The sequence below is a fragment of the Giraffa tippelskirchi genome, chromosome X (assembly GCF_054371585.1).
Source record: "Giraffa tippelskirchi isolate mGirTip1 chromosome X, T2T-mGirTip1v1.2.pri, whole genome shotgun sequence".
Taxonomy (NCBI): Eukaryota; Metazoa; Chordata; class Mammalia; order Artiodactyla; family Giraffidae; genus Giraffa; species Giraffa tippelskirchi.
In genome coordinates this window covers 16709529-16853707 of record NC_137289.1, presented here as the reverse complement: position 1 = coordinate 16853707, position 144179 = coordinate 16709529, and the positions used below count along the sequence as shown (strand labels likewise).

The 144179-nt window shown below is 40.0% G+C and overlaps 2 protein-coding genes and 1 long non-coding RNA gene across 5 annotated transcripts; 2 read left to right on the top strand and 1 right to left on the bottom strand.

Annotated features, from left to right (window-relative positions):
- Positions 1–25344: 25344 nt before the first annotated feature.
- Positions 25345–112040, top strand: LOC145536168 (transmembrane 9 superfamily member 2-like). 3 transcript variants are annotated; one of them, XM_081564911.1, is made up of 17 exons: positions 25345–25708; positions 29256–29323; positions 30399–30492; positions 34417–34544; positions 35567–35696; positions 45184–45311; positions 49741–49852; positions 63796–63875; positions 66737–66833; positions 67535–67667; positions 68636–68755; positions 68949–69006; positions 84271–84430; positions 85703–85854; positions 88281–88392; positions 92863–93034; positions 111843–112040. In XM_081564911.1, exons 1-17 carry the CDS (start codon positions 25520–25522, stop codon positions 111908–111910), a joined length of 2001 nt encoding a protein of 666 aa, XP_081421037.1. In that variant the 5' UTR covers positions 25345–25519; the 3' UTR covers positions 111911–112040. The 3 variants fall into 3 exon arrangements, with proteins under 3 accessions (XP_081421037.1, XP_081421035.1, XP_081421036.1); XM_081564909.1 differs by having other exon boundaries at positions 92863–93057; positions 111822–112040; XM_081564910.1 differs by having other exon boundaries at positions 66737–66845.
- Positions 112041–116630: 4590 nt separating this feature from the next.
- Positions 116631–130857, top strand: LOC145536167 (uncharacterized). The gene is made up of 3 exons (XR_014075679.1): positions 116631–116676; positions 126185–126378; positions 127893–130857. It is a non-coding gene; the product is annotated as an uncharacterized LOC145536167 (long non-coding RNA).
- GPR101 (G protein-coupled receptor 101) lies at positions 121256–122767 on the bottom strand. Its single transcript, XM_081564256.1, has one exon. The coding sequence runs from the start codon at positions 122765–122767 to the stop codon at positions 121256–121258; it is 1512 nt and encodes a 503-aa protein (XP_081420382.1).
- Positions 130858–144179: the final 13322 nt, after the last annotated feature.

Sequence of the window (144179 nt, the reverse complement as noted above, 5' to 3'; positions counted from 1 at the left end):
TCTTAAGAGATCACCACGGCTGTGCTGGGGAAGGGAGGGGCAGGAAGCAGGGTGTTGCTGATGTAGTTCCAAGAGAGAAGGGATGTGGGCAGGCTGAGGGTTAGCAACTCTGGTCCACAGGCAGTCCGGTAATCAAGTCTCACACTGCCCCAAATGAATCTCTGAATCCCATCCTTCCCTCTCCTGGATCTTCTGGATTTTTCTCTTTACTTCTTTCTTCCTATTTACTCTTTTGGATTATCATTAAATGTAGTTATAGTTTTTTTAACTCTGATTTTTCCTTTGCCCCATTTGTTTCTCTCCAGATACCATCTCAATGATTGATGGTCTGAGTCAAGTGATTTTAAATTTGCCCCTATGTATCCCTGGAATATAATCAGTGCTAAATAAATATTGACTGAATGAATTACAGGGCTTCCCAGGTGGTACTAGTGGTAAAGAACCCACCTGCCAATGCAGAAGATGTAAAAGACACGGGTTTGATCCCTGGGTAGGGAAGATCCTTTGGAGGAGGGCATGGCAACCCACTTCAGTATTCTTGCCTGGAGAATCCATGGTCAGAAGAGCCTGGCAGGCTACAGTCCATAGGGTCACAAAAAGTCATACACGACTGAAGCGACTTAGCATGCACACATGAATGAATTACAAGCTGTTTTTATCCTCCATGGTACTTAGTATGAGATGGCTGTAGAGTAAGTATTTAATGAAGACTTATGGCCTAGTCTCAAATCCCAATTCACCTGAAAAGGGCTCACTTTTTTTTCACTGAACAAACAAAAATAAAACAAAAACACTCCATAGTTTTAAAACCTTCAAACCATTAAATGGTTAAGAAATAACCTTCAGTCATCAAGCTAAAGGTCACTTTGTGATGAGTTAGTTAAAGGAAAGCTCTCCTGTCAGCCTTGCAGCCTTTTTACAGAAAGGGCAAATGTGAGGTCACTCTGCAGCCAGTATGCCTGTTTTCCCAATTACAGAAAGATATCTTGCCATTTGTTCTAAAAATGTCTGTTATCTGGCATGAAACAAGGAGGAAGGGAGGGAAGAATTGTATGTGATTAAAGATTGGGAGGCTTTCCAAGCCACTTTCCAGAAGATAGCCTACTTTGCTACAACAAGCAAGGAAAAAAACTTTGTAACCAGTGTACAGCTCTGATACATAGTAACTGGAAGAATGAGTGAAGATAAAATTCTACTGTATCTTTCTCTACAGTGAAGGAGATGATGACTTTTAACCAGGCTTCATACTTTAGCTTCCCTGGTGGCTCAAACAGTAAAGAATCTGCCTGCAATACAGGAGACCCTGGTTTGACCCCTGGGTCGGGAAGATCCCCTGGAGAAAGAAAAGGCAACCCACTCCAGTATTCTTGCCTAGAAAATTCCATGGTCAGAGGAGCCTGGTGGGCTACTGCCAAGAGTCAGACACAACTGAGCAACTAACGCTTTCACCTTTCGTACCCCCTTAAAAAGGAACTGAAGTAAACCATAAGAAACATCTCAAAATGGTGGGGGCCGGGAAGATGATTGCATTTTCAATAACTTGTGTCAAGGCAATTAGAGAGCCTTTGGAAGGGGGAAAGAAATCTGGATTTGTTAGGAGAACCACTGACCTAAATCCCCCACCCTGGCCAGACACCACAGTAACCATTTGTATGAGTTGTTTTACTACAGGAGGTCCTGGTAGGGAACATGGAACTGACAAGCCACCAGCAACCACAAGAATTCAGGAAAGGTCAAAAGGAGACGCCAGTCTATAAGTCCTACCAACCTTCCAGGATCCTTCTTGCTGAAATTCATCTTAGTTAAGGGATGCATTCACCACTAGGAAGGAGAATGATTGGCCAGAGACAACCCAGAAACGAATCCCATCACCATAAAACCCAAGACTGCGAGCCATGTGGCAGAGCAGTTCTCCTGGGCTCCCTTAACCTCCTGCTCTCCTCCCAGGCACCCCTTCCCAAGAAAATTTCTTGTTTTGTTAGCATCTGTGTCTCCTCAGACAATTCCTGAGGGATAGACAACAGACCCTGCTTGGGGCCTTGAAGGGGCCCCCCTTCCTGCAATTGATTCATACCACACTTTTTTTTAATTAGTTTATTTTCTATTTTTTAACTTTACAATACTGTATTTGTTTTGCCATACATTGCATACCACACTTTTTGAAAGAAAGTATTAGTCACTCAGTCGTGTCCAACTCTTTTGTGACCCCATGGACTGTAGCCTGCCAGGCTCCTCTGTCCATGGATTTCTTCAAGCAAGAATCCCACTGGAGTGGGTAGCCTTTCCCTTCTCCAGGGGATCTTCCCAACCCAAAGATCGAACCCGAGTCTCCTGCATTACAGGTGGATTCTTTACCATCTGAGCCACCAGGGAAGACCACATTTTTTACTCCAAAATAAATTTCAGCTCCAAGGCTTCAATGTAAAATGTAGAACCACTGAAGTACTAGAGGAAAAATGGGTAGATACTTTTATAATCTTGACATGAGGAACATCCATCTGCTCATTCATTTAGCAAATATTTATTCAGTGCTTATTGTGTGTCACCACTGCTTTGAGTGTTGAAAATATATCAGTGAACAAAAAGACAATAGTCCCTGCCCACCTGAAGCTAAAATTTTAGTGAGGAGGGCTAGAAAATAAACAATAAATCAAATAAATAATGTGTGTTTGAAAATGAAAGATGCTATGAAAAAAATTCTTTGACCTTGCCTTTCTTTGGGATTGGAATGAAAACTGACCTTTTCCAGTCCTGTGGCCACTGCTGAGTTTTCCAAATTTTCTGGCATATTGAGTGCAGCACTTTCACAGCATCATCTTTTAGGATTTGAAATAGCTCAGCTGGAATCCCATCACCTCCACTAGCTTTGTTCATAGTGATGCTTCCTAAGGCCCACTTGACTTCACACTCCAGGATATCTGGCTCTAGGTGAGTGATCACACCATCATGATTATCTGGGTCATGAAGATCTTTTTTGTACAGTTCTTCTGTGTTCTTGCCACCTCTTCTTAATATCTTCTGCTTCTGTTAGGTCCATACTGTTTCTGTCCTATATTTTGCCCATCTTTGCATGAAATATTCCTGAACAGAGAGACTGTAAAAATATGATAAATATTATATATATATATATATATATATATATACACACACACACACACACACACACACATATATAGTTGATTTTCAACAAAGGTGGAAAGACAATTATACAGGGAAAGGATAGTCTTTTCACAAATGGTACTGGGAACACCCATATGCTCTTTTTTTTTTTTTGGCTTCACTGGGTCTTAGTTGCAGCACCTAGGATCTTTAGTTGCAGCATGTGGGATCTAGTTCATTGTGGTTATTCAGGTCATTAAGATCTTTTTTGTATAGTTCTGTGTATTCTTGCCACCTCTTCTAAACTAATAGAACAGAGTAAGCAGGGGAAGGGCGTCAGGAATACAGGAATGAAAGGGTACAAAATTAAAATGGTGGATCTGAGTTGGCTTCAACCAAGAATGTGCCATTGAAGTAAAGATAAAGGAGGGAATAAGCCATCTGAGGGAAGAGCGTGCCAGAAAGACTGAAGCATACCTGCCTCCTTCTAAGGAGAGCAAAGGGACCAGTATGGATGAAACTGAGTGAACGAACACAAAAATAGCAGAGCACAAGGCTAAGGCCAGATCATGGAGGGTTTTGCAGGCTATTCGTAGGGACTTTGCCTTTGCTGGGGAGGAAAAATCATTTTCCCTCTTCTCTTCAAGGTTCTTGGCTGAGATGTTCCCACCTCCCACTGTAATAAGAGACATTAATAGCAGAACAAGAAACAGAAGTTTAATAACATGCATACCTCCCCTATATATGGGTGATAACCAGGAAAACTGAGTAATTCAGGAAATGACTTAAGCCATCATTTTATTTTTTAATTGAAGTATAGTTGATGTAAAATATTATATGTTACAGATGTACAATATAGTGATTCACAAGTTTTAAAGGTTATACTCCATTAAAATATTGGCTATATTTTTGTGTTGCACAGTATATCTTTGTAGTGTTGTGGAATCCAGAGTCGCAAAACACACCCCGGAGGACATTCAATACAGTGGAGTATAGTTTATTATGCCAGCTGGTCCAAGGGGAATCAGTTCCCAACAAGGACCCTGATGTTTCTGAAAGGCCCAGTTTTATAACCCCCCACCCCCCTCTACGTGACTGGTTACATGTTAGCAACTTCTTTGTTGTAAAACTCAATCATATACAACAATGATTATACATCAAGAGGGGATGTCTCCATGGTTAATCTAACAGGGGCAGCCTGACCTCAACTACAGTCTCCGTTTGCCATCTGTAGGGAAGGATAGCTCCAGGAGACCTGGTTTTCGTTAGCAACAGTTTCCTGGTTTCCTCACTTTTGGGGAACTCTGGGGTTCAGGCCCCATTTATATCCTGTCTTTAAGATTGATGACAGGCTTCAAGATGGAGTCTCTCCTGCTTTCCTCACACTGGCCCCAATAGTAGTATATTTTTCAAAAGTTTGTATTTGAGTGTAGTTGCTTTACAATGTTGTGTGTAGCTTAGTTTGTGCACAATATTGGGTTGGCCCAAAAGTTCGTTGGAGTTTTTAAACTGAAAAACGGGTTCGTTCGGGTTTTTAAAGGAATTTTTTGGCTAACCCAATGGTTTGTCCCTTTTATCCTCTACCCCAATCTCGGCCCTCCCCCTTCCACTCAAGCCACCATTTTAAATACCTCATCAGCTAAAACAGATGTTGTAGGAGCCAATTACCTAAGACTATCAAGCCAAGCATGGTGAACAGGAATATGATTGTGATGCAAATGGCAAGTATTCCACTCTCCATTGATAAGAGTTTCGAAAGATAAGATCATCCTTCTGTTTCTTCTGCATAGGGAGAAAGACACTTACAAACGGAGATTTCCCTTGTAAATGTAAATGTCTCTTACAAAAGGGTAACTTCTCCATGGTTTTCAAAACTTTCTGTGTCTGCTGTTTCTTCAAATTTATTTATTTTTGGCTGTGCTGTGTCTTTGTTGCTTGGGCTTAGTCTTTAGTTGTGGGAGCAGGGGCTACTCCCTAGTTGCAGCGTGCAGACTTCTCACTGCTTCCCTCATTGGGGAGCACAGGCTTTAAGGCTCCCAGGCTTCAGTAGTTGCGCCACGTGGGCTCAGTAGTTGCAGCTCCTGGGCTCTCGAACACAGTCTCAAAAGTTGAGGCACAGGAGCTCAGCCGCTCCTAGGCAAGTAGGATCTTTCCGGCCTAGGGATTGAACCCATGTCTCCTGCATTGGCAAGCAGATTCTTTACCACTGAGCCACTTGGGAAGCCCTCTGCTGTTTCTTAATAATCATCTCAAAATAATCCTCATGTCAAAGAGGCATGTTTTGACATGGATGTGCTCATTTCTGCTCCCCTTCACCTTTTTGTTTAGTCGCTCAGTCGTGCCTGACTCTTGCAACCCCATGGACTGTAGCCCGCCAGGCTCCTCTGTCCATGGGATTCTCCAGGCAAGAATACTGGAGTGGGTTGCCATTGTCTTCTCCAGGGATCTTCCTGACCCAGGGATTGAACCCAAGTCTCCTGTGTCACCTGCATTAGCAAGCGGAAGTTTTACAACTGAGCCACCAGGGATTAAAATCAAAAGCCACTGGAGGGCTTTGACCAGAGGAAGGACGCCTTTGTCTTACCCCAGAACAGGATTACATTGCTGCTGTATGCAGCAGTGTAGGGAGTGTCAACTGGAAAAAATGAACAACCTAAAAGTTGAGAATTTTGTTTTACTTGGTGGAGTTTTTGAGGATTTAAGCCTCTCAGATCGCTCTGGGGAACTGCTCCAAAGAGGTAAGGGAGGAGCCAGGATATACAGTAGTTTTTGCAACAAAAACCCACATAGTTGGAACATCACAAGATTTTTGTTGTTGTTGTTCAGTCCCTAAGTCGTTTCTCTCCAACTCTTTGCAACCCCATGGACTGCAGCACACCAGTCTTGCCTGTCCTTCACTACCTCCTGGAACTTGCTCAAACCCATGTCCATTGAGTTGGTGATGCCGTCCAACCATCCCATCTCCTGTCACCCCCTTCTCCTCTTGCCCTCAACCTTCCCAGCCTCAGGGTCTTTTTCCAATGAGTCAGCTCTTTGCATCAGGTGGCCAAAGTATTGGAGCTTCAGCTTCAGTAATCACAAGATTACTGTTAATTAAAAGAAAACCAGAGATCTCAAGTTAATGAATCTAGTGCTTTTTCTTTGTATGGGAAGATACAAGAGTCTGGACTCATTGAAATCATTCTTTTACTATGCACTTTAACTATCTAGGGCCGGTACCCCATTCTTTGCCATCCTGAGTCCCCCAGGGTGCACATTTGGGGGCTTCCTCCAGGCTCACCCTTGCACGGTGGCAGTGGCTGATGCCTTGATGATCATAGCATCTTTTGTTTGATAATAAGGCAGGCAATATTTTTCTTTCATGGGAGCAAGGCTGAGAGCAGGGAGACCTATCGAAAGCTACTGTAATAAGGCCTGGGTGGTGGGGACAGCACTGCTGGTGGTGGTGGTGGTGAGAAGCTGTCTGATTCTGGATATATTTTGAAGGTAGAATCAAAAGGACTGCCTGACATGAAACCCAGAAGGCATGAATGAAAACACTGATTCACTTAACTATAAAAGCATTCGTTCATTCTCAAATTGCTTGGATGGTTCACTCATTCTATTTTTTCAAACTGCAAACTAACTTTGTTCAACCATGATTCTCAAAAGCCTTTGATATTTTCATAACTTTATTAAAATTAAAAAACTTTAAGGGGGCTTCCCTGGTGGTCCAGTGGTTAAGACTCTGGGCTTCCACTTTAGGGGGCGTAAGTTAAATCCCTGGTCAGGAGAACTAAGATCCCACTAGCCAAGTGGTTTAAAAAAAACAAAAACTAAATGTATACATGAAAAAATAACAGAGAATAAGGAACTCTATCAGCTTTATTAGCTGCAGTAAATCAATATTTGTAATTATATATTATAAATTAGAAATCGGGCATCCTTGGTGGCTCAGTGGTCAAGAATCCATGTGCCAATGCAGGAGATACAGGAGACACGGGTTCGATCCCTGGGTCAGGAAGATCCCCTGGAAGAGGGAATGGCAACCCACTCTAGTATCCTTGCCTAGGAAATGCCATGGACAGAGGAGCCTGGCAGGCTACAGTCCATGAGGTCACAAAAAAGTCAGACACAACTTAGCAACTAAATAACAACAAATTAGAAATTGCATGTAACATAGTTACAGCAAAAACTTTCATTTTGAAACATATTTTTTTCAAGAATTTTCCAGTCCATCTTTAAATATTACAGTTTCTTCAGTCTCACTGCTAGATGCTCTTGCTTTTTCATTCTCTCCTCACCCCTTAAGTAATCTCATCCATTCCCAGGAAGCCCACTACAGTAATATCTCTGTGGTCTCAAGGGTTTTTTGTTTGTTTGTTCTTTAGGGGGCACCAGGAGGCTTTCAGGGATCTTAGTTCCCTGACTAGGGATCCAAGCTGAGTCCCTGGCAGTGGAGTGCAGAGTCCTAACCACTGAGCCACCAAGAAATTCTCTGCCTCATCATTTATATTTCTGTGGCAAATCTCTCTGTTTGGCTCCTCAACCTGAATGTTCAGCTTCCTGTCTGACATTTACTACTCAGATACCTCCAATTAATTAACTCATTCTCTTGCCAAATATTCACGGGGTACATACTCTGTGTTGATCACTATGTTAGGAAACTGGTACACAATGGAGACTAAAATGTACTTGGTCCCCGCCCTCATGAAGTTTACATTCTATTACATTCTAGTTGGGGAGGAGGTTGTGAGGAAAACAAGAAAACAAACAATAAGTAGTGGAAACCTCTGTGAATAAAGTAAGCTGCAGCAATAGAGATCTTTTTTTTTCTTTTTTAATGTGTGTGCCATGGGAGGAGACTTGCAATAGCCAGGGGACATCTCTCTGGGGGTAGTGTCATGTAGGCTGAGAGTTCAAGGATGAGAAGCAACCACCCATGGGAAGAACATTCTAGATTGTTGTAGCAGCATGTGCAAAGGTCCTGCTGAGGAAAAGAATGAGATGTATATGAAGGACTTAAAGGAAGTCTCTATGGTGATTTAGGACAAACAATGACAGTTAACCCAGTTGGAACATTAGGACAGCATCAGATTACCCAGGATCCTGTAAGTCATAGTGAGTATTTGTGGAGTGTATGCTAAGAATAATGGGAGTCACTGGAGAGCTTCAATTTGGGAGAAGAACTGGAGCTGACTGCTAGTTTGAAAGATAACTCTGGCAGCTCCATGGAGAATGAGCCTCAATGGCAAGCATGGAAGCTGAAAAAGGAGTTTAAGGCTGCATGAGCTCTAATGTGGCATGGACTAGGGGTTGTGGACAGAATGAAAGTGGAGAGATCAGAGAGATAGTTGGAGCAATTTGCTGGTGGTCCAGTGGTTAGTGCTTCCCTGGTCAGAGAACTTAGATTCCCCCATGCCCTGTGATGTGGCCAAAAAATATATATATATATATATATATATATATATGTATGTATGAAGGCAATGGCAACCCACTCCAGTACTCTTGCCTGGAAAATCCCATGGATGGAGGAGCCTGGTAGGCTGCAGTCCACGGGATCGCGAAGAGTCGGACAGGACTGAGTGACTTCACTTTCACTTTTCACTTTCCTGCATTGGAGAAGGAAATGGCAACCCACTCCAGTGTTCTTGCCTGGAGAATCTCAGGGATGGGAGAGCCTGGTGGGCTGCCATCTATGGGGTTGCACAGAGTCAGACATGACTGAAGCGACTTAGCAGCAGCATATATATATATATATATATATATATATATATATATATATATATATATGATAGCTGGGAAGTTGAAACAGTGCAGAATGGTCTACATAAGAACTAACCATTGGTGCTAGGATGCCTGGTTCTAAGCCTGGCTCTGCCACTTTTGAGTTGTATGTGTGTATGCTAAGTTGTTTCAGTTGTGTCAGACTCTTTGCGATCCTATGGACTTTAGAAGCCCACCAGGCTTCTGTCCATGGAATTCTCCAGGCAAGAATACTGCAGTGGGTTGCCATTTCTTTCTCCAGAGGATCTTCCTAACCCAGGGATCAAACCTGCAGGATGAATTCGGGCAAATCCATAATTTCTCTGCGTCTCAGTGTATGCATCTACAAAATGATGATTAATAATGGTACTTACATGAAGTGTCAGGATGATATGAGTTAATATACACAGCATGTTTACCACGTTTTCTAAAGTACAGTAAGCACAGTTGATATTGTGTGTTAACTATTAATTTTGATGATGCACTGGGACTGAGGGAGAGATCAATGGTGGTGTCAGGTTTCTAGCCTGAGCTACTGTATGTCTCCTTGAGTTATTAGAGTGGCAAAACCTTGGTCTTGAGTAAAACTGATAATTTATGTTTTCCATCGCTACTGGAAAAAGTCACATAATTGGGCAGGTTAGGCCTATTGTAAAATTCATGATCACAGACCCCAAATGAGTCTTCAGTATTGCCTAGTAATTTTATTACATATTTTTGGTCAATCCACTCACCTGCCTTCTGCAACCATTTTTTACAACCTTCGCCACTCTTCTCTAACCTACCCCAGCACCACCTCCTACTTACCCTCATACATTCAATACTTGACCACAACTCTCATTTCACAGAGAAAATAGAAGCCATTAGATAGGAACTCCCTCATCTTCTGCTGACCAAGTATACATATCTACCCATCTCCTCCCCCACCCTGTCTTCCTTGCCTCCTGCTACACAGGATAGTGGTTCCCAAAGTGTAGTTAATCCCCCAGAACAGATCAACACCACGTGGGAACTTGTTAGAAATGCAGATCTCACCTCCAAACCTACAGAATCACAAACTCTGGTGGAGGAGGGGGCAGTGATCAGGTTTAAGAAGCTCTCCAGGGAATTCTGTTTTATTTATTTACCTTTGTTTTGTTTCTCTTTTGCTCTTGTTGTCACCAGGGAATTCTGATGCACAATCCAGTTAGAGAACCAATGCAATAGAAGAATGATGCCTCTTCTCATGTAAGGCCATTCCTTCTATTTCTTCTTGGGATAATGTCCTCCTATGCTTTCCTGGGAATTTTATGTCATTAATTATCTCTTTTTTGTCATGTATGTGCAACCTCTCCTCGACTGGAACTTTCTCATGCACATGAAGCATTCTCTGGGACTTCGCTGGCAGTCCAGCGGTTAGGACTCAGTGGTTCTACTGCAGGGGGCAGGGGTTTGATCCCTGGTTGAGGAAATAAGATCACACATGCCTCACAGTAGGGCCCCACAAAATGCTCTAACACAACATTGTAAATCAACGATGCTCCAATAAAAATGAATTAAAAACAAAACAGACAAAAAATCAAAAAACTTCAGTTCAGTTCAGTTCAGTCACTCAGTCGTGTCCGACTCTGCGACCCCATGAATTGCAGCACGCCAGGCCTCCCTGTCCATCACCAACTCCCGGAGTCTACCCAAACCCATGTTCATCGAGTCAGTGATGCCATCCAACCATCTCATCCTCTGTCGTCCCCTTCTCCTCCTGCCCCCAATCCGACCCAGCATTAGGTCTTTTCCAATGAGTCAACCCTTCGCATGAGGTGGCAAAGTATTGGAGTTTCAGCTTCAACATCAGACCTTCCAATGAACACCCAGGATTGATCTCTTTTAGGATGGATTGATTGGATCTCCTTGCAGTCCAAGGGACTCTCAAGAGTCTTCTCCAACACCACAGTGCAAAAGCACCAATTCTGCGGCGCTCAGCTTTCTTCACCGTCCAACTCTCACATCCATACATGACAACTGGAAAAACCATAGCCTTGATTAGACGGACTTTTGTTGGCAAAGTAATGTCTCTGCTTTTAAATATGCCATCTAGGTTGGCCATAACCTTCCTTCCAAGGAGTAAGCGTCTCTTAATTTCATGGCTGCAGTCACCATCAGCAGTGATTCTGGAGCCCAAAAAAATAAAGTCTGACACTGTTTCCACTGTTTCCCTATCTATTTCCCATGGAGTGATGGGACCAGATGCCATGATCTTAGTTTTCTGAATGTTGAGCTTTAAGCCAACTTTTTCACTCTCCTCCCTCACCTTCATCAAGAGGCTCTTTAGTTCTTCTTCACTCTCTGCCATAAGGGTGGTGTCATCCGCATATCTGAGGTTATTGATATTTCTCCCGGCAATCTTGATTCCAGCTTGTGTTTCTTCCAGCCCAGCATTTCTCATGATGTACTCTGCATATAAGTTAAATAAGCAGGGTGACAATATACAGCCTTGACGTACTCCTTTTCCTATTTGGAACCAGCCTGTTGTTCCATGTCCAGTTCTAACTGTTGCTTCCTGACCTGCATACAGGTTTCTCAAGAGACAGGTCAGATGGTCTGGTATTCCCATCTCTTTCAGAATTTTCCACAGTTTATTGTGATCCACACAGTCAAAGGCTTTGGCATAGTCAAGAAAGCAGAAATAGATGTTTTTCTGGAACTCTCTTGCTTTTTCGATGATCCAGCGGATAATGGCAATTTGATCTCTGGTTCCTCTGCCTTTTCTAAAACCAGCTTGAACATCTGGAAGTTCACGGTTCACGTATTGCTGAAGCCTGGCTTGGAGAATTTTGAGCATTACTTTACTAGCATGTGAGATGAGTGCAATTGTGCGGTAGTTTGAGCATTCTTTGGCATTGCCTTTCTTTGACATTGGAATGAAAACTGACCTTTTCCAGTCCTGTGGCCACTGCTGAGTTTTCCAAATTTGCTGGCATATCGAGTGCAGCACTTTCACAGCATCACCTTTGAGGATTTGAAATAGCTCAACTGGAATTCCATCACCTCCACTAGCTTTGTTCGTAGTGATGCTTTTCAAGGCCCACTTGACTTCACATTCCAGGATGTCAGGCTCTAGGTGAGTGATCACACCATCATGATTATCTGGGTCGTGAAGATCTTTTTTGTACAGTTCTTCTGTGTATTCTTGCCATCTCTTCTTAATATCTTCTGCTTCTGTTAGGTCCATACCATTTCTGTCCTTTATCGAGCCTATCTTTGCATGAAATGTTCCTTTGGTATCTCTAATTTTCTTGAAGAGATCTTAGTCTTTCCCAATCTGTTGTTTTCCTCTATTTCTTTGCACTGATCGCTGAGGAAGGCTTTCTTATCTCTCCTTGCTATTCTTTGGAACTCTGCATTCAGATGGGAATATCTTTCCTTTTCTGCTTTGCTTTTTGCTTCTCTTCTCTTCCCAGCTATCTGTAAGGCCTCCTCAGACAGCCATTTTGCTTTCTTGCATTTCTTTTCCATGGGGATTGTCCTGATCCCTGTCTCCTGTACAATGTCAGGAACCTCTGTCCATAGTTCGTCAGGCACTCTGTCTATCAGGTCTAGTCCCTTAAATCTATTTGTCACTTCCACTGTATACTCATAAGGGATTTGATCTAGGTCATACCTGAATGGTCTAGTGGTTTTCCCTACTTTCTTCAATTTAAGTCTGAATTTGGCAATAAGCAGTTCATGATCTGAGCCACAGTTTGCTCCTGGTCTTGTTTTTGCTGACTGTATAGAGCTTCTCCATCTTTGGCTGCAAATAATATAATCAATCTGATTTCGGTGTTGACCATCTGGTGATGTCCACGTGTAGAGTCTTCTCTTGTGTTGTTGGAAGAGGGTGTTTGCTATTACCAGTGTGTTCTCGTGGCAAAACTCTATTAGCCTTTGCCCTGCTTCATTCTGTACTCCAAGGCCAAACTTGCCTGTTACGCCAGGTGTTTCTTGACTTCCTACTTTTGCATTCCAGTCCCCTATAATGAAAAGGACATCTTTTTTGGGTGTTAGTTCTAGGAGGTCTTGTAGGTCTTCATAGAACCGTTCAACTTCAGCTTCTTCAGTGTTACTGGTCGGGGCATAGACTTGGATTACCTGGACATAGGACATAGGACATAGACATAGGACATCGGACATAGGACATAGTCATAGGAACCTGGAATGTTAGGTCCATGAATCAAGGCAAACTGGAAGTGGTCAAACAGGAGATGGCAAGAGTGAACGTCGACATTCTAGGAGTCAGCGAACTAAGATGGACTGGAATGGGTGAATTTAACTCAGATGACCATTATATCTACTACTGTGGGCAAGAATCCCTTAGAAGAAATGGAGTAGCCATCATGGTCAACAAAAGAGTCCGAAATGCAGTACTTGGATGCAATCTCAAAAACGACATAATGATCTCTGTTCGTTTCCAAGGCAAACCATTCAATATCAAAAAACTTACTCTCGGCTTTCTCATATACAAAACTCTGTCTTTCAATCTTTCACCCTCTTCTAGCTACCAGGGGATAGTTTTCTCCCTCCCCAGCCAAACATCTTGAAAGAGTTGCTGCACGTGTGGGATAAGGGGTAGTCAGTAGTCTTATGAGACTCCCACTGCTGATGGGAGGAAAAATTGGTACAGTCATTTGGGAGGGCAGTTTGGTAATACATTTTCTATTAAAATATGAAAAGTACAAGTCGTGTCTATTGAAATTCAAATGAGCATACCCTTCTTTTTGCCATCTTTGACAAAGTAAGTGTATATAAGGCAGTGTTTTGCAGAATTGTGAGTGACTTGGGGGAAAAAATAAGAAGCACTTAAAAGACTATCAGTAGAAGAATGTCAAATAAATTATGATATAGTATGTGATATCTGTGGTGCATTTATTTAAAAAATGAAGTAGTTCATTCTATATATCATATTATACTACATAATATATGTATTGATATAAATGGGCTTCCCAGGTGTCTCAGTGGTAAAGAATCCACTTGCCAATGCAGAAGATGCAAGTTCAATCCCTGGGTCAGGAAGATCCCCTGGAGGAGGAAATGGCAACTCCTTCCAGTATTCTTGCCTGGGACATCCCATGGACAGAGGAGCCTGGTAGGCTACAGTCCATAGGGTCACAAACTTAGACACGACTGAGCAATTGAACATTGATACATGTAAAAAATATGCATATGTATATATATATATGTTATTATTATTATTTTTTGCCTTTTTATACAGTTCATGGGGTTCTCACAACAAGAATATTGGAGTGGTTTGCCATTCCCTCCTCCAGTGGGCCATGTTTTGTCAGACCTCTTCACTATGACCTGTCCATCTTCAGTGGCTCATAGCTTCATTGAATTACACAAGCCCCTTCACCACGAGGCAGTGATCCATGAAGGGGGATGCAAACAGCCGACTCATTGGAAAAGACCTGATGCTGGGAAAGATTGAAGGCAGAAGGAAAAGAGGGCAACAGAGAATGAGATGGTTGGATGGCATCACCAGTTCAATAGACATGAACTTAGGCAAACTCTGAGAGATGGTGAGGGACAGGGATGCCTGGTGTGCTGCAGTCCATGGGGTCACAAAGAGTCAGACACGACTTGGCAACTGAACAACTATGTTAAATTATGCTGTTACCTATAACAGTAATATATTAATATATAGAAAAAGACCAGGAAGGACATACCAAACAAACAGCTATGGTTACCTCTGAAAGATGGAGAAGAAAACCAGGATTGGTGGCAGTGATCAAAGAGGATTTTAGTCTTGTTTGTAATGTTTTAATTTTTTTAAAGGAAAAGATATTTATATATTATTTATTTAATTAAAAATCAAATAAAAGAAAGAGTTGTCAAAAAAGAGTTATCTATACCAACTACTCCATTTTATCACCTCTCCCTCAATTCTCAACCCACTCCAATCTGGCTTTTATCCAGATCATTTCCCTGAAATAGCTCTTTTTCATGTTGCCAATGACATCTGTGTCACCATATCAAAAAGATAAGATGTTTTCTGCTCTTTTACTTGGCCTTTTTTTCCTTCTTGGCCACTTTCTCCTTGAAGCACTCTCTTCCTTTGGCTTCCAAGCTCTTTTATATTTAACATTCTGGTTTTCCACCTACCTCTCTGCCTGCTCTTTTTCTAACAACCCTGCACCTTATCCTTCTCTACTAGACCACAAATTTGTTGAATTTTTTTAAAGACTTGCCCTAGATCCTCTTCTTTTCTCATTCAGTACTCTCCCAAATGTGTGCCTGTGCTCCGCAACAAGAGAACCCAACACAGTGAGAAGCCCATGCACCGTAAATAGAGAGTAGCCCACTCTCGCCACAACTGGAGAAAGCCCATTTGCAGCAATGAAGACCCAGTGCAGTCAAAAATAAAGAAGTAAATAAACCACAAAGAGATATCATCTCACACCCGTTGCAATGGTTATTATCAAAAAGAATAGAAATAACAAATGTTAGCAAGGATGTAGAAAGAAGCGTGCAGTGTTGGTGGGAATGTAAATTGGTACAAAGGAAAAGGAAAGTGAAGTCACTTAGTCGTGTCTGACTCTTTGCGACCCCATGGGCTGTAGACTACCAGGCTCCTCTGTCCATGGGATTTTCCAAGCAAGGGTACTGGAGTAGGTAGCCTTTCCCTTCTCCAGGGGATCTTCCCAAACCAGGGATCAAACCCAGGTCTCCCACATTGATTGCGGATTCTTTACCAGCTGATCCAACAGGGAAGCACAAGAATGCTGGAGTGGGTAGCCTATCCCTTCTCCAGCAGATATTCCTGACCCAGGAATCGAACCAGGGTCTCCTGCATTGAAGGCAGATGCTTTACCAACTCAGCTATCAGGGAAGGAAAGAAACTGGTACAGCCAGTATGGAAAACAGGCTTTGCAGGTGGCTCAGCAGTAAAGAATCCACCTGCAATGTAAGAGATGCAGGTTCAATCCCTGGGTCAGGAAGATCCCTTGGAGAAGGAAATGGCTACCCACTCCAGTATTCTTGCCTGGAGAATCCCCATGGACAGAGGAGCCTGGCAGGCTACAGCCCATAGGGTTGCAAAGAGTTAGACATGACTGAAAAACTAAACAACAACTATGTAAAAAAAATATGGAGCATCCTCAAAAAATTAAAAATAAAAATATCATATGATTCAGTCATTGTACTTCTAGGTATTTATCTAAAGAAAATGAAAACAGTAACTGGAAAAGATACATTGCCCCTTCCCCCACATCCTTTGCAACATTATTTACAATGGCCAAGATACAGGAAAGCAACTTAAATGTCCATCATTGATGGATGAATGGATAAAGAAAATGTGATAGACAGATAGATAGATACACAGTCACACATGCAACACACAAATAGAGTATTATTCAGCCACAAAAAGAAGGAAATCTTGCAGTTTGTGACAATATGGATAGGCCTGAGGGCAATATGCTAAGTGAGGTAAGTGAGACAAAGAAAGACAAATACCATATACTATCATCTATAGGTGGAATCTAAACAAAACAAAAGAACAAAAACTGAGCTCATGGGTATAGAGAAGAGATTGGTGGATGCCAGAGGTGGAGGATTGGGGGGTGGGTAAAATAGGTGAAAGGAGCAAAAAGGTACAAACGTCCAGCTATAAAATAAGTCCCATGGGGTGTAGTGTATAACACAGTGGCTATCTGAAACTTGCTAAGAGAGTAAATCCTAAAAGTTTCATCACAAAGATGAAGTATGTATAGTGATAGAAGCTAAATAGACTTATTGCGCTGATCATTTCTCAGTGATCCCCATAATAAAGGGATATAGTATACCCTTTGGATAATTAGTTAGTATTGGTATTGCAGAAATATGAGTCACAGAAACTCAACAGTATCAAGGAAAAAAACAAAAACTCTTCATTCTCACCATATCACAGAATATATAAACTATATGAATAATTACTTGAATGGAAAACTCAATCCTCAAAGTTTTAAACCTGTGAAATCAAGCTATTTTAATGGCTGCCTTGCTGTATGAAAGTCGTAGGTGTGGCTAGAAGGAGAAGACCCAGAGTCAACAACTAATGGGGGACACAGAAGTATAATACAGTGTGAAAGTGACAAATCACAAAAACGCCTAGGGTGTAGTGGGAGCACATATAAAGGACACTTAATCCAACTCTGTGGTGTATCCGTGGGGAGGGAGTGGTATATATGTGGAGTAGGGGAGCGGGTTGTCAGAGATTTGCTAGGAAAGGTAACTTTCCAAGAAATATACAAGCAAGATTTCAGCCAAGCAAAAGCTAGAAGAGGGGGTGGCAGGATCAGCAGAGCCTACTAGATGAAGAAACAGCAAGGATTAATTTGTTCAGAGGCTAGAGAGAATGGCCTTTTCATGTAGCTGAAAGTAGTTTTTTGGAGCAGAAACAGAGAGTGGCCTGACTGTGGGAGTGGAATTCCCATCCTTCCCCCCCACCCCACCCCTTGCTCTCCGCCCTCCTTCCCTGCACTAAATTTTGATGCTGGGGCATGTATGTATGTGGGGGTGAAGGTTCGGTCATGCAGGTCTTCCTGAGCAAAGGCAAAGAATTTGTACTTAATCCTTAGGGTAATGAAGAGCTAGGAGAAGATTTTTTTCCCCACTTTTTATTCTGAAATAATTTTAGATTTACTAAAGTGTTGCAAAAATAGTACAGAAAGGTGGCATATACTTATTCACTGAGCTTTCTTTAACATGAACCTCTTACATAACCAAGGTAGAATGATCAAACTAAGAAATCAAGATTGGTACAACACTATTAATATTAACTACACTACAGACTTTATTTGGATTTTACCAGTTTTCCCACTAATGCCCTTCTGTGTGTGTGTGTGTGTGTGTGTGTGTGTGTGTGTGGGCAGCAGGATCCAGTCTGGGACCCCATATTGCATCAATTTGCTCAGTAAAGGATTTTAATTCTATTTATTTTATTTTTTTTAACTGTGCTGGGTCTTTGCTGTGCTGGGTCTTTGTTGCTGTGCGGGCTTTTCTCTAGTTGTGGTGAGTGGGGGTTACTCTGTAGCTGTGGTGTGCAGGCTTCTCGTCGCGGTGGCTTCTCTCTAGGGCGCACAGGCTTCAGTAGCTGCGGCACGTGGGCTCAGCTGCTGTGGTTCCCAGGCTCTAGTGCACAGACTCCGCCATAGTTGTGACGCACGGGCTTAGTCGCTGCACGGTATGTGGGATCTTCCCAGATCCAGGATTGAACCTGTGTCTCCTGCATTGGCAGGCAGTTTACCACCGAGCCACCAGGGAAGCCCCGGTAAATGATTTTAAAGAGGAGTGTGACGTGATCACAGTTGCACAATCAGTTTGAGAGAAACATATTTAGACTGTGGGCAATGGGGAAGGAAAAAGTGAGCCAAGGCAGGAAGCCCAAGGAATAAGCTAATCTGGCCCTATCTATGAAATATGTGATGTAGTTTCTGGAGCTGACACACTGACCTACCAGGGCAGGTTAGTTCTCTTTTTGATGTTCCAATATGATGATTTAGAAACATGGCTTAAATAGAGTATGATTCTGCTGGATCCCAGTATTCCTTTGTTCTACTCAATTTTGGTATGGGCACGTTGAAGTGAACTGGAGAGAGGATGGGAATTGTAGCTTGGATACCTTTAACTCCACATGGTTAGTAACATGGAGGAAAATAACTATTAAAACCTAGTAGTTGCATTGATCTGTTTTATACACTTCCACTAATGTGTCCTGAAGCATCTGCTTTTGTGAAGTGCCATTCCTTGTGTTTCTCTTCCTTTACGATGTTGTCTGAGTGACACTGCATTTCACAAATCTCATGGTTAAATCTATGTGCCTCTGTCAAAGATCGCTCCTAACCTGATATTTATATGCTTTGCTTCATCCTTCACCTGCTTGTTTCCAGAACATTCTTAGTTAATGTAGCTGGAAATGTAACAGCTACATTATAAAATGAGTTTATTTCTTTTTTTATTACCAAACATTTTTCACCTCCTTTTAAAACATGTCTTTATTTTTGGCAATGCCACAAGGCTTGCAGCATGTTAGTTCTCCAACCAAGGATTGAATTTAGGGACCCTGCAGTGAAAGCACGGAGTTCTAATTACTGGACCATCAGAGAATTCCTTCACTTTCTTTTAATTCCATTAATTTAAGAACTATATTAGATATCAGGAGACCTGTTTTCCAGCCTTGACTTGGTCATCTATTATCTGTGTGACCTACAACGAGCAAATTAACTTCTCTTTGTCTCAGTTACTTCACATTAAATAAATACCCTGTCTACCTCTTAATCACTTGAAGTAATGGATGGGCACAAACTTTGCAAGCTCTACTGCTACATAAATAAAGGGTGTGTTATCCTTCTTATCTATACTTACTCTTGTCCGTCCTTTGATTGCATCCTCTTTTGATTTCCAAATGAGGTAAAACACAAAATGTCTGTGACAGTGTAAGTCAGTTCATTCACGAATTTAGTTTTTCATTTATTCTGAAGTACAAAGGGCCCAGACGTGTGCTATGGATTTGATGATAAGAAATGGATCCTGTGCTCAAGAAGCTTACTTTCAGTAGAGGGAGAGCGACAAGTAAGCACATAAAATGAGTACAGTACTCATGTTCTACTTTTTCACCAACACTTATCATGGCTCAGGAGAGAGAACCCATGTCTTCCTGGAGTTTGGGGCATAATCTACATTAAGAAACTAATTTCTTTGAAATGGAAAGATACCCCATGCTCTTGGATTAGAAGAATTAATATCCTTAAAATGGCCATACTATCCAGAGCAATCTAGAGATTTAATGTAACTCCTATCAAATTATCCATGGCATTTTCCCACAGAACAAATAATCCTAAAATCACTGTGGAACCATAAAAGACCCAGAACTGTCAAAGCAATACTGAGGAAAAAGAATAAAGCAAGAGTCATAACCCTTCCAGACTTCAGATAAATCTACAGTAATCAAAACAGTGTGGTGTTAGCACAAAAAACATACAGATGGCTCAAGGGAACAGAATAGAGAGCCCAGAAATAAACTCACACACCTATGTTCAATTAATCTTTGGCAAAGGAAGCAAGAATATACAAAGGAGAGAAGACAGTCTCTCCAATAAGTGGTGCTGTGAAAACTGCACAGCTAAAAGAATGAAATAATTGTAGAACATTGCCTAACACCATATACAAAAATAAACTCAACATGGATCAGAGACTTAAATATAAGACATGACACCATAAAACACCTAGAAGAGAATACAAGCAAAATATCCTCTGGCATAAGTTGTACCAACGTTTTCTTAGGTCAGTCTCCCAAGGCAATCTAGTGAAGAGGCACAATACAAATTCCTAGAGCCTCTATAGCAGAGAATATGCTGTATCTCCTGGGCCCAGCAGAAGGCTGGAGCTGGTGATGATCACACACTGATAACACCAGGAGGGCTGTGTCTTGTTGCAGAGAATGGGGACATAGCTTTCTGTGATGCTTCACTTCTTGAGGTTAAGAGACACAACGTGGCAGGGAGCTTTAATGGAAAAACTCGATGGCACTATTGGAGTTGTAGAGGGTGGGGATGGTAATCTGCTGACCACTGCTATTCCCTGCTTCTCAGAATCTCTCTGGAGAGTGCACAAAGGGGCGGGGGCAGGCATCCTGTAGAGGACCTGGGGGCACCCCTCCTCCAGGCAGTGCCCAGAACCCCACCCCCTTGGGTTAGCAGAATCCGCAGGCACTTGGCAGGCTGCCCAGTCCTGCAAAAGTTCCGGCCTGCTGGGTTATCCTGTTTTCCAAATCTTTACAGGGGCTTCTCCAGTTTTCTTGGTCAAGTTCAATCCTTTTACTAGTAACATGACTAATTCTGATCATTAGTACATTTTCTCCATTCATTTCCCCAACAACTTTTCCTACCTCTTTGGTCCAGGAGTTAACTCGCTAAAATTTTTACTGGCTTCTGCTATTGGCCAGTTAGCTGCCTTTGTTCTGTCTTCAATCGCCCCTGCCAATCTGCAGAAGATGCAGACCTCTTGGAGCGAGGGAACTTGCACAGAAATGCCCTTGGCCAGGCACATACATCTCAACATAAACAAGTGACCTCTGTTCTCCAAAACTCTTGAGACACAAGGAGGAAAAATAATAAGCTCTTCTATTTTTGTCCTATGATGCCTACAGTACTTCCTCCGGTGGCTCAGCAGTAGAGTCCACTTGCAATCCAGGAGACTTGCAGGAGATGCAGGTTCAATCCCTGGGTTGGGAAGATCCACTGGAATGGGAAATGGCAACCCACTCCAATATTCTTGCCTGAAAAATCCCATGAACAGAGGAGCTTGGCGGGCTCCAGTCCATGGAGTCACAAAGAGTCAGACAAGATTGAGCATGCACCTACAATACTCTCTAGGTGCAAATCCAGACAATTTGCATTAAAAGACAGAACAAGGAGCAGAAGGTAAGGATTCTGACAGAGGTTGCAAAATAAGATCCCTGCCCTAAGAGAAAGAAAACTTTCTTTCAGAATTTAAGGGCAACCCCCTTCCTTCTACTCTCTCTTCTTCAGTCCCCCACCTTTTTTCTCTTTCCCCAGACTTGTGATGCCCAACAGCAATATAATTAGAGCCCCATATGTAATTTTAAATGTTCTAGTTGCTGCTGCTAAGTCGCTTCAGTCATGTCTGACTCTGTGCAACCCCATAGACGGTAGCCCACCAGGCTCCCCTGTGCCTGGGATTCTCCAGGCAAGAACACTGGAGTGGGTTGCCATTTCCTTCTCTGTGAATAGAGGCTACAGAATGAATTACCACTAAGTGTCTGCAAAGAAGGAATAGAGTCTAGATGCCAACACTCTTCTCAATCGTAACAGAAACAAAACGTCTCTAAAAGAATGCACAGGCAGGAAAGGTGACCCAAAAATGAGACTCGTAGCCACGCTTAAAAAAATGAAGAAAGGGATAAATTCAGAGTCTGAGATTAACAGATGCATATTATTATTATAAAGTAAACACAAGGACATACTGTATAGCACAGGGAACTATATTCAATATCTTGTAATAACCTATAATGGAAACAACTCTGAAAAGAATAGATATATACACATATATAACTGAATCCCTGTGCTGTACACCTGAAACTAATACAACGCTGTCAATCAACTATAGTTCAATAAAAAATTAAGTCACAAAAAAGAAACAGATGGAGTTAATTTTAATGTTTTATTTAATGCAGTAGTTCCCTGGTGGCTCAGACAGTAAAGAATCCACCTGCAATGCAGGAGACCTAGGTTCGATCCCTGGGTTGGGAAGACCCCCCTGGCAAAGAGAACAGCTATCCACTCCAATATTCTAGCCTGGAGAATTCCACGGACAGAGGAGCCTGGTAGGCTACAGTCCATGGGGTTGCAGAGTCGGACATGACTGAGTGACTTTCACTTTCACCCTAAATATTATCATTTCAACATGTAATCAATATGAAGTTGGAGAGGTTTTGCATTCTTTTTATTACGCAAAGTCTTTGAAGCCTGGTGTGCAATGTACCACTGCAAGGCAAACCATCCAGCATCACCATAATCCAACTCTATGTCCTAACCATTGATGCCAAAGAAGTGTAAGTTGAACAGTTCTGTGAAGACCTACCACATCTTCTAGAGCCAACACCAAAAAAGATTTCCTTTTCATCACAGGGGACTGGAATGCAAAAGTAGAAAGTCAAGAGATACCCAGAATAATAGGCAAGTTTGGTCTTGGAGTACAAAATGAAGCAGAGCAAAGGCTAACAAAGTTTTGTCAAGAGAACACACTGGTCATAGCAAACACCCTTTTCCAACAACCCAAGATCATTACACATGGACATCACCAGGTGGTCAGTAGTGAAATCAGATTATGTTCTTTGCAGCCAAAGATGGAGAAGCTCTACACAGTCAGCAAAAAACAAGACCTGGAGCTGACTGTGGCTCAGATCATCAGCTACTTATTGCAAAATTCAGGCTTAAATGGAAGAAAGTAGGGAAAACCACTAGGCCTTTCAGGTATGACCTAAATCAAATCCCTTATGATTATACTGTGGAGGTGATGAATAGATTCAAGGGATTAGATCTGGTAAATAGAGTGCCTGAAGAACTACGGATGGAGGTTTGTAACACTGTACAGGAAACAGTAACCGGAACTAACCCAAAGAAAAAGAAATGCAAGAAGGCAAACTGATTGTCTGAGGAGGCTTTGCAAATAGCTGAGGAAAGAAGAAAAGGGAAAGGCAAGGGAGAAAAGGAAAGATATACCCAACTGAATGCAGAGTTCCAGAGAATAGCAAGGAGAGATAAGAAGGCCTTCTTAAATGAACAATGCAAAGTAGAGGAAAACAATAGAATGGGAAAGTCTAGAGATCTCTTCAAGAAAACTGGGGATATCAAGAGAACATTTCATGTAAGGATGGGCATGATAAAGGACAGAAATGGTAAGGACCTAATAGAAGCAGAAGAGATGACAAGAATACACAGAAGAACTATACATAAAAGGTCTTAATGACCCGAATAACAATGATGGTGTGGTCACTGACCTAGAGTCAGACATCCTGGAGTATGAAGTCAAGTGGGTTTTAGGAAGCATTATTACGAACGAAGCTAGTGGAGGTGATGGAATTCCAGCTGAGCTATTTCAAATCCTAAAAGACAATGCTGTTAAGGTGCTGCATTCAATACGTCAGCAAATTTGGAAAACTCGGCAGTGACCACAGGATTGGAAAAGTCAGTTTTCAAACCAATCTCAAAGAAGGGTGATGCTAAAGAATGTTCAAACTATCGTACAATTGTGCTCATTTCAAGTTAGGTTTCAGCAGTATGTGAACCAAGAACTTCCAGATGTACAAGCTGGGTTTAGAAAAGGCAGAGGAACCAGAGATCAAATTGCCTACATTTGTTGAACCATGGAGAAAGCAAGTTAATTCCAGAAAAACACATATTTCTGCCTCATTAACTATGATAAAGCCTTTGAATCTGTGGATCACAACAAATTGTGGAAAATTCTTAAAGAGATGGGAGAAGCAGACCACCTTACCTGTCTCCTGAGAAGCCTGTATGAGGGTCAAGAAGCAATAGTTAGACCCAGACATGGACCAATGGATTGGTTGGGAAAGGAGTATCAAGGCTGTATATTATCACCCTGCTTATTTAACTTATATGCAGAGTACATTATGCAAAGTACTGGGTTGGATGAATTACAAGCTGGAATCAAGATTTCCTGGAGAAATATCAATAACTTCAGATATACAGATGACAACACTCTGATGGCAGAAAGTGAAGGGGAACTAAAGAACCTCTTGATGAGGGTGAAAGAGGAAAGGGAAAAAACTGGCTTGAAACTCAATATTAAACAAAACTAAGATCATGGCATCTAGTCCCATCCCTTAATGGCAAATAGAAGGGGAAAAAGTAGAAGCAGTGACAGATTTTATTTTCTTGGACTCTTAAATTACTGCAGACGGTGACTGCAGCCATGAAATTAAAAGACACTTGCTCCTTGGAAGGAAAATGACAAACCCAGACCGCATATTAAAAAGCAGAGACATCACTTTGCTGACAAAGGTCTCTATAGTCAAAGCTATGGCTTTTCCAGTAGTCATGTATGGATGTGAGAGTTGGACTATAAAGAAAGCTGAGTGCAGAAGAATTGGTGCTTTTGAACTGTGGTGCTGAAGACTCTTGCGAGTCCCTTGGACAGCAAGATCAAACCAATCAATCCTAAAGGAAATCAGCCCTGAATATTCAGTGAAAGGACTGATGCTGAAGCTGAAGCTCCAATACTTTGGTCATTTGATGTGAAGAGCTGACTCATTTGAAAAGACCCTGATGCTGGGAAAGATTGAGGGCAGGAGTAGAAGGGGATGACAGAGGATGAGATGGTTGGATGGGATCACGGATTCAATGGACATGAACTTGAGCAAGCTCCGGGAGAGCGGAGGACAGAGAAGCCTGGTGTGCTGCAGTCCCTGGGCTTGCAGACTGACACGACTTAGCGACTGAACAACAGTAACATGCAATATACACTTACAGAACATCAGTTTTGGATTAGCTGCATTTCAAGCCCGTAATAATAATCATAGTGGGCAACAAGGTCCAGGAATTCCGTCTTCTCCCTTCCACCCACCTGCAGCAAGACCTGAAGATGGCCGGGCGGCTTAACGCCCGGTAACCCTGCTACTTTGGTGCTGAGAGGCAAAATCAAGAGGATGCCAGACTCTGGGATGTTGGAAAGTTGAAATCTCTCAGACTGCATCCACACCTCGCAACCATTCCCCCACCCTGCACCCTCCTTCCAGACTCAGCGAGGAACCTCTGAAGGAGGCGCGCAAGAAGCCGCCCAAACCGCGGGAACGTGTTCCGCAGGGGATGCTGGGAGGAGGGGAAGGGGTGGGGAAGGGGGAGCGGGGGGGAGGGGGGAGCAGAGGGGGAGGGCGGGGGAAGACGTAGCAGGGCCATCACGCATGCGTACGGCACGCGCGCGCGTGCGCGCGCGCCCTCATAAAGGCAGCCAGGTCGCCTAGCAACCGAGTTCCAAGCCAGTATCTCGCCTGAACAGGTGGCCTTCCCCAGAGTGCTAAGTCTCACTAGCCGGTCTGGGCTCTCTTCTGTCCGTTTACTGTTCTTATCATTTCCGCTTCTTCTCTCCATTGGGTCCAATCACGCCCTTGGTGTGTGTCCCCAGCGCAGAACCGGCTACTAAAATGAGTACTCGTGGTTTCTGCCTGGGAACCAACCACTGGAGCCTATGGCCCACCCTCCCCGGGCTCAGGGGGTTGCTGGGGCTGGGACTGATCCTGGGGCTTCAGACCGCCAGCTCCACCGCTTTCTATCTTCCTGGGTTGGCGCAAGTCAATTTCTGCGAAGTGAACGGAGAGACCAATTACTGTCAGGTGAGGACTAGAGGGAGGAAGTGAGATGTGAGGGGAAGGCTTCGGGTTGGAGTATCGGGCACACCGGGGCCGACCAGTGCTGAGAGCTCTCTGACTCTACCCAGAATGCCTAAGCCCCCTCTGTGGGTGTGTCTCAGGGTCTCGATTGCAGAGCCTCGCACTTGACGGATCCAGATCTACTCCCCTTGATCCTCTTTCTCTCCCTCTCGGCTCAGCCCCTCCCCTCTCGTCCCCTCCCTCTCAGCTCAGCCCCTCCCTTCCCCTCTTCCCCTAGGTTCCGCCCTCCATTTTGCCCCCGCCCTCCCCTTGGCCCCGCCCCTTCCTTATCTCGGTCCCCCTAGTTCCTGCTCCTGCTTGGTCCCGCCTACTCCCTCAAAGATCCCGCAAGTGGTTCCAACCTCCCCCCCTCCCAATTGGTTGCTCCTCCCCCGTCATAGCTCCTTCTCGTCATAGCCCCTCCCTGCCATAGCTCCTCCCCCGTTATAGCCCCTCCCCTGACATAGCTCCTCCCCGTCATAGCCCCTCCCCGTTGTAGCCCCTCCCCTCTCATAGCTCCTCCCGTAATAGCCCCGCCCCGTCGTAGCCCCTCCCCTCTCATAGCTCCTCCCGTCATAGCCCCTCCCCTTCGTCTCGGTGGTTCCTTCCTCTTCCGGTGGTTCCTTCCTCTTCCGGTGGTTCCTTCCTCTTCCGCTACGTATTGCCTTCTCCCCCACTTCCCCTTCCTGTTGTCCCCCTTATACAATCTGCCTTTCAAGACACACTTCTCACTTGATGTTCCGTATAGTCACACCATATGTGTGTCACTCCTCACTCCTGTGGTCTCAGACTTTTACCTGTTTAATTCTTGTTAATTCATGTTGGTTTCCCTTGGGCCGTTTCTGCAAACAGCAAGAGAATATTTACCTCTCAGACTTGTGAGAATAAAATGAGACAAGGTATGAAAAGCACTGAAAAAAACATCTGGCGCATGGTAAGCTTTCAATAAGTGGTGACCATTATCATTATGAGTTTTCTTTAGCCAGAGATTTCTTGCTCAGTTCCTCTTCCACACGTCCACAAACTCCCTGATAAATTTTTGACTTCCTTCCTTGGCAGCCTTATTTTTTAAAACTAGAAACTCACTGTAAAATTTTTGCAAGCAATCCATTCAAAAAGTATTCATGAATAGTAAGACATTTTCTGATCTCAAGTTGCCTGTCAAGTGTGTGAGCAATGTTTTGGTAGAAGGAACCGCAAAGGCTTTAGAGCTAAAACAGTGCTAGGTGTGGTTTGACTACAGACTTAACAAGTTGAAAGTTGGGGTTTTTAGAGACCAGGTCTAGGTGCAGCAAATTTGCACTTAAAACCTGGAGTTTGCCTTTTCCTGTGAGAAGTATTGATAGTAGTGTTTTGAGCCATCATCTTGCCAAATACAGTAAGTAAGAAATGGCATTAAAAATTATTTTATACCTGCCTTTTCTCTGGTAATGCCTAGTTCTGGCTCTTTATTTCAGCAGACTTCCTAGCAAAAATAATATAATCTTTAACCATATCAAATATCTGGAATTTCTTTTTTGTAAGCTCTTTTTTTTTAGATTTACTTGCTTCCTTGAATGTGTTCTACTTTTGATTCTGAGGTTGTACCTTCTTTCCTTTGGTGAGTCTCTCATTTTATGTTTAGCATGCCAAACTTCCCAAATTCAATAGTGTCCAGCCTCTTGATTTCCGATTAGCTGAAATCAGATAGTGTCTGGCCTCTTGATTTCAGATAGGCAGAAATCGGGTAGTGAGATGAGATGGTTGGATGGCATCACCGACTCAGTGAACATGAATTTGAGTAAACTCTGGGAGACAGTGAAGGACAGGGAAGCCTGGTGTGCTGCAGTCCATGGAGTCACAAAGAGTCGGACACAACTGAGCGATTGAACAACAGTGCACATTTATACTTTCAATAAGCTTTAATTTTTTGAGCAGTTTTAGATTCGCAGCAGAATTGAGCAGAGAGTGTATAGAGTTACCATATGCCTTGGCCCCCACACAGGCATAGCCTCTCCCATTATTAACACCCCACCAGAGGTACATTTCTTATAGTTGGTGAACCTGCACTGAATAACATTATCACCTAAAGTCCATAGTTTATGTTACAGTTTAATCTTAGTAGTGTACATCCTATGAGTTTGAACACATGTATAGTGATGTGTATCCATCATTATAATATCATACAGGGTAATTTCACTACCCTAAAAATCCTCTATGTTCTCTGCTCGCTTATCCTAATGTCCCTTTAACTCATGACAACCAGTGATGTATTTATTGTCTCTACACTTCTGCCTTTTCCAGAATGTCACATAGTTGGAATCATACAGTATGTAGCCTTTTCAGCTTGGCATCTTTCACACAATAATATGATTAAAGTCTCTTTCATGTCTTTTCATAGTGGACTAGTTCATTTCTTTTTAGTGCTGAATAATATTCCATTGTCTAGATGTGCCACAGTACATTTATCTGTTCATTTACTAAAGGACACCTTGGTTGCTTCCAAATTTTGACAATGATGAATAAAGCTTCCATAAACATTGTGTGTAAGTTTTTTGTGTGGACATGTTTTCAATTGTTTTGAGTAAATACCAAGGAGCAAAATTCCTGGATCATGTGGTAAGAGTATATTTAGTTTTGTGAGAAACTGCTAAACTGTCTTCCAAAGTAGCCATACCATTTTACATTCCCAACCAGGAGTGAATGAGAGTTCACGTGTATTTTCTTTTTACCAAAATAAAATCATAGTATACATGTTAATGACAGCAACAGCCATAAGGAAAGAGACATAAAATCTTTACAAACAAGTTTATATTCTTTGGTAGAGTTGAGGGGATGTGGGTAGCGGGGGTGTGAGTAATCATCTCTTGCCATTCAGTTTTTGGCCAAATAACTCTTCTCGTTTCACTTGATCCTGAAGATGTCAGAGAGTCAAAGCAAGTGCAATAGCTGATGCTCAAAATGACCCTGAGTCATCAAGGAAGGTTAAATTGTGATCATAATGTTCTGTTTAAGATAGGAAAGAGTGAAGTGTATTTTAGAATAATATAAAAATAGTTAAAATAATGCAAAAAAACACACTTATGCAGGTAGCTTAATTATTTCAAGTTCTTGAGTTCCATGGATGCTAGGGTCCCTATGAAGCCTCTTAAAGTTGAATAGGGAATTTGGTGAACGTGTGTGCTTTTTTGGGGAGAGGGGCCATAGTTTTCATCGTATTCTCAAAGGGTTCTATGATTAAAAAAGGTTAAGAATGGCTGAGGTATCTGAAAAATTCATATGTTCAGAGACCCTGATGATGCCAGATAAATGAAATGTTATGAATTTATAGCTATACTGTGTTAAAATTTATAACTGTACTGTTTTATAAATGTATAACACTATACTAAGTTATAAATTTATAAATAGACAGTTATAAATTGATGGGAGTAATAAACCCAATTGCCTTTCAGTTACTTCAATATGTATTTTGCAAGTGCTACCTTATTTTACTTTGTATTATTAATTAATGTGTTTTTTTTTCTTCTTGCAGTCATCAATAGAAGTGTATGTAAACAGATTGGACTCAGTGGAGTCTGTGCTGCCTTATGAATATAATACGTAAGTTATAAGCATTATAATTATATCTGATATAGTTGATATAATTGTGATTAATTTATATCACAATTATGATATAATACTGTTAAGATGTGCCATCAGTTTTTAAAGTTAGTGAATGCAAGCCATGGGTATATTAAGAAATGCGGTGGTAATAGTATAATAAAGGTAACAGGAAAAAATGATTAGAATAGGGAACTTTCAATATGAGACAAATGCTTAAAAGATTAGGAAGTTTCCATTCTTGATTTTTTTGTCTAAGAAAGGCAAATTATAAATTTGCTACACTTTTAACTTTGAAAAAACATCTTTGCAGTTGTACCTTATTTCTAAAGCATCAAATAGGTGGGTTTCTACTAAGATTTTAATGGATGAAGGTGCTTAGTTTAGTAGTGAGTAGTAGTTATTACATATTGAAGATTAATTATGATCATTCATTTGACAATAACAACAAATGATGCACTTCTTGGGAAAAAAATGATCATAGTTTCCTTTGGTATTGCTTTACTGCCTCTAATTAAGCAGAAATAAAATCAGGTCTCATTTTCATTAAAATACCAGGTGTAAATGTAGGGTGTTAGTATGAGTATTAAAAATATTACTCAGGCCTACTATTTATTTTATCTTCTACCTAAACCATTTTACATGCAAATTTACTTAAAGGTTAGTTGTGATTCTTTTCAGTTAGTAACCATTTGATTTGTGAATATGTGAGAATGTGTTTGGGGGCTTTTTTTAATTCCCCTTTTGTCAGAACTGATAATTACAGTTTCTAAATGTCTCAGGTTAGAATCAGTACAGACTTTAAGCCATGATTTCCTTATTTGTGCTTACATGTCATTTGAAGTTTAACTCTAAAAATAGTGTTGGTTTCCTTCTGATTGTGATTACCTACATTACAAAAGTCAAGAGCAGTACCATGAGCTTTTTGAATCATGAATTCATAATTATCAGAAGTTAAAACAATTTAAAGAGAAACATAGAATCTTCCGTGAAAGATGGAGCAGCTAGATAAATGATAAGGACTGATTTCTTTGTTGAATTTTTTTTAACCTTACTTAAACTTGTCTTTTTTTAGATTTGATTTCTGTCATGACTTCAAAAAGAAAAGCCCTTCTGAAAATCTCGGACAAGTATTGTTTGGAGAAAGAATAACATCATCTCCTTATGAGGTTATTCAGTTGATCTTATTTTAAATTTTATTTTAAAATGAGTCTTAAGAAAAAAAAAAGAAAAAAAGAAAAAAAAAAAAAAAGAAAATGAGTCTTCTCAGAACTGACTACATACAGAGTTGTCTGTCAGTATCCATGAGAAGTTGGTCCCAGGGCCCACTGTGGATGAAAAAATCCGCATATGCTCAAAGTCCCATAGTCAGCCCTCCATACAGGCAGGTTCTGCATCTGTAGATTGAATGAACCATGGTTCACGTATTAAGTTTTCCATCTGCCATCCACAGTTTGTTGAATACGTGGATGTTGAACCTACAGATACAGAGGGTCTGCTGTATATTTATTGAAAAAAATCCACATATAAGAATGGACCTGGGCAGTTCAAACTTGTAGTTGTTCAAGGGTCAGCAGTCATACCAAAGAGTCTTTGCTTTAAAAGGAAAAGAAAGAGGAAAGGAGGTAGAATCTGGTGTTGCCAAAGAATGCATTAATATAGTCAGCCCTCCAAATCTGAGGGTTCTGCATCTGAAGATTCAACCAACTGAGAATCAAAAATATTCAGGTAAAAAAATTCCAGAGTCCCCAAAAGCAAAACTAGAATTTACACAGTATTTACATTATGCTTAAAACTAGTTACACAGCATTTACATTGTATATTAAGTACTATAGGTAATCTAGAGATGATTTGAAGTACAATTGACCCTTGAACAACACAAGTTTGAACAGTGTGGGGTCTACTTATACCCAGATTTTTTTTTCACTATATGATCTATGGTTGGCTGAATCTGTGGATGTGGAATCTCATTCAGAGGAACCATCTATGTGGAAGGCCAACTATAAGTTGTAGGTAGATTTTCAGCTTCACGGAGAGTTGATCCCCTAACCTCTGCATTGTTCAAGGGTCACCTATATAGGGGAGGATGTGTATAAGTTATATGCGTATGCATGCATGCCAAGTCACCTCAGTCGTGTCAGACTCTTTGTGCCCCTCTGGACTGTAGCCCACCAGGCTCTTCTATCCATGGTATTTTTCAGGCAAGAATACTGAAGTGGGTTGGCATGCCATCCTCCAGGGGATCTTCCTGACCCAGAAATGGAACCAGTGTCTCTTCTGTCTCCTGCATTGGCAGGCGGGTTCTTTACCACTAGCGCCACCTGGGAAACCCCATATGTGTATACTCCACCATTTTATATGAGGGACTTGGGCAATGGTGGATTTTGGCATCTGTGGATCTTGATATCTTCCACTGATACTTTGATATATACTTCACTGGACTTCCCAGGTGGCGCTAGTGGTAAAGAATCAGCATGACAATGCAGGAGAAGCAATAGACACAATTTTGATCCCTGGATTGGGAAGATCCCCCAGTGAAGGAAATGGCAACCCACTCCAGTATTTTTGCCTGGAAAATTCCCTGGACAGAGGAGCCTGGTGGGCTATAGTTCATGGGGTCATAGAGAGTCAGACATGACTCAGAGACTGAGCACAATGACTGATACTGCAGGATGACTCTATGTTCTCTAAGCTTTCTGCAGTAGTTGGTGGTTCCACACAAGGATTTTGCCTTTCACATTTTATTTTTGCTTCATAAAGAGAAAAAGTTTAATTTTTTGTTCTTATATATTTTCGGTAGGGTGATATAAGTAGATATAATTGGACTCTCAGTGTCTATTGATATTGCCCTCAATATCTTAATAGATTTGAGCATAGAATAAAGATGTTTTCATGAGCAGTTATTATTAGGAAGGCACTAATTTTTTTCTTCTTTTTTTCCCAACTTCATGGAAGTATAACTGAAGTACAATAAACTACACCTATTGAAAGTGTATAATTTGATCCATATATGTGAAACCATCAGGCATTAGCCTGTTTTACAACTTTTTATTTTGAAGTAATTACAGATTCACAGGAAATGACAGAAGAATGAACAGGGAGGTCTCATGTACGATTTGCCCAGGTTTGCCCAATGGTAACATCTTGCACGTTAAAAGGAGAAGAGGGTGGCAGAGGTTAGATAGCATCAGTGACTCAATGGACATGAGTTTGAGTAAACTCTGGGAGAGAGTGAAGTACAGGGAAGTCTGGAGTACTGCAGTCCATGGGGTCACAAAGAGTTGGACACGACTGAGTGACTGACAACAACAACATCTTGTATAACTACAGTATGACAGCAAAACCAGGGAATTAACATTGGATAATGCACAGAGCTTATTCAGATTTCACTAGTTTTACATGCACTTATTTGTGTGTGTGTGATGCAGATTTTGGAGTAGGCAGTGTCACCCCACTCCAGTACTCTTGCCTGGAAAATCCCATGGACAGAGGAGCCTGGTAGACTGCAGTCCATAGGGTCGCCAAGAGTCGGACACGACTGAGCGACTTCACTTTCACTTTTCCCTTTCATGCACTGGAGAAGGAAATGGCAACCCACTCCAGTGTTCTTGCCTGGAGAATCCCAGGGATGGCGGAGCCTGGTGGGCTGCTGTCTATGAGGTCGCACAGAGTTGAACACGACTGAAGTGACTTAGTAGCAGCAGCAGCAGATGCAGATTTGTGTACCTACTACCACAGTCAATACATAGCATAGTTCTATCAGCACAAGTCTCCCTAAAGTTCTCCATTTACTGTTCTTTTTCTGTTTAGTTTTCAGAATTCTTTATGTATTCTAGTTATGATTCCTTTGTTGCAACAGTCATTTGCAAATAGTTTCTGCTTGTCTGTGACTTGTTTTTTTGACTTCTTATTAGGGTCTTTCATGAAGCAAATACTTTAAATTTTATGTGGTCCAATAATCAAGTTTTCCTTTTATGAATCATGCTTCTGGTGTCTAGTCTAAGAAGACTTTGTATAGCCTTTGGGCCTAAAAACTTTTTTATATGCTTTCTTCTAAAAGTTTTATAATTTAGCTTTATATCTTTAAGTCTGTGATCCATTTTGAATTATTTTTTGTATAAGGTTGTGAGGTTTGGGTTGAAATTTTTTTTTTTCTTTCTTTTTTGGCCTGCTACTGCTGCTGCCCTGTAGGTGTGCAATTACTTCAGTACCATTTGCGGAAAAGATCTTTTCAACAATTTCAGTTCTTTCTCCACTGACTTGCTTTTGCACCTTTGTAAAAAAAAAATCACTTGGGCCTAGTTGTGTAGGTGTAATTCCTAGGTTCTCTGTTGATCTGTTCCATTGGTCTGTGTGTCAGGCATTTGCTTTTTGATGATTAAAGTTGCACACACTCCCCCTATTGTACCATTGTACTAAAAGAAAAGTGCACCGTTTCAAGAAATGCTATGCTTTGCACTGAAGAAACATGACAGTTCAACTCAGTTTGGGTTTAATATTGTATGATTTCAGGATATCAGGTGTTGGATTTTCATTGTTTATTCTTGCTCATTGTTTTCTGATTAATAACACTAGTATTTCACCTTGGTCATCTCCAGTGGCCAGACTTTGTAAATAAGAGATTTCACATTAAAAGTTTCAAATATTTTCTTATCATTTTTTGGTAACACCTTTATTGAGGGATCATTTGCATGCCAAATAATTCACCCACTCATAAGTGTCCATTTCAGTGCTTTTTAGTATATTCATAGAGTTATATAACCATCACTACAACCAATTTTATTACCAGTTTTAAGTGAAGTGTTCTAGATCAGGGTAATTTATAGAAAGCTGCAGTGGATTTTATACCCCACCTTATATAGTACTGAAGAAGGCAGGTTCTCTTGAAAGCAGTGTGTGTCTATGTGTGTGTGTGTCTACTTTAATTATTTCAGATGTGTACTGAAGTGTAGAGGAAATAGTGTTGAGAATGATGACATACTGAAGTCTCTGAAGAAAAGTTTTATCTGTAAGATAAAGTGCTTACTTTGTGACATTTGGTTTATACAACTTAGTCCAAATCTCTTAATATTTTTAATTTTCTTTCTTAACAGTTTTCCTTTAACAAGACAGAGACATGTGTGAAAGTTTGTATGAAATCTTATGATACAGCAAAGGAAGATCAAAAGAAAAAGCTGGATTTTTTGAAGAAAGGAATGCAACTGAATTATCAACATCACTGGTAGGTTTGGCATCTGACATAGTATGACTTAAATTTTCAATTCCCTTCAGAAGCAGTTTTATGGGTTTTATTTCCCTTTGGAGAAATGTATGTTGTGATAATATAAATTAGTAGTTTTACTGTAAAGTACTTAACCAGTTTGCATTCTTTGAAAATATGCTGGTGTTTGGGAATGGATTGGGGGAAATCTTGATTGGGGATTTAAAAATCATCTTCAAGGAAAGAGAACAGAATGAAAAACAATGTTTGACAGTTGGTAAACTTGTGGGTGACTTCTTTATTTGCTAGATTTTATATAGCATCCTTTTTATTTCTTATCTGAAAACAAATTTATGTATTAGTGCCTGGCATATGGCAGGTGTTCAGTAAATAGTTGTTGAATGGGTAGTGAGTGGAAGAATTTTTAAAAATTTATTTTTTTCATTTTTTTGGCCATGCCACATGGCATGTGGGATCTTAGTTCCCTGACCAGGGGTTGAACCCAGGCCCTTGGCAGTGAAAGAGTGGAGTACTAACCACTGGACTACCAGGGAATTCCTTAAGTTCAGATTCTTAAAAAGATTTTTTAAGTATTGGAGTACAAATAAATTAATAAAAATAAATTAGAATGTAATTTCTTTACAATGTTGTGTTAGTTTCTGCTGTACAATAGCATCAATCTGCTCTATGTATACATATACCTCTTCCTTGTTAAGCCCTCCCTCCCACCTCCTCCCCATAAGTTAAGATTTTTAATCAAAGCCAAGTCACAAAAAATAGTATATAATTTCAGGTAGATATCAAATAGATTTTAAAACTGCTTCTGGGGAATTCCTTGGCAGTCCAGTGGTTAGGACTCAGCACTTTCACTGCCATGAGCCTGGGTTCAATCCCTTGTCGGGGAATTAAGATCTTGCAAGCCATGTGGTGTGGCCAAAACAAAAACAAACAAGAATCTGAACTTAAATATATGTAAGATGATGTTATTATTGCTTGATATGAATTGCTTGTTAAATCTTTTCCTTAAAAATATTTATATTTAGGATTATTGATAATATGCCAGTGGTATGGTGTCGTGATATAAATGGTGGAAATAAGTACTGTACAACAGGATTTCCGATAGGATGCTTTGTTACCCAAAGTGGCGTATCCAGTGATGCTTGCATCATGCACGTAAGTATTGAGAACTTACTATAGAAATATAAGAATGTTGTTTCATTTACAATTTGCTTTCTAATATAGTCACTTAACAAACATGAATGGGACACCTACTATTGTCTCCGTTTTATGCTAAGAGGTTGAGGATACAAAGACAAGTGGTCCCTTGCCCTCTAGAAGTTCATAGTCCTATGTAGGAGATAGACTTGTGAGCAAACTGATGCAATAAAATGTTTTATGTTAGGAGACTAAGGAGCAAGGAGGATATAATGAAGGGGATGAAAAAGTATTTGTTAGATGAATGGGTGGGTGAGCATTTCTAGAAGGGAAATCAGTGTGGTCAAGAGATTGGAAGTCTGAAATAGCATGCTGTGATTGAGGGACTGTGAGTAATTGGGTATGTCTGCAGCATAAGGTTTGGGGTTTGGGGGGTGCATGTAGAGATGAAGCTCAAAATGGGGGTAGGTAGAAGCCAGATCATGGCAGGAGGTCCTGTATACAGTGGTAAGGAAAGTCACATTGAATGCCTGTTTTGAGCCAGAAACAATGTTATATCACTCTATACACAGTGACTAATTTAATCCTTGAAACAGCCCTGTTGCTAGAACCTACTACTGCTGCTTTACATATGATAAAATTCAATCTCAGAGATGGTAAGGGACATGACTAGGGGCAGACAGCTAGTAAGTGGGAGACATAGGACTCCAACTCAGATCTTTTTAGCTTGGAAGTCCTAATCACACGGTTTGAAATTTATCTTGCGATTCTCAAACTGTTTTCTACTGGGTCCTAGGGTAACAGAAGTGTCTTGGGGCTGCCATGGAGGCTGAATGGGCATGGAAGGGCAGCACTACTTAGAATCTTTCTTATATGGAGAGACTCAGTGTGGATCAGCAATGGGCTGAAGGGGAAGGGAGAGAGAGGAGCAGAGGCTGCCTGCCAGGTTTCTGTTTTGGAGTCTAAATGATGGTACCCTTCATTGCTTCTTTCCAGAGAAAAGGGCTGTACTTCTTGCATTTCAGTCATTCAGGGACCACCTTGGTGATTTGTGCCACAACTGAGGCACTTGTAATTATTAAAATTTCTTTAAAGTTTGATTGTTATGAATTTAGGAAGGGAAGTTATATTTGGTACTGCTAGTTATAGTAGCTATAGCAAAAAGTATAGTGACCATGGTATATAAAACAATAGCTATTTAATCTTTAATAAATTTCAGAGGTATTTTTTAATATCAAAGGCTTGACATATCTACCAAGACTCATGGGGCCTGAGGTGTAGTTTGTATACATGTCTCAGGGATTCCAGCATATCAGAGCAGGCCACTAAAAGTCCTAGTTACATGAAAACTCTGTCTCTTCTCCTATCTTCAGTAAAGACATCCTGGGAAAAAGGGGGCTTTTTTTTTTTTACACAAGCATTTGTAACAATTTATGTTAGCCAACATCTGCAAACAACGTAAATGCCCCTCAACAGGTGAGTAAATGAAGAAGATATGGGGTATCCATTCCTTGTACAGCAACTCAGCAATAGAAACGAGCAAACTGTTGACACATGCACAACATGGAGAGATCTCAAACTTGTACTAAGTGAAAGAAGCCAGAAATAAAATTTTACAGGTTGTATGATTTCATTTATGAGATATTACTAGCAAAGGTAAAGCTATAAAGACAAACGGCTTTAGATCTGACAAGCATAAGGATCTGGAATGGAATAAGGAGAAGACCAAGGCCAGAAGCTCCAATTCTTGGAGTGCAGAGAACTCTCTCCGAGGTAACAAAGTTGAGATAAAAGGGATACAGAGTTTAGAAGTAGGTAACAAAATAATTGTTTTGTTTTTCAAAAGTTTTTCTTTCCTCTAAAAAAAAAAAAAACTGGAATATAATTGCTTTACAAAAGCTATTGTTTTGTTAAGGACCTCAAAAGTCATCTGGCTCAGTCTAGGAGACTTGTTAATACAATGCTCTGCAAAAGAGATGGCAAATATGTATTTATCTCTAATTTAACTTAAACTTATTTAAAAGGAAATTATAGAAATTACAGGCTTAGTGTGCTTATATATTTTATTCATCTATTTTCAAGTACATAGAACAGTAGAATACAGATTGTTTTTTCATCTACTACCTAAGATTATCTCATATATCCCCAGTGATATATATTCTTCACAATGGTAAACATTGACATAGGGAATGTGGGAGAAAAAGCAGCAAATAGCAGAAGAGAGAAGTTAATGAACAGGAGAAATTTGGATAAATAAAGCCTGTGTTTGATACTCTAGATGAAATTCTATATGGAATGGTTCTTTTTTTGGCCGGGTCATGTAGCTTACAGGATCTTAGTTCCTTGACCAGGGATTGAACTATGGCCGTGGCAGTGAAAGCACCGAATCCTAACCACTAGACCACCAGGGACCTCTCCAAAGGATATGGACTTAATAAAAACCCTTTTTGTTAAAAAAAATACAGATAACAGAAAACCACACAGAGCAGATATAAAGTTTAATTAACTATTATAAGGGGAACACCTTTGTAAACCTCAGCCAGATCAAGAAATTGAATTTGGCCAGCCTCCTCAGAAGGTATCTATGTATCCTACCCATTGAAACTCTGTTGTGTCCCCTAAAATAACCAGGATCCTAACTTTTACCCTAATCACTTCCTTGAGTTTCTTTTACAGTTTTATTACCCAAGTCTACATCTCTCAACACTATAGTTTAGACTTGAGCATTTTATATATCTTTTATTAATATTTTCTTATGAAAGTGAAAGTGAAGTCACTCAGTCGTGTCCTGACTCTTTGCGACCCCATGGACTGAGCATTCTTTTTTTGGGGGGAGCATTTTCAAACACACAGAAAAGTTGAGTGAATTGTATAGTGGACACTCACCTACCCAGCACTTAGATTCTATAATTAGCATTTTTTGTATTTGATTTATCACAGATTTATACATTTGCCTATTCCTGTATCATTCATCCAAACAATGGTACATTTTCCTCTGTCCCTGATTTCTTTGAAATTGGTAGATGGATCCAGTGGCTTGATTAGATTCAGGTTTGATCCCTTTGGCAAGATAAGGTAGTGATGTGTTCTTTATTCAGGACACACATAATATCTCTTTTTAAAAAATAGGTTTATTATTTAGAGCAGTTTTAGGTCAAAGAAAAATGAAGTGGCAGGTACAGAGACTTCCCAGGTGCCTCCTGCTCTCACACATGCATAGCTTCCCTCATTATCAACATCACTCACCAGAATGTGGTACATTTGTTACAGCTGATGAATCTTCATTGATACACAGTGAAGATACACATTATAGCACTATGTGATACACATTAATTAATGTGATACACATTTCACCCAAAGCCCATAGTTTACATTAGGGTTCACTCTTGTGTGCATTTTATGGGTTTGGACAAATGTATAATGACATGTGTCCACTGTTATAATATCATACAGAGTAGTTTCACTGCCCTAAAAGTCTTCTGTGCTCTGCTTGTTCATCCCCCTCCACCTGGTGTCTTTTGTTTCCCTCTTTTACTGTGATAACTGGATCCACTATTCCTTAGAGGATGCTGAGGCTTCAGAAACTAGAAGGTGAAGAAACGGTAAGCTTCGATCAACCAGGAAACAAAAACCTTTTCTCTTGTAGTGTCTAGCCAGCGCCCTCTACTGACAAAGCTTCATTCAGTGCCAGCTTGCAAAGGAAAACTAGTTAAAATACTGAAAGGGCCCAGATAATTTTCACAGAGGTCAAGGAACTTGAATTTGGCGATGAGACACAATAAATCAATAACTGGCACACCTCACACGCATGCACTGATCAATACTCTGATGAAAGAGAGCCCTCGTTTATCTCTAGAAATCTCTGTGCAGCTCTCCTCTCTCTGGTATTGTGTCCCACAAAATCCAGTCCCCTTGGCCTCTCTGGACTTTGAACTTTGTCTTCCCAACTGGGGAGATTGCAGGGCTCCCTTGGGTACCCCTTCCCTGCACCACAGCCTGGAAATTCTCTCTGGGAAGGAAGCTTGAGGCTTCCCCTTTTCTAGGTGATCACTCTCTTAATGTTTGTTGTCCAAGGTCTGAAAACTGTTTTCAAATACTTTACTCATTTCAAAAAATTGTTTAAGGTGAAAGACTAAATCTAGTCTCATGTTCTACCATCATGTCTGGAGGAGGAGATTCCACTCTCCTGTTTTCTTTTTGCATACATTTACTTGGTGTGACTTTGCCTATCCTTTCAATTTAACTTTCCAAATCTCTTTTAAATGTGTCTCTTTTATACAACATGTTGTTGGGTTTTGCTTCAGGGTATCTTCTGAAAAACCTTTTCCTCTTAATGGCTGAGTTAAGCCCATTTGTATTGCTATGACATTTACTCTCAGTTCTATTATATTACATTTTGTTTACTATTTTGATATTCCACATTTTATTGATTCTAAGACTCATGTTTCCCCATATTTTATCATTTATGAAATCAAGATGTGTCTTCCAGTTGATGGCATGTTAAAGTTTAATTGGCAGTGTATTTTTTTAGCAGCACATAAAATAATGTTTTGCAAGTGGTGGCATTTTCAATTCCATGAAATATAATATTTCTTTGAAAACTCTTTATGTGGTCTACATTTTATTGTTGTAATTCTTGTAATATTTAAGGTTTGAATTTCTGTTATAGTCTTTTCATTTCTACTTACTTCTTAGTCACTTTTTTTTTTTTTTGGCCACACCATATGGTTTTCAGGATCTCAGTTTCCTGACCAGGGATTGAACCAGGGCTGAGGCAGTGAAAGCTCGGAATCTTAGCCACTAGGCTACCAGGGACCTTCCAGTCACCTATTTCTTAGAGGGTGTCATACAGTTTCATGATTATGCATCTGGTTATGGATTTTTGTTTTGCTTTGTTTTTAATCATGTTGTTAATTCCTTGAGTTTCCTGGATTGGTGCCTTTTATCAGTTCTGTAATTCTCAGCCTTAGTCAGATATTTTCTTCTTTCCTTTTTAGACTCCAATTAAAGCTATGTTAAGTGTTTTTTTCCTTCTCCGCATGTCTTAACTTTTTTTCTGTATTTTCTATTTTTTTTCTGTACTGTGTTCTTCTGGTGCATCTTCTAGTCTATAAATTCTCTTGTCACATGTTCCTTCTCTTAAGAAAATTTCAGTAATAATCTTTCTCATTTCTACAAGTTTTGTTGTTTTTCAAATCTGCTAGATCATTATTTTATACTTATCTATTTTATGCACATGCTTTCACACTTGTGTTTGATGTCTTTGAAATATATTAAGTTTGGTTAATTTTAAATCTGCCTCTTATCATTCCTGGATCTGAAATCTTTACAAATTTGTTTCTGCTGATTCCTACTCACGATTCCTTTTTTCCTTGTATGCTTCATTATTTTGACTTCATATTCATTGTTCTCAAGTAGTATTTGTGGAGTTTGAGTCCTAGGATCAAAGTACTTTCCTTCAGAGAGGATTTTCATTTACTTCCACATGGTGTCTTTGGGAAATACCAGTCTGGGAACACCTTAAGGCAAATTCATAACTTAAACTTCCTGAGGCAACTTAGATGATGTGAATCCAGCCTGGAAATCTACGATTTCTGAGGACAGTTTTATTTCTCTCCCCCCACCCCCACCTGGTTTTGTTTATCTTTGAGGCCATCTTCCCAGTAGTCCATTGGGACTATGGTACTAGGCTCACTTCTGGCTTATCTTTATCCTGAGGATGTTGCTTTTGGAAGGGGTAGGTGGTCTCAGCTTAGTGTGCAGAGGTTCTCATATTAGCCTTCTCATCTGAGAGGGCCCTCCCTGAGTGCCCCCCTCTTCATCCTGTGAAGCTACCCAAACTGAAGTTCAAGTTTGCCCAGATTAGCAGGTATCCTCAGGGCAAGAGCAGCATCAGTGCTTCCTTACCCACCTGATCTCTCTGGCTTGCTGCTTCCCCTTAGAATTTGGCATTGGGACCTCCCTGGCAGTCCAGTGGTTAAGACTCTGGGCTTCCAATGCAGGGGGCATGTGTTTGATCCCTGGTTCAGGGAACTAAGATCCTATATGCCACATGGCATGGCCAAAAAATAAAAATAAATAAAAAAACAATAAGAATAATAAATAAAGAATTTGGCATTGGTAGTTCCTTACTTTCTTGTCACCTCATGTTGCTTTTTTAAATTTTAAAGCCTATTTTTTTAGAGCAGGTTTAGGTTCATAGTAAAATTGAGAGGAAGGTACAGAGATTTCCCATGTACCCTCTGTGTCTCACAGACATAACCTCCTCCATTCTCAGCATCCTCCACCAGAGTGGGACGTTCGTTACAACTGATGACCCTGCATTGATGCATCACGTGATGACCACCTAAAGTCCATAATTTACATTAGGGGCCACTCTTAGTGTGGTACATCCTATGCTCATGTTGCTTTTAAGGAGATATTTGTTATATTTATCATTTGTGCTTTACAGCAGGAGATTTGGCCCAAATAAGATGGTAATTGGAAATCTAGTTAAAGTTTTAAAGCATAGTTCGATGCATGATACAGGGTGCTCGGGGCTGGTGCACCGGGATGACCCAGAGGGATGGGATGGGGAGGGAGATGGGAGGGGGGTTCTGGAAGGGGAACACATGTACACCCATGGCAGATTCATGTCAATGTATGGCAAAACTGATACAATATTGTAAAGTAAAAGATAGATAAATAAATTAAAATAAAAAAAGTTTTAAAGCATAATTTTAATATCTAGTAGGAAGGAATCTAACATTTAATGACTTCCTTATTCTGTGCTAGGTACTGTTCTAGCTCTTTCCATATGATTTCTCACTTACTCCTCTTAATAATTTTATGAATTAAGTGATGGTAGCCTCATTTTACTGACTTCCCTGGTGGTTCAGTAGTAAAGAATCTGCCTGCAATGCAGGAGACCTGGCTTCAATCCCTGGGTTGGGTAGATTCCCTGGAGGAGGGCATGGGAACCCACTCTAGTACTCTTGCCTGGAGAATCCCCATGGACAGATGAGCTGGGTGGGCTACAGTCCATAGGGTTGCAGAGAGTCGGACATGACTGAGCAACTAAGCAACAGCAGCAGCAGCAGCCCCATTTTACAGCTAAGAAAACTAAGGCCCAGAAAGATTGACATACAAAAGATTGTATGTGGCAAAATATGAATTCCATCTCAATGTTGTTGCTTTTTGGCCACACCATGTAGCTTGCAGGATCTTAGTTCTCCAACCAGGGACTGACCGCAGGCTTTGGCAGTAAAAGCACTGAGTTTTAACCACTCGACCACAAGGGAATTCCCTCATCCCAATGTTTTTTTGATCCAAATTCTGTTCTCTTTGCACCATACCAAACTGCCTCTTATATTTTTTGAACATCTACAGGATTTTAGCTCTGAGAACATGTTTGAGAAGTGCCTGGCACATAGTAGATGTTCAGAAATATTTGTTGAGTGAATGAATGAGCCAGACAAAATTCCTAGTCTTGTGATCAAATGGGGAACACAATTTACTAGGGGATGTAAACGTGTAAATACACTGACTACAATCTGATATAAATGGCACAGATATGAGCTGAGTGCTGTGAGAGCACAGAATAAAGAATTCTTTTGTAATAATTTATCAGATTTTAAGTAGAGGCTATGGCAGCAGATGAGTCTGGAGAGATAAGCAGGATTCAGATCCTGAAGGACCTTGTTACCATGTTATCTCTCAGATCCAGTACTTTATGCCTTATGGTAGTTGAAATGCTTTCATGGGTTGATTTAATGCTCCCAGCACCCTGTAGCTCAGATGGTAAAGAATCTGCCTGCAATGCAGGAGACCCAGGTTCAGTCCCCGAGTTGGGAAGATCCCCTGGAGAAGGGAATGACAACCCACTCCAGTATTCTTGTGTGGAGAATTCCGTGGACAGACCATGGGGTCACAAAGTGTCGGACACGACTGAGCAAATAACACACACCCTGTTATGATGTCTACAGTAAAGGTGCAGAAATCAAGACACTGATTGGCTAAGCAACGTGGCCAAGATCACACAAGCTGGTACATGCCATACCTGAGCCTTCAACCTTGGCAATTTGACTGTGAAGTCCACTTCTTTAACCCCTATGCTGTGCTGCTTCTGGGGCTTCCCTGGTAGCTTAGCCGGTAAAGAATCTGCCTGCAATGCAGGGGACCCCAGTTCGATTCCTGGGTTGGGAAGTTCCTCTGGAGAAAGGGATAGGCTACCCACTCCAGAATTCTTGGGTTTCCCTGGCAGCTCAGATGGTGAAGAATCCACCTATAATATGGGAGATCTGGGTTCAGCCCCTGGGTGGGGAAGATCTGCTGGAGGAGGGCATGGCAACCCACTCCAGTATTCTTGCCTGGAGAATCCCCATGGACAGAGGAGCCTGGAGGGCTAGAGTCCATGGGGTCACAAAGAGTTGGATGTGACTGAGTAACTAAGCACAGTGTGCTGCTTCTATTAGCATATATCATGCCATACCTCCATACCAGTACGTGCAGATCTACTGTAGCTGCATTGTATTTCTCTGTATGGTTATATTGTCTTTCATTTAACTATACTGGGGGATACAGTCCAACCCATCACAAGTCTTATACAGAAGCTTCTCCCACATCCTTACGGAAAAATAATCATTCACTCTCCCTTAACCACTTTTACCAGAAAAGAGCAGTCAGAAGTTTTCTTTCTTCTGAATTAGAGCAGTGGTTCTCAAAGTGTGTTCCAGGACCAGTAGCACTGGCACCACCTGGGAGCTTGTTAGACATACAGAATCTCAAGTCTCACCCTAGGCCCAGTGAGTCAGAATCTGCATTTTAACAGGATCCCTGAGTGATTTGTATAAACTTTCAAGTTTAAGAAGCATTGATGTAGGATAATTACCTACAGATATAGTTGTGGCTGTTAGGGAACGAACTAATGAGTACTTCACTGATAGAGAGTTTAATTCACTTTTTGATGCCTCTGTTTGATGCTTCTGATTATAAATGTAAACATACCCTCATTATACAAAATTTGGTAAGTACAGAAGAATCTAAAGAACCAGTGGAAAAATGAATGCCTGTAGTCTCACTACTCAGAGACACCACAGTTTACATTCTGCAACACGTCTTCTTTCTATATTTTTTTGTTTTCTTACTTTTACCATAAATAAAGCCCAAACTCTTGATATGCTTAAACTTTAATTACCTAACATTTTATTAGTTTATTTGCATTACTTCATATTTTTGTGTGGTTAAAAACCAGCAATGTGTGCATTTGTGAATTTTACATTTTCAATATTATTCGTTTGTAACAACTGTTTAAAACAATAGATTTAAGTAACATCTTAATTTTAGGCCAGATGTTCAGGCCTGCAGTTTTAATCTTATAAAAACACATTTACACTTCAGTATGCTTAATTTATAGCTCAGTTTTTTAGAACTAATATATCCCATTTTCATTCCATGCTCACAATTTATATTTTTGAGTTTGTAGGAAAAATTCAAACTTCTTTCAAATTTCTTTATATTTTTGCAGCCTGAATTCAACAAAAATAATACTTACTACCTCTTCAACCACGTTGATATTACCATTACATATCACAGTGAAATTGAAATAGATCGGTATGTTTCAAAATTGGTTTCTGCTAGACTTGAACCCAAAAGGTAATTATAGAATATCTTTTAAATTAGTTCCATTAATTTAAAAATTAATTCAAAATGTAGACGATCTCACCAGAATTTTCATTTTTAGTATATATGTGTGATATAACCTTAGACATAAAGTTTAAAAAATCAAATAGACAATTTTATTCCCTTTTACTTATAGTAAGCATCTGAGTAACACGTAATGTGAGAAAGAACTGACAGATCTGGAAGAGAATAGACTTATTGAGGGTATCCTAACTCTCTTCTTTAGTTGCTGCCATATGCCAGAGATTACGTTAAGGTTTGTGTTTGTTCAGAGGAGAATTCTAGTTCCAATGGAGTCTATTAGGGAGGTATCAACTGGGTTTGAGGAAGAATCTGCTAGCAGTTAGAGCTCTCTAACAGTTGAATAAGCACTCTCAAGAATTAGTGAGTAGTTAATCCCTAGATGTTTGTAGGAAGAGCCTAGATGACCCAGCTCTTAGAGATTTCATAATTAGGCACCCAGCATAGTGTCTGGTCCCTAGTAAGTGAATACTTAATGAATTTTAAGGGCAGTTCTGCATTGGGTAAGAGACTGGATAGGTGCAAATAATATTCCAATTTCAAGATTCTTTGAAACTGTAGGATGAGATTGGTACTCTTCAATTAAAAGAGGGGGAATAAATCATACAGTATATCAAATCATGATCAATATGGGTAAAATATTATAAAATCTGATATATTAGGATGAAGGAAGTTATCCTTTGAGGCTAAGGTGAAGTATATTAAAGGAGGTAAGTGTGGTTTAGTTTTCTGAACACAGAACAAAGAATTTGGAAATTTGGATTTTAGTCTCATATCTGCTTTACCATTTTGGAAGTCAACCCTAAGTTCATCAAGATGGATCAGATTTCATTGTTTTTAAGTCTACTACCCTATTTTATTTTAGCCAAGGTTTTTCCATCTGTCACAACTAATGACCAAAGGGAAAGAATAGTTAAAAAATGTATTGTACCAAGCTTTTGGCCCTGGGTACATTAACTTGATATCTACAGGCTCAGTTTCCTAATCTACAAAAGGAGGGGACTGAATTAGGGGTTTTTAATTAGATTCTGATGCATCAAACCCAGTTTTTATTGATGTGTATTCTTCTGGGTAAAATGGTCCATATATTTCATTAGATAAACAGACCCCAAAAGATGAAGAACATTGGTACTTTCCAATTCTGATTTATCTTTGTAAAAAGATATTCTTTTGGCAATTAGTGGCTATGTTAAAATTTTTTGAAGATTTATTTCATAAGGTATAGGAAATAAAAGAAAGATTAAAAGGATCAGGGCGTGTTTATCATTAACAGGATAAACAGAGCTACTCAGAGAGGCCAGAGAATACTAACCATTGTCAAGGACAATCACCCATGCTTCTTTGTGTATGTCACTTCTGATAAGTGGGAATAGAATTTTAGGTTCACGGGCTGTGAGGTCTGACTCAGAATGGCTGCTCCTGTTGAAAGTCATTTGGGTAGAAAGGTAGTAAACATACAAAGTATGATATAGGAAGCTAATCTCATCAGCTATATGAAAATCAAATTTAGTGCTTACAGGCACATTTCATATTCTCAGGCTGAGACAGAGTAAAAAAGCCAAGAAAATCATTTTCTAGAGCTGTATTTATCTATCTTGCCCATAGTAATCACTTATGTATGCATGCAATAAAACTTGTATCTAATCACAGTAAAGCTCATTTATTTGGTCCCCCTGAGAATAAGGACTGTGTTAAAATTCATCTTTTTCAGAATTGGGCAGTCTGCTCAAGGTCATAGATGTGAGTTAGGCCTAATGGTTTTCTAAGTCTAAAGTCTTATGTTTTCTTTCAGGTACTGTACCCTGTTAATTTCCCTGATGGTTGCCATAGCTGATTATCTCTTTTTCCTTAAAATACCTGCTGCGTTGGCTTTTGGGTTACCACTTCCCTGGTTTTCTCTTGTCTCACTGGTTGCTCATCAGTCTTCCAATTTCTCCAACCTCTTTTTTTTTTTTTTTTTGTCATTTTTGGGCTTATCACATGATTTGTGGGATTTTAGTTCTCCAGCCAGGAGTTGAACCTGGGCCCTTGGCAGTGAGAGTATGGAGTCATAACCACTCGACTGCCAGGGAAGTCCCTCATTTCTCCAACCTCTTAATATCAGAGGGCTCCAGGACTCAGTATTTGAGGTCTGCCTCTTTATTTATACTCACCTTGGTGATCTTACCCTGTCTCCTGGCATCAGATACCACAATGACACTTAGGTCTGTATGTGTGTGCTCAGTTGCTTCAGTCATATCCGGCTCTTTGCTACTCTATGGACCATAGCCCACCAGTCTCCTCTGTCCATGGGATTCTCCAGGCATGAATACTGGAGAGGGTTGTCATGCCCTCCTCCAGGGGATCTTCCTGACCCAGGGATCAAACCCATGTCTACTGTGTCTCCTGCATTGGCAGGCAGATTCTTTACCACTACTGCCACCTGGGAAGCCCCTCTTAGGTCTCTAGACCTGTATATTTAGCTGTCTATTTGCCACTTGGATGTCTAATAGGCATTTCCAACTTAACATGTCCCCAAATAAACTAATCTTCCCTCCAAACCCACTTCTCTTGTTGTCTTCTCCATCTCAGTAGATGGCAACTATATCCTTCTAGTTGCTCAGACCCCCTAAACCATGGCATCACCTTTGATTTCTCCTTATTATTCTTCCCTCATACCCTATATCTGGTCCAACCCTTTAGCATATCATGTGGCTCTTTTTTTTTTTTTTTTTGGCAGCACCATATGGCTTGTGGGATCTTAGTTACTAGACCAGACCAGGGATGGAACCCATGCTCCCTGTGATGGAAGCCCAGAGACACCAGGGAATTTCCCATGTGGCTCTATTTTAAAAATATATTTAGAATCTACCACTTCTCATCACCTCCAGCACTATCAGCTGGTCCAGGACATTGTCATACCTTACCTGGATTGTTGCAGAAACCTAGCTGGTCTCCTTGCTGCTACCCTTGTCTTCTCATAACCTTTACTCAATACAGCATTCAGAGCATTCCTTTTTATTTTTTTTTTATTTTAAATTTTTATTTTGTATTGGGGTATAGATGATTAACAATGTTGTGATAGTTTCCAGTGAATAGCAAAGGGACTCAGCCATACATATACATGTCCCTTTTTAAATTTCAGCTCGTGTCAATTTTCCACTTAGAATCTTCCAGTGACTTCCCATCTCAGAGTAAAAGTTGAAGTTGTGAAAGTGGCCTAGAAGGCCTTATACAATCCATATATAAGGCCAGTGGTTTAAAATAGGGCTTCTAACTTGATTAGAGACCTTCATAGAATTTTTGCCACATAATCTCTCATATGAAATGCAGATCTTTCCTATACTGGGTTCAAGACCCATAGTTCAGAAGAGCATACTTGATATACATTATCATGTAGTAATTTAATTTTTCCCTTCAGTGTGAAATGTTGACCTGTAGCCTTAACAACTATGATTTCTCTAGTTCATAGCTATTTTAAAATGTATTTTGGCTTTAAATAGAATACGTTTATCCTACACTTATAAGGGCACATTATGGACCAGACAGTAAGTAGGGTTACAAGAATGAATACAAAAGATGTGCACACCAATAACCTTTGCACTTGTGAGTGAGTGGTTTGATTGTGCATGTATGTGTAGAGATAGTAATCCCATCAGGATTGAATATTTTTCTTTAGACAGAAGCCACGGGGTAAACTGTATGTTGAGTTAACTAATTCAAAAATGAAGCAACATGGTTTCTCCTTTTGATTTTTCTCTCTCCCCTTTATTCTTTTATTTTTCAAGAAATAGAAGAGTCACTTTATTTCTGACCAGGCATTTGCGAGCTTCACCAGTCCTGCCTAGTTTCAACCTTCTCTAGGTTTTGTTTTCCATCTTTGGGTTTTAGTAATCATTCTCTTTTTCAAACACAAAAGGTTCACATAGATATATCCTCAGGCCCTTTTATGGCTAAGCATGGCATTTTGCAAACAGTAGGCCCTCAAATCTCTAGGTGCTTATAAATATGATTTCTGTCTCATCTATTTGATTTTATAACTCTATAGTTGAGATTACAAGATAGATTTTTTTTTTTAGTATATAGAAAAGAGGGATGGGATGAAAGATGAAAAATAAAGCCATTTGCTAATAGAAGGATTTAAAAAAATTTATCCACAGGCAAAGAGAAAGTTCTTAAGTATTATGTTTTGGGCAGTATATTGAGTCTATTTGCATGTTAGGGACACTTAGAAACAAGAATATTTTAAATTGTAAAGAGTTTTAAATGCAGAACATAATGAAAGGCCCATTTTTATCGGCCTGCTGTTATTACATGCCCAAACAGCCATGAATCAGAAATTTACAATTTCAATTTGGTATAAAAATTCCCTTCCCTTCCTTTTCTCCCTCTCTTTTACTAGCTATAAACATGTAGATGAAAACCATCTAACTTGTAATGGAACCCCTATGGAAATTCCTGGAGACTATACAGATAAGTTGAACATCATCTACACTTACTCTGTGCAATTTGAAGTAAGTATTCCATGTCATAATCTTACTTTTTTTTTCCAAATCAAGTATATAAATATCATATACTTCATTAACATTAAAGGCTTAATTTCTATCAATTGAAAGTTGTGTAGCACAGCTTAGTAGTCCAAGAAAGAAGGTAAGTTCTTTATGTTAAAACCATTCAAAGGACAATCATTACAGGAATTGCTGTATTTAATCTACTACATTTCAGGTACCTTGCCAGGTACTTTACTTATTCTTACTTCATATTGAGGTTTGAATGAGGTACATGGGAAACCAGAGAGGTGTCGCCTGGGGTTGGCAGACTGGCTGACTGCTCAAGTGAGACCTTAAAGGAAGAGTATCTTGTAGAAGAGACACAGTCTAGTATAGTGAAAAGACCAGACATATTTGGACATTTGGACTGACCAGCAGTTCAAACTATGGCTTGGCCACTTTCTAGCCACATGTGCGTAGGCAAGTCATGTGATCTCTGAGGCTCAATTTCTTCTCATGTCATTTCATCCTCATTTTCAGAATATATAAAGCCCTTAGCATGATATAGAATAGGTCCCCAACATATAACATTTATTATTATTTGTACATCTGGAATTATCCCTTTTGTGAATAGCTATTTTATAAAGATGGTGTGTATTTTTGGTAAATAGGTAGATAGACTAATAACATTCTGGTGAATAATCTATTAGCTATTTGAAGCCCATGTTTCTCAAAGGGTTTTCTGGAAACAAGTTCCTTCATATTTTATTTATTTAGCTTTTTTTAAATTTTAGCTTTTTATTTTAAAAGGTGTTACATGAAAAAAGGATCTATGATGAGGTTACTTTGGATAATGCTAGGTTAAACAATGTTAAAACAATGGCTTTAAGAGTATTCACTATGATAAACAGCATTGTAAATTTCCAAAAGATGATTATAACCTGCAGCATTTCATAGACCATGGCAGAGCTCATGGGGATATCATTTTCTGTAGGAAAATACTGTGTGTGGTGCTAAAAAGTGCACAACTTTGTACAAATGGGATAATATATATACTATTTTCACTTATTGTGTATGTCATGGACATTTTTCCAGGTCAATAAATACAGAGTCACCACCTTCTTTTTATTGACTGCATAGTATATTTAATGTACAGGCTGTAATCGAGTTATTTAGTGCCCTATTGATAAAAATCCAAATGCCTAATTTTTAATTCTTATAAACAGTGCTTTAATTACTATCCTTTTTTATTTGTCTGATTATCTCTTTGCATTAAATTCCTAGAAGTAGGAATTTAGGTAACAGGGTGTAAACATTAAAAAATATGTATTTATCTATTTGCCTGCACTGGGTTTTAGTTACAGCACACAGGATCTTTGATCTTTGTTGTTGCGTGCAGGATCTTTAGTTGCAGCATGTGGGATCTAGTTCCCTTATTAGGGATCAAACCCAGGACCCTGTATTGGGAGCACAGAGTCTTAGCCACTGGACCACCAGGGAAGTCCCAGGGTGTATACATTTTGATAACACATTACCAAATTCTTTGCAAAAAATGTTGCTAGGCTGTTCCCTAGCATGCTCAGCAATACTAGGTTTATGTAAATTTAAAAAATCTTGCTTCAGAATTTTAATTCTGTGAGTGTAACAAAGTGAGATAGAGTCATACTAGGCAAACTCCTAAGGGTCCAATATATAAACCAGAACACCAATTTCGTAATTTATTTGGAGAAATCTAAATGCCTCGTTGACCACATCATTCATGTTAGCTGGTTAGCGCATCTGCCTATGATAAAGAGATATGAGAAAACAAATATAAATAGAGTAGAATAAATAGAAAGTTTCTTGGTGAACATAGGACCCCAGAGAAAAAGGAAGACAAGTATTAAAAGATGATATTCATATGGCACATGGACCAGATGTTCATATTCATGGGTCAGCTACTCTTAGCCTTGGACAGTATGAGAGGTACTTGTCCAGAAAATGAACACTGGGGCTTTCCTTTCATAGGGAAAACTTTTTATCACTATGTAGGTATATGTATTTCTATTTATAGTTTTTCTTAAAGACTATGTGTCATATTTTTGATTCAACTTTGATTATACTTGATTTTATACAAGGCTTATTTCTTATAGCTTTGGATGTGCTTTCCTGAGACAAAACCCTAATCACCTTATTTGGGATCAGGTCTCAAATCTCTGTGAACACTTACAAATTGTGCTTGGTTTGTGTCATTTCTCTAAATGGCCTGACAGCCATTATAACACAATTCTTCCTAATCTCATTCTCAAAGCAATTCCAGTTTGGGGATGCCTTGCTTTTGTCCCTATGTATCACCTAGAGTGGTTATCTCCATTTTATAAATGAGGATCCTGAAGCCCAGCGAGCTGAAGTAATTTTCTCCAGATCATAGCTAGCAGGAGGTGGAAGTGATATTCAAACTCAGGTCTGTTTGGCCCCAAACTCATAGTTTTTCCACTATTCCATTCTGGCTTTCTATATTAAAGGCCTATTATATTTTCGGCCTACAGAGTTACTGTAAAGAAAATGAGAAGCGTTTATGTTAGAAATGTGTGTGTGTACTTTGAGTCATCCAGCTAGAGGTCAGGATTACTTGATCCTACATCCTGCAGTTTACCCAAAGTACAATTGGTGAAAACAGGCAATTTACCAGTCCAATAAGTATAGTGCAGTCTTCTAATCTCTGGATGAAACAGAGAAGTGTAATCTGGGAAAAGGAATGAAGTACACCCTGAAGAAATTAAAATAACCTTTCCCTAGTGATTGAAAATAGTATTCCACCTCCAAGCTATTATCAGAAGTAGATTGAAGAGTGGAAGCTCTTATACATTTTTATCACTTATCAATTGGCTATTAAAATTAAGTGTAGGATGGTAGCAGACTTATTTGTGGTGATCATTTTGAAATGTATAGAAATATTGAATCACTATGTTGTATAACAAGAACTGACAGAGTTGTAGGTCAATTATACTTCAAAAACAAACTCAGAGAAAGAGATTAGATTTGTGGTTACTGGAAGCAGGGGATGAGGGGAGGGAGGAATTAGATGATGGTGGTCATAACTACAAACTTGGAGTTATAAGATAAATAAGTGCTAGGGATGTAATGGACATCATGATAAATATAATTAATGCTGTATGTTATATATGAAAGTTGGGAGTAAATCCTAGGAGTTCTGATCATAAGGAAAACATATTTTTAAATTTCTTTAATTTTGTATCTATATGAGATGATGGATGCTCACTAAACCTATTCTGGTCATGATTTCATGACATATGTTAAGTCCCATCATTATGCTGTACACCTTAAACGTATACAGTGCTGTATATCAGTTATACTCAGTAAAACTTGAAGAAAAAAATAATAAAATAAAAAAATTTAAGTGTAAGAATGCTTATATTTACAGGAAATGTCAAGGGAAAGCACATCTAAACTGAAGTTTAGACTTAAGCCAGGGGCCTACATGGTATGGCGTTAGTGGTCCGTCTGCCTGTTAGGAAGCAACTGTGGCAGTCAAAAGAGCTAAAGTGCAAGTTTAGATGCAGCTATAGCATATGGGGGTTTGGGGCGAATTGCCTTATTTGGGGTTAGGTCTCAACTCCTTGTTCTTTAACTTTCCTTAATCCTGGGAGCTATTTCAGAAGAGGAATTTTCCTTCCTATTGAAACTCATTTGAGGTGCTTAGAAGGCCTGTGGCTTTCAGATGTGGTACAATGGAAAGAACCAGACACACCCAAGGTCTGAATCCTGGCTTTGACATTTATTAGCTGTGTGAACTTGGGCAGGTTACATTGAGCCTATATTTCCTGATCCGTAAAATGGGGATAAAATAGTCACCTCATGTGATTGCTAGCAGAGATAAGTAAACAAACATATAAAATATTTAGCACAGCTCCTAGCCAATAGTAGACTCACAGTGTTTCCTATTCTTTCTCTCAGATACAGGAGCGCTTGCTTTACAAATGTCTTATACAAAAGTAGCTCATAGGTGCAGAGTGTACTTATACAGTGAGAATGCACTAAGCCGCAATATTCTTTTTTTTGCCTTTACTTAATTGCTTTTAACCACAATATTCTGTATCTGAACACTAGAAAGTTGCTGTTACAGTTGTGGGGAGGGCGCCAGGAAGAGTGGTTATGAATATCTCTGATGGTGCTGTTTCTTTATTTTCTGTCTTGGGTTGAAAATGTTTGTGTTTTTTTTAAATTTTTTACCCAGTGATAATTGTACACATCAACATGTCCCAAAGTGCATTCCCAAGAATGCTAGTCAAGTAAGTTTGGAAAATGCTACTTTCTACTGTCGGCTTTTGTAGCTTCAGAAAGCACATGAGTGTTTGATGTTGTTTTTTAGTTGCTATGTCTGACTCTTTTCGACCCCATGGACTGTAGCCCACTGGGTTCCTCTGTCCATGGGATTTCCCAGGCAAGAATACTGGAGTGGGTTGCCATTTCCTTCTCTAGGAGACCTGCCCGACTCAGGGATCAAATCCACACTCCTGCTTGGTAGGCAGATTCTTTACTGCTGAGTCACCTGGGAAGCCCACATTAGTGTTTAAAGTCTCCTAATAGAGAAACCTTTGACTGAGTCTAACTCAACAGTTTAGAATCGTCTTTGACTGTGGAGTACTATTCTGGAGTAACATTTATATCCCACTTCAGATTCTACTTTGTGTACACTAGGTGTACATGGTTGTTGTGTCTTATAGTAGCTTACAAGATCCTATTGAACTAGAAATTTTTACTTTTTAAATTAAAAAAAAATATTGAACTATAGTTGATATACAATATCATGTAAGTTTCAGGTGTATAGCACAGAGATTCAGTTATACATATATATATATATATATTCTTTTTTTAGATTCTTTCCCATTATAGGTTATTATATAATAGCGAGTATAGTTTCCTGTGCTCTTTAGTAGGTCCTTGTCAGTTGTTTTAAGTAAAAAAAAAAAATTATAGTAGTAATTCATGTTCATTGTAAAAATAGAGAAAGATCACAAAATGTAAATAAAAGTCATTTAGAATACCACCATGTGCTGAGAACCACCATGAAAATTTTGGTGTATGGAATTAAGAGATAATTCTGAAATCAGACAGCTGGGTTTAAATTCCTATTTTCTACCACTACTTACTATATTAGCTCTTGCCTACCATTTACCTCTTCAATCTTCAGTTTCTTTATTTGTGAAACAGGGTCAATAATAGTAATTATATACATCACAGGTGTGAAATTTAAATAAGGAAAGATAACTAAAGCTCATGGTATAGTTTCTGACACAAAGAAGGAGCTCAAACAATGCTTGCTACTAGTAGTATCATTGGGTTGTGAGAATTGGATGAGCTACATTGTTTTGTAACCTGCCCTTTTAACTTAACCATATAATGTAAACACTTGCCATATGATTAATTTTTCTTCTGCATTATTTAAATTTAAACTTGGTGAGATTATATTATTTTAAATTTAATATTATGAAAATTAAAGTTCAATTCTCTATGATAAAAAAATCACATTGAACCTATAACATAGTTTTCAGTGGACAAATGAGAAGCTGTATACTTAATTATTTATTGAATTGCTTCGGTGGGAATGACAGAATTTGAAAGTAAGTCTCTTTTTCTGGATTTCCCTGGTGGTTCAATGGTTAGGACTCCTCACTTCCAATGCAGGGGGCACAGGTTCAGTCCCTGGTTGGGGAATTAAGATCCCACATGCCAGACAGTGCAGTAAAAAGAAAATAAGTCTCTTTTCATCCTCCAACTAAATAATTGATTCAGGTCAATAATTGATTAAAGGATATTAAAACTGTAGATGACTGAGTGCTAGAGAAACTGGGTTATACTCACAGTGACAAAGTAGCACTCCATAGATTATTTTCTAATTGTAAATGGGAAAATATAAAAATAAATGGATAAAATAAATATGATAAATAGGAATTCATACTGAACTCTCTGACTGCAGTGGTCGTGCTAGCCCTCTCCCCTTGCTGATCTGTAACTTCTTTCTCTGATATTGAGAAACCTGGTTCCCATTATCCACAAGATACTGACTTATTTTGTCAACTGTAGCACACATGTAAAGTATGTCTACTGCTAACCCATAGTCCTGTGAGAAACAAATGTATTAAACAGTATGCAGTGTTTGTGTAGCACTTTTTTGATAAAGAAATATCTTACATTCTTCTTTCTTGAACCAAATCTTTAAAATCTGATGTATGTTTTACACTTAGAGCTCATTTCACTTAGGACTGGCCACATTTCAAGTGCTGAATAGCCATGTGTGACTAGCTGCCGCCATCTTAGCTAAGATCTAGACCTCCACATTTTCAGGGACTGTCCTTTTGGGTCTGTGTTTGTACATGTTCTTTGCCTTTTGCTACTTCTCACTCTTAACAGAAAATCCCACCAGATCATTTAATAGACTATAGTATAGTTGCAAAAATTTTGTCTTTTTGCTTTTTAATTGAACATCTGTGCACTTTGTGTTTTCAGAAAATGATACATGTTTCCAAGTGGGTATAAAGTTTGGTGTTTATATAATGATTTTGTTCAGAAGTTACTGAAGGATGGGACCATAATGAAGACCTTTTATTCATCTGTTTATATAACAAATATTTTTGAGGGTCTGTTATGTTCCTGGGCTTCTCTGGTGGCTCAGCAGTAAAGAATCCACCTGCAATGCAGGAGACATAAGAATTACACTTAGTTAGAAGAAAGAGAAGATGTAAATCTAGTGCAGTATTATTAATGTCTCTAGTTGGTGACATGGTGCTTCCCTGGTGGCTCAATGGTAAAGAATCCGCCAGCCAATGCAGGAGATGTGGGTTTTATCCCTGGGTCAGGAAGATTCCCTGGAGGAGGGCATGGCAACCCACTCCAGTATTCTTGCCTGGAGCATCCCATGGACAGAGGAGCCTGGTGGGTTACAGTCCACCGGGTCGCAAAGAGTTGGACACAACTGAGCAACTTGGCATGCATGATTATGTGCCTAGCATGGGAATTTTTATAAAGTACCTAGTTTAACTTTAGAGGCAGGTATTTTAAATCTCCATTTTGTTTGGCCTCTTGGCTTGCAGAATCTTAGTTCCCCAATCACGGATTGAACCCAGGCCACAGCAGTGAAAGTGCTGAGACTTAACCACTGGACCACCAGGAATTCCCTTTAAATCTTCATTTTATAGACTATAAAACTGAGACTCATAAAGTCACTTGCCCAAGGTCACAAATGTAAAGGATTATAAATCTAGATTAAGTTGGTTACAGAATCCAGGCTCCTAAATCAGCCACTTTAATGGTGTGAGTTTATTTTTATTTTTTATCTATTTATTTTTTGGCTATACCACGTGGCATGTGGAATCTTGCTTCCCTGACTGCCAGGGAAGTCCCCATGGTGTGACTTTACAATGGGCAGGAACTATGCCTGGGAAAGAAGGGCGGGAGGGCTTTACAGACAGCCCCCGGGGGAGGGCGGGGCTCTGGCAGGAAGACAGTGTCTAGAGGCCAGCAGGCCCTGGGGTATCCAGAAGGTGAGGCCCTGGGGGGCTGGTGGAGGGGCTGGATCGGTTCCCAGAAGCCGCGGGGTTCAGGTGGGTGGGGGAGGCCAGATCCCACCGTCCAGGCTCAGGCTGGGCAGAACTCCCAGGTGCTAGAAAGGCTTTTTAAGAGAGAGGCCTTGAGCTAGTCCTTGAAGGATGCTGAGGATGGTTTGGATAGCATGGGTAGAATGTGCAAGGCATTCTGGGAAAGTTCATAGACTGAGTTAAAAGACCTGGAATTTAGGAATTTGGAGGGGGGCTAGAGGAAAGGCTTTCCAGGTGAGAATGTACATGGGTATGTGGGGAACAGTGAATAGATTTGTCTGAAAGAAACTTTTTCATTTGTTTATTCATTCAGCAATAGGTAATAAGTGCATTCTAGGTGCCAGGTGTTAAGTCCTGGGTATATAAAGGCCAAAAAGATTCAGTATAACATCCCAGACTTTAATCGTTTATGTGTAAATAGTATTCATAGAAAGGTTAGAAAGATAGATTTGAGACACATTTTGAATGGCCTTGAATGCCGGGCTAAGGTATTTCTACTCATCATATTTTACTTTAGAAAACTTACTATTTTTATACACTATTGGTGGTATACCACCAATTAAAGACTTTTTTTGATTTCACTCTAATCACATTAATTTTAGCTATGTGTCTGTGTATGTGAGTTATATAAGCTTTAGTTGTGGGCTAGCTTGAGACCCTAGCCACATATATAGATTTTTTTTTTTTGCAAGATGCATTCCTGATTTTCGGGCACCATGGACCAATAACTGAATTTGAGAATCAGAGAACTTTGGTACTGGTTTAGTTCAAACTCATACTTGACCTTGAGCAAGTTCATTTTCTTTTCTGGACTTCAGTTTCCCCATAGTAAAGTGAGGGAATGGAGCTGGATCAGTAATTCTCAACCCTATCAGATTAATATCTTCTTTTAATAACAAATGTTTTATCCTTCTCCCTTTGCTGCTGTAAAATAATTTTAATAGATACTAGATAATTACACTTGTCTTACACATAGTTTCAAGAGATATCAGTATAGCACCACAACTATAATATAAAGGAGAAATAAAAAAATCAATTTTTAATAAGATATATTTCTCATTGTTAGATGCTTGCACCTATGTGTATTCGTGTGTGTGTGCATGCTCAGTCATGTCCTACTCTGTGGGACCCTATGGACTATATACAGCCTGCCAGGCTCTTTGGTCCATGGAATTTTCCTGGCATGCATACTGGAGTAGATTGCAATTTTCTCCTCCAGGAACCTATGTATATAATCATTGTAAATATATATATGAATACAGATGAATATGAGAATAGTGTATATTGGTGGCTCAAATATCACATCTTTCTAAAGGATGCCATGATTTTCTGAAATGTTGATCAATTTTAATAAAGTTTCAAGCCAAACAGTACCATTTTCCCTCAATTTACATGGTAGTTGCATTCCTGGGGGAAAGGTAAATGTATATTAACTTGCCTGCCAGTGCAGCAGATGCCAGAGACAAGAGTTCGATCCCTTGGTCAGGAAGAGCCCCTGGAGGAGGGTATGGGAACCAACTCCGGTATTCTTGCCTGGAGAATCACATGGACAGGGAAGCCTGGCGGGTCACGGTCCATAGGGTCGCAAAGAGTTGGACACAACTGAAAAGATTTAGCACACAAAAATACTTTAATTGTAAAATGAAGTTAGAATCTAGCTGCAGATAATCATAAGCAGTTTTTCACTCACATAAATGGTGGATGGGGGCTTTTGGAAGTTGTTCTCAATTCTTTGTGTGGGTCTCCCAGTGCCCTGCAGGATGTCTGGCATTCTACTATGCTTCTAATACCAGTAGTATCCTCGCGTCGTTTCATTATGTCCCCTAGAGGGTGCTGTTCTCCCTGTTGAAAACAATTAGACTAAAAGAAGCTCTAGTTGCCTGCCCCTTGATTCTTTGATTCCCTGCAGGTGTTTTTACTGAGTGAAGCCCATCATATACTGGGTCCTGAATCAAGAACTCTTGTCTATATTTCTGCCTTTGCTTCTTGTGATTTCATTAGAAAGAGCATTAAAGACCTGCCTACCTCATATGCTTTTATGTCTTATAAAAGATTTTGAAACTCTGGGATGTAAAGATGCAGAATAATTAATTTTAAATGGATTTAAAAAATGGGTTGCACCATTTAGTTATTTTTTTACATTTGTCATTTTGTCTCAAACGTGCCTTAGGATTTTAAAATAATTTCTCATTTTCTTATGGAGGAGTAGTGTGTGTTGTGGACTGTTATTTCCAGCAGATGGCAATGTTTGGTGCAAAAACTTCTTGATTTAACAACTGCAGATTTTCTAGGCTCTCTTTGTATTTAAAAGCCAAACTTCATAATGTATATTTGAAAGTATCTCTTTTTTTTAACGTTTTATTTTTTCTTCCAGTTTTATTGAGCTATAATTGATATGCAGCATGGTATGAGTTTAGGGGCTTCCCGGGTGGTGCAGTGGTAAAGAATTCTTCTGCCAGTGCAGGAGATGCAAGAGATGTGGATTCAATCCCTTTGTCCGGAAAATCCCTTGGAGGAGGGCATGGCAACCCACTCGAGTATTCTTGCCTGGGAAATCCCATGGACAGAGAAACCCAGTGGGCTACCGTCCATGGGGTCACAAAGAGTTGGACACAACTGAGCGACTGAGCACTGTATGAGTTTAAGGTGTACAGCATTATGGTTTGACTTATGTCATGAAACGATGACCACAATAAATTTAGTGAACATTCATCATCTCATATAGATACAAAATTAAAGAAATAGCAAAACAATATTTTTTTCCTTGTGATGAGAACTCTTGGGATTTACTCTTTTAACAACTTTCATATGTAACATACAGCAGTGTTAATTATATTTATCATGTTGTACATTACATCCCTAGTACTTGTTTACCTCCTAACTGGAAATTTGTTCCCTCGACCACCTTCATCTAATTCCCCTCCTCCCCATTTCCACCCCTGGTAACTACAAATACGATCCCTTTTTCTATGGATTTGTTTGTTTGTTGTTTTTGAAGTATAATTAACTTACAATACTATGTTAGTTCTTGTTTGTTACAAAACATAGTGATCCGGTATTTCTATCCATTTTAAAATGATCACCATGATAAGTCTAGTTACCATCTGTCACCATACAAAAGTATTACATAATCATCGACTAGATTCCTCACCCTGTACATTTCATACTTGTGACTCATTTATTTTGCAGCTGGAAGTTTGGACCTTTTAATTTCCCTCACTTATTTCATTCCATGTTAAAAGGCTTGATATGAGTTAACTTGCTTAAGGCAATGGACAGTAGTCTGGTGGAGAAATGCATGCGATTCAAATTTTGACAAATTAAGTCACACTTTAGTATAATAACAATATTTTGATAATAAAATGGCTAAGACAAATCCTTTCACACAATGAATGTCTATCCCTGGATTTGTCAGTCTGTAAATTCAGATTTTCTAAAAATAATTTATTTAGAAACAATTTCATACTACAGAAAAATTGCTAAAATAACACAAGGAACTCTTGTAGTCCCTTTAACCAGATACTCCAATGTTTAACATTTTACTTCATTTGCTCCATTGTTCACTCTTCTCTCTGTGTCCATTATCATTAGTCTTTCTGTGAATCTTTTGAGAGCTAGATGTTGTCTCATCACCCCTAAATCTTCCAGAGTATCTTTCCCTAAAACAAACATACAACTGTGCAAACCAGGAATCAATATTGGCATTACAGCATTACATTACCATCTGATTCATATCCATCCATCCAGATTTCGCCAGCTGGCCAACAATGTCACTTTTCTCCTTTCTGGTTCAGTATCCTATCCAGGATTACATGTTATATTTAGTTTTTGATCTCCTCCAATCTGGGCCAGTTCTTCAGTCTTTCCTTATGTTTCATATTCTTGAAAATTTTGAAGAGTACAGACCTTACATTCTGTAGGATGACCATCAACCTGAATCTGTCTGATGGTTCTTCATGACCAGGCTCAGGCCATGGATTCTCAACAGGAAGATCGCAAAATGATACCTCACATCAGTAGATACAAAATGTCAACCTGACCTTTCATAGATAATGTTCACCATGAACACTGGGTCATCAGGTGTTAGCTAAAGTCTACTGTTGAATTAAAAGTCATTTCAATTAAAATCCATCATTTCAGTTTTTTTAAAACCAGTGTACATTGACTTTCTTCATACCCATCCCCCACACTTCACAAAAAACATAGATACCTCATTTTATTAATTTTTTCTGCCCATTTTAAATTTTTTTAAATTATAAAAGTATGATAATACATCTATAGGAGACTTTGGAAATAATAGAACAAAGTTACTTATAGTTCCATCATACATTACAATTATTTTTAAGTAGATAAATTAAGATTTTTAGTTGGAGCTTCAATATCAAACTCTCAAACATTAATAGAATGAATAGACAGAAAAGTAGAAGGATATAGTAGACCTGAAAAGTACTATGAACCAATTTAATGTAATTAAGATTTATACAATTTTCACACAACAGCAGGATACAAATTCTATTCAAGTTCCCATAGACTATAAATCAGGAAACACTAGAACATATCCACGGACATAAAACAAGGTGCAGAAATTTGATGGTCTAAAAGTATTGAAATCATACAGAGTCTGTTTTCTTATCACTGGAATTATTTTAGAAATCATCAAAAGATATTTGAAAATAACCTGCATATTTTCAAGCGCAATGTGACATTTACCAGGAGAGATCTTTGACTTAGCCATTGAAAGCCTCAATGAAGTTAAAAGACTGAAGAAACACAGTGGGTGATTGCAGAGAAGAAAGAATTTAAATGAGAAACTAATATAAAAATGAGAAATTAATATTAAAGATACTTAAAAAACCCCATATTTTTTGAAAGTAAATGTCCACTTTTTAAATGATGGGTGCAGATAACAAATTTTAAACAATAAGTCATTTCAAACATAATTTGGTCAATTTGTTACCTGTGTTTTCCTTTTGCTAAGAGCATGCCATTAATTTAAGGGGTAATGATACCACAGTAATGGTTTAAATGTTTATCAGGGATTATCTTTTAAGATATTCATTTATTGGGGCTATTTTATAAGAAAGCTATTGAAAGGTTCAGTTTGATCATACATCAGCAGAAACAACTGGTGATTGTATTTTCTTAGGTTTTAATAAGTATTGAGAACCACAATATTAAAAAACTTTTCATCAGTTTATTGCTGAAACATTTCAAAATACTTAAAGTACAAAAGTAAAATATTAGAATATTCTGTAAGAAATAATGACAGAAATTGAATACTGTTTTCTAAGTAAACAAAATACTGTAATAATAAACCTATTTCCAGGAGGTGGATTTGGTGTGTTGTAGTGAAGCAAGTTGTCTTATAGTTCAAAATTTTAGTTCAATTTAAATAATAATATTGATAATACTTATATGTGGTGAAGGCTTCAAACCATATAGAAAATGTGTAAGTAAAATTCTGCCTTCCTTTACTACCCTACCCCCAATTTCTAGTCTCTTTCTCTGAAAGTATAACCATTGTTTTTTTCTTCCAGAAAAATGTTTGCATCTACAAAATAAGTGTAGTTTTTTGGAGGGAAAATAGAATCTTGGTGTACATACATGTCTTACTATGTACTTTTCACTTTTATTTTTTCATTTAATGCTATTTCATAGACATGTCAGCACCTAGAGATGCACATCATTCTTTTTAATGGTTACATAGTATTTCTTAGCATGGATTACCATAGTTTGTTTATTCCTATTCTGATGGGAATTTTTGGTTGTTTTTAGGTTATTAAATTTAAAAACAAACCACAGTAACTATCATTATATATGCCTATGAAGTTGCAATTAAGATGAAAATGTGGTCTGGACAAAAGGAAATGAAGTATGGGGTGGATTTATAGTGACAGAAAAATAGCAAAAAGGTGCTATTATTTCTGATGAACAGTAAACTAAATTTTTTTTCCTAGTCCCTTTCTGAAATGAGATATCGAAGTTGCTCAGTCTTGTCCGACTCTTTGCAACCCCATGGACTGTAGCCTACCAGGCTTCTCCGTCCATGGGATTTTCCAGGCAAGAGTGCTGGAGTGGGTTGCCATTTCCTTCTCCAGGGGATCTTCCTAACCCAGGGATCGAACCCAGGTCTCCCACATCACGGGCAGATGCTTTACCGTCTGAGCCACCAGGGAAGCCTGAAATGAGATAAGATATCAGTAAATAAAAGTAAGATGAAAATGTCAGGCTAGATTGCATAATTCCATGAAGTTAGCAGTAAAGAAATGGAGAATGTACAGGCAGAATAACTTTCTGTTTTAGGATTATAACCTTTAATAAAAGGTCAGTTAAAGTTTGGTCATGTGATTTTTGTATTTTTGTTTTTAGGAAAACAAACAGATCAGGTGGGGTTCTAGGTGGGACTATATTTTGAATTCCATGTCTCATACCAGCATTCAGTGGTTTAGGTAAGCACTTTATGAATTAAAGAGTAAGTAGCTTCACGGTGGGAAATGTATATACACACACACACATATATATACATATGTGTATTTTAAAAATTATTTTGTTACCAGAGACGATCTTTTGTTCCTTCCAGTTTTATTGAGATATAATTGACATATAGTAGTAGAAGTTTAAAGTGTGCAGCATAATGATCTGACTTGCATTGATGACCACACTAAGTTTAGTGAACATCAGTGATCTCCTATAGATACAAAATGAAAGAAATGTAAAAAATTTCCCCTCAGTGATGAAAACTCTTAGGATTTACAGTCTTAACAAATTTCAGTATAACGTACATTAGTGTTAATTATATTTATCATATTGTACATTATATCTCTAGTACTTATTTATCTTACAACTGCAAGTTTGTACCTTTTAATTACTTCACCCAATTCCCTTTCCCCCAGTCCCCTATCAGAGATGATCTTGAGTGACAGTTTTTCTTTTCTCTGGCTAATTTCCCCTCTTCTTCTCCTCTCCCACCTCTCTACATACACAAAGAGAAACAAAAAGGAAAATCTGTTTTAAATATACTAATGTTTATGCTCAAGGGAAAGAGAAGGCTGAGATGTCCAAGAGATAGCATGTCTGTGTGTAAAGAGTAATACATGCTGGGAAGTAGGCAGGATAGGACTGTGATAGTGGACCCTGTGCAGAAGATGGAAGGAAAACAAGACAGATGCTTTCATTTGTGGGGTCAGAAAGTCTGAGCAAAGTAGAGTGTAGGAAAAGCAGTAGCCAGCTGGGGTGGACGAAGGTAAAGATGTCATGAAAGACTGGGAAGAGAGCAGAGAAAGATGAAAAGATTACAGATGAGAAACCAAAGCACTGCAAGTGGTCACTTAATCAAGGCAGGTCATTTAGATGAGACAGTTGTGTGGAGATAATGTCTGTGAGTGAATGTCCATTTGTTCTCCAGGTGTTCTTTTTCATCCCTATTAGGATGCCAAGCACTAGGGGAGGTACTCAGACATGGCAGTGACTAAGGCACACAGGCTTCTGCTCGCAGGAAGCTTACATTCTGGTGGATTCACAGTGAATGGACTTGATTCCTCAGGAATCTTCAACAGGATCAAACCACAGAGTTAGAAGTCCTTCATGACTGTGGAAGGAATAGTTTCAACATGAAACTGAAGGATGGACCAACTGAGAATGTGATGATTGAGGCTGTTGTAAAGTGCTAACAGCGAGCATAGGATCTTCAGTTAGTAACTTAGGAGACTGATCAGAGAAGCTGATGAGAAATAGATGAAACTGTACATATAGTACTTTCCCCCCTTCATCTCTTATAATAAAGCAATTTTGGATAGAAGAAGACTATAAAGGTAAAGATGAAAGTAAGGAAGGGTATGATTCTATGAGTATGGTCTTCTGAGGTGATGATTTTCCTTATACTGCCATTGCCTTTGTTTTTTAAAAAATATTTTATTTCGGGATGGAGGACACATGTACACCCATGGCTGATTCATGTCAATGTATGGCAAAAACTATTACAATATTGTAAAGTAATTAGCCTCCAAGGAAAATAAATAAATTTATTAAAAAAAAAAGAAAAAAAAAGGAAAATAGATCAATTAATTAAAAAATATTTTATTGGTGTATAGTTGCTTTACAATATTGAGGTAGTTTCTGCTGTACAGCAGAGTAAATCAGCTATGTGTTTACATATATCCCCTCATTTTTGGATTTCCTTCCCATTTAGGTCACCACTGAGCACTGAGTAGGGTCCCCTGAGCTAACAGTAGGTTCTCATATTAGTTATCACCTTTTTTTTTTTTAAATTTCATTTTATTGAAGTATAGTTGATTTACAATGCTATTGCCTTTAAAGTGAGAATAGCTCCCATTCTCCTCCTCCTCCTATTTCTATCCTCACTCTTCCTTCTCCTCTACCTCCTTCTCCTCCTCATTATAATTATCATATCTTAAATTTTTTTAGAAAATCTTCTGTTGGGGCAATAGTCCACGTCCCATCTTGTCACACCCCCGAAGGAGTCTCTTCAAATAATATTTATTTAAATGGTTTCTTTAAAGGGGTTGTGAAAGGAAAGGGCCTCCAGATCAATGGTGGGGCTAATCTCTAGTATTAATATTTATGATGTAACAATAAATGTACTTTGGTTTCTGTCTCGAGCTAATTTACTTATGACATTTAACAGACATTTTAGACATCTTAGCGGCATTTTTCTACAACAGTGCTGGTCTTTTTAGAGATTCTGGTGAAACTTTTTTAAATGTGTCTGGATTTGGCTGGGTGGTGGGATGGAAGAAGGTCTTGGTTTTCATTTGGACATAGTTTTTAAGATTCAGTTTTGGAACCAGTAAGAGCTGGTAGGTAAGTGGTCCATGGGATCTTTACCCTGAAACTTGATAAAGACTTGATAAAGTTAAAAGCCTTGATCCATCTAAGGATCCACCTAAGGCCTGCCTGACTAAATAGTCAGTCAGTCATCAATTTAACCTTGACTCCTGGACTTCCATTCTCAGTTTCATGTTCTGGAACTAAGTTTGTGTTCCTGATCTTTTTCATTTTCCCTTGTTTATTTTTGGGAATGTACTCTTAAAAAGTTTTAAAATAACCTTAAGAATAGTGTTGCTTCTGTTGCTTAGTTGGTAATGAACTTTTGTGATAGAACTTTAAGTTCATTTAATATATTGATGTATTATCCAAATGTATTAGCCTTTGATCCAAATTTAACTTTAGAAAACTGATTGACATGAAAATTTGAATGTCTTTCTTTTACATGTACACACATTTTCTTTTTTACTGTTCAAATAAGAAACTTGAGATTTAACTTCTATTTTTCCTTCTTTCCATTTTCTAGTATCATTAATTCATTTGTGGTTGTTCTCTTCTTAACTGGAATGGTGGCTATGATCATATTAAGGACTCTCCACAAAGATATTATCAGATATAATCAGGTTTGTTTTCCTGTAAATAAAAATGCACATATTTGATTCAGCCAATATTTGAATGCCTGCTTTGCCCAGTTGTCAAGGTTATGTTTCTACTTAGAGTATAACACCTTGAATGCAACAAATTTTAATGTCTAGTAATTTTGCATATTGTGCTGAATCAAAGTATAGAGTATTGTGTAGATTCTTAAAAAGTATAGGTAAGTTTATTAGAGAGTTATTTGCTATCAACTCTTTGGTTATATACCTTTCCATGTTCTGATCTTTCAAAATATCATTATTTAAGATTTTCATTAATTTGGAACATGAGAATATGTACAAAACATTGCAAAATACTACAATTTAGGTCAAATTTAGTTTTATCTAATTTATACTCTTTTGACTCTTATGACCATTTATGTATTGATGAATTTTTAATTTCTATAGAATTAGTTGAATTTTTTGTGTGTGTGTTAAATCATGTTGCTTTCTCCATGAAAATCAAGCCAGTTGTGTGCTTTACATAATTAACACACTCCCTTCAGTGCAAAACTTAGAGAATGGCTCATTTGTATGGCAGGATCACATACCTGCCAGAGACATACTCTATCCAAAATGAGCCATTAGTCTGTCTTTAGAGGAAAATTAGTGTTCCCCTAACTTTCAGAGCTCTTGTAACTTTCTGTCATAATAACTCCTGTGTTTATTAAAGACTTTCTCTTATGCAGGAAGATATCCAGAAGGATTATGGTTGGAAGCTTGTTCATGGGGATGTATTCAGACCTCCAAGGCATGGAATGTTGCTATCAATTTTACTGGGTCAAGGAACACAAGTTTTGATTATGACATTTATTACTTTATGTGAGTAGGCTCAGATCAATATATGTCATCTTCAGCATTCTGACATAGGTTAAACTTTGATTCATGTGTACAAAAGAACTTTGAAAATTCTACCCTAAAGTTTAAGGAAATGTGTATTTTATAGTATATTTTAATGAGTATTTGTAGTGTATTTAAAATAAAATTTGTATTTTATTTTAAGGATATGAGTCTGAATATGTTCCTATATCAAGGACCTTTCATAGTTTCTTCGGTTCTGAATAATTTATTGTCATGTCCAATATACATGTTCCTTGCTTTGCATGTGGGTAGATCATATTTTAGGTGGGCTCAGGGAATTATAATTCAGAGATTAGAATTTTGCTAAGGCAAGCCTAAGTGCTGGTCTTTAAATGTATAAATGAAGTGGCTTACAATGGCTGATGAACTCTCTCTGCCTTCATTATCAACCAAGAGTAGAGTTTGTCAGTTTTTGATAACCAGAGTGGGGATTTTCACAAACAAAGCTTCTGTAAATAAATGGCTTATTAGGTGTTTCAGATGTCAATGATGATTTCTATATTTAGCTTTTAAGGTTATGTTTTCCTGAGACCAAGTCTCACTGTGATGTTATTCCCCCCTCACCTTGAATAAAAGGAAACAGAAGGAAATTTTTGTGGGGAAAAAATGATTTACTCTTTAGGGAGTGACTACTGGAGTAGGGAAAGGGAAGATCTTCTCTTTGATTTTGATTTAAAAGATCTAATTAATGATTTAAACAAGGAGATTAAAGACTAAATTGAAAACACATAGCTTGCCTTGTATGGGATCAGACTTTTCATTAAGAACAGATTGTCAAAAAATTAGCTAAGTAAGTAACATCAGAGAATTTCCCTGTATGCTGTTTCATAAAAATGTCTTAATAAGGTGTCTTTAATATATTATAAAGCCTTATGTGCTTTTGAGGCTATTATTGTCACTGGTTTGATATTTCTTCTTTGTGCTTTTAGTTCTTGCCTGCGTTGGTTTCCTTTCTCCTGCTAATCGTGGTGCTTTCATGACCTGTTCTCTTGTGTTATGGGTCCTTATGGGAGCATCTGCTGGATACGTGTCTGCTAAGATGTACAAGTGTAAGCATTACTATTATTATTCCAAGTTGATGTGTTAAATATAGAAACTAAAAAGCTTGAAAATTAAAAAAAATTGCGTCAGGAATTTTAGCTGACCTAGCGAAATATAATTGTGTCTTTGTTACTGTAAAATATTTGTGAAGTGGACTAAATCTAGTTGCCCTAGTAATTATTCCGTCCTTTACTTCCTCAGCATTTAAAGGTCTGAAGTGGAAGACAAATTTCTTGCTGACGGCACTGCTCTGTCCTGGGTTAGTATCTCGTGTTCTCTTTTTTCTATACAATTATAATCTTTCTTATACTTTACCTTGGAAAAATCATTGTACACAATAATGAAGAGTAGAATGGAGGTGAGTGACCACTGTTTTTTCTGTGGCTGCAGCATTCTTTTTTTGGTATATCTGCATTCTTTTCATCTTTTTGTACATCTTAACTGTTAGTACAAAGAGATGGTGATGGTGCTGCAGTATTCAATTTTGATCTTTTGTTTTTGAAGCAGGTTTCATAAATGCTCATCTCAGCTATGCATCTTGCCTTATATATCATGTTAGAGTGGCAGCTTTTACACCACACTGTGTTATTCTTCTTGTCTCTGCCTTCTGTGATTATTGCTTCCTATCTCACCTAGTTACTGCAGTGTCATTAGTGACTGCAGACCCCGGGCAGAGTCATGATCAGAGGAGTCAGGGTGGTGCTGCACAGTGGCTCATAGCGAGCTCATCTGGTCCCCTAATTATAAAGATGCAGAATCAATATGTTCAAGTTCATACGTGAAGTCAGTAATGGAGTTCAGGCTATATATTGGCTTGGCCAAAAAGTTAATTTGGGTTTTTTTTTTTTTTAATTTATTTATTTTAGTTTTTTTTTATTTATTTTTTTTTTTATTTTAGTTAATTTGGGTTTTTTTTTGTGGAAAAGCCTGAGTGAACTTTTTGGCCAACCCAATATCCCCGACCAGTGCTCTTTCCATAATGCCTCACCAATAAAGTGCTGACTCGCTTTGAGTTTTATCTCCAAATTCTTTAATATGCTTTATCTTAGTCAGCTCGGGCTACCATAACAGAATACCATAGACTGGGTGGCTTAAACAACAGCCATTTATTTTCTCACAGTTGTGGAGGCTGGGAAGCCCAAGACCAGGGCATCAACAGGATAGGGTCCTGGTGAGTGCTCTCTTCCTGGTCGCTGATGGCTGCCATCTTGATGCATCCTTACATGACAGAAGAAAAAAGAGACACTGTACTCTACAGTATTTCCTCTTGTAAGGGCACTAATGCCATCATGAAGGCTGAACCCTCATGACTTCATCTAAACCTAATCCCTCTCCCAAGGCCCCATTTCCAAACACCACCACATTAGGGATTAGGATTTTTTTTTTTTTTAAACTTTTTATTTTGTTTTTGGGTATATGTGATTAACAATGTTGTGATAGTTTCAGGTGAACAGTGAAAGGACTCAACCATACATATACATGTATCCATTCTCCCCCAAACTCTCCTCCCATTCAGACTGCCACATGACATTGAGCAGAGTAGGGATTAGGATTTTAATATAAGAATTTTGGGGGAAACAATTCAATCTATAGCATGTTTCATTAAAAAAAATTCTTTCTTTGATATGTTCTGAAGGACGATTTTTTTTTTTTAGGAAATGTCATGGATTATATCTTAATTGTTACATGGAACTTAAAAAAATTGTGTTTTTTGGCTGCACTGGGACTTCATTGCTGCATAGCTTTCTCTAATTGTGGTGCACAGACTTCTCATTGTGGTGGCTTCTTCTGTTGTGGAGCATAGACCCTAGGCACGTGGGCTCAGTAGTTGCGCCTCATGGGGTTAGTTGCTCCATGGTATGTGGAATCTTCCCAGATCAGGGATCAAAGCCTTGTCCCCTGCATTGGCAGGCGGATTCCCATTCACTGAACCACCAGGGAAGTCCTGTTTTGCGGTAATTTAATTTCCATTTGTTGTAAAATTCCCATGTCCTTAATGCTAGAAGTGTGTCACAATAACGCATGTATGTGTGCTCAGTCACTCAGTTGTGTCCGACTCTGTGACTCTACGGACTGTAGCCCACCAGACTTCTCTGTCCATAGGATTTCCCAGGCAAGAATACTGGAGTGGGTTGCCATTTCCTCCTCCAGGGGATCTTCCCAACCCCGGGATCAAAACTGTGTCTCCTGCATCACCTGTATTGGCAAGCAGATTCTTTACTACTGAGCCACCTGGGAAGCCCCATCACAATGGTGGAAATTCTATAATGGAAGTTATACATAATAAATTCAGTTACATTGTATACTAATTAGTGACAAAATGAGAGCAAATGCTCTGTGAGTGAGTATAAAGCCATCATCAGTACAATGCAGTGATAGATGATACATTCAGTAGACTCATAATGTTTTATCTACATGTGGCTTTTCCCCTCAACTCCAGGGAAAAAAGTAGTATCATTGAAAGGCTTGAATATTCCAAGTTTGCACATCAAATACATGTACCACAGAGTTTTTGATTTATTTAAAAAAAGTACAATGCACTCCTCTCCCCCTTAGCACCTTGAATAGAGCCATCTGCTTTTTCTGTAACTCTTTTCAAGGGAACTAGAATGGGTGGTCTTTCCTGAGCTTTAATACCTTTATGTAAGAAAGCAATGTCCTTGACAATATTTCAGATATTTGTTGCTTCAAGTTCAAGACTCAGATGAATCTGAAATTGAGTAACTTTGGCAACAAAGTGCCATTGTGCAAAAGTCATTATACTGGATTGTAATGCAAGGGATATTGCAGGCAAGAACTAGTCAATAAACCATCTACTATTCTCTTCATTATTTAGTTACTCATTCAACATATTTATTGTATTTTTGAAAAAAAAATTTTTTTTACTATATTTAATGCATTATGCTAGGCACTGGAGAGGAAATAAACGTAAATCTCTCCTGAAACTGCCTTTGTGGCTTCAGATGAATAATAATGGCCTATTTTTCATCAGACAGATGTTCCATCTCATTGTAAAAAGAAAGTTACGTCATTAGAATAGAAAATTTAAAAGAATTAGAATATGCTGTGTCACTAAGCTTGATTAACTAAATTGAACAATTAATGTCTGGAAAAGCATTAGCATTTTCAGTGCACTATGAGCTGTTTTTATCTTGTTTTCTATGGGATCAATTTTGAAGACTATTTTACACAGAAAAACTTAAAAATTCGAGTGGAAGTCCATAATAACATGGCTCAGGGTTATAGGGACTATGAAATGATTCAGTATCAAACCACAGTTTTTGTGAAAAAAATTTTTTTTTATTTGAAAAGCAGCTGTTAACAGTGGTTGTCCCCTAGGTGGGTTGCTGCATGGCTGGGGGACAGGAGTGTGAAGGAGACTGTTTTGTACTTATTTTCACTGTTTCTCTCTGTTTCTTTTTACTTTTCACGTTGTATACCATGTACATGTATTACCTATTTTTAAATAATCTCATTATAAACAACTCATTACCATATATTAAAGTGGAGAGGTAGCACTAAAGGTTACCAGCACAGGTGTTAGAATCAGACACACACATCCTCTACACTCTGTACACATAGGGGTTCATTTCCCAATTCTTCCTCTTTCTAATTAATGAGGCCTTGAATAGGTTTTGAATAAGGCTGCAATGAACATGGGAGTGCAGCTATCCCTTTGAGATCCTGTTTTCATTTTCTTTTATATACCCAGAAGTAGGATGGATGAATCATGTGTTAATTTTATTTAAAAATTTGGGGGAGAGGACTTCCCTGGTGGTCCAGTGGTTAAGATACCACACTTCCACTGCAAGGGCATGGGTTCAATCCCTAGTTGAGGAAGTAAGATCTCACATGCTGCATGGTGTGGCCAAAAAAAATTTTTTTTGGGGGGGACCTCCATGCTGTTTTCCATAGTGCCTTTACCAATTTAGATTCCCACCAACAGTGCATAAGGGTTCCTTTTTCTCCATGTCCTGCCAACAATTGTCTTTTGTCTTTTTGATGATAGCCATTCTGACAGGTGTGAGGTGATATCTTATTGTAGTTTTAATTTGCATTTCCCTGATGATTAGTGATGTAGAGCACTTTTCCATATATCTGTTGGCAATTTGTGTGTCTTTGGAAAAATGTGTATTCAGGTCCTTTGCCCTTTTATTAATCATTGTTTTTTTGCTATTGAGTTGTTTGAGTTCTTTATATATTTTGGAATTTAACTCCTTATCACATATATGATTGTGATATATGTGATAGCCACACCACACAGTTTTCAGGATTTTAGTCTCTTGACCAGAGATCTAACCCAGCCCTTTGGCAGTGAAAGTGCAGAGTCCTAACCACTGGACCACCAAGGAATTCCCTATCTGTTTTTGAGTATAGCCATCCTGATTATTATGAAATGATATTTTATTGTAGTTTTAACTTATATTTTTTGGTGACTAATGATATGGAGCCTCTTTTCATTACTCATTGGTAAATTGTATATATTCTCTAGCAATATGTCTATTCAAATCCTTTGCCCACTTTAATTTTTAAAATGAATTAATTTACTTTGGCTGCATTGGCATGTGGGGTCTTAATTCCCCAACCAGGGATCAAACCTGCACCCCCTGCATTGTAAGCATAGAGTCTTAACCATTGGACTGCCAGGGAAGTCCCTGCCCATTTTAAAATTGGATTTTTTTATTATTATTGAACTGTAAGGGTTCTTTATATATTCTGGTTACTAGATACTTATCAGATATATGATTTGTAAATATTTTCATGTCTTCTATGTGTTGTCATCTCAGTTTCTCGATAGTGTTCTTTGAAGTACAAAACTCGAAAATTTTGAAGACATTTATTTACTTTTTCTTTGGTTGCTTGTGCTTTAGATGTCATATTTAAGAAGGCTAATCCAAGGCCACTAAAATTTATGCTTATGTTTTCTTATAAAAGTTTTCTAGTTTTACATATTAAATATTGGTCTTTGGTCCATTTTGAGTTAATTTTTTCTGTATATATGAGAGGTAGGGATCTAACTTCATTCTCTTGTACATGGATATCCAGTTGTCCTGACATTATTTGTTGAAAAGACTCTTCTGCCCCAGTTGAATTGTCTTGAGTCCCTTACTGGAATTCAAATGTCCACAAATACGTGAGCTTATTTCTGAACTCTTAATCCTATTCCATTAGTCTATGTCTATCCTTAGGCCAGTACTCATCATCTTGGTTATTGTAGCTTTTTATAAATTTTGAAATTATAAAGTGAGAGTTCTCCAGCTTTTTTTCTTTTTCAAGAATATTTTGGCTATTCTGAAACTTTGCATTTCCATATGAATTTTAGAAAAAGTGAAAGTGTTAGTCTCTCAGTTGTATCTGACTCTTTGCGATCCCATGGACGGTAGCTTGCCAGGCTCCTCTGTCCATGGAATTCTCCAGACAAGAATATTGGAGTGGGTTGCCATGCCCTTCTCCAGGGGATCTTCTGGAACCAGGGATTGAACCCAGATCTCCCACATTGCAGGCAGATTCTTTACTGCTGTGCTACCAGGGAAGACCCTATGAATTTTAGAAAAAGCTTTTCAATTTTTTCAAATAGCTGACTGGAATTTTGATAAGGTTACATGAATCTGCACATCAGTTTGGGGAATATTGCCATCTTAATATTAAATCTTCAATTCATGAACACAGGAAGTCTTTTCATTTATTTGGTCTTCTTTAATTCCTTTCAATTATATTATACTTTGTGTGATTTCAGGTCTGTTAAATTTACTGAGACTTGTGTTATGGTCTAACAATGGTCTATCCTCGAGAATGTTCCATATACACTTAGAAGAATGTGTATTCTGCTGACAATGAGTGGAGCGTTCTACAGATATTTGTTAGGTCTAGTAGGTGTACACTGTTGTTAAAGTCTTTCATTTCCTTGTTGATCTTCTATCTAGTTGTTCTATCCATTATTGAAAGTGGATATTCACTTCTCCAACTATCATTGTTGAATTGTCTGTTTCTTCCTTCAGTTCTATCAGTTTTTGCTTCACATATTTTTTGGATTCTGCTGTTACGTACATATGTATTTATAATTGTTATATATTCTTGATTGACACTTTTATTGTTTTTTAAAAATATTTATTTGGCTGCGGGGTCTTTGATCTTTGTGTAGCATGCAGGATCTTCAGTTGCAGTACACAAGCTCTTTAGCTGCAGCATGTGGCATCTAGTTTTCTGACCAGGGATTGAACCCAGGCCCTTTGCATTGGGAGCGTGGAGTCCTAGCCATTGGACTACCAGGGAAGTCCCAACACTTTTGTTGTTATAGAAGTCCTTCTTTACCTTGCATAATGCTTTTTGTCTTAAAGTCTATTTTGTCTGATAGAAGTATAGCCACTTTAGCTCTCTTTTGGTTACTGTTTGCTGATCTATCTATTTATCTATCTATATATATCTAAAGATCTTATATAGATCTCTTATATAGTTGACCCTAGAACAACGTGGTGGCTAGTTGCCCTGAATCCCTGCACAGTTGGAAATCTGTGTATAACTGTAGAGTCAGCCCTCTGTATCCATGGTTCTGCATCCACGGATTCAACCAATAGCAGATTGTGCAGCACTGCACTATGTATTTACTGAAAAAAATCCATGTATGAGTGGACTCCGGCAGTTCAAACCCATTTTGTTCAAGAGTGAACTATATGTAAAATCATTTCACTTTCAATCTATTTGTTTCTGTGAATCAAAATTTTGTCTCTTGTAGACATCATTTATTCGGATCATTTCTCGGGTCCCTTTTGCCAACCTCTGCCTTTTAATTGGAATATTTCATCCATGTACATTTAATGAAATTATTGGTAAAGTAGGATTTACATCTGCTATTTTGCTATTTTCTTTTTATAAATTTTAAGTCTTTTTCTTTCATCAATGTTCTCTGTTGTGTTAAATAAATATTTTTAGTGTACTGTTTTTATTCCCTTATCATTCCTTTTACAGTTTTTTGGAGTTTGTTTTTAATGGTTGTATTATGTATTACAATAAATATTTCAATTTCAAACAATCTAGTTCAGATTAATACCAACTTAATTTCAATATTATTAAAAATATTATATGCTCTTATATACCTTCTTTCCCCTTTCCCTCCTTTGTGCTATTATTGTTATACAAGTTACATCTTAATGCTTTGTGTGCTCATCAACACAGATTTATAATTACTGCATTATGCAGTTGTCTTTTAAATTTGATAGGCAAAAAAAGAGTTTTAAATAATATTTTCTAATCATGGGAACTTGAGCAAGTTATTTTACCTTTCTAATCTTAGGCTTCTTTTTCTACAGTATGGAAATAATGGTATTATGTATTTCATATGATTGTTATGAGGATTAAATGGGATAATGTATTAAAGCTTTTGTAACAGTGCCTAGCACATAGTAAGTAAGTAAATAAGTTAGTTGCTCAGTCGTGCCTGACTCTTTGTGACCCCATGGACTGCAGCCCACCAGGCTCCTCTCTCTATGAGATTTTCCAGGCAAGGATACTGGAGTGGGTTGCCATTTCCTTTTCCAGGGGATTTTCCCAACCCAGGGATCGAACCCGGGTCTCCTGCACTGCAGGCAGATTCTTTACTGACTGAGCTGCAAGGGAAGCCCAATAATAAGTGTTTAATAAAGCACATAATAAGCACATAATAAGTGTTTAATAAATGGTAAATGGTTTATTAGCTACTATTTTCTTCCACTAACAGGCCTTTGCTCAAGCTGTTCCATCTATTTGTAACCCCTTTGTTCCAGTTTTCCAATGCCAAATTTGTATTTATTCTTTAATTTCCAGCTCACCACTACTTTCATGGTTTGAAATTGTACAATGTCTATTACCATTATTACAATGCTCACCACAGTATTCCTCAGATTGAGTTATTAATAATATGTCTTATCTCTCATTTTACATTCTAAGACTCATGTAGGTGAGTGTCTTATTCATTTTTGTATCCTTCACAGTGTGTAGCCCAGTGCCTTATATGAAGTATAAGTGGTTTATAGAGAGTAAATGTTTAGTAAATGATTGAATCATGTGGATAATTTAAAATGCAAGACAGGTTCAGTTTCCTATTTCTGTTAATAGAACTGAACACAGTTTAAAAGCAATAAACCAGATGTGATACAAAGCACATATTCTCTTCAAGAGGTTTAGGGGCTTTCTTAAGTAGGTGAGAGAGAGAATCGTAAGGTACTGGGATTCTTATTTGTTAGAATGTGGTAGGTTGAAAGAGAGTTTCAGTGCCTCATGGTATGGACATGGACAATGTAAAAATGGTTTTGAATTTAAATGGGGAAGCAGTTAAATTAATGAGCATACACTTCCCAAGAGAAATTGAAAAAAATAAAATTATTAAATGATGTCATTTTGCTGCATATAGCCCCAAAAGTGGTAGGTAAGAAAGGGAAGAGTCAGCAGAGGTTGATGGGCGTGTACCCAAACTTTACAATTAGAAGAAGGCAGGTTGATTTCCAGTACTCAGTATTAGCTAAGTGACTTTGGATAAGTCCTATAACCTTTCTGATTGTCCATTTCCTTGCGTGTAATGCTTGTGTCACAGAGTCATTTAGAAAAGTAAATGAACTAATGGATTCTGAAATTGTTTTGTGAACTACAAAGCATTCTTGGTCACTCTCTTCTTCTGTGTTCCTACTGTTTTATGTCTATTATCTGCAATAGTATTTCCTATGTTGTAATTTGTTTATCTCTGTCCCCCACTTGACTGAGCTTTTTCAGAGCAAGGATTTTTGTTCTATTTATCTTGGAACACCAGGGCTAACTCATAGGTACTCAATAAATGTTTGATGAATGTATGAATAAATGTTTCAAGTAGGAGATGGACCCAGGTGACCTCTTAAGTTTCCTTATAGTTTTGCTGTTTAAGATTCTATGAAAAGGTCTAGAAATAATTAGACATTGACAAAGGAAGACATACTTAGAATATAAAAACATGAAATGGAAGGACAGTTACAGAATTGTTAAACACATATTAGCATTCTAGAGTGTACTTTCAAAAGGGAAATCGTTGAGACGGGTTAATTGAGTTTATATATAAGAAAGGAGGTTATGATTTGTCAATTAAGAAGTAATTTTTCTGGCTATGGAAAGATAACAGCTAAAATGAATCTTTCCAAAGCTAGAAAATGTGGCAGAGGAATATTGCAGCTAAACAAATTCATTAGAGCAGAAAGGTATTAAAAAAACATTTGAGGAAGTATGGTTAAATCATGGGAAACTAAACTTCCTTATTGAGAAGCCAGAAACTGATGAGACATAAGGTGGAGGTTTTATTGTTGTACATGCTGTTGTTTGAAAGGAATGGAAGCTACATTTCTAGCAGGAGCAAAGTATGACCCTTTAAAGAGCAGAATAGATAGGCTTACTGAAAAAAGTGTTAATAGAAGAGTCTGTAAACGCAAGGGGGAAAGGTGAAGTAGAAATAGTAAAATGAAAGAATAAAGGAATAAAAAAAAGAATAAAAGAATAAAATGAAAGAAGGTTTAGAAAGGACAAAATCACTTATAATGAGGGATGGGGAAGGATCCAAAACAATGATCCTAAGTAAGAAATTGAAAATAGATGGAAAATATGAAGGAAGCCTTAAAATACTAGAACTGGAATGGGCCTTGAGAGAATTTACAACGGAAGACTGAAATCAGAGATTCTCTAAACAGTAGACCTCAGAGCCTAACCTGGTGCAGCATCAGGTGGCTGTCACCACATTCCCCATCTCTGATCTTTGACAAAATGTTTTGGGGAGGAGAAGGTAGATGTGATTGGTCTGGTTGGTTCCTACTGTAGAGGCTTTATTATAGCACAGTGGGATGGAGAAAGCTTGCTGTTAAAAAAAAAAAGAAAAAAAACCACACACATCTGAGTAAGAATCCCAGCTTTGCCTCTTTTCATCTGTTTGATCTTCAGCAAATTACTTACTATCCATAAAAGACATTCAGAAAGAACTCTATCCATGTAACTTCTGTTTTACATTTACCTGGGTTGATCATTAATTTTCCTTTTTTTTTTCTTGCCTGTTCTTCATTTCTTTCTCTTTTTAAACTGCTTTCTAAGACATTTCATCAGCTTTATCTTCCAACTGTTTTATTAAGATTTAAATTCACCTTGTCATTTAAAAAATTGGAGTATAGTTGATTTATAGTGTGTTAGTTTCAGGTGTACAGAACAGTGATTCAGTTATACATGTATCTATCTACTATATAATATATATTCTTTTTCAGAGTCATTTCCATATAGGTTATTATAAAATATTGAGTATCATTTCCTGTGTTATACAGTAGGTCCTTGCTGATTATCTCTTTTATATATAGTAGTGTGTATATATAGGAGAAGGCAATGGCACCCCACTCCAGTACTCTTGCCTGGAAAATTCCATGGATGGAGGAGCCTGGTAGGCTACAGTCCGTGGGGTCGCTAAGAGTCGGACACGACAGTGACTTCACTTTCACTTTTCCCTTTCATGCACTGGAGAAGGAAATGGCAACCCACTCCAGTATTCTTGCCTGGAGAATCCCAGGGACGGCGGAGCCTGGTGGGCTGCTGTCTATGGGGTTGCACAGAGTTGGACACAACTGAAGCAACTTAGCAGCAGCAGCAGCAGCAGCAGTGTGTATATATAGGCTTTCCAGGTAGCACTAGCGGTAAAGAACCTGTCTGCCAATGCAGGAGACACAGGAGACACGGGTTCAACCCCTGGGTTGGGAAGATCCCCTGGAGGAGGAAATGGCAACCCACTTCACTATTCTTGCCTGGAAAAATTCCATGGGCAGAGAGGCCTGGTGGGCTATATATGTTAATCCCGACCTCCTGATTTATTTATTTATTCCTCTCCCTGCCTTTCCTTCCCTGATAGCTGAGTTGGTAAAGCATCCACTTGCAATGCCAGAGACCCTGGTTCGATTCCTGGGTCAGGAAGACCCGCTGGAGAAGGGATAGGCTACCCACTCCAGTATTCTTGTGCTTCCCTGGTGGCTCAGCTGGTAAAGAATCTGCCTGCAATGCAGGAGACCTGGGTTTGATCCCTGGGTTGGGGAGATCCCCTGGAGAAGGGAAAGGCTACCCACTCCAGTATTCTGGCCTAGAGAATTCCATGGATTGTATAGTCCATGGGATCTCAAAGACTCGGACACCACTGAGCAACTTTCACTTCACTTTCCCCTTTGGTAACCATAAGTTTATTTTCTATATCTGTCTCTTTCCGTTTTGTAAATAAGTTTATTTGTTTTTTGTTTTTTAGATTTCACATACAAGTGCCTCTGATGATACTTTTAATTCCTAAGACCTCTTCTAGGGAATTCCCTGGCAGTCCAGTGGTTAGGGCTCTGTGCTTCTGTTGCAGGGGGCACAGGCTGGATCCCTGGTCAGGGAAGCTAAGATGCTGCAAGTCCTGTGGCACAGCCAACACCAAAACAAAAATACAACAGCAAGAACTCTTCTATTTCTCAAAAGTCCTTTAAAATTTCCTCTTCCTGTCTCATGGCTGCAATGTCTCTTTTAATTTCTCTGAGGATCTTAAATTGTCTTGGTAAAGTTTTTTCCTGAGCTTCAGGAATCTTCTCTAAGGGACTAACTCTCCTGTCTTCTGCAGGGGTCATGAAGTGACAATGTTTGGTTCTGCAGAGTTGGGGGTGGGGGACAGAATCTGCAGGTCTGTCAGCATCTCAGGCTGACTTTGAACCAGTCCTCCTGGTTTTAGCCACTCCTTCATCCCTACCTGTAGAGGTACCTGGCACCACAAATTCCTGAGCCTTTTTGGAGCTCTGTGGTATAAATTGAGTTGCCTCTCAGCTTTCTCTACTGACGACTTAGGATACAGGTTCACACTCCTACTAACTCGGTTACTGTTTGTCTGCTCTCTGGTTTCCAAACTTTGCTGCTAATGTCTTCTTCCCTTTACAACATCCCCTCATCCTTATGCCTTTAAAAAACTCTTTTTTTAAAAAAAAATTAGTTTATGTATCTACTTTTTAACTTTACAATATTGTATTGGTTTTGCCATACATTGACATGAATCCATCATGGGTGTACATGTTTTCCCCTTCCAGAACCCCCCCTCCCACCTCCCTCCCCATCCCATCCCTCCGGGTCATCCCAGGGCACCAGTCCTGAGCACCCTGTATCATGCACTGAACCTGGACTGGCGATTCGTTTCACATATGATAATTTACATGCTTCAATGCCATTCTCCCATATCATCCCGCCCTCGCCCTCTCCCACAGAGTCCATAATACTATTCTATTTATCTGTGTCTCTTTTGATGTCTCGCATACAGGGTTATCTTTACCGATTGACTAAATACCATATATATGTGATAGTATACTGTATTGGTGTTTTTCTTTCTGGCTTACTTCACTCTGTGTAATAGGCTCCAGTTTCATCCACCTCATTAGAACTGATTCAAATGTATTCTTTTTTAATGGCTGAGTAATATTCCATTGTGTATATGTACCACAGCTTCCTTATCCATTCATCTGCTGATGGACATCTGGGTTGCTTCCATGTCCTGGCTATTCTAAACAGTGCTGCGATGAACACTGGGGTGCACATGTCTCTTTCAAGTCTGGTTTCCTCAGTGTGTATGCCCAGCAGTGGGATTGCTGGGTCATATGGCAGTTCTATTTCCAGGTTTTTGAGGAAGCTCCACACTGTTCTCCATAGTGGCTGTCCTAGTTTGCATTCCCACCAACAGTGTAAGAGGGTTCCCTTTTCTCCACACCCTCTCCAGCATTTATTGCTTGTAGTCTTTTGGATAGCAACCATTCTGACTGGCATGAAATGGTACCTCATTGTGGTTTTGATTTGCATTTCTCTGATACTGAGTGATGTTGAGCATCTTTTCATGTGTTTGTTAGCCATCTGTATGTCTTCTTTGGAGAAGTGTAAAAAATTCTTTTGCTATAATTTTATCAGGGTTTTGATGAGGGAGCAGAACTAAATATGCATTCAATGTGCCATCTTTAACCCAAAGTCTTTTAATTCTTCATGTCTTTTGTATCCATTCTTTACATTTTAACCATCATCACATTGTACAGATTCTTAACACTTTATATCTAGTCTCCTTGCCTCTAGTATCTCCTCCCTTAGATTTGTCCTTTGGAATGCTGTAGATTCACCTTTCCTTTTCTTAAATTGCATGGAGTACCTCACAGCTTTGAGTGTAAAAACCCTTCAGTTGCTTCCTGGTGTTGACAGGATAAAGTCTATATTCCTTAACCAGACATTCAAAGCCTTTCACAATCTAACTTCTGCCCATCTTTTTCAACCTCATCATTTAGGCTTTCAGAAACACTCATGGGACTTCCCTGGTGGTCCAGTGGTTAAGATTCCATGCTCCCAATGCAGGGGGCCTAGGTTCAATCCCTGATTGGGGAACTAGATTCCACATGCAGCAACTGAGACCTAGAGTAGCCAAATAAATAAATGTTAAAAAAGAGGAAGGCTTGAGTCCCTGTCAGAAACACTCACATCTGCACCACTGATACCTATACTCACCTGTAGCTGTGATTAAAATTGCCTGGAACATCTACAGGCATAGTAGCTGGGCTTGCCTGGTGATTTATCCATTAGACTTAGGAGTTGACCTGCTGATTTTTAATGGCTAATTTAAACACTTTGTTTTGTTTTGGGGGAAAATTTAAATTATTTTATTGTAAAATTTATACAAAATAAACCATAAGCACACAGTTAAACTTTAAACAGAATTAAGCCAGCCCATAAAACATTATAAATAAAAAAGTAATAAAAACCTTATCAGCTTGTTTGAAATTATTCATCTTTACATACATGATGGTTTATCTCCTAGATTTAAAATAGTGATCTCCATTACACTTAGTTAGGCTGTGAAATATTAAATACTATTTTTAACAGACAGATTCTTTTAAAATTTTTTTATTTTTTAAATTATGGAAGTATAACACATTTACAGGAGACTTGGAAAATACAAAACAAAGTTATATGTAGTTCCACTATATATTACAATTATTTTTTAAGTAGATAAATTAAGATTTTTAGGGGAGATTTCAATATCAAACTCTAAAACATTAATAGAATGAATAGACAGAAAAGTAGAAGGACATAGTCGACCTGAAAAGCAGTATGAACCAATTCAACATAATTAAGATTTATATAGTTTTCACAGAGCAGCAGGACGCAAATTCTATTCAAGTTCCATAGACTACAAGCCAGGAGACACTGGAACATATCCAGGGACATAAGGTGCAAAAATTTCATGGTCTAAAGGAACTGAAATTATGCAGAGAAAAAACAGATTCTTATACTCAAGGATTAACAAATACTTGCAAAGTGATCACCAAAATCTTTATTTGTAAACAAAATTGTAAATCCAGAATACAAAAATCTACTTGAAATAATCTAACCAAATACTAAATTACTTAAATAAGACTCAGTTTCTGAGGTGGTATCAAGAGGAAAAAAATCTTATTTACATACAAGGTTGTATACACAAGTAGGTTTTTGTCAATATACGTTTTAAAAAAATTTTTATTGAAATATAGTTGAATTACAGTGTTGTGTTAATTTCTGCTGTACAGCAAAGTGATTCAGTCACACACACTCATGCAGGTTTGGCCAAAAAGTTTGTTCAGATTTTTCCGTAACATCTTAAATTCTTTTCATATTCTTTTTCCGTTATGGTTACCACAGGATATTGAATATAGTCCTCTGTGTTATACAGTAGGACCTTGTTGTTTATTCATTCTGTGTATACCAGTTTGCATCTGCTAATCCCAAAGCTCCCACTCCTATTGTCTCCCACCCCCACTTTGGCAAACATACTTTTAAAAAATAAATCAAACTGGCCACCATTCCCAAAAATGCTTCTTACACTATGCTGGAATTTAAAAGGACCTTTAATAACTTTGAGCCCTATCTGTACTACATGTGAAACAGCTTTTAAGATTTCTCTACCTCCTGTACTGAAGATCAAAAAAAAGAAGCTGAAAATGTCTGCATGATAGTAAACATTTCCCTCCATCACTTAGAGCTATTAATAGAAATTTTATGGCAGAATCTTTGTTAGGAAGGCTCTGAAAAAAAGAGATATGTGTAAGATAATTTTTAATGAACTTTCTTACAGGAAATCATTGTAAAACTCTTGGTTTTAAATGAATACTTGTTTGACAAGAGGCTTCATATAGCCCATTTCAGTCTAGTATTCTAAAATCTGTTTTTAATATATGTATTTTCTTAATTGTGTTTACTCTATTGCATATTGTTTTTCGATGGTATATTATTCCACACCCTATTTATTTTCTGCTAGACTCTGGAGCTGCAAAGATGAGGAGGATGTAGAAATCATGTCCTGTAATAAACTGCTATCTTGTTATATATATATGGTATTGAGTTTAAGCTCCAACTCAATAACTGGGTTTACACAGAATGATTTAATATTCTTCTAGGGTTTAATGTTCTAACATTCATATCAAGTACATTTATAACATTTTCCTGAAATCGTAACATTTTTCTGATGGTTTTTCTCCCCTAGTGTTGTCTTTGTTGACATCTTCATCATGAATTTAATTCTTTGGATTGAAGGGTCATCATCTGCTATCTCATTTGATACCTTGATAGGAATCCTTGCATTGTGGTTTGGAATTTCAGTGCCGTTAACATTTTTGGGTGCATACATTGGAAGTTTCCAAAAGGTAAACTTTTAAAATACTGCTTTTGACCATTGAATGATGTCTGAAATAATACCTCAGTGTGAATAGACTATACAGGAAATGGAAGATATACCGTTGGAGAAAATGACAAAGAATAATCATTTAGGGATAAAAGATTTTTACAAACGTTAAATGAAAGACAGTAACACTTTAAAAGACATTCTTTAATGTATTTCACATTTTATGGGTTGTTTATATTTCCCTCTCTCTCTGATGGGCAAAATTAAAAGGATATATTATAGGAAGGCTGACTTTAAGAAAGTCAGAAAAATAATGAGATTATAGAGTTGGGGGAAGAAAGCCAAGATACAATCCAAGAAATGGGTTCTGTTGATGGATTTTTTTTTTCTTTTTCGTTATGGTTTATCCCAGAATATTGAATATAGTTCCCTGTGTTATACAGTAGGACCTTGTTGTTTATCCATTCTCTGTATAATAGTTTGCATCTTCTCACCCAGTTTACAGATTTGAAGATAGCCTATTCAACATATAGGGAAAAGGAACAGTATACCAAAAAGACTAAATGAGGCCACACTACAAAAGAGTTGTATTATGAGGACATAGTGTGAATTTGCAGGGGCGAAGTCAGACAAGACAAAACAGGAAGTGGAGTTCCAGATAGAGCAGAAAAATAAAAATTTCTGAAAACTATTGACAAATTTTCAGAGACAAATTATTAGACAAATTCTAAGAGAGAACTTTTTGACATCATATATTATTTTACATTGAAACAATCACTAGTAAGTTTTGTCCAATATTGCCCTTGAAGTGTGTAAGGAAAGATAAGCATCCTTATTGTTTATCTGTGTCCTATCTAACATGGTGGCCACTCAACAACTATGGTTTTTGAGTACTTGGAATGTGGCTAGTCTGAATTATGTGCTGTAAGTGTAAAATACACACTGGTTTTCAACCACTTAGAACAACAACAACAAGAGGAATGTAAAATATCTGATTAATAATTTTTATATCAGTCACAAATGTAAATGATACTATTTGGGCATGTTAGATCATTAGATCAAATAAAATATATCAATAAATTGATTCCACCTTTTTAAAATGCACCTACTAAGAAATTGGATATTGCATTTGTGGCTTGCATCATAGTATTTCTGTTGCACAGCATTGGTCTAGCCTTTGCCCATATAACTGCCCTTGGAAATGCTCAGATTCAAGATTGTGTATTGTGATGCTGTCTGTATAAATTTACTTCAGTTTTATTTCATTCTGATTTTCACCTGATTTATTTTCAAGCAATTTGACTATCCAGTTAGTATAAACCTGATTCCTCGTCAGATTCCTCACCAGGCTTTCATTAGAAGACCACTTTTTAGTGTCATCATTGGTGGCGTTTTACCTTTTGGTTGTATTTTTATCCAACTATTTTTTATTCTAAACAGCATTTGGTGAGTATAATATCTTCTTTATTTTTTTTTAGCTTATTTATTTTTTAATTGAAGGATAATTGCTTTACAGAATTTTGTTGTTTTCTGTCAAGCATCAACATGAATCAGCCATAGGTATTCATATTGTCTTAATCTCCAAAATATTAATTGCTAATAAATTAATTTGAATTCTGGTATAGTAAGACTTCATGTGCTACCCTGTTTTATCCAGGGAATAGCAATCTGACCTGAGGGAATTTCCCAGGAAACTAAGACTTAATTTACAACATTTTAAAGCCACTTTTGGATGGAAATGTCTATAAAGGTTTCCTTTTTGAAAATTAATAGCCTCTTTTTAATCCTTTCCAGGTGACTCAGAAAAGTTGGTCTCAAACCATACTTCTCTGAGACTTTGCAGGGGGTTGAATGGGGGTGTCCCTTGGAGGGAGGTACCTAAAGATGGAAGGGGCAGCTCTGATTTGTATCTGTTTTCCATACTGGCCTCCCATGCAAGATTTCATTTAGTATTTCTCTGCTAAAAATAATGTGAATAGCACTGATTTTGGGTCTTCATCTGTACTGAGCTATAAGCAATGGTTTTCTATCTTCCTTTCTGTCAACTGTTAATTCTGCTGTCAGATGCCTTTTCCTTATAGCCTTCCTCTTTTTATCTGCTACTTTTAATCTGTTGTAATTTAAGAATTATGATAACCAATATGGAGCTTCCCAGGTAGCTCAGTTGTAAAGAATCCGCCTGCCAATGCAGGAGATGCAGGAGCCTCAGGTTTGATTGCTGGGTCAGGAAGATCCCCCTGGAGGAGGAAATGGCAGCCCACTCCAGTATTCTTGCCTAGAGAACCTCAGGACAGAGGAGCCTGGTGGGCTACAGTCCACGGGGTCGCAAAGAGTTGGACACAACTGAGCACACACGTACCAATAACCAATATAGGAATGCATGTGAAGTAAGAACCAGTACTCTCTGACTAAAGTGCTGCAGTTTTAGTGCCCTTGCTTTGTGACAGCTATTTCAGTTGCTCCAAGTCCCTTTTTTTTCTTACTTCCTGATTCTTGACAGCATTTTTGTTTTGGGAGCTGCCAAGTGGGATTTACTCTGGAGGGATTTTTGGAGATGGGGCAAATACACAATGAAATAAAATGCAGTCATCAATTGTGCATGTTTATAACACTTTTGTCCCGAAAGAATCTTCTAGACAAAGCTTTGATGTCCTAGGAAATTAAGTTTAATCATACACATTAACTGCCCACCTTTTATAAACAGCACTGTGTCAAAGTTGTTTGAAAGATAAGCAGTAAAATCTGTTACCTTGTCAGCAACTAAATATTTAACATGCTGCAAAATAGATTATAGTAACCAAATTTTGCAGATGTTTTTGATGGGAAAGTATTTTTAAAGCAAAACTGAAAGATCTTTGAAGTGTTAATCGCTCAGTCGTGTCTGACTCTCTTTGCGACCCCATGGGCTGTGGCCCACCAGGCTCCTTTGTCCATGGAATTCTCCAGGCAAGAATACTGAAGTGGGTTGCCATGCCTTTATTCAAGAGATCTTCCTGACCCAGGGATTGAACCCGGGTCTCTCATATTGCAGGCAGATTCTTTACTGTTTGAGCCAAGATTCTTTAGATGATAGATGATTTAATTTTTGTTTCACTGAGAAGCCAGGGTGCTTGTTGGTACAACTTTGTATATATATATATGAACTCTAGAGATGATTCATCCCAACCCCCATCCTTCATTCTCACCCCCAGATGAATATTTTATATGAGGTTTTAAAATGGAATATTGATCAGTTCACCAGTTTCTTCTCTTCAGAAGGCTTTTTGAAATGTCTATTTCTTATCCCAATTTAGTCAGCTTGCTCTATAATAATGAAAGAAATTACTTCATTCCTTTGAAGTTTGGCCTAAATGTAATCCACACACTGATATTTTTAAAGATGCATGTTTGAAAGTAGATTTAATAGAATTATGTGTGTGTTGTGCTATAAAGACCAATTTGGAGAAGCTGCATGTTAATAGACCTCCAAAGACAAAATTTGATTCTGTGGTTTTCTGTTGTATAATATAGTCGCTGGTATTTATGCCATTTGCAACTTTCTGTTTCTAACATATTTTTAAATGTGTATAGAGAAAATTGATGGGTTTCAAGTGAAAACTAAATTATAGGAGCAGACAAATATTGGTAAGTAGCAATACTGTTTCTGATGAGAGAGAATATGGCCAAATTCTGAAGCTGTGTAGATGAGGGAATATACATATATATATTTGATACTACATGGATTTGATGATATTACATGAATAGATGAAGTTTGGAATGAAAATCTCAAGGTGAGAAAAGTGTGTGACAGTTTACTGTTTAGAGTTGGATGGATCTTTCTGTGGGTATCCTTAAGTTAAAGCTTATTTTAAAATTGTCATTTTTCTTTTCAGGTCTCATCAGATGTACATCATGTTTGGCTTCCTTTTCTTAGTCTTTATAATTCTTCTGATTACTTGTTCTGAAGCTACCATTCTGCTATGTTATTTTCATTTGTGTTCTGAGGTAAAGACATAAGAAACTAATACATCTGAAGCTTTCTAAACTTGCATTATTGGAATTAGAAGTCTGTTGAGAAAGGGATTAAACTAAGTGTTAACTGCATGGTTTCTACAACTTGGGATCACTTTTATATTGTGTTTTCCTAATGACACATTTTGATTTTGATGCGGCTATCAGGTTAATGTTACTTTGATAGAAAGTTTTCGACAGAAAGCAGTTTCTCTCTGGCTAGTTACTATAATTTCTGCATAGTATTCAGTTAACATAGAAAAACATAGGAAACTGATTTGATAGTTCAGACATAAAAGATCTGATTCGATGATGTTTTCTTTTTAACAATTAACATTTTCTTGTAGCTTAGGCCAGGATTATATTTTATGGGCTTGAGGTTGCTGCTGAAGGCCCTTTCTCTTTCTTTTTGTTGCCGTTTGGTTATCATGGACATAAATAATTCTTTTTACCCAATGCCACCCTCAATTTTTCCTGATGTCATTTTGAATAACTGAGCTAGTGGTAACATATTTTCTTAAATCCCCTAGATCCCTCTTATTCTGGTAATTTAATGTGACTTTCTAAAGGTGACAAGAGAGTTTAGGGAATGATTATTATATACATGATGTCTTAGAGCATTTTTTTCTTGAGCTATAGGAATAAAAGTAAAAGATATATAATTATGTACGTATTATACTTAGGTACTCATTCATTCTATGATATATTTTGTCATAGGAATTCTGTAACAATCATTCAGTTCAGTTCAGTTCAGTCGCTCAGTCATGTCTGACTCTTTGCGACCCCATGAATTGCAGCACGCCAGGCCTCTCTGTCCATCACCAACTCCCGGAGTCTACCCAAACCCATGTCCATCGAGTCGGTGATGCCATCCAACCATCTCATCCTCTGTCGTCCCCTTCTCCTCCTGCCCCCAATCCCACCCAGCATTAGGGTCTTTTCCAATGAGTCAACTCTTCGCATGAGGTGGCCAAAGTATTGGAGTTTCAGCTTCAACATCAGTCCTTCCAATGAACACCCAGGATTGATCTCTTTTAGGATGGATTGATTGGATCTCCTTGCAGTCCAAGGGACTCTCAAGAGTCTTCTCCAACACCACAGTGCAAAAGCATCAATTCTGTGGCGCTCAGCTTTCTTCACCGTCCAACTCTCACATCCATACATGACCACTGGAAAAACCATAGCCTTGATTAGACGGACTTTTGTTGGCAAAGTAATGTCTCTGCTTTTAAATATGCCATCTAGGTTGGCCATAACCTTCCTTCCAAGGAGTAAGCGTCTCTTAATTTCATGGCTGCAGTCACCATCAGCAGTGATTCTGGAGCCCCAAAAAATAAAGTCTGACACTGTTTCCACTGTTTCCCCATCTATTTCCCATGGAGTGATGGGACCAGATGCCATGATCTTAGTTTTCTGAACGTTGAGCTTTAAGCCAACTTTTTCATTCTCCTCCTTCACCTTCATCACGAGGCTCTTTAGTTCTTCTTCACTCTCTGCCATAAGGGTGGTGTCATCCACATATCTGAGGTTATTGATATTTCTCCCGGCAATCTTGATTCCAGCTTGTGTTTCTTCCAGCCCAGCATTTCTCATCATGTACTCTGCATATAAGTTAAATAAGCAGGGTGACAATATACAGCCTTGACGTACTCCTTTTCCTATTTGGAACCAGCCTGTTGTTCCATGTCCAGTTCTAACTGTTGCTTCCTGACCTGCATACAGGTTTCTCAAGAGACAGGTCAGGTGGTCTGGTATTCCCATCTCTTTCAGAATTTTCCACAGTTTATTGTGATCCACACAGTCAAAGGCTTTGGCATAGTCAAGAAAGCAGAAATAGATGTTTTTTCTGGAACTCTCTTGCTTTTTCGATGATCCAGCGGATAATGGCAATTTGATCTCTGGTTCCTCTGCCTTTTCTAAAACCAGCTTGAACATCTGGAAGTTCTCAGTTCACGTATTGCTGAAGCCTGGCTTGGAGAATTTTGAGCATTACTTTACTAGCATGTGAGATGAGTGCAATTGTGCGGTAGTTTGAGCATTCTTTGGCATTGCCTTTCTTTGGGATTGGAATGAAAACTGACCTTTTCCAGTCCTGTGGCCACTGCTGAGTTTTCCAAATTTTCTGGCATATTGAGTGCAGCACTTTCACAGCATCACCTTTGAGGATTTGAAATAGCTCAACTGGAATTCCATCACCTCCACTAGCTTTGTTTGTAGTGATGCTTTCTGAGGCCCACTTGACTTCACATTCCAGGATGTCAGGCTCTAGGTGAGTGATCACACCATCGTGATTATCTGGGTCGTGAAGATCTTTTTTGTACAGTTCTTCTGTGTATTCTTGCCACCTCTTCTTAATATCTTCTGCTTCTGTTAGGTCCATACCATTTCTCTCCTTTATTGTGCCTATCTTTGCATGAAATGTCCTTTGGTATCTCTAATTTTCTTGACGAGATCTCTAGTCTTTCCCAATCTGTTGTTTTCCTCTATTTCTTTGCACTGATTGCTGAGGAAGGCTTTCTTATCTCTCCTTGCTATTCTTTGGAACTCTGCATTCAGATGGGAATATCTTTCCTTTTCTCCTTTGCTTTTCGCTTCTCTTCTCTTCCCAGCTATCTGCAAGGCCTCCTCAGACAGCCATTTTGCTTTTTTGCATTTCTTTTCCATGGGGATTGTCTTGATCCCTGTCTGCTGTACAATGTCACGAACCTCTGGCCATAGTTCATCAGGCACTCTGTCTATCAGATCTAGTCCCTTAAATCTATTTGTCACTTCTACTGTATACTCATAAGGGATGTGATCTAGGTCATACCTGAATGGACTAGTGGTTTTCCCTACTTTCTTCAATTTAAGTCTGAATTTGGCAATTAGCAGTTCATGATCTGAGCCAGATACACACACACACACACACACACACACACACACACACACACACACATATTTCTTAGAAAGGTTTGAGGGCCCCCAAAACCACCCACATATTTGGTGACTCACTAGAAGGACTCATGAGACTCAGTGTATAGACATCATCTAGGGTTTGTTACAGCAAAAGGATGCACAACAGGATCAGTAAGGGAAAAAGACACAGATGGAACCTAGAAAAAAAAACCCCATGTGCAGTCTTCCTGTGTTTTCTCTCCCTCATGAGGGGACACACCAAGCATGCTCCTTCTGCAGCAGTAAAAAATGCAGTAGTATATGTGCAGTGTGTCTGCCCAGGGAAGCCCACCAGAGACTCAATAGCCAAGGTTTTTATTGGGAGCTAGTCACATAGGCACACTCTGCCTAGCAATTTCAAACTTTCCAGACACTCTAAAGGAAAGCACGTGTTTGCCATGAATCACATAGTTTGTACAGTCTAGGTATAGAAAACCAGTCTTATCAGTCAGGGAATGATTAAATGCTAAATTCCCAGGTATTAAGCAAAGAGTCAACCTTGTAAGCAGACCTTTCTAAAGATGGCAACCTCAGACCTGCTATGTTAACTCTTTTCTGCACAGTTTATCCCCTTGGCCCTTGACCTGGTGCTTTTATGGTAATTTTATTATCGGGGAGAACCCACATGCAGGGTGAGACTAACCTGATTATTGACCTCTGTCATGCCTCCATAGGTCATGAATTTAGCTAGTTAAAATAATTCCCATTAACCACAAAGGTCTATCTTGAACAAACAAACGTATAGAAAAAGAGATCAGACTTGTGGTTACCAGAGGCAAGGGTTAGGGGTAGGGAGAATTGGATGAAGGTGGTTGAAAGGTACAAACTTGCAGTTATAGGATAAATAAGTACTAGGGATGTAATGTACAACATGATAAATATAATTGACCCTGCTGTGTGCTCTTTATGACTGTTGTTAAGATAGTAAATCCTACGAGTTCTCATCACAAGGAAAAATATATTTTTCTCTGTTTCTTTAATTTTGTATCTATATAAGATGATGGATGTTCAGTAACATTACTGTGATAATCATTTCATGATATGTTAAGTCAAATCATTATATTGTACACCTTAAAATTAGACAGTGCTGTATATCAATTATATCTCAATAAAACTGTAAGGGGAAAAAAAGATCTATCTTAAACTTCTCTACTAACCTTTTTTACCTGAACTGAGGCATCAATTCAGGCCCAGCACAACTCTGGCCAGTAAATTGAAGCTGACCCGAAAGCCTTCCAGGGCTGAGGCAGCATCTAGAGAGAAAGGATGTGCATATTAGAAGTACAATCCCTAAGGGCACACATGGTCCCCCTGGAAACCAAGAGTTTATCATTGTGAAGGCGCCCCAAGCAGGATGTACATTAGTCAGACAGTACATATGAAATTAAATTTCTTATGAAACTTCTTCTTTTATTTCTTTTAATCCATAATCCTATAGAGCCTCTTTTATGTTGCCTCTTATTATAATTACTAACCCATGTATAGTTAGAGTTTCATCTAAAAAGTTGTTTTTTCTACCTCTTCTCACAGGATTATCATTGGTGGTGGAGAGCCTTTCTTACCAGCAGTTTTACAGCTGTTTATTTTTTTGCTTATGCAGTTTACTACTTCTTCGCCAAACTTAAAATCACAGGCATTGCAAGCACCATTTTGTACTTTGGGTACACGATGATCATGGTCTTGATTTTTTTCCTGTTCACCGGTAAGCACAGAATTACATTTTGTGTATTTTGGATTCTCTAAAGAGACTTGGAGATAGCCGTAACATAATAAGCATCAATTAACAATTAATGGAAGGAAGAGGGAACAAAGTTGTCATGTTCATTTCTATGCTTTGGGGATAAAAGATTGCAAGGCCTGGGGCACTGGAGGGACCTTATGTACTTAGCTGCAAGACCGTCCCTTGTGAATGTTTTTAAACAGTAGGGATATGTTCCAAAGCACAGTAAGGGTTGTGTGTAATCATTTTTGAATACCTTCCAGGGATAAAAAATTAACTGACTTGAATAACTTTTAAATTAGTAAAATTAGATTAAGTCAATATAAGCAATTATAGATGAGGAACAAGATGGATACTTCTCAGGATTACTCATTTGGGATTGTTTTTTGGTTCAGATGTGACGGAAATTCTTGTTTAGATGAATGCTTAAAGCAGGTAAAAAAATGGCATGGTTTCTAAAATGATCCCATTGGAGAAATAATGAATTTGGAGAGCTTTATGCCCTTGCCAGCCCAAGGGAAGCAGTGGTCCACCTCTACCTGCCTCACTTTTTAAGTTCTGGTTTTAGCTCAAGTTACATCATTTGTGTAGGCCAGTTTGGAACATTTCAAGCATTTTCCTATGCTATTAACCCTCCAGGTTCAACAAATATGCAAAAGTTAACAATGAAAATTTGTCAGAAATCAAAACCTTAAGATACATGCAAACATTATCTGAGAAACTGGGCATCTTGGTGGTGACTTCTTTCTGTCCTTTTTGTGTACCTGTTGCGCTCAACTCTTCAGTAAAGAGAATACTGTGCAGGCCTCCTCTCATCTCTCAGTTCTACTTAGGAAATTCCCTCGTGGTCCAGTGGTTGGGACTCCACACTTCCACTTCTACTACAGGGAGCCTGAGTTCCATTCCTGGTTGGGGAACTAAAAAATGAGTTCTATTTAAAACCAAAGGCCTGAGAATGTCTCACTATTCCAGTCTCATGAGGGTCCTCATGCTTGCTTTTGAGGTTTTTAAACTTTTTACTGAAATATGCCTGCAGAAAAGTGCACAGGTCATAAGTGTACAGCATTGAACACACTCTGTAACTGACAGCCATGTTAATAAAAAGTACGTGATCCACGGACCCAAAGCCTCTGTTGGGCGTCTTTCCGCTCATCTTCCCCAAAGGCAACCACTATCCTGAATTTTAACAGCATCAGTTAACTTGTCCTGTTTTTGAATCGTAGGCTAATGGAATCATACAAGATACACTCTTCTATGTCTGGCTTCTTTGAGGTCAAGTTTCTTTTTCTCCAGATTGTTTGTGAATTTCACACATATTGCTGTGTGTATATGCCATCTCTGCCCACAGTGTCTTGTTTTGGATTTCTCTCCTTGTAAGTTACTGGCTTTTCTATTTGTGTAATGTGCAGTTGAATGGATTGAGTGCAGTGATGTCAGGCTAATGTTTTCTTCATTACCTAACACTTTGACTCAGGCTACCTTTTTCTGGGAGTCTTATATTACCAGCAGCTTCTTTCAAAAGTGAAATGTCATCCCAAATGGTCCCATTGCTGACAAACATCTATGCCCATTGGTAGTCTCCACTACTTAAATTGCTTCCGTCACTAATATCTGACTCTGCAAGGTTCTCAGTGGTCTCTTGCAAAAACCTTATGGCCGTTCCCTAGTCTCCATCCTCCTTGGCTTCTTGGTTAAACACTACTCCATACTCATTCTGTGAAATTCTTCCTAGCATGATTGGCATTCTTCTTCCTGTGCCATATTGTGAATTCTTTTGTTTCCCTCCCTCTTCCTGTCACCTAACTCTAGGCTTTATTGAGGGTTGCACCTTTAGCATTTCAGTCCTTTCTTTCTGCACTCTCCCTTTTAGAGTTTATTTAGTCCTAGGGCTTCATTTATCTCCTCAGTGCTGACAGCTCCCAAATCTCTGTCTCTAGCCATAGCCTTTCTTAATGTATATTCTGAACATTTGCATGTTATGTTGGTTCATGCCCCAGAAAGTGAATCTAGCACTTCCTCCCCTACCCACTGATTCATCTGAATTTCTCTCTTTGACCCTCATCTCTAATCTCTGATCTCCTTGGCTTATTTTACATGAATTCTTAACATAGCCCTTCCATGCTTTATGGACTTCCCTGATAGCTCAGCTGGTAAAGAATCTGCCTGCAATGCAGGAGACCCCAGTTCGATTCCTGGGTCGGGAAGATCCACTGGAGAAGGGATAGGCTACCCACTCCAGTATTCTTGGGCTTCCCTGGTGGTTCAGCTGGTAAAGAATCTGCCTGCAATGAGGGAGACCTGGGTTCAATCCCTGGCTTGGGAAGATCCCCTGGAGAAGGGAAAGGCTACCCACTCCAGTATTCTGGCCTGGAGAATTCCATGGACAGTATTAGTCCATGGAGTCGCAAAGAGTCGGACACGACTGAGCGACTTTCACTTTCACTTTTCCATGCTTTATAGTTAATCACAGCCTCCCTATTTATTCTTCTTCAGAAGCTTCTTTTTCTGTCTTACACAGCGCTAGACTCTGGGCTAGGTGCTGGGGACATAGTGGTGAACAAGACAGGTAAGGGCCCCTACTTTTGTGGATGTTATATGTTAATAGATGGCAGACAAAGAAGGAATTACGGGTTTGATGAGCTTTGTGAAAGAAATGATATGAAAGAAGAGGTAGATAATCAAGTGTTTCAAACAGAGGTGACAGCATATTCAAAAATCCTGAAGTGGGAAGGAATTTGACATCTTCAGAAAGCACAGAGGAGTTCAGGATGGCAAAGGTGGGGGGGATTTCACTAGGTGGCAATAGTGATGTTGGAGATGTAAGGAACTGGCAGATCTTACCAGGGTCTCAAAAACTCTACTAAGGAATTTAGATTTTATTGTTGGAGTGATGGGGAGTTGAGAGGGTTTAAATGGGATAATTTCATTCATCTTATCAGAAAACTTTAATAGTGCCATACTTCCTTATCAAGATCTAAACTTACCTTGGTGTTTGGGCTCCTGTTGTGCCTGCTCTGTGTATTTTCTAAACCTCTTAAACTGAACCATTTACTGGGTTCAGGTGTGTATCCTCCTGGTTTTGTTTTTTTTTAGCATGTCTCTCCACCTAACTTGGAATCTTCTTGAGAACAGGGACCACACATCTTATGCCTATTTTCTATCCTTCATAGTGCTAAGCACATGGTTCTTCTTGAATTACATAGTGTATGAAAGGGAGTAGATACCCTTATGGAATAATGTTTCCATATCTATTTTACTTTAAAAAAATTTTTTAGATTGAAGTGTAATTGATATACAACATTTTATTAGTTTCTGGTGTACAACACAATGACTCTATATTTGTATATATTATCAAATGATTACCATAATAAGTCTAGTTAACATCTGTCATACACAGTTACAAAATGTTTGTAATCGATGCGAACTTTTAAGGTTTATTCTCTTAGCAACTTTTAAATACTAATAAGTATAGTATTATTATTTATAGTCACCATGCTGTGCATCATATCCCTATGACTTATTTATTTCATAACTGGAAATTTGTACCTTTTGACCACCTTCACCCATTTTGCCCACATTCTTATCTCTATCCCCCAGCCTCTGGAAACCACCAATCTGTTCTCTGTATCTATGAGTTTGGTGTTTTATTTTTTTAAGATTCCACATGTAAGTGAGAGCATGCAGTATTTGTCTTTCTTTGTCAAACTTATTTCACTTAGCATAATGCCCTCAAAGTCCATCCATGTTGTCACAAAAAGCAGGATTGTATTTTTTATGAATGAATAATATTCCATTGTATGCATATACCACATTTTCTTTATCCATTTATACATCAGCAGACACTTAGGTTGTTTTCATATCTTGGCTACTGTAAATGACACTGCAGTGAACATGGTGTACATGTTTTTTTTCATTAAGTGTTTTCATTTTCTTTGGATAAATACCCAGAAGTCGAATTTCTGGATCATATGGTAATTCTATTTTTAATTTTTTGAGGAACCTCCATACCATTTTCCATAGTGGCTATACCAATGTATATTCCTATCAACAGTGCACAGGGTCCCGTTTTCTCCACATCCTTGCTAACGCTTTTTATTTCTTGTGTTTTTGATAATTGTCATTCTAACAGGTGTGAGATGGTATCTCATTGTGGTTTTGATTTGCATTTCCCTGATGATTAGTGCTAATGAGCATCTTTTCATGTACTTTTTGGCCTTCTTTCTGTATGTCTTCTTTGGAAAAATGTCTATTCAGATCTTCTGCCCACTTTTTGGTAAAAAATTGCATACATCTATAGTAACAGGGGGAGAATGAAATGGCAACCCACTCCAGTATTCTTGCCTAGAGAATCCCATGGACATAGGAGCCTGGTGGGCTGCTGTCCATAGGGTCGCACAAAGTCGGACATGACTGAAGTGACTTAGCATGCATGCATGCATTGGAGAAGGAAATGGCAACCCACTCCAGTATTCTTGCCTGGAGAATCCCAGGGACAGGGGAGCCTGGTGGGCTGCCGTCTATGGGGTTGCACAGAGTCAGACACGACTGAAGTGACTTAGCAGCAGCAGCAGCATAGTAACAGGCTTAAAATCTTTCTGGAGGGTGTATATATTTTTTCCTTTCCAGTTTTATTCAGATTTTTTATTGAGGTATAGCTGACATACAGCTCTGTATAAGTTTCAGGTATACAGCGTAATTATTTGACTTTCATGCATCATGAAATGATGACCACAGTGGGTTCAATGAACATTTATCATCTCATATTGATACAAAATAAACAAAATAGAAAATTTTTTTTCTTCTGCTGAGAACTTTTAGGATTTACTCTCAACAATTTTCATATATAATGTACAACAGTATTAATTACATTTACCATGTTGTACATTATATTCCTAGTACTTATTTATTTTATAACTGAAATTTTGTACCTTTTGACTGCCTTCAACCAATTCCTCTTCCTCTACCCCTCACATCTAGTAACTACAAATCTGATCTCTTTTTCTATGAATTTGTTGCTTTGTTGAAATATTATTGACCTACAACACTATATTAGTTCTTGGTATACAGCATAGTGATTTGATCTTTCTGTCCATTTCAAAATGATCACCATGATAAGTCTAGCTACCATCTGTCACCATACAAAGATATTGCATAATCATTGACTATATTCCCCATACTGTACAATTCATCCCATGACTTATAATACCCTGTGGGTCCAACTATGTTGTCCCAAATGGTCAAATGACAAGATTTCATTCTTTTTTTATGTCTGAGATGTATATATATATATATATATATATATATATATACACACACACACATATATAATATATGTGTATTATGTATATATATCTATGTGTTATATATATTATGTATATATATGTACCTGCTGCTGCTGCTGCTAAGTCACTTCAGTCGTGTCCGACTCTGTACGACCCCATAGACAGAAGCCCACCAGGCTCCCCTGTCCCTGGGATTCTCCAGGGAAGAGTACTGGAATGGGGTGCCATTGCCTTCTCCGATATATGTACCTACACACACATATACCACATCTTGTTTATTGATTCATCTATTGACAAACACTTAGGTTGCTTCCATATCTTGGCTGTTGTAAATGATGCTCAGTGAGCATAGGGGTTCATATAGCTTGAATTAGTGTTTTTGTATTCTTCAGATAAATAGGAGTGGAATTGGTGGATCTTGTGATAAATCTATTTTCAATTTTTCAAGAATCTGCATAGTGTTTCCATAGTGGCTGCACCAGTTTACATTCCCACCAACAGTGTAGAAGGGTTCCTTTTTTTGCACACCCTCTCCAGCATTTGTTATTTGTAGACTTTTTAATGACAGTCATTCTGACTGTTATGAGGTTATACTTCATTGTAGTTTTGATTTTTTTTAATTAATTTTTATTGGGGAATAGTTGATTTGCAATGTTGTATTAGTTTCAGGTGTACAGCAAAGTGAATCAGTTATACATATACATATATCCCCTCTTTTTTAGATTTTTTCCCTATATAGGCTATTACAGAGTATTGAGTAGAGTTCCCTGTGATATACAGTAGGTCCTTGTTAGTTAACCTATTTTGTATATAGTAGTGTGTATATGTCAATCCCAATCTTCCAGTTTATTCCCCTCCACCCCCTGGTAAGCATAAATTTTTTAAATTAACTTATTTATTTTAGTTGGGAGCTAATTACTTTACAATATTGTAGTGGTTTTTGCCATACATTGACATGAATCAGCCACGGGTGTACATGTGTTCCCCATCCTGAACCCCCCTCCCACCTCTCTCCCCATCCCATCCCTCTGGGTCATCCCATTGCCCCGGCCCTGAGCATTTGTCTCATGCATCAAATCTGGAATGGTGTTCTGTTTCACATATGATAATATACATGTTTCAATGCTATTATCTCACAATGTCCCACCCTCACCTTCTCCCTCAGAGTCCATAAGACTGTTCTATGCATCTGTGTCTCTTATTCTGTCTCACATATAGGGTTATCGTTACCATCTTTCAAATTCCATATATATGCATTAGTATACTGTATTGGTGTTTTTCTTTCTGGCTTTCTTCACTCTGTATAATGGGCTCCAGTTTCATCCATCTCAATAAGAACTGATTCAAATGTATTCTTTTTAATGGCTGAGTAATATTCCATTGTGTATATGTACCACAGCTTCCTTATCCATTCGTCTGATGACGGACATCTAGGTTGCTTCCATGTCCTGGCTATTATAAACAGTGCTGTGATGAACATTGGGGTACACACGTCTCTTTCAATTCTGGTGTCCTCGGTGTGTATGCTCAGCAGTGGGATTGCTGGATCATATGGCAGTTCTATGCCCAGTTTTTTAAGGAATCTCCACACTGTTCTCCATAGTGGCTGTACTAGTTTGCATTCCCAGCAACAGTGTAAGAGGGTTCCGTTTTCTCCACACCCTCTCCAGCATTTATTGCTTGTAGACTTTTGGATAGCAGCCATTCTGACTGGCGTGAAATGGTACCTCACTGTGGTTTTGATTTGCATTTCTCTGATAATGAGTGATGTTGAGCATCTTTTCATGTGTTTGTTAGCCATCTATATGTCTTCTTTGGAGAAATGTCTGTTTAGTTCTTTGGCCCATTTTTTGATTGGGTCGCTTATTTTTCTGGAATTGAGCTGCAGGAGTTGCTTGTATATTTTTGAGATTAATTGTTTGTCCGTTGCTTCATTTGCTATTATTTTCTCCCATTCTGAAGGCTGTCTTTTCACCTTGCTTATAGTTTCCTTTGTTGTGCAAAAGCTTTTAAGTTTAATTAGGTCCCATTTGTTTATTTTTGCTTTTATTTCCAGTATTCTGGGAGGTCGGTCATATAGGATCCTGCTGTGATTTATGTCGGAGAGTGTTTTGCCTATGTTTTCCTCTAGGAGTTTTATAGTTTCTGGTCTTACGTTTAGATCTTTAATCCATTTTGAGTTTATTTTTGTGTATGGTGTTAGAAAGTGCTCGAGTTTCATTCTTTTACAGGTGGTTGACCAGTTTTCCCAGCACTGCTTGTTAAAGTGATTGTCTTTTCTCCATTGTATATTCTTGCCTCCTTTGTCGAAGATAAGGTGTCCATAGGTGTGTGGATTTATCTCTGGGCTTTCTATTTTGTTCCATTGATCTTTATTTCTGTATTTTCTACATCTGTGTCTCTTTCTGTTTTGTAGATAAGTTTATTTCTACCCTTTTTTTAAGATTCCACATATAAGTGATATCATGTGATATTTGTTGGTCTCTGTCTGACTTCTTTACTCAGTATGACAATCTCTAGGTCCATCTATGTTGCTGCATATGGCATTATTTCATTATTTTTTATGGTTGAATAATATTCCATTGTATGTATAGTACCACATCTTCTTTATCCATTCATCGTTTATGGGCACTTGGGTTGTTTCTCTGTCTCGGCTATTGTAAATAGTGCTGCAATGAACATTGGGGTGCTTATATCTTTTCGAATTATGGTTTCTCCAGATATATGATATATGCCCAGGAGTGGGATTGCAGGGTCATATGATAGCTCTATGTTTAGTTTTTTAAGAAACCTCCATACTGTTCTCCATAGTGGCTGTACCAGTTTATATTCCCATCAACAGTATAGGAGGGTCCCTTTACTCCATACCCTCTCTAGCATTTATTGTTTATAGACTTTTTGATGATGGTCATTCTGACTGGTGTGAGGTGATTCCTCTTTGTAGTTTTGATTTGCATTTTTCTAATCATTAGTGATGTTGAGAATCTTTTCATGGGCCTCTTGGCCATCTTTATGTCTTCTTTGGAGCAATGACTATTTAGATCTTCTGCCCATTTTTTTTGGATTGGGTGGTTTGTTTTTTTGATATTGAGCTGCATGAACTATTAGTATATTTTGGAGATGGCATATGAGCCCTTAAGTGCCAAACTTCAGTTTGTATCAGCTGCTTGGGTCTCATGGGTGTGAGCCCCATGATTTTTCAAAGCCAGATGTCTGGAGAGTTCATTTCTCAGGTGCCAGTCTTAAGGGTTGGAGTGTCTAATGTAGGGCACGAACCCTTTGGTCCTCAGAAGGAAGCTCCAGGTTTTGGATTCCCTCCCAATTGTGTATCACCATGCTGGATTTGGGGTTTATGGTGAGATCACTGTCCCAGCCTTTCCTACCCACTATGATGTGGTTTCTTCTCTCATTTGTCCCATGTGAAGACGTTGCTCTGCCAGGCTTTTTTCAGAGGAATTTGTTCCATGTATTGCTGTAGGTTTGGTGTGTCTATGGGAGGAGGTGAGTTTAAGATCTTCCTATGCTCCTGTCTTGAATCAGAGCAAATTATTTTTCATGGCGGGGGGTGGGGAGAGGAAAAGAGATCTCCATATCTATTTTAAAATTAAATCATGAAAAACCTCCAAAGTAAATCTTGGTTATTGTTCATATCAGGAAAAAAATTTTAAATTGTGAAGTGTGCTTTTGACATCAATTTTCTACAACTGTTCTTTAAGAAGCTCTTTCTGCCTAAGACTCTTGAATGGCATCTCTGTATTCCATTTCACCATTATATTTTGAGGTTCACAGCAGGAAATAAGGCTTATTGCCTCTGCTCATGGTGTTTCACTTTTGAGGAAGACATTCTTAATGAAATAATTAGTCTTGAGAATATAGATGTACACAAAAGTACAGTTCTTAATTGCTGATTACTCTTTCTTGCTACAGGCAGATCTTTCTGAGAGTGCATTTTTTAAATGAGAACTTTAAAATTAGCAATATCTACTAGTGTGTAAAAAATACTGAAGAGTTTTACACTAACTTAGAATAATTATGCATTCATCTGAAGTTCTTCCTTGTGGTCACCACATTCCTCTTTGGTACTTGAATTCATCCATGGCATCATAACGGAAGTACAGGACTAAATAGCTATCAACTTTTCAATATTGAGTATGTTCCTATATATCCTTTATATTTGCCATTCTTATGGCTGTTTAATCTGTTGAGAAGATTACTTAACTGTTTCTTCACTGTTGACCACCCCCCCAGTTTGAATTATTTCCTTAGGATAGTCTGTGAAATGAGATGACAGGGTCAAAAAGCATAAATATTTTTATGGCTCTTTATGCTTTTCTGGCATCAGCAGGGTTGTATCGTTTTCCCTACAGCCTTGGCTGGCATTCTGTTTTAACAGAAACAGTAACCAACTCCCTCCAAAATGGTTTTCTTTTTTGTTAACTCAGTATGTCTAAAATGGCACCCCATTGTTTTCTTCCTCTCAGGTTTTGAGGCAAAGGAAATGATGTGCATTGTGGCTGGTGTTCCTCTACTCAATTTTCAGTACATAGCACACTAACAGATGTGTAAATAACACTTTGAAATAGAATTCAAAGAACAGGCAGAAGGATAAGCCACACTATGCCAATAATGTCACCAAAGGGTACCAGGAGGGAAATGTTACATTGTAGAGACAAAGATAAACTTCAGTTCAAGTTGGGTGACTTGTCCCAAATCCTAACTAGTTTCAGTGTAACTAGTTTAACCAGCTGATAAGAAACCAGCTATTAAAGAAAGGAAGTCTATTTGTGACCAAGTAGGCTGTGATATCTTCTAATTTGATCGCTTTATTCAGATCTCTAATGGAGGTTGATGATTGGCACACATGTGGATACTTGATCTTGACTGGAGGATAGTGATTTTTTAAATTTTCATCAAGTTCTCTTTTTGATATCAACAAAGGAGTTAAAGTCTTAAAATTAATTGAAATAATGTATCTCTAGTTTGATATAATAGACATAAGATCAGAATAATCAATTCAGATCTAACACTTAAGATTCCTTCTCCTAAAGTTTAAATGCTATGTTCTATTATGATAATAGAGTTCATGGTTTAATATAAATCCTGGCTGGCATTACCATTGGGTAGTAAATTAAATATTTTATATAAATGTTTACATTTAGCCACAGTCTATGATTCCTGAGCAGTGGTTCTCAACCAGGGACAAATTGATCCCCTTATAGGACATTTAGCAATATCTGGAGACAGTTTCGATTGTCATGACTGGGATGGGAGGATGCTAATGACATCTAGTGGGTAGAGGCCAAGGATGGTGCTAAACATCCTATGATGTACAACAAAGAATTATCTGGCCCAAAATGTTAATAGTACTGTAAGAAATACTATTTTTGAACCTCACTTTTACTTGGGAGTTAATGCTATTTTCCAAATATAGTTTTGTTCATCTCAAGAGAACATGTTTAGAATCAGAGACTCTGAATCAGCAATCACTGTGCAGTGATTGAAGCCAGTGTGATGCAAAGAGTTTCTAAGACCCAGAAGAAGTATCAGCCAAGTTCAGAGTGCTTTTCTGTTGGCTTTCTCACTAAGTGTCCGTGCTTTAAATATATTTTTATTCATTAAAAGAAGCAAATAAAGTTCAGTATATTTTGAGAGTGTCTACTATATAATATTTTTGTCACTAAATTGAAGTGAAAAATGTTCTCACACAGTGCATGATGAAATAAACTGTACTGAAAGAAAAGTCCAATTATCTTAATATACAACTATTAGCTATAGTGGTCCTTTTGTGCTTTATTATACTAAATTGTCTCTGTCTTATTAAAAATTTAAATTCTAAAGGACAAAAGATCAGAAAGGAATAAGGATGTATTAATGCTAATTATTAAGCAGCCAACAAATACTTACTAAACTTTTTATGGACTTGGCAAGGTGCTTACAGGGAATATGAAAACATAAGACATAATACTATTTATTTCTCATTGAGTCAATTATGTGTCAACTATTAACATACATTTATCTCAATTTTCACCTAATTGTCTAATTGTTATGAGGTGTATTCCATATTACTCCTATTCCATGGATGAGGAACTGAGGTCCGGAGAGATTAAGTGACTTGTTCAAGGTCACTTAGCTAGCTTAGTCTGGGAGCTATGATTCATAGAAACTCTGGTTGGTCTGACTCTACTGTTTATTCTCTTAAATACAACTCTCCACATCCTCCTTAAGAAAGAGATACTTTGTTTAAGCTAGGGCCAAACCAACCACCAAAAGATGCCTGCAAAATCTCCTCTGTGGCCTTCTGTTAGATCTGGTGGACTTCCTGTAATTGGGAGAATGAAGACAGGTGCATGTACCTAAAGCCATAAAGCATCACCCTCAGGGGTAGATGATAACAGCCCATTCCAAGTCTTTTCCATGCTCTTTCAACCATTCCAGCCCTTCTTAAAAAAAAAATAAAGGCACACCCTTCCAATTTTTCCACATTATTCTAGAATACAGGAAGTCAGTTCAGTTCATTCCCTCAGTTGTGTCCTACTCTTTGCGACCCCATGAACCGCAGCACGCCAGGCCTCCCTGTCCATCACCAACTCCCGGAGTCTACCCAAACCCATGTCCATTGAGTCGGTGATGCCATCCAGCCACCTCATCCTCTGTCGTCCCCTTCTTCTCCTGCCCTCAATCTTTTCCAGCATCAGGGTCTTTTCCAATGAGTCAGCTCTTCGCATCAGGTGGCCAAAGTATTGGAGTTTCAGCTTCAACATCAGACCTTCCAATGAACACCCAGGACTGATCTTCTTTAGGATGGACTGGTTGGATCTCCTTGCAGTCCAAGGGACTCTCAAGAGTCTTCTCCAACACCACAGTTCAAAAGCATCAATTCTTCAGCGCTCAGCTTTCTTTATAGTCCAACTCTCACATCCATACATGACTACTGGAAAAACCATAGCCTTGACTAGATGGACCCATGTTGGCAAAGTAATGTCTCTGCTTTTTAATATGCTGTCTAGGTTGGTCATAACTTTCCTTCCAAGGAGTAAGCGTCTTTTAATTTCATGGCTGCATTCAACATCTGCAGTGATTTTGGAGCCCCAAAAATAAAGGCAGCCACTGTTTCCACTGTTTCCCCATCTATTTGCCATGAATTGATGGGACTGGGTGCCATGATCTTAGTTTTCTGAATGTTGAGCTTTAAGCCAACTTTTTCACTCTCCTCTTTCATTTTCATCAAGAGGCTCTTTAGTTCTTCTTCACTTTCTGCCATAAGGGTGGTGTCATCTGCATATCTGATGTTATTGATATTTCTCCCGGCAATCTTGATTCCAGCTTGTGCTTCCTCCAGCCCAGTGTTTCTCATAATGTACTCTGCATATAAGTTAAATAAGCAGGGTGACAATATACAGCCTTGACACACTCCTTTTCCTATTTGGAACCAGTCTGTTGTTCCGTGTCCAGTTCTAACTGTTGCTTCCTGACCTGCATACAGGTTTCTCAAGAGGCAGGTCGGGTGGTCTGGTATTCCCATCTCTTTCAGAATTTTCCACAGTTTATTGTGATCCACACAGTCAAAGGCTTTGGCATAGTCAAGAAAGCAGAAATAGATGTTTTTCTGGAGCTCTCTTGCTTTTTCGATGATCCAGCGGATGCTGGCAATTTGATCTCTGGTTTCTCTGCCTTTTCTAAAACCAGCTTGAACATCTGGAAGTTCACGGTTCATGTATTGCTGAAGCCTGGCTTGGAAAATTTTAAGCATTACTTTACTAGCGTGTGAGATGAGTGCAATTGTGCGGTAGTTTGAGCATTCTTTGGCATTGCCTTTCTTTGGGATTGGAATGAAAACTGACCTTTTCCAGTCCTGTGGCCACTGCTGAGTTTTCCATATTTGCTGGCATATTGAGTGCAGCACTTTCACAGTATCAGCTTTCAGGATTTTAAATAGCTCAGCTGAAATTCCATCACCTCCACTAGCTTTGCTCGTAGTGATGCTTCCTAAGGCCCATTTGCCTTCACATTCCAGGATGTCTGGCTCTAGGTGAGTGATCACACCATTGTGATTATCTGGGTTGTGAAGATCTTTTTTGTATAGTTCTTCAAGGCCAGTATAATCTTTGGAATAATTCCATTGCCTCTTCAATCCCAGATCATTTTTATTTCAGCTTTTATTTATGGACCAAAATGCCAGGTGCTATTGGAATCAACAGGACATAGTATTCTCTATTTTCAAGAATATTGAAAACCTCAAGGTCTTAACATTTTTTTCCCAGTACAGGTAGTTACAGACCTATTCTAACTCTGGTCCCTGTGGTAGCTAGTATTCTTCTAGTTTCAAGCATCATACTAAAAATTTCAAAGGAAGGGAAGTATTCCTTTTCCCTGTGCTCAGTTGCTAAGTCGTGTCCAACTCTTTGAGGCCAGGCTCCTCTGTCTGTGGAATTCTCCAGGCAAGAATACTGGAGTGGGTAGCCATTCCCTTCTCCAAGAGATCTTCCTGACCCATGGGTCAAACCCGCATCTCCTGCACTGCAGGCAGATTCTTTACCACTAAGCCACCAGGAAAACCCAAGCATTTAATAAATAACAGCTATTGTCATTATTATAATCATCATCATCATTGTCTTAGTCATGAAGGTATTTGTTCATATCTCTGGCTAAACTAAGCCAATTAAATCTGATGCCCAGGGCCTATCCCAAAGCCTCTGAATCAGAATCCTTGCTTATCTGTATTTTTAATTGCTTAACAAGTTTGTGATACTCTCCAGGGTTTAAGTACCTTTGCTATGGGAAGCTATTTAAAGTTTGTAAGTAGGGGCTGGGCAATCATATTTGTGTCTTGGAAATATTACAATCACTCTGACAGAGTGGAGAATTGATTTGAGAGGGAGACTGGCCATAAAGACAAGCCAAGAGACAGTTTTGTAGATGAGAGATTTAGTGAGTATGACTTAAGACCCAATGGCTATGGAGATGGACAGGTGGATGGAGAGGATGGATTCAGAAGATTCCCATAAAAAAGCAACACCAATCATGTTCTAGAAGTGATAATGAAGTTTTTAGAGAAAAGATCATAGAAAGCATTATTTTATTATTGATAGAGCATTGAGCTTGGAAAGTAAGCATAAATTAATCAAGGAATCAGTGAAAACTACGTTTACCATCTCTGATTTTTATTTTTATAAGTTATACAGTTATGCAAATGTGAGTATAAAATATGTTTATAAATTATATTAAATTGTCTCTATTAAGAGTTTCTGCAGTAAACACAGAAACAAAAAATGAGAGGGGAAAAGTGGTTGTATTCTGTATCACAGTAAGTATTCAGTTGGGGAAAAGAAGTATTTATAAGAGTGATCCACTGCCCACTGTGCCATGAAGGCAGGTGAAAAGAAGTATTAAGTAAGCATGTAAAATAAAATATTTGCATTTCAAAAAAATTCCAAGTTGGAAGGTCTTGGTGACTGCTAAGATATGAAAGTGAGAAAGACTGGAGTTAAGGGTCCTTTCCAAGTCTCTGACTGTGACCTCTATATAAGCAGCAATATGTTGATTAGCCACTGACATTGTTCCCCACCAGAGGTCCCCCCTCTATTTTTTTACATTTTGACCACATCTCACAGCATGCAGGATCTTAGTTCCCCCTCTTGGGATCGAACCTGCACTCCCTGCAGTGGAAGTGAGGAATCTTAACCACTGGACTGCCAGGGAAGTCCCTGAGCCACTTTTTCTATCCTTTACATTAACTGGCAAGTGCCAGGCCCAGAGAAAATGTTTACTGAATACTGAATCAAATATGGCTGAAGAGAGTCAAGGTCCCTAAGACCTTTGTTGCAAACAAGCTTTCTCTTTATACTTCTGTGCAATGGCTCTAATTCCAACGTTAGGAAAATCTTTTCTGCATGTCTTAGTCACAGGTGCCAATTCTTAAATTAATATATACTGGAATTTAGTCCCCACAGTAGCTGTGGAAAGCCTCTTTAAAGGGTTGTTCCTATTGAATAGAATGTGACAGACTTTCAAAATGTTTTATTTAGCTAGTTTCTTCTTCTTTTTCAAGTGTACATGAAGACTTTGGGAAGGCCCTGGGGGAAATGTGTATTGGATGCCAGTCCTAGATCAGGCTGTGAATTTTGTTTCTTTTTTCATTGTAGAACTGCATTTAGGGAGAGGGTGGGGGAAAATGGGCTTCTCTGCTTGTCTTGGACTGCCTCATTCAAGATCCTGTAGTTGGTTTGTCTTTTTGTAATGTGTCTCCTGACCTAATGAAAAAAGGTTATGAAGTTTAGAAAGAAACTAGGACATTTCTAGTACTGGTTTAGTACTTTCTCTGTCCTGGAGCAAACGTAGGCAAAGACACCAAAGGTCCCATCTCCCTTTTTCTATCCTTAAGTTGTAGTACCAGCAATTGAGTTGTAGAAATTTTTTTTTTAATTTCTCCAGATCCTTTGTTGTTGTTATTGAGTCACTCAGTTGTATCTGACTCTTTGCAATTCCATGGACTGCAGCCTGCCAGGGTCCTCTGTCCATAGGATTCTCCAGACAAGAATACTGGAGTGGGTTGCCATTTCCTCCTTCAGGGGATCTTCCCGACCCAGGGATTGAATCCATGTCTCTTGCATCTCCTGTATTGGCAGGCAGATTCTTTACCATTGAGCCACCTGGGAAGCCTGCTCCTTTACATTGCTTTTAACTTGTGTGGTTCAATGGCCCTTAGAAATTTCCACACCTTTCTTAATATTTAATGTTTGTTTACAAAGAAGGAAGGAAGAAAAAGAAAGAAAGGAAGGAAGGAAGCATTGAAGGAAGGAAGACAGATAAGCTAGCCCAGAGGTTCTGAACCCTGGTTTCATAGTAGCAGGACCTGGGGAGTTTTAAAAAATCTTGACATTCAGGCTGCATCTCAATCAGTTAAGTAGCATAGCTGAGGGTGTGACCCAGACAATAGTATTTGTTAAATCTTCCCAGGTGATTCCAGGCTACAGGTGATGTTGAGGAGTTTAGTCGAATAAATCCCAAGTAAACATACTTTTCAACCCCAGATCAGAACATCAGTGATTGATCAGAACATCATTTCTTAATTTATGGGACTAATATGCAGCAAGTGGAAATCAGGAGTGTTTTAGATTCAGAGACATATGTTATCTCATGAACCTTTGAAGTTGGATTCAGAAAAGGGAGACAAAAGTAGGAATAGGTACTATCATCCCCATTTTTCAGCTTAGAAAACTGAGGGTTGGCAAGACTCTCACTTGCCTAAGATCAATAAATAACCAACAGAGGACATTTGTGTCCCTCCAGAGCCCATAATCTTATCACTATACCATGTGTGTGTTCAGTCACTAAGTCACATCCGATTCTTTGCAACCCCATGGACTGCAGCACGCCAGGCTTCCCTGTCCTTCACTATCTCCTGGAGTTTGTTCAGATTCACGTCCACTGAGTTGGTGATGCCATCCAACCATCTCATCCTCTGTTGTGCCCTCTCCTCCTGCCTTCAGTCTTTCCCAGCATCAGGGACTTTTCCAACGAGTCGACTCTTCTCATCAGGTGGCCAAAGTGTTTGAGCTTCAGCTTTAGCATCAATCCTTCCAATGAATATTCAGGGTTGATTTCCTTTAGGATTGACTGGTTTGATACCATATTAATTGACAAGGAGCTGTAAAGAGTGGGAGGGAAATGGTATGATGGTATATAGGATGGAAAGTTATTCTAAATTTAGAAATTGGCATAGAAAAATGTAACAAACCCTGCCTAAAGCTTTCTGTGATCTTGCTATTAAGATATCTTCCTAGATGATTGACTTGTCTTATGGTGCCCCATTTAGACTGTGGGATTTGGAAATCTTATTAGAATTTTCTTCAATTAAGTCATTGAACATTAAGGTCATTTGAAAATTTATTTTTATAGTATGAACATCAATGGAATTCTATGTTAAAGAAAAATTTGTCCATAATCATGTCACCCTAAAATAGGAAAGTATCTTCTTTTGTTTATGCTGTGCTCTAGTCTACAGGTTTAAAGCTTATGTAATGTTCTCATAGGTGTGATAACTGGAAGTTGTTTAAGACCTGGCTTTTTTCACCTAATACCATATTATAAAGATTGCCCCAGGACTTCCCTGGTGGCATAGTGGATAAGAATCCACCTTCCAGTGCAGGGGACATGAATTTGATCCCTGATCGGGGAAGATTCCACATGCCTCGGATTAACTAAGCCCCTGTGCCACAACTACTGAGCCAGTGCTCTAAAGCCTGTGAGCCACAACTACTGAAGCCCACAAGCCCTAGAGCCTGTGCACCACAATAAGAGAAGCCATTGCAATGAGAAACCCACACATTGCAATGAAGATTAGCAAAAGCCTAAGCAAAGCAACGAAGACCTAATGTAGCCAAAAGTAAAATAAATAAATAAGTTATTAAAAAGATTGGCCCATGCTGCTTTTATATATCTTTATATTTGTCATTTTTAAATAAGAAAATCAAACTAATCAATTAATTTGGCTGCTCTGGTCTTAGTTGTGGCACATGGAATCTTTTTTTTTTTTTTTAGTTGCTGTATGTGAACTCTTAGTTGCAGCACGTGGGATCTAGTTCCCTGACCAGAGATCAAACCGTGGCCCCCTGCATGGGGCGCTGAGTCCCAGCCAGTGGACCACCAGGGAAGTCTCTATGTTTGACATTTCTGCTGCCTCTCTTATTTCATCTTAGTCCATCATTTAGCTAGTCACCTATTTGGGGGCATTTGGTTTGTTTGTAGTTTTGCAATATTATAAATCAGTATTATGAATATTTTTTGCATGACATTTTTTTCTCTATAGGATCATTTCTTTAGGATAAATCCCCAGAGATGGGATGTTTCTCAAGCTTAATAATATAAAACTTTCATTTAAAAAACTAATATATGCTCTGATTATATAAGTAAATAGATTATTCCTGCTTTAAAAAAAATTATTTATTTGGCCATGCCAGGTCTTGGGGGGGGTACACAGGATCTGTAGTTGCCACTCGTGAACTCTTGTGGCATGTGGAATCTAGTTCCCTGACTAGAGATCGAATCTGAGCCCCCTACAGTGGGAAGTGGAATCTTAGCCACTGGACCACGAAGGAAGTCCCAAGATTATTCCTGATTTTGCTATGTATAATGATAATGGTTATTTACATTTTCCAAATTGAAGCAAGTTATACAAAGTTTATTGTGTTAGAAAAGTAGCCTTGGACCTTTTTGTATCTGTTCTGAAATAGAGAATTTAAGCTACTCATTTTTTGCTTTGGTTAGAGACCGGCAGTGTTCAATCAAATGGATTCTCACACCCCTTTGCAGGTGACTGCCTCCAGCCCTGCTGCTCATCCTCTTTGCTCAGCAAGAGAGCCTGGTGATTTTTACTGGATAAAGTACAAGTCTTGAGATGCAGAGAATCAGTACTCCCTCTCCAAACTGACATGCTTTGCATTTTTGAGAAAGCTATTTTGATTTTCTATAATGTCTGGTTAACAAAGATCTTTCTCATTTTGTTTCAGGAACAGTTGGATTTTTTTCCTGTTTTATTTTTATTTATAAAATATACAGCGTGGTGAAAGTGGATTAAAGAATGCCCCCAAAGGCTTCAAGGCACGTCACCCTTGCCTTTGAATATGTATCTGTATCTTATATGAACATCTACAGAGATACATATGCTTCCAATTGCATGCTTTTAAATATACATCAATTTAAAAATCTCACTGTCTGGCCTCAGTTTGTGTAACACAAAATGCGATTGTATGGGAGAAAAATCAAGGTGGCAAGTAGGTTTATTCTAAGTACTATTTTCCTGAAATGATACCATAAAAGGGTATTTAATTTAAAACAACCAGAGCAAGGGAGGCACTTTTTCTTAATTTAAGTACACTGGTTTTTCAGTTGAGAAGGTTTTTTCCCCTTCTTTTTCTTCCTTGTCTGTTCAGAGCATCAGAACTATTGTCAAATAAATGTTAGATAAAATGTGACATTTTCCAACTTAAGTTGATTGTACAAACAATATTACACTTTTGTATCTGAGTGATCACTTAAAAATATCCATTGGTTTAGCATACAGAATTTATGCAATACCAGATACTGTTGTCTCAATTAAATCTGTACATTCCTGGTTGTTTAGTTGTCTATTGTTTTTGCTTGCTGCCCTTGGAGAATGTGCTGCGAATGTGCAAGCTTGACTTAGTTGTGTGTAGATAACAAATCTTTGGAGTCAATTTTTTTGGCTTTATTTGCTCCAACTAGACAATAGTCAGGTGTCACAACTCCCCAAATATTGGAAATTTGTATTGCAAATATTCTTTGAGCTTGCAGTTTTGGGGGAGACGGCATAAAATTCATACATTGTTCTGCGATAAATATTATTGATAAATATTTGTCTTATTGAGGTAAACATTTAAACACCATCTATACATACCCTTCAACTCATGAATGTTCTCAAAGTCACCCTCAAGCTGAGGAATACATGTTGGTGTGTGCAGGGATCAAAGAGGTGGTGTGGCTCTTGAAGGGGAGTCTGGAATGAAGAGGGACAACGTCAGAGAATTGCATTCTGAAAGAGAGTAGGAGAGGGAGAAAGAGTTGACTAGTTGCACTGGGGAAGAAGAGACTCATTTGGTCGCCTGTAGTAGGCCTTCTTCTATATTGGAAGGAGCAGGGTTGTGACTGGGGCCTGGAGCAGACTGAGGGGAGGAGTGGCTACAGACGGTCAAAGGTGTCCCTTGACAGTGGGATTTTCAGATCCTCTCAGCCCTCTCGCCTTCAGTCTCATAATCGAAGGCTGACCCCTAAACCCTGCCTGAGAGGAAGAGCTGTTATGAGGAGATGCTTTGGAACCAGTCCCCTTCTCCTCTAAATACTCTGCACTAAGCATTGTTCTAGCTTCAGGGGACTCGGCTCCTACCAGGTTTGCTGCCTGATAGTTTTATCTGAGTTCACTTGGTTGCACTGGTAGCTAACTAGAAGGTATTAGTAAAAGAATTTCTGTAGCAGGAGAAGGTCACTGCCTGGTGGGCATTCACAGACCAAGGTTAAAGGTGACTGTGTGAATAAGGCAGCCATCTTTTAACATTTGAAATACAGCATGTAGGTCAGTATTCAATTTAATTTTGGACTGAAAATGGAGAAGGGAGGGCACTTTCTTTTGATTGAAATGGGCATGGATAGCTCCCTGAACCTCTGTAGGGCTGCTTCAGAGGTACAAGGGCGCAGCTCCTTATACCACCGCTGATAAGATTTGGAGAAGAAGGGCTACCAGTAGGTCAAGCACTTGGACTTAGAGGAACTAGTAGACTCTTTAAGTTTTAGACATATTTGTTTGTCTCATCTGTGCCCCGTGTTTTCATGTCATGATTGGTGTTAGAGGCAGAGCCATTTACTTAAACTGGGGCTTGAGGGAACATGCTCCTGCCTCTTGTTACATAAACCCTGGTGAGTTGGAGCTGCATTGTGTGTGTGGAGGGTGGTGGTGGTGGTGAGAATGGTCTGTGTGGCTTAATTGTGCCAAGGGAGGTGTCCTGGTCATGAGCTGCAGGACAACAGGGCCAGGAGCCCAATGGGGGTGATCTAGGTGCTGGGCAGTACTGTTTGTTAAAGCCTATTCACTCCCACCCCGCAACCTCATGGCCTTGGGAATAAGGCTGGCATTTGGGAGCCCCACAAGCCATCTGGCCCCATTTTTCCACTCTGCCCACCTACCCTCAGTTTGCCGTTTTTTAAAAATTTTATATGAGAGTATAGTTTTTTAAAAATATTTATTTATTTGGCTGAACTGGATCTTGGGGCTTCCCAGGTAAGGCTCAGTGGTAAAGAATCAGCCTGCCAATGCAAGAGAGGTGGGTTCAATTCCTGGGTTGGGAAGATCCCCTGGAGGAGGAAATAGCAACTCCACTATTCTTGGCTGGGAAATTCCATGGACAGAGGAGCCTGGTGGGCTACAGTCCATGGGGTCACAAAAGAGTTGGACATGAATGAGCGACTAAACAACAAACAACCAGGTCTTAGTTGCAGCATGTGGGATCTTTAGTTGTGGCATGTGAACTCTTAGTTGCAGCATATGAAATCTAGTTCCCTGACCAGAGATCCAACTTGGGCCCCCTGCATTTGGGAGGGTAGAGTCTTAACCACTGGACCACCAAGGAAGTCCTTATATGAGAGAATAGTTGATTTACAATGTTGTGTTAGTTTCAGGTGTACAGGAAAGTGAATCAGTTATGCGTATACATATATCCACTGTTTTTTAGATTCTTTTCCCATATAGGTTATTACAGAGCATTGAATAGAGTTTCCTGTGCTACAGCAGGTCCTTGTTGGTTATGTATTTTATATATAGTAGTGTGTATTTGTTAATCGCAAACTCCTAATTAATCCCTCCTTCCACCTTTCCCGTTTGGTGACCATAAGTGTATTTTTGAAATCTGACCACTCTCACTTTGGGAGGGCTAAGCAGATTCCCTCTTCCAGCAAGCCCCTGAAGACCACTCCCCTTCCCACTGCTTATTCCTTATATTGGAAAAACACAATGCAAAAATATTGGAGCCCACATATTTCATTCTACTATGTACTCTGATTAGTTTCTCCCCTGTCTCCTCTGTTCAACCAAAAGAGAAGGGATGGAGAAATAGTTATGTGTCTCCCTCCCTTATGTTTTTCCCATGGAGCTCGGAACAATAACCAGATACGCATTAAAATTAGACTTTATTTAGCATATTTAAGAAGACTATACCAAGGACAGATTAACAGCACCTATTTAAGAAACACAGACATTACTCAATAATATTTAGTTAAACCACAAACATCAATCTCTCTGCATTCCCCAAACAGGAGTCCATTATTCCTGTCCAGCAAGAACATGTGCTGTAACCATTTTAGAAAGGATCCAATTGAAGTCAACCAATATATGAAACCTTGTCCTTGGGCAGAGTCTCTGAGACTCATGATCTGTGTAACAGTATTGATGTATGAATTTGATTGGGGTGTGAAGGGGTTTCTCTTCTTGCTGGGGGGAGGAGGATTAAGTCCACCCTTTTTGTGCACCTGAAGGTAAGCTGTGCCAGTGGGAACTTGGCCTCAGGATTATAGTTTGGCAATCCTTTGAAAAGGCACTTTTAAATTTCAAATACTTTTTGAAAGGAAAAGGAAAAATTCAAATTCAAAATACTAAAGAAAACTGTTTATTGACTGAATGCATTTTCCTCCTGCTTTCCGTCTCAAAAACAGCGCATAAAATTTGTTATTAAAAGGCAGTTTTAGAAATTATTCTATATATATATATATATATATATATATATATATATATAGCTTTTAGCTTTACTATTTTTATTCTTAAAATATAATGAACTCATCTCATAGTTCTCTTTTCTTGTCTGATGCAAATGCTGCTGCTATATGATTATAATTCTCAAACATCTTAGCTGCGACTCCCGGAGGAGTCCCACTACTTCTTTATCTATTTACCCATCTAAGCCCTTCTCAGGCAATCAATCAAAGAAAAAAAAACAGAGCAGCCTTTTTCTGGTTTGTAGTACTGCTTTGGGAGGGGAGAGATGGTCACAATATACATCTGCTCAATGCAAACTGCCAGTTCACGGTCAGGTACTGGTTGGATCTTGAGAGTACATCATTCTTTCCATCCTGCTAACAGGATTCCAATAGCCTGTCCTGGGGTCTTTGCTTTGTAAGGATGAAAGGATTGTCTTTTTCATTTTACATTCTATACAATGAATGGAAAACAGGCGTGCCAGTGCCAAGCATGTCGTGGAACTGCCAGCGAGGACTTCAGCCAAGACGATTAAGTCGCCGTAATGACCAATTGTACCAGAATCAGTTCTCACCTGTCATATACTGTACCAGGGATTTAAGAAATGAAAGGCACCACTTCCTGCCACCCCACCTTGGAGCCTCTTCTACATCCTGTAGTATACACTTTAAAAAGAAAACTTTAAACACAAATATACTATGTTCTACTTCAGAAACTGACCAAGGTGTGGGTCACAAATAGAATTGTGCATGCATTTGATTAACTAACTTTACATGGACGCACTACCCATTTTTGAGGGTGACACAATCTATAGACACATACAGTCTAATATCTAGCACCTTATCTCCAAGAACACATATTTTATATACAGTAATAGCTTACATTTAGAAGAATTACTACAGAACAGAATACACCACTGTAAAGGACAAAAATACCAAAAGTTTTAACATCAAAGTTGTAGCACAGATGAAGGGGTGGGGAATCCACTCAACTTTGAAGCACCAAACTGAAACCAATCTTGTTTTTGCGTGTATTTTAGAACAAGAGAGATCCAGGAAGGAATCCTCGGCCATAGCAAACCTCTTGTGAGTGTACAAGTTACTGTGTTTTCCCCCTGGTGTGTAGACATTGAGATAGGTGAGCTTTGAGAGACAGTGATGAGAATATTTGACAACTATTGGCAACCTTCACTGACCTTGAGGATTCTTACTCTACTTTTTAACAAAGGGCAGTGAACTTTAGTTGTGGATTTTAGCTTTCCTTGTTCTTCCTTCAGTCAGCTGTGCTGCTTTTAGTAGAAGACTGCTGTAAGCAAGCTGGGCCTTTGCCTTAGAGGAAGAGATTGTAAGTAACTGGAAAGAATTTATGACAAGGGTCTCTCTCCTTTTTGAATTCTAGCTATGATCTGTTGTTTGTGGCTCACTGCTTCTGTCTCCTCATGCCTCAACTTGGAAGGGCTTTGAGAGGGGCCAGGAACACCTGTCTGGCCCATAGAAAAGGAGAGACAGAGATAAGGACTGAGAGGGTTAAAAGCCATGACTGACCAGACTTTCTCTCCTTATCTTGGTGACTGGCTCACAGCCACCTGTTCTTTAATCGTTTGTCTGCTCTAGAGGGAAAAGACATTTTGCTTAGAGAAGCCTCTCCTGACAGCACAAGGGTTTGTCTTAAAGAAGAATACAACAAAAAAGATATTCCGAGGGGAAAACACTTCTTTTGATTTTTTTTTCCTCAAAATCTGGGAGAGGGCAGTTATGAGAAAAAAAAAATACAGTCCACAAGTTGACACTGGTACTCTCTTTGATCTTAACGACCTCTGAGGGTTTTACTTTGGAGCATTCAAATGACCAGATGATGCGTAATTTTTCTATTCCAAACGGTCTATTTCAGACAGTTTTAAGAGCATTTTGGCAAAGTCTAAAAAGAAAGTGTAGTTTAATCTTATATGTTACTCTTTAGGTAATATGAAAAAATCTTTTGAAGTAACTTTACCTAGCTTAATTGGCTAATTATGTAGAAAATAAGGCAGTATCAGGCACCTTACAATTTTATAGGTAATTTTTTTAGTGTTTTTCTTTTTTTGCTGAAATAATTGGACAGTATCTACAGAATTGAATGTGCTCCCAAAGATGTGTGGTAGTGGGTGTTGTTTGATAAGAAATGAGGTGCCTACTCCCTCCTATGATAAAATGGCAGTTTTCCTTACCTGCTGAATTTGAAGTAGATATCCCCTCATCTTTAAATTGGACTGGAGTTGGGGGAGGAGACAGAAAAACACCTTTAATTGCTGGTCCCTCTGTTTACTTCTGTTCTTCCCTGCTTCATGGGCCCCCGGGTCCCTGTGAACCTGTCAGCTCTGGGTGGGAAGGGGATGAGCGGGGGTGAGTGAGCACACAGAGCTTCAAGAAGGGCCAGCACAGCAGGGGGAGGGGGTGAAGGCAGTGGGCATGATGGCAGGAGGTAGGCAGGGGGCTGGAAGTACACAGGACTTCCAAGCAGCTGGTATTTGTGGTGCCATAGAGAAGATGGACCCTCACAATCATAAAAGTCACAGAAGCCTGGGGCTTGCTCCTTATTACTGCCTTCCCAAGCTTGTTGAAATTGGTGTGTTAGTCAAAGCACCTGCGACTCCTTGGCAAACTGGATGCTCTATTATTTTTAAATAAGGAAATCATTAAATTGGAAACCACATCATTTCAAAGTCTGGTTTGTCTGGCCCCTGGACTTTAATGGGATTTTTACTGCATGTATGAAGTGGCCTTGGCAGAAGAATACCTCCTTTAAAAACATTTAGGGAAAGCTATTGCACACGAGGATCTGTGAGGCTAATGATGACTTCTTAGCCTTCTTCTTCTGTGTGTGCTTTCAGATTTTCAAATGACAAAACAGTATGTGCAGTAAAACCTCATTAAGTTGATAGTGTTTTATTCAAAATAGCATACAATTTGAAGCAGTTGCTATCTCCAAGCTCACTAGAGGCCCTATTGTTCATTAAGAAGATGTCAGCAAAGCAAAATGCTCGTAATTCAAAGGTCCTCTTTTCCCAGTCTCCTATTTTCAAAAGGTTTTCAACTTTAAGAAATCCAATTTGCTATGAGAATGGACAATGACTAAATTAGGGAAAAGAGGAACTTGAAAAAGGAAATTGGTGAGTGTTGGTGCCCTGGAGGATGCTGTGTGTGTTAAGTGAACTTACCACACTCGAACAGGTTCTGCTTCCATTTGGATTTGGGATTTTGGCAAACAATTTTCTCTGATACACTTTGAAGGGGTTGCGCTTTAAAAATAAAACAAGAAGTTCAGTTTCAACAACATATTTGGAGACACTTATGTTTGAAAACCTGTTTCCTACCCAGGTAAGCATTTCTACTTAAAGGACAGGCTACCACTACGTCAAACTCCTTTGACCATGACTGATCTTCAAGGCAAAACCCCTCCCCCCATAGAAGGATTGGTCTCATGGACCATTTCTTCACCCAGAAATCCTTTGAGGACAGACTGATACAAGAGTTTGGCAATAAATTGGTATCATAAATTTATGACTGTTAATTCACATTTTGGTAGAAAAATAAATGATTTACAAAGGTAAACTTTAGCCCCCATGTCTTGTCTGAATTACCACAAGTTCCAAATTATTGGGGTTGAAATCAATATGATTTTCACAGATATATCAAATTTATGGGTCAGCTCAATGCTATTTGGGTCTATCCCCAAATTTATTTCCTAAATTCTGAACATGGCAATGCCAAATTCCATGCAGACTTATTCACGGCCCAAATACACTGACTGCTGTTTACCTCTTCCCCCTTGAGATGCTCATGCTGGAATCTGTCAGGAGGAAGAGATAAAATATAAGTGAGCTTGGCTTTTAAATGAAAGAAATTTCAGTTCTAATACAGACATGGTCATCACACAAGAATGAGACTAAACCCTGAATATGGCCATCTTTATATACACCACCTGATCAACCATTTTTTCCATGAAATACTCTTTCCTCTCCCTCCACCCATATTAACATTGGATTTCTGCCTGAATACTTTATCACAGAGTTGCTTTAATGTGATCTTCAGGAGGATCAAAACACTGTCTTGACCATTTTTTGGTTCCATGTTATTTGGTCATGTCAATATGGTCTGTGCCCTCAGAAATACACAAGTATATAACCACTCAAAGTGATTTCAGGGTTTGGGATTTGAAATTTCTTCCTCTGTATTGACCCTAAGGATGATTTAGATATTGTAAAGTTTTTCCCAAAGTGATATGCTGCTGCTGCTGCTGCTAAGTCGCTTCAGTCATGTCCGACTCTGTGCGACCCCACAGACGGCAGCCCACCAGGCTCCGCCATCCCTGGGATTCTCCAGGCAAGAATACTGGAGTGGGGTGCCATTGCCTTCTCCGCCCAAAGTGATATACTTCTACAGAAATAATGAGGATAAGTCTGACCTGAATGCTTCGATTTAGCATTGTCTGGAACAGGTCAGGTAATAGGCCAGGTACTGAAAAAGCATCCTCTATGTTATTTCCAACTCTTATTTTTCTCTGCCACATCTGTGGAGAGCTTACAGGTTTCAGAGATGGTCGCAGGTGGAAAAGACTCATGGGTGTGCCTGGATGAAGGAAAACATTTATCCTGCCTTACTTTTGCCCCATGTGGAGATCATATGTCTTGTTTATGATCTCAGGGACACAAAAGACATTTCTAGTGGGCATATCTCTCTTGATTGGCAGTGTGAGTTTTGTAGGACAAGTGACTGGCAGAGGTGATTTGGAGGATTCTCATGAGCATCTCAATTCAATCACAAAGGGAAAATTGTAAAACAGTGGTGATTTCTGTCCCACTATTATTCAAATAGGAGACAGAAAATAGTTCAGTGTCAACAGACAATATTCTATTTGCATAAAACAGTTGTGGCCTACACCCATGCCCAAACCCAGGATTTTATAGAAAAAAGTCAACCGTTTAGCCCCACAGATGTGTGATTTTCCTATCTTCTCCCTTGGACTAGCTTCCCATTTCAAACATGCTCTATTATCCTCTTTCACTTTTCTGGATCCCTTTGGAGGATATAGAAACCTTCTTGGTCTTTTAACTACACAATGTCCTTAGTTTCTGTAATAGTCTTTGCACCAGATTGTGGGGGCTCTTCAGTCTAGAATTTGGCTAATACATTGATCAGTCGGTCAGGTTCTGCTTCCTGGGCTCCATGAATGACTTGGTCCATTGCTTTTCTTTCAGTTGAACATACACTGGAGCCCTTCCCATGAGCTCACAAGTCCTTAAGTTCACCAGCATCATCTTCCTGTTCCCTCAGAGCAAAAACTGATACATGGTAGCTCTGGGGAGACAGACATAATACCAAGCACGGGTCCAAATTGGATAGCCCTTGTTGCTTTAAGAAATTTAGAGCCTAATAACTTTTTTTTTGGGGGGGGGAGAAATTTCAGTCAGAATCCTCAAGTTCATTCTTTGAGGGGCACAATTTTTAGGGAAGACCCCAGTTCCTACCTCTTCCATATATGTATCTACCTTGTGGTGAGAGGGGTATGTGCAGAACCTTTGCCTGGAATGGTATGGGTTGGCATTAACGTGATTGTGGATGGTCCATTTAAGAGAAGCTGCTCCTGTGTTCTGTGAACAGTTCAAGGTTTACCTTAGAATCAACTTCAAGGCGAAGTGGCAGAATCATGAGAAGGGATGATCTTGCCTTCAGTTCCACCCTCAGTGCCGGCTTCGGTTCCAGGCAGGTCTGGGTGGCTGTTTTTTTGGGGGGGCTTCTCCTTGCAGAAGAACTTCTTCAGCATATCCTGGATCTCCTTCTTGATGGTCTTGTGCATGTAGCCGTAGATGTAGGGGTGGATGCAGCACTGCAGGAAGAAAAGCCAGATAATTATGGTGATCACCCACTGGGGTACCTTGGTTTGGACATCCACCCACACGGCCAGGACTGCTAGAAAGCAGTAGGGCCCCAGGGACAGCACGTAGGAGAAGATGATGAGGAAGATCACTTTAGCAGCTTTGCACTGGTAGCACCTGGGCAGAGGGGGGTCACCGTTGCTGTTTCGACGACTGGCTGGGAGACTCTCTGGAATGTTCACCGCCTCGATGTCATCCTCGCTGAAATGGAGGTCATCCTCACCAAACTCTAGGTCATCTTCACCCAGGTCAATGTTGCACTGGGTGACCTCTAGGCGGCCCTTGTCTGCCTTCCTGCTGCTCTGAATTGTGGAGCTGCCTTTGGCCACCAAAGAGTTGCTTTCTTTGACCTCTTCACTGCCAGTGGCCTCCATGCTCCCCTCACCGGTCTCCACGCTCCCTTTTTTGGCCTTCCTGCTGCCCTCCTTGGCTTCCACGCTGTCCTCCTTGGCCTTGACCTCACCTTCATCCTGGCCGTGGAACTCACTCTCACTCTGGAACTCATCCTTCTTGCCGCCTTCTTCGTTCTCATTCTCCACCCGGTCCTTGGTTCGCACTTCCAAGCTGTGGCTCTTGACATTGTAGAGCAGCGCATGCTGCCGGCGGGCAGCCCCAAACACCACAGAGTAGCAGGCAATCATGACAATCAGCGGGATGACGATGAAGGACACGACACTGACAATTGTGTAGCTGGGGCTGGCCCCCCAGATCATGGAGCAGAGGGCATTGCGCTCGTCGAAGGTAGCCTGGCCCCAGCCATAGAGTGGGGGTGTGCTCTGCAGGATGGCCACAATCCAGGTGCCGTAGAGGAGCAGGTAGCCCCGGCGTGGGGTCATCTTCGCCGGGTAGGAGAGAGGGTGGATGATGGACAGGTAGCGATCCACGGACACCACCACGATGGTGTTGACGCTGGCGAAAGCGAACAGGTGAGTGAGGCTAACCAGGGCAGTGCAGAAATGGCTGTTGAGGGGCCAAAAGATGGGTACGGAGGTGGCCACCACCCAGGGGGCCACGAGCGAGATCTGCAGCAGGTCAGTGACGAGGAGGTTAAAGATGAAGCGGTTGGTCACCTGCAGCAGCTGAGGCTTGCGCTGCAGCACGAACGCCAGCACTATGTTGCCCACGAAGGAGGCAGTGAGGAAGATGAGCAGAACGCTCGAGCGGATGATGCCATGCGCCAGGCTGATGGGCATTTTGGAGAGGGGCATGCACGCATGGCTGCTGTTGTTTTCGCGCGTGCTGTTGGTGCAGGTGGACGCCATGGCGACAGGTGCGGGCGTCGGCGGGCGGCGAAGGGGTGCACGGACCACACTCAGCGCCTAGGCTGGGGAAGAAAAAACCACGCGGGCTGGGTTAGTCCCCCTGCTTGGGGGGCGGAGGTGGGGCGGGCGCTTCCACGCCGGGCAGCAGCGCTGCAGGACCCCAGCCCCAGGGACCCCGCGCGCGTGGCCCCCGTCTCTCCCCCCGCGTCCGGGCAGTTTCTTTAAATCCTTCTCTTACTCTCTGGGTCTCTCTGCCTCTCCCTCTTTTGGGGGGTTTCCAAGACACCCCTCCCACAGCTGTCTCCAGCTGGCGTGTGCGTCTCCCACACTCTCTGGGGATCTCGCAGTTTGGGTTTCTCCAGAGATCTGTCCCTGGGCTCTCCCACTAGTGCCTGTGCGCGCCCGCGCGCGCTCCATCCCCGCCTGTTTACGTGTGTACACTTGTCTTTTTCTCCCCAGAGTCTCTAATTAGCGCAATTTTCCTGCATCTCGTGTATGTGTATGTGTGCGTGTGCGTGTGCGTGCGCGCGTTACCGGTTTTCTCTGTCTCACCCTTGTCCCTCACTCTGGGGTCTGTCCCTATTTCTCAGACTCTCGCCAGCACGTGGGCCCTGTCTGTCCTCTGCCAGTCTGTCCTTCTCCTCTCACCTCCGTTTCTGTTACTCCCCTCTCGCCCTCCCACTCGCAGTCAGCTTCTCTGCCTCAGTTTCTCTCTGTCTGCTTTTGCCAGCGCACTTACTCCGTGGCTGTGCGCGCGCGCGTCTCTGCGTCTCGCCGTCTTTCTCTGGGTCTTGTCCCTGTCTCTCCTTCCATCTCTTTCTGATGCCCTTTCGTTTCTGTGTCTCTGCCAGTCACTGTCTCTGTCGCTCGCTAGTGCGTGCGCTTCTGCGTCTTCCCCTGATGCTGTCTCGTCTCCCCACTTCTCTCCCACAGTCTAGTTTCCTGACAATCTCCGTGGGTCCCCGGTGCACCTGTTCAGTATCGCTCGCTGAATGTGTGTCTCTGACCATCTCCGCATCTCTCCAGCTCTCCTGTCACCGTGTCTCTCTCTTGGGTTCTGTCTCTCAGCGTCTCCCATCTCTCGCTGCTCTTGCTCTGAATTTCTCGGATCCTCTTCCCTTTGTGTCTCTCCCTGTTTACCCCCTGCAGCTTCTATCTTCCCCGCGCCTTAAGTTCTCTGCTGATCACTATCTGCCCGTGTCCCTCAGGATCTACTCCGTGTCTCCTGATTATCTCTGCCTCTGCGTTGCTCAGACTCTTTCCAGCGCGTGCACTTAAAGGGAGTCGGCTTCTCTGGCTCTCACTCTCTTCTCTGGGACTCTCGCGAAACACTTTTTTTGGTATGTTTGAGTGTGTGTGCAGTCTCTCTTACCATCCTTCTCCGATGATCTCTCACCTCGGTTTATCTCTGGCTGGATCTCTGTCTCTGATCTCTATCTCTCCGTCGACTTTATTTTACCATGGAAACCAGCTGCCGCCTTGGCCGCCGCGGGCTCTGGCGGATAAACCTCCCAGTTTCTCACAGCGCAGTAGCGCCTGGATGCAGGGGGGGGATGCCTACTGCAGACGCCTTCCCCTCCCAATTCGGCATCCTGTCTGCATTCTTCAGCCCACCTGGCCTCGGCAGTGGCGGGTGGAGGGATGTGTGAGCTGGGGAGAGCCGGGAAAGAGGCGGAGGTGGTGGGGGAGAAGTCTGAGAGAGAGCGCGCAAGCGATTGAGAGGCAGAGAAAGAGAATAAGAAAACATCAAGAGACAGAGACAGAAAAAGATGAGAGACAGAATGAGAGCCACCCAGAGACAGAGAGAAAGAGAGAAAAGAAACCTAGAGTCAATGAATGAGCCAATGAGAGACAGAGAGACAGAAGAAGAAGGAGAGACAGGGCAAGAGACGGGGGGAAACAGAGACAGAAACAATTTAAAAAGAGAGGAGGGGAAGCAGAGAATGTGAGAAAGAATGAGAACACATCAAGACGATAGGGGTAGGGGGCGAGGGAAAGTGCGAGTGAAAAAGCGAGGGCGAGGGACTGGCCGAGAAGGGGCCGCGCCGGGGCTCGGGGCCAGGGGACCCCGCGAGGGGCAGCGCAGTCGCCGTCGGGCCGCGGCGGACGGGGCGTCTGGGGCGCCAGAGCGCGGGGGTCCGGCTGGGCGCGGGGAGCGGGGCCGGGCCGCTTACCTGTTGCTGCCGGGGGCGCCGCGCCGCGGGAGCTGCGTGCCAGTCCCTCGAGACGCGGCGCGCTCGACCGGGCGGCCTCCCGAGGCGCCGGCGGCCGCTAGCTGGAACCCAGCGGCGCGAGCGGCGAGAGCCGGGGCGCCCGAACCCGCACGTCCGGCCGGCGCGGCGCGCTGCGAGCTCTGAGCGGCGGCGGGGGCGCGCGGCGTCTTAAGGCGGCGCGGGGCCCTCACCTTGCGGCGCCCCCCTCCCCCCCGCGTCCGCCCGCGCCGCTGACGCACGAGGCCGCGGGCGTCCGGAGGAGCGGGCGGGCGGGGGGCACTGCGTCGGGCCCGCTTAGCGCCGCTCACCCCCCCCATCAGCGCCCCGGGCGGTCCGAGCTCACTGGAGACCTCACAGACAGGGGAGCGTCACCGGGTCTGGTTTTCCTGCCCACTAGCCCCCCGGATTTCGGTCCAGGGCCAGGCCCCAGAGTGGCACGCGTCTTCCGAAGAGAAGCAGAAAGCTGGGCTGGGGCCTGGGGCCTCGACCTTGGAAGACCCTCCTCCCGCCCTCACTCCCACCCTCCCTCAAGTATGAACCTCCCCAGGACTCTGAGAGGAAGTGACTCTGATATCACCGATTTGCCACAATTTGCTCTAGCTCCCAGTAAGAGGTAAAGAGCAGTTCCTTTCCTGTAGGCCTTGGGAGCGTTTCCTCTAAGACGAGCTGCTCAATTATCCACTCTAGTATTTGATTGAAGTCTATCTGTAAGTCAGTCTCTTGGTCCACCCACCCCCAGATACTGTGGGAAAACTGTTTACACAGAGAATACCGCCGAATCCTTACCCCAGCCTTGTGAGATAAGTGCTGCTATTATCTTCATTTTTGTAGAGACAGAAGCAGAAGCCGAGCGAGATTACCCGACTTGCCAGAAGTTCAAGTAAATGTACCTGCTCTGTTAACTAGGGGCTTCCCGAGTAGCTCAGCTGGTAAAGAACCCGCCTGCAAGGTGGGAGACCTGGGTTCGATCCTTGGGTTACGAAGATCCCCTGGAGAAGGGAAAGGCTACCCACTCCAGTATTCTGGCGTGGAGAATTCCGTGGACTGTATAGTCCATGGGGTTGCAAAGAGTGGGACATGACTGGGCGACCTTCACTTCACTATTAACTAAGACTTTCTGGGCCTCTCCCAAACACGTGCACATCGATTGTTTGCTCTTTACCAGGCGGGCAAACACCAGACTGTGACTCCCTCTGCCTTCCAGAAGAGAGAGTCGTGGCCCAGGAAGGTGGTCCAGACGAGGGGTTGTTTTCATCTGGTTACCAAGGGATGATGAGACGTCTTCTGGGCATGACAGAAGGGGAGAATGTGTTCTTCTAGAAGGAGATGCATGGGCAAAGAGGGCTGCAGCAGAGAGCTGGGTGCCAAGAGAGGCTGCAGCATGGTGAATGCCAACAGGTGAGCCAGAAAAATGGAGTAGGGGCAAATCCTGATGGGCCCTGAATGCCAGTTTGGACTTGATCCCGAGATCCGTGGAGGGCCCTTGAGGATATGTTTTATTATGCACAGTTTCAAACATGCACAAATATGATGAGAATCATCATATAACTCCCCGTTGTTCTCACCATGCAATCTTAACAAGTATTTTGCCATTATTGTTCACTGATTTTTTGAAGGTTTAATAAGTGAAAACAATCAGAGTATAAAATTAGATACTATTTTTTGTTTTGGTTGTGCCACAGCTGCTTGTGGGATCTTAGTTCCCTGACCAGGGATCAAACCTGTTCCCCCTGCAGTGGAAGTGCAGTGTCTTAAACACTGGACTACCAGGGAAGTCCCCTAGATACTTTTGTTTAAAATGGCCTATATGTTTTTTGTACATGAATTCAGAATATGAAAGTAGATGTGTTGTAAGTTATCATCTAGTATATGATAAGATTATATATTATTTAAAAATGATTTTCAGTTTTCACTGATGGTTTCTCTGCAGGGCCATGTGGAAAGAGTTCTGTTTTTCCAGGGTCTCCTAGAAGCAGAGCTGGGGTTGGGAGTGGAGGGGGCAAGACTTTGACTGGGGGAAGAGCACAAAGAAGGCTGTGGCAGGAGATAAGACAGTCTCAACAGGTCACAATGAGGGGGCTGAGCATAGACCCCTAGACAGGCAAAATTGACAATGGAGAGGAATAAAGACAGGGAGGTGCTGGGGAGGGTCTAGGATGATACAAGATTCTGAGTTGATTGATGGGATGGATGGAGATCCACCCCTCCCCCCACTGCACCCCATGCCTTTGGGCAGAGACACAAGGCACGTGTAGAATCAGGCCCCAGGATGTTCTTTGGATTTCAAGTCCTATCATTTGCTGTAGATTTCTTGTCTTTTTTTTTTGGAGGCGTGGGCTAGGCCTGTTTTTATCTTCCGAAGTTTGAATGGTGTAAATGTGGTTGTTTTTCTTGGAGACAGTTTCCATGATAGTCACTCACAATTATTAATTTCTAGCCTCACACTGGCCATGGTGCAGAATCCTGGGTGGCATGAACTGTCATGTAGCAGTTCACTCATACTCTGTATTTTATAATCACTTGGGAGACTGTCAAGCTGGGAGAAATGACCAGAGACAAAGGCTAGTCTAGTCTGTCCTGCTCTTTCTTCTATTTCACCATGCTCCTGAGAGTTTCCTGGACTGCTGGGATCCAGCAGGGCACAGGGAGAAAACCTCTCGGTACATGTCAGAAGTAAGTGCCTCAGAGAAGTGGGCTCATGGAATCAGCAGCTACACCCCTTAGTGCCAAGGGACATGATGGAAGAGCTTGAGTGCAATGAGGCCTCTGCACCCAAAGTCAGTCTGCCTGCAGGAGACAGTACAAAAGGTCGGGAAGCCCTGAGGAAGAAATGTAAGCCACTTTTCTTTACAGGGAGTTGTTTGAGGGTTGTTAATCCTCAGGTGTCTATTTCTTCTTTTTTTTCCCTCCAGGCAGGAGCAGAGTTGGTGTCCTTGAATTTCAAAGGCATGCAAGTATCAGCATCCCAAGTCGAGGTATGTGGGGGGCCTTGGGGAATGTGGATCTGGCTTCAGGCCCTGCAGGGTCTGATTCCAATGGCCTTGGGAGAGCCCTTCGACTGACAAGCTTTGTTAGATTCTGTGGAGGTTCTTTGGGATGAGACAGAGAGAGTCTGGGATGATGGCACCAGAAGTCACCTTAGCAGCAGAGATAAGATCAGGCTAGTGGTGTTAATGAAGCAGAACTGGAGGGCAGGAAGTTACTAGAAAGCCTCTAGGGCCTGATGACAATCACAAGCTGCAACACCAGCCAGCAATGTGCCAGCCCAGTGTTCCCAGAACTTGTTCACCTCATCAGACTGCCCCGATGGATGTACCAACTGCCAGGTGAGGGAAGTCAGAGGCCCAGGACCCCGTCAGGTATTGGTTCCAGTAACAGTGGGAGTGCAGGAGTCCTTCAGCACCTACCATGTGCCAAACCATATGTATGCTTGCTTTATCCTATTTAATCCTTGAGGAAACTCTGCACATTAGAGATTAATACAGTATTTTTAGAATCCAAGACATCATATACTATTAAGAATAAAAAACTGCAAATTTAACCTTCACACCACTGCTGGCAATATGCATCTTGATTGCAAAGATGCTGAAATGCAAAGAGAAATGAGCTTTAGAATCAATATATGCCAGTACCCTCCCTGTCCTTACAGAGAGGTTAAGTAACTTTACCCAGGGTCACATAGCAAGTAAGTATTGGAGCTGAGATGTAACACCTGTTCTGACTCCAAAGCAGGAGCATATCCTAGGTTGCTTCTTGGAAGAGTCAATAGGCAGGACAGAAAGAAAAGTTCCCAGAGACCAAGCCCAGAAAGAGTTTTTGAATCCAGATGAATAGCTAAAATTGTGGGAAGACAAATGCAGTTGCAGTGATAATGGCTTCTTTCTGTAGGATACATGGTTCCCATCCGTGGTGAAATGACTAAATTAGCCAATCTAAATTCTAAGTCACACTGTTTCCTGCATAGTGAGTTCATAATAAGTCAATGGGGAAAAATATATGGTTTTGTTCTGGAGTGCCTATCCATGGGGATATTTTAAGTTTTTCAGTGTTATGAGCTGCTCTGGTATTCACTTTAGGCCAACCCTAGGGGTTGTGATTGCAAAAATCACATGAAATTAAATACCCTCTGGGTGTGGGCTAATTTTTCCCACTCAGTGGGCTTGGACAGGACAGAAGGTCTAGATTTCCAAGCTGTATCTATCCAAATAAAATGGCTTGGAAGAAAAAATCAGCAGAAAATAACCAGATGGAATAAAAATAAAGAACAGGAGACATGATTTCTAATCCTAATTCTGTGGCTAAAATTAGGTGTGTGACTTTGGGAAGATACCCTTCCCTTTCTGATCTCAGTTCTGTTAATCCACCAAATGAAGTGGGGGTAGTGTTATGTAATCTCCAAGGATCCTGTCAGGTTTTGACTGATTCCATCTATTTTATATCTTGATGTAATTAAAAATCCCCAAACTAATCCACCTCAACTATTTAAAAACTGAAAACCGGATCTCTGCCTCTGGCCATGGATGAGTAACAGGGGCTGAATTTATCCTTCCATCTTAACTAACGAAAAAAGTAGGCAAAATATATGAAATAATGGTTGTCCCACATTGGAAAATAGGATGTGCAGGACAGTGATTGTCAAGGAAGGGGAAACAAATGAGGTGAGCCCTACGATTGCCCAGTTTACTACCTAGAGAAAGTTTACCAGCTGGGAACCCAGGCTGAGCCTAAAAGTCTGCCTAAGCTGAGAAGACAGAGGTCAGAATTCAGCGAGGTAGATAAGGGTGGGTAGAATTTGCAAGGGATGTTTCAGAGAGGAGCTTCCCAGAGAGAGAGCTCTAGAGACCTGACTCCAAAAGTGTAGGTGGAGTGATTTCTAGAGCTCACAGAGGACTGGGAATAGCTCAGTTTCCCAACAGCCAGAGAGAAGAAACTCGTAATATTCAGGGCATTAGACTGAGTACTCAGAGAGGATTACCTCAGCAGTGGAGCCAAGTTAACCTTGGTGTAAAGTTTGTTCTGGTTCCATATCAGTTCAGTTCAGTTCAGTTCAGTCGCTCAGTTGTGTCCAACTCTTTTCAACCCCATGAAACACAGCATGCCAGGCCTCCCTGTCCATCACCAACTCCCGGAGTCCACCCAAACCCATGTCCATCGAGTTGATGATGCCATCCAGCCATCTCATCCTCTGTCGTCCCCTTCTCCTCCTGCCCTCAATCTTTCCCAGCATCAGGGTCTTTTCCAATGAGTCAGCTCTTTGCATGAGGTGGCCAAAGTATTGGAGTTTCAGCTTCAACATCAGTCCTTCCAATGAACACCCAGGACTGATCTCCTTTAGGATGGACTGATTGGATCTCCTTGCAGTCCGAGGGACTCTAGAGAGTCTTCTCCAACACCACAGCTCAAAAGCATCAATTCTTTAAAAGCAAGCTTTTAAAGACTTGAACTGTTTTCAAGTATCTTTACTGCAACTTAAAGAAAGGCTCAGAAATATTTAAAGGAGTACAAAATTCTCTAGCACACAAGAAGGTAAAATTTGCAAAGTCTGAAATCTAATAAAACATTATAAGGCATGCAAAACAGGAAAATACAACCCATTATAAGAAGAAAAATCCTTTAATAGAAATAGACATGGATGATGAAATTGGACAACAAAAAGTAAAATGACTTGAAACATGTATTTTGTATGTTTAAGAAGGTAGAGGAAAGTGTAGGCATGTCAAGGGGAGACAGAGAAGATAGAAAATAGATTTAAATCTTACTTCTGGTGATGAAGAATATAATATCTGAGATAAAAATGTAATAGATGACATTATGCTGCACATTAGATACTGCAGCAGAAAAGTTTAGTGAACTTGAAGACATAGAAACTGTTGAAAATGGAGAGAAAAAAAGAGAAAAATTATAAGTAGAGAAACAGTGAGCGGTGGGACAATTTCAAGTAGCCTAATATAAGTGTTAAGTGGAGCTCCAGAAGAAGTTAGGAAGACAGAAGCGTTAATTTGAAGAGATAATCACTGAAACTTTCCCAAAGGTAATAAAAACTGTAAACCCACAGATCTAAGAACCCCAACAAAACTCAAGCACAGGAAACATGAAAACCATACCAAGGCACATCACAATACTTACTGTTTCTCCATAAATCCTTGCCATATAATTGGTGAGGATATTTGGAGAAACTATAACTTTGATACACTGCTTTTGGAATGTAAACTAAAACAGCCACACTGATAAAGAGTTTGGCTAGTTTAAAAAAATTTAATATACACTGAACATACGACTTAGCTTTTCCATTCCTAAAAGAAATGAAAGCATTTGTCCATGTAAAGATGTACGTGAATGTTTACAGAACCTTTATTTGTAAGATACAAACTGGAAACAACTTCAGTGTCTAGCAACAGGTGAATGGTATATTCACACGTTGAGGTTAAGAAAGTATTCTAAAATTTAGTGTCCAGGAAGGGGAACGCATGTAAACCCATGGCTGATTCATGTCAATGTATGGCAAAAACTACTACAATATTGTAAAGTAATTAGCCTCCAACTAAAATAAATAAATTTATTTGAAAAAAAATAAATAAAATTGAGTGTGGTGAAGGCTAGTTAGCTGAAAAGAGAACAGATTGTTGCTATATACAATAGCATGGCTGAATCTCACAATAATTATGCTGAGTGAAAGAAACCACTCAAAGAGAATACATACTATATGGATTCCTTACTATGTAAAATTCCTTACTATGCAAACTAAGTGACATAAAGCAGATCAGTGGTTGTGTTGAGATGGGGGAAGAGAGAGGGAAGGGTATGAAGAATCTTTTAGAGATGACAGAAATATTCTCTATTGGTGGTGATGGTTCGTGGTGTATTCCTAGCTCAAAACTCATCAAATTGTACTGTTTAGATTTTTGCAGTTTAATCTACATGTATTATACCTAAATAAAACTGTATGTAAAAATAAGTCCCCAGGGGAAAAAAAAACCCAAAGCGAATGGTTTGGGTGTCCAGGATCCCACCTCCAGCATTAGAACACTCGCCTTTCTCTGAGGGAATCATCGGGCCTCCCAGCCCCCTGTCTTGGCTCTCATCAGCGTATCCTTGTGTTTGAGTAATCAGTGTTCTCGCCCCTCTATCCCTCTGTGATGGGAACACGATGTGAGCTCTTTCCAAATGGTTGCAGAATTGTGTACATCCCCTCATGCAGTATAGCAGCTCTCATTTACTGAGGATTTAACAGTGTACCTAGCACTTGACCTCTCCTAGCTCATTTAATGAACACTATGCAATCATTTACATCATTTTATATATGGGGAACCAAAGGCTTAGACAGAAACTGTGGCTTACTCAGAGTCAATCAGAAACAGGCAGGGCTCAAATTTGAATTTAGGACTGACTCTGAATTTATAGGCCAGATGCTTAGCAGAGACACGATCTTGCTTCCCTGTCCTAAGCAGTTTTTAAAAATGTATTATCACTCATACGTGAGGAACTTTATACACCTTATCTCATGTAATTCTCCAACAATCTTGTGAAGTGGGTATTGTTAATATTCCTTATTTTATAGATGAGAAAACTGAAGCTCAGAGAATCTAAATAATTTGCTCTAAGCCACCCCAATAGCATATGGATAACTACAGAGCCCACTCTCCATAGCTGCTTTGCTTACTGTCATCCTCAGGGCAGGAAAGATTTAAATCCTATCATCTTTGGAACCACACTTAACTCTTCTTGAATCAAGTTGTCCAAAGGCTCTAGAGTTTCACAGCCTAACTTTGGTGATGCGTCAGGTGCCAGGAACACTGAAACAGCCTACTCTGTTTTACGACATGTGAGTGGAGGACTTGGGTGATTAAAACTGATGTATGGTTGGTGAGTATTGGATATTCAAAGTACCAAACTCTTCAAACCTCCCATGTCTCTGCATGAAATGTTAGGGTCTGTGGAGTTTTCAAAGGCAAATTTATATTTTGCTTTTCATTGAATTAAGACTTGGAAATTTGATTAAAAAAACAGAGTTTGATGGTGGTTAAGAATCAGAAGGGAGCTGCGGAGCCTGTGGGTAAACTAGAGAGAGAGGTGGTTCCTCGAGTATGTTCTGGTGCATTCCTTGAACTGTTAGTATTGGTTGTTGGCTGTAGAGATGTGGCCAAGTGCCTCAAAATGGAGTTGACAGAAATTAGGATTTTGTTTCCACATTCAGGAAAATATTTCTGCCATGCTCAGATATCAGCATTAGAGGGGAGGAATCAACCTCTTCAAGTCAAACTGTAATGACCATAAAAGTTTTAGAGCTTTTGCCCAGAGGAATGCAAAAGGTGGCAGTTTTCTGGAAGCTGCTCATGTGAAATTCTTCAAAAAGAGTGTTCTGTGGTACAGTGTGGTAGAGACAGTCGAGAGACAATCTGTACTGGTTAGTGAGAGCTGGTGTACTGGTTTGTTGTGTTATCAGGAATTTTGCAAGTGACGGTTAAAAATTAAATTGCGTAAGTGTACAGTTAAATGAATTACATTAAAAAAGGTAATAAATACTGAAAACACATCACTTCCTAATTATTTCATCACCTTTTACTATTATGCATGATTATCTATGCCCATTGTATATGTATAGTGCAAATACTTTATAATGGTATGCTGCCACACAACTCCTCACAACTCCATGTTGACCAACATCACATTGGTCACTTGAAATTGGCCAAGGGAGTATTTTTACCATGTAAATGATCAAACACTACAAATCAGGACTTTATTTCTCTGAAAGCCAGATGTTAAACCTTTACCTTATGGCAGAAAGTGAAGAAGAACTAAAGAGTCTCTTGATGAAAGTGAAAGAGGAGAGTGAAAAAGTTGGCTTAAAGCTCAACATTCAGAAAACTAAGATCATGGCACCCAGTCCCATCAATTCATGGCAAATAGATGGGGAAACAGTGGCTGACTTTATTTTTTGGGGCTCAAAAATCACTGCAGATGTTGAATGCAGCTATGAAATTAAAAGACGCTTACTCCTTGGAAGGAAAGTTATGACCAACCTAGACAGCATATTAAAAAGCAGAGACATTACTTTGCCAACAAAGGTCCATCTAGTCAAGGCTATGGTTTTTCTAGTAGTCCTGTATGGATGTGAGAGTTGGACTATAAAGAAAGCTGAGTGCAGAAGAATTGATGCTTTTGAACTGTGGTGTTGGAGAAGACTCTTGAGAGTCCCTTGGACTGCAAGGAGATCCAACCAGTTCATCCTAAAGGAGATCAGTCCTGAATGTTCATTGGAAGGACTGATGTTGAAGCTGAAACTGCAATACTTTGGCCACCTCATGCGAAGAGTTGACTCACTGGAAAAGACCCTAATGCTGGGAAGGATTGGCGGCAGGAGGAAAAGGGGACGGCAGAGGATGAGATGGTTGGATGGCATCACCGTCTCGATGGACATGGGTTTGGGTAAACTCCAGGAGTTGGTGATGGACAGGGAGGCCTGGCGTGCTGCGGTTCGTGGGGTCACAAAGAGTCGGACACGACTGAGCGACTGAACTGAACTGAACTGAAACCTTTACCGACACATCACTGTCTGTAGAACATACTGTTTTTATTTATGTAGCTTTATTGAGAGGTATTCTACATGCCATACACCCATGTAGTGTACAATTCACCTGATTTGAGTATATTCACAGATATGTGCAACCATCACCATGCTCAGTTTTAAAATATTTTCATGACCTCAAAAAGAAACCCTTTAGCTAACAGCCCATTATCCCACACCCCATGTCCCCACTCCTTAGCCTTAAGTAATCATTAATCTATTTTTTGTCTCAAATCTACTAAACTGACCTATTCTGGACATTTTGTATAAATGGAATCATATACTATGTCATCTTTTGTGACTGGCTTCTTTCCCTTAGGATTGTGTTTTCAAGGTTCATCCATGTTTGTGATATGTCAGTACTTCATCCCTTTTCATGACCGAATAGTATTTCATTGTATGGGTATACCACATTTTGCTTATCTGTGTATCAGTTGATGGACATTTGAGCTGTTTCTACCTTTTGACTATTGCGAATAGTGCTGCAATGAACATTCATGTCCAAGTTTCTGTTTGAACATCTGTTTACAATTCTTTTGGGCATATGCCTAGGAGTGTAATTTCTAGGTCATGTGGTGATTCTGTTTAACTTATTGAAGATCTGCCAAATTGTTTTCCACAACAGCTGTACCATTTTACATGTGCACGGGTAGTGTATTGGGATTTCAATTTCTGCACATCCTCGCCAGTGCTTGTTATTTTCCTTTTTTGATTATAGCTATCCTAGTGTACGTGAAGTAGAATCTTATTGTAGTTTTGATCTGCATTCCTATAATGACTAGTTATGTCAAGCATCTTTTCATGTGTGTATTGCCATTTGTATATCTTCCTTGGAGAAATGTCTATTCAGATCCCTTTGCAGAGCACTTTTTAAAATACTTCTACTGTTAACAACCTTGGAAATCATGTGTCATTATTCCCATCTTACAGTTGAGGTAACCGAGACTCAAAAAGATTAAGCAACTTGCTGAATTTGTACACAGCTAGAAACAGAGGGATGTGTGAATGTATCTGGCTTGAAAACCTGTGCTCCCTCCATTATACCATACTGTTTCCAAGACCCCTTCATTTATCCACTCATACTTTAAGGCTAATACTCTTTGCTGGGGATTCCCAGGTGGGGCTAATGGTAAAGAAGCCACCTGCCAATACAGGAGACAGAAGAGACACTGGTTCGATCCCTGGATCAGGAAGATCCCCTGGAGGAGGGCATGGCAACCCACTCCATTATTCTTGCCTGGAGAATCCCATGGACAGAGGAGCCTGGCAGGCTACAGTCCATGAGGTTGCACAGAGTTGGACACGACTGAAGGGTCTGAGAACACATGCATGCACTCTTCTGTGATTGCTGTGCTCCCAGTGAAGTCCTCTGGCCTGGGTTCTAGTCCTGGCTCTGTCCCTCAGCCTCCATATCCTCATCTCTAGCTGGATGACCTCTGTGTCACTCCATTTATATAATAGAAGAATTAGCCCTTTCATTTTGGATGCAGATGTCCCGAGGATTGTACAAAGAAGGCTTGATTGCTTCATGTGTTATTTTGAGTGGTTAATGGGATTCTTTTCCATGGTGCATTATGTTGTGCTTGCCTACACCGATGCTCACCTGCTACTTTTCAGCCCACTTGTTCAGCCTCTCAGCATCTTCTGCAGTTTAATCTAAAGAGCTTAACATGTTACTACTCAGAAAGGTTGACTGTTGCCTGGAAACCTGAAGTTTTTACTAGGCTGACTTTCTTCCACATAATTTTTGAGTGGGTCAGATGAGCTGGATCTCTTCATCAGTTTTTTTGTAGAGGCAATAATGTCTAGAGGGTGTCCCAGGTGGCTCAGTGATAAAGAAATTTGCCTGCCAATGCAGGAGATGCGGGTTCAATCCCTGGGTCAGGAACATCCCCTGGAGTAGGAAATGGCAACCCACTGCAGTATTCTTGCCTGGGAAATTCCATGGACGGAGGAGCCTGGTGGGCTACAGTCCATGGGGTCACACAGAGTTGGACATGACTGAGCACGCACACACACACACACACGGGGTCTAGACTTCTCTCCTCAGAGAAAAATCAGTTTTTTCCCTGTTTCCTGTCCATGTGCCCATCATTTATCCTGATACAACCATACCTGCACTCCAGTGGTGGTTTGGAACTGTGTCAAAATCTTTTGTTTTCACATTCCCTTTTTAATCCATATGTATTTTTACTGCTTAAAAATTTCTGATAGATTGGTCTGGCATGACTTCATCTTGTGTAAACTGTTGTCCAAATGGTCATTGAGCTCATCCTTTGACTTAAAACTTATGTGTTGCCCAGCCTGTGCTCTGCGATCTCTTTAGGAACCTACCTTATGAATGGAGCTCGTATTGGCAATGTGGCAGTCTTGTCATGGGGCCCTTGATGAGGACAGGCTGCATCTTTGGACCTAGTTTCATGTAGACACTTTGCCCCCGATTCCTAGTGACGGGCGCACAGTTAAGCTGTTCTGTAGGCCTTGGACAGCCACAGCATTTGCCACTATCTAGTCTCATGACTTGGACACTTCTAGTGGGGGCTGGGGAGCAGACATCCCACTTATATTCTGCTTGGTATTTGTTCACTTTTTGGTCTCCCAAACATGGCTGCTATCCGAACTGTCAGTTGTCCCCATTGATTGTCTTGCTGGCATTCTTAGACTAGATCTCAAATTTGGCTTTTAGGTAACTTGTCTGGTTCCTTTTCAGTTCCTTTGGTCCCCCTGAGTTTTAATGCCTTTGTTCTGATACTTTTCAAGAGCATCTTTGTTCCCTTTGCTTGAGCCACCTTTCCATTTGGAGAAGGAGCATTTATCTTACAGCTCGGCTCTCTCTCACTTGGCTACTTAGTTGCTCAAAGGTAATTCTTTCAAAGTTTCTGATATTTTGGATTCTTGGTACACATTGCCCTGGGTTTTCAATAAGGTACTTTCTGAACTATCTACAGGCCTCTTGTGGTTATTGCCATACTTAACCTTTCATGTTCTTCCCGAAGGAATACTCACATTTGGTCAGGGTTCCATTTGCTGGAATGAAGTAAGTCAGTCTGTGGTGGATTTCTTTTGGTTTTCCCTCTCCCAATGGGATTCTGACTCTGGTTATTCTGGGATTAGCATTTTAGAAGCCTTACTCAAAATGACCTGATCAGTATCTATTACTAACGATAGGTCTCTGTCTTCCATAGGGGCCCCGGGTGCAGGGAGAAGACAGATGAAACCAATAGGTGTTATGTGGTAATATGGGGGTGTCAGAGAAATCCAGCTTGTAGCCAGTCTCAGTCACAGTTTTCCTGAATGATAGTAAGTAGGCCATTTCCCCTCCCTGGGCTCAGTTTCATCATTTTAATGAGAGGACTGGCCCATAGGAAGGACAGGGATGTATAAATGTTGTCCCAGTGATTCAATTTGCATTACTACATTTTCAATGCACACTCTTGTCCATGGATCAATCAGGCAAGATTTTTAGATCACTGCGATATCTGAACCCTGGAGCCAGGATTTCCATCTGGATTGGTGGCTGGGACTGGGCTGTGTGGCTCTGAAGAAAATGGCCCTGAACTTTCATCCTCAGTTTCATCATGCCCGGCTCTGTACTCTGGCTCTTTATTCCTCTTCACAATGCCATGGGGAGAACTGCTGACCAAGCTTAGTGTTTCTTTGAGTACAGTGATGCTAAACTGTTTGGTTTTTAGATCAGGGACCCCTTTGAGAAACTAATGAAAGCTGAGGACCCTGTCTACCAAACATTGCATGTACACACACATACACACATACAGACACACCAACCTGAATATAGTTGTAGGGGGTTCATGACCTATGAAGGCAAGTCCATGTAATCTGGAGTCTAAGGATGCCGGGTTCATTGCTCCAGCCCTAGAAGGTGGCTCCTGGCCTGTGCTGAGCTCAGCATCCCCCACTGAAGCTCTGACTTCATGGTCTAGGACTAGTGTTGGTGATCAGCAGACCACCAAAATTGATCCAGAGCCTTGACTGTATCTGGAAGGAGTCATTTGCCCTTGGACAATAATTCTGTGCTGAGCCCCACCAACAATACAAAGGAGAGGGAATGAGGGTCAAGTGGCAGATTCTCATGGCATCTCAGGTCAGGGTGCTTTCTGCGATGAGAGGCTTGCTGGTGGATATAGAATCACTGGGACATACTTCTGTGGCTGGCAAATGGGGAAGAGACTCCATTGCTTTCTATTATAGCAGGAAAAATCTATGAAGAAAACAGGCAAGAGTAAGGTAAAAGCTCAACTAATAGTGAAGTTATGTTTGAATGCAAAGTGGTGGTTTGATTGAAGGTGAAGGACTAGTGGATGAAATGAGTAGACTTAGAAAGCCAGTGACACAAAAAAGAAGTGAGCCTAATGAAAAGTAAATGGTGGAGGAGGGGGCATGTTATTAGTTAAAACCTCTCTCATCCTGATGTTTTATTTCTTGATGGAGACATCATGATTTCCTTCAGGAGACCTTGCTCATGTGTGCCACGGAGCTTTGGGGACATGTGAGGGGGGAAGCTGGGATCCAGAAAGTAGAGTTTAAGAGTTGGGCAAAGAGCACTTCAGGGCATGCTCACCTGTCCTTAATATACCTGAGTCTGGCCCATTTTGAAGCAGAACGTCCTTTGCGAAGGCTGAGCTGTGTTGAGCTCCTCACATCTGCCATGGTGAGCAATTACGGAGAGTGACTAAGATACGGAGCTTGTGTAGCAGCTTTGGCTAGACTGGTCCCATCAGAGACATGCTCCTTTGGTGCTTAGAGGCAGAGGGAAAAGGGGTCAGTTAGTTGGAATTCACTGTGGCAGTCTTGAGCATCTCTTTGGCATCATGAATTTTCCCCAGCGTTTGGCTGGCGTTGACCCAGCCAAAGAGCTGGAGTGGCAGCTGAAGTGTAACTGCAGCAGGCGGAGAGTCCTACTTTTCCTGTGGTGTATTCAAGCGGGACAAGCCAATTGGGCTTGGAGGCTGAATAGTTTCTTTGGTCAAATGTAGCACTTTCCCTGCCTAAGGCAACACGCCACTTGTGCGGGAGGTGGTAGGTGCGCTCATGGGGTAATAACTGGAGAAATGTTTGTAATCACCCTCTTCGGGGGTGGCAGGGGTGACCTGCTGCTAACGGACCACTCACTGTCACTTACTTGCCCCACCACAAGAAGGCAGACGCAGGTCTGGCCACCCAGAAGTCTTTTCTTTTTCTTCTTAAACCTCTCTTATCATCTTTATGGTCAATTAATTTTGGGAGAAAACTCTTGAGAGTAGGTTACCAGAGAAAAGGCGTTGAGGAGAGGTGCTGGGTCTGCTGAATCACTGACCTCTATAGGTTGCTGGGGACTTCCTGAGTTTCTTTAGGTCCACACTTAATGTCTGTGGGCCCTTACGAGGAGTTTGACTTGTTCTTTAACCTTTGCCATCCAATGCTAGACTAGGGTACATCCCATCACTTTTCGTTCATTCTTGCTTGTTGAGTTTCAGACTCAACTGCTAGAGCCACTTGCAGGAAAGGCAGTTCCTGAAAAGTAGCACCTTCTGTTCTATGGGCAGCAGGAATGGGGTCTATATGGGACATGCTGGCATCTCACTCAACTTTCACTTCTAGAGCAAACAGCCTATTCCACAGCCCCCTCCCCAGGGAACTCAGTGCATATCATTTTGCATGTCTTTCTTTCTTCCCCTTTCCTGCCTTCCTTCCTCCTTCCTTCCTTTCTCTCTCGCTTTCCTTCCTTCTTTCTTTTAAAAAATTATTTATTTATAGGTCTTAGTTGTGGCATGCAGAATCTTTAGTTGAGGCATGTGGGATCTAGTTCCCTGACCAGGGATGAAACCCAGTCCCTTTGCATTGGGAGCATGGAGTCTTGGCCACTGAACCACCAGGGAAGTCCTGTCCTTCTTTCTTTCTTCTTCATTTCTTCCTCCCTTCCTTTCTTTCCTTCTTTCTTCACTGTTTGGACCAGAAATGGGCACCTGACCCAAGAGTGATCCTACCGAGACTGGCACCAAGGGTTTGGCCTAAGAGTGGCCTTGGCAATCAGCCAGACCATGCAGACAGTGCCATCTGGAATTTGGACTAGAGAATGTTGAGCAGCTTTGTCAATTGGTCGTTCGAGCGGATGGGACACCATGAGAGGTAATGTGACACATGAGAAAGAGAAATGGAGAGAGTAGCAGGTCCTCAGAGAAACCTCACTTCCTGATGACTTTCAATTTCCACTTCCTCCAACTTCCTCCTCTCACTTTTTAATTATTTTTTATTGTGGAAGTTCTCAAACATATGCAAAATTAAAGACAATAGCTTAGTAAACCCCGTGTACCCATCACCCAGCTTAAGCAATTATGGCTGATCTTGTCTCATTTAATTCCCACCCACTTCTTCCTCCCATCCCCTGGAGCACTAAAAGCAGAATAGGTTTATTGAGTTATAATTTACAAACTATAGAATTTACTCATTTAAAAAAATTTACCCATTTGAAGTGTAAAACTGAATGGCTTCTAGTCAATATACAGAGATGTAGAAATATCAATAACCACATCCAGTTTTAGAACATTTTTTATCACCCCCAAAGAGATTCCTTGTGCTCATTTTCCTGAACTTTCTTTCTCACCCTGAGCCCTCTGCAACCACCAGTTTGCTTTCTGTCTCTATAGATTTGCATTTTTACGGCATTTTATACAAATGGAATCATACAATATGCAGCTTTTGCTCCTAGCTTTATACATGTGGCATAATGTTTTTGAAGCTGTGGCATGTATCAGCTATTCATACATTTTTAATTGCTGAATAGTATTCCATTGTATGGACATATCACATTTTGCTTATCCATTCACCACCTGATGGGCATTTGAGTTGTTTCCACTTTTTGTCTGTTATGAATAATACTGTTATAAATATTCACCCCTAGAACATTTTGAAGCCAAACTCAGATATTATCATTTCTTCTGTAAATACTTGGATATGTATCTCTAGATCAAGCATGGGAGTCTTAAAAACAGTCACAGACACACCACCATTACCACATGTAAACTAATTAATAATAATTCTTTAATACCATAAGCTCTCCCATGAGATTAAAATTTCCAATCATCTCTCAGATGCTATGGGATTTTGTTTAGTTATATATTTTGTTAGAATCAGGATCTAATTATGATCTACACACTGCAATTGCTTGATATGTATTTAAGATTTTTTAATGACTTTTTTTGGGCCATGCCGTGCGGCATGTGAGAATCTTAGTTCCTTGACCAGGGATCGAACTTATGCCCGCTGCGTTGGAGTCTTAACCATTGGACTGCTAGGGAATCCCCTATTTAAGCTTTTTAATTTAAAGGTTTCCCCATATCTTCTCTCCTTCTTGCTCTCCAATTTATTTGTTGAAGAAATGAGATCATTTGTTATCTAGAGTTTCCAGGAGTCTGGATATTGCTGATTGCATCCCCATGATGTCTTTTAACATGTTCCTCTGTCCTCTGTTTTTCCTGTAAATTAGTAGTTGGATTGATGTTTGATCAGACTCACATTTGCCTTTCAGCAAGACTTTCACACAGATGGTGTCATGTGCCTCTGTTAGGAGATGCGTGTTGTGTGGTCATCTCACTCTTTGTGATGTTAGCAGCCACTGGGGATTATTAACTAGAATGAATCCTGAATGAAATTCTCCTTGTCCTTTTCACTTCAAAGTACCTAGCTAGCCTGAGGAACTCATTTTCAAGCTGAGGCAGCATGGTGGGGTGGATCTGGGAACTCTGAAGCTTCTGCAAATGTGTGCATTTTGAAAGGAGCTGCTTGGGTGGCATACCAGGTCTAGCAAGAAGTGCCAACTCTTTGGGCCTTCCTCTGTCTTATTTTAGCTGCCATAATGAAACACAAAAATTAAACAGCAGAAATTAATTTCTCATGGTTCTGGAGGCTGGGAAGTCCAAGATCAAGGCAGCAATAGATTCAGTGTCTGGTGAGAGCCTGCATCCTGGTGCAGAGACTGCTCTCTTCTCACTGTGTCTTCACGTGGTAGGAGGAATGAGACTGCTCTCTGGGGTCTTTTATAAGGGCACTAACCTCATTCATGAGGCATCCACCTCTGTGACCTGAGTATCTCCCCAAGTCCCTACCTCCCAACACCATCACATTGGGGGTTAGGATTCTGACATACAAATCTGGGGGGAGGGACACAAATATTCAGTGCATAGCACTTCATCTCTCAAGTTATGGGATTCTGTATATACATACTGGGACTTCCCTGGTGTCTCAGACAGTAAAGAATCTGCCTTCAGTGTGGGAGACGCGAGTTCCATCCCTGGGTCAGGAATATCCCCTGGAGAAGGAAATGGCAACCCACTCCAGTATTCTTGCCGGGGAAATCCCATGGACAGAGAAGCCTGGTGGGCTACAGTCCCTGGGGTCGCACAGAGTTGGACACAACTGAGCGACCAATTACACACAACATACATACTGCCTTGCTGCTTTCCCAGTTTCCAGCACCCCGCCATTCCACCTTTCTCATCATGTTTCCTTATCAATTCTTGCTTCCTCCTCCTCACTGCCCATCTTTCCATTTCTTATCAGTAACAGCCTGTTTGGCTACTGCATTATGAGAGAGAGGGAGAGATATCCAGCCCAACGCATCTGATTGCTACACAGCACTCTACTCTAAATGCGTTAATAGCAAATGGTGGAGAAGATGGGAATTTGCCAGACAGTGGTGTTTCCTATTAATATTCATTTGTATTTTGGCTTTCTATAGCATAGATGAGTACCTGTTATCAAAATACAGCTGTGAAAGAAAGATTAAACAGGGATCCAAACAAGAAGAGAGGACACAGTGAACATTGCATCATGCCAAGGAAATAATTCACCTTTTCACAGTTACTGTTGTCTTTTTATAAACTCTACCTGTCAGCAGGCATCAGTGTTTCAAATAAACCCCCAAACTAGATGAAAAAGCAGTCAGGACCACCTTGTTTAATTGGTGGAAAGTGATAGATGTTGTAAGCAGAGATGTGGCCCTAATTCAGTTTCACAAGTCCCCAAGAGCTACTGCTTGTCCAGTGCTGACATGGCCTCTGCTCGCATGGTTCTTGCCAGCTCTCTGTGGAGACAGACTCACACAAGAGAATCAGAGAACAGGAGATGGAAACAAGCAAGTCGCTACAGGATGGCTCCTACATTAAGTACTAGGGAGAGGTCAGAGACAGAAATTAATGTGGGCTGAAAAAGCTTCTGGAAGGAGGTAAGATCCTGGCATCAGTAGTTTATGCCAGTGTGTTTAGTGATACCTCTGGACCACTTATTGGATGCTTTTCCATTCTGTGCCCAGAAAGCAGATCTTGCAAATGTTGGCAAGAAGCCAGACCTGAGAGTCTAAAAGACTCTGGGTGTCTGGGGCCACGGTGGCTCCTGGTGTGGGCGATCACTTCCTAACTCAAGTGGGGAAGGCTTACTTCAGCCAGCCTGAGATACTGCATTCAAAGGACACCAGAGGAAGGTTTGGGGGTTATTTCCAAGTGAAAAGGAATTAAGAGCCTGAGTTATTTTTATAAACTCATATGCATACTTTTTAGCTCCAGTATTTCTTGCTGGATTGAAGAATTGTGTAAGCAGTCATTTGGCCAGCTGTGTTCCCCATCAGGGAGGCGGTGTGGAC

Coding starts and splice junctions, on each gene's coding strand:
- LOC145536168 (XM_081564909.1), top strand. CDS start 25,520: ATGAGTACTCGTGGTTTCTGCCTGGGAACCAACCACTGGAGCCTATGG. Junction 85,855..88,280: donor TTTATTCTAAACAGCATTTG/GTGAGTATAATA, acceptor TTTTCTTTTCAG/GTCTCATCAGATGTACATCA. Junction 88,393..92,862: donor ATTTTCATTTGTGTTCTGAG/GTAAAGACATAA, acceptor CTCTTCTCACAG/GATTATCATTGGTGGTGGAG.
- GPR101 (XM_081564256.1), bottom strand. CDS start 122,767: ATGGCGTCCACCTGCACCAACAGCACGCGCGAAAACAACAGCAGCCAT.